The 140491-nt window shown below is 41.8% G+C and overlaps 4 protein-coding genes, 1 long non-coding RNA gene and 10 other non-coding genes across 19 annotated transcripts in view; 1 reads left to right on the plus strand and 14 right to left on the minus strand.

Moving 5' to 3' along the window:
• Positions 1-19553: 19553 nt before the first annotated feature.
• On the minus strand, positions 19554-30583 carry LOC110510228. 2 transcript variants are annotated; one of them, XM_021591616.2, is made up of 4 exons: positions 30408-30583; positions 27580-27674; positions 27302-27406; positions 19554-24512 (listed from the first exon to the last, which is right to left on the minus strand). In XM_021591616.2, exons 3-4 carry the CDS (start codon positions 27393-27395, stop codon positions 20737-20739), a joined length of 3870 nt encoding a protein of 1289 aa, XP_021447291.2. In that variant the 5' UTR covers positions 27396-27406; positions 27580-27674; positions 30408-30583; the 3' UTR covers positions 19554-20736. The 2 variants fall into 2 exon arrangements, 1 of the variants encoding a protein (XP_021447291.2); XR_002471541.2 differs by lacking the exons at positions 19554-24512; positions 27302-27406; positions 27580-27674 and adding an exon at positions 28350-29472 and having other exon boundaries at positions 30408-30562.
• Positions 30584-54233: 23650 nt separating this feature from the next.
• Positions 54234-84608, minus strand: LOC110510227 (CMP-N-acetylneuraminate-beta-galactosamide-alpha-2,3-sialyltransferase 1). 3 transcript variants are annotated; one of them, XM_036967329.1, is made up of 7 exons: positions 84399-84608; positions 82046-82383; positions 77156-77349; positions 76097-76279; positions 75942-75987; positions 70048-70167; positions 54234-54572 (listed from the first exon to the last, which is right to left on the minus strand). In XM_036967329.1, the coding sequence occupies exons 2-7, from the start codon at positions 82334-82336 to the stop codon at positions 54372-54374; spliced, it is 1035 nt and encodes a 344-aa protein (XP_036823224.1). In that variant the 5' UTR covers positions 82337-82383; positions 84399-84608; the 3' UTR covers positions 54234-54371. The 3 variants fall into 3 exon arrangements, with proteins under 3 accessions (XP_036823224.1, XP_036823225.1, XP_021447290.1); XM_021591615.2 differs by lacking the exon at positions 54234-54572 and adding an exon at positions 68537-69554 and having other exon boundaries at positions 84399-84604; XM_036967330.1 differs by lacking the exon at positions 70048-70167 and having other exon boundaries at positions 84399-84600.
• A 16473-nt stretch (positions 84609-101081) lies between these two features.
• On the minus strand, positions 101082-105825 carry LOC110510226. 2 transcript variants are annotated; one of them, XR_005040355.1, is made up of 12 exons: positions 105560-105825; positions 105207-105270; positions 104869-104913; positions 104602-104665; positions 104320-104361; positions 103944-104008; positions 103606-103652; positions 103322-103371; positions 103059-103109; positions 102801-102828; positions 102549-102604; positions 101082-102336 (listed from the first exon to the last, which is right to left on the minus strand). It is a non-coding gene; the product is annotated as an uncharacterized LOC110510226 (long non-coding RNA). The 2 variants fall into 2 exon arrangements; XR_002471540.2 differs by having other exon boundaries at positions 104602-104652; positions 105560-105823.
• On the minus strand, positions 102408-102481 carry LOC118945701. Its single transcript, XR_005040816.1, has one exon. It is a non-coding gene; the product is annotated as a small nucleolar RNA SNORD65 (small nucleolar RNA).
• LOC118945702 lies at positions 102676-102750 on the minus strand. Its single transcript, XR_005040817.1, has one exon. It is a non-coding gene; the product is annotated as a small nucleolar RNA SNORD65 (small nucleolar RNA).
• LOC118945707 lies at positions 102938-103012 on the minus strand. The gene has a single exon (XR_005040822.1). It is a non-coding gene; the product is annotated as a small nucleolar RNA SNORD65 (small nucleolar RNA).
• On the minus strand, positions 103190-103264 carry LOC118945704. The gene has a single exon (XR_005040819.1). It is a non-coding gene; the product is annotated as a small nucleolar RNA SNORD65 (small nucleolar RNA).
• LOC118945705 lies at positions 103476-103550 on the minus strand. Its single transcript, XR_005040820.1, has one exon. It is a non-coding gene; the product is annotated as a small nucleolar RNA SNORD65 (small nucleolar RNA).
• Positions 103735-103802, minus strand: LOC118945693. Its single transcript, XR_005040808.1, has one exon. It is a non-coding gene; the product is annotated as a small nucleolar RNA SNORD49 (small nucleolar RNA).
• On the minus strand, positions 104113-104202 carry LOC118945692. The gene has a single exon (XR_005040807.1). It is a non-coding gene; the product is annotated as a small nucleolar RNA SNORD49 (small nucleolar RNA).
• LOC118945703 lies at positions 104463-104537 on the minus strand. The gene has a single exon (XR_005040818.1). It is a non-coding gene; the product is annotated as a small nucleolar RNA SNORD65 (small nucleolar RNA).
• On the minus strand, positions 104733-104807 carry LOC118945706. Its single transcript, XR_005040821.1, has one exon. It is a non-coding gene; the product is annotated as a small nucleolar RNA SNORD65 (small nucleolar RNA).
• Positions 105409-105475, minus strand: LOC118945690. Its single transcript, XR_005040805.1, has one exon. It is a non-coding gene; the product is annotated as a small nucleolar RNA SNORD49 (small nucleolar RNA).
• Positions 105826-105929: 104 nt separating the features above from the next.
• Positions 105930-113034, plus strand: rab34b (RAB34, member RAS oncogene family b). The gene is made up of 11 exons (XM_036967331.1): positions 105930-106596; positions 107248-107532; positions 108452-108543; positions 108630-108695; positions 111434-111535; positions 111663-111727; positions 111841-111892; positions 112072-112153; positions 112266-112356; positions 112558-112665; positions 112758-113034. Exons 2-11 carry the CDS (start codon positions 107485-107487, stop codon positions 112817-112819), a joined length of 768 nt encoding a protein of 255 aa, XP_036823226.1. The 5' UTR covers positions 105930-106596; positions 107248-107484; the 3' UTR covers positions 112820-113034.
• Positions 113035-124118: 11084 nt separating this feature from the next.
• supt6h (SPT6 homolog, histone chaperone and transcription elongation factor) overlaps positions 124119-140491 on the minus strand; it is a 39346-nt gene continuing 22973 nt past the window's right edge. The window contains exons 25-38 of the mRNA XM_036968144.1: positions 139825-140032; positions 139239-139386; positions 138593-138735; positions 137942-138082; positions 137531-137726; positions 135180-135325; positions 134610-134702; positions 134371-134484; positions 133600-133724; positions 130827-130939; positions 126163-126240; positions 125833-126020; positions 124881-125110; positions 124119-124588 (exon numbers count right to left, since the gene is read on the minus strand). Of these exons, the coding sequence (XP_036824039.1) occupies positions 124399-124588; positions 124881-125110; positions 125833-126020; positions 126163-126240; positions 130827-130939; positions 133600-133724; positions 134371-134484; positions 134610-134702; positions 135180-135325; positions 137531-137726; positions 137942-138082; positions 138593-138735; positions 139239-139386; positions 139825-140032 (2113 nt within the window). The 3' untranslated portion in view covers positions 124119-124398. The remainder of the gene's footprint in view (positions 124589-124880; positions 125111-125832; positions 126021-126162; positions 126241-130826; positions 130940-133599; positions 133725-134370; positions 134485-134609; positions 134703-135179; positions 135326-137530; positions 137727-137941; positions 138083-138592; positions 138736-139238; positions 139387-139824; positions 140033-140491) is intronic.

Here is a 140491-nt window from a genome sequence, read left to right on the forward strand (position 1 = left end):
GTATATCTCGCTGGTCTGTCATAATATAATAGAGACAGTAGATCTAGCTGGTCTGTCATAATATAATAGAGAAAGCGGATCTAGCTGGTCTATCAAAATATAATAGAGACAGTATATCTAGCTGTTCTGTCATAATATAATAGAGACAGTACATCTAGCTGGTCTGTCATAATTTAACAGAGGCAGTAGATCCAGCTGGTCTGTCATTATATAATAGAGACAGTAGATCTAGCTGTTCTGTCATAATATAATAGAGACAGTATATCTAGCTGGTCTGTCATAGTATAATAGAGACAGTAGATCTAGCTGGTCTGTCATAATTGAACAGAGGCAGTAGATCTAGCTGGTCTGTCATAGTATAACAGAGACCTAGAGACAGTAGCTCTAGCTGTTCTGTCATAATACAATAGAGACAGTAGATCTAGCTGGTCTGTCATAATATAATAGAGAAAGTATATCTAGCTGGTCTGTCATTGTATAATATAGACAGTAGATCTAGCTGGTCTGTCATAACATAATACATACAGCAGATCTAGCTGGTCTGTCATAATATAATAGAGACAGTAGATCTAGCTGGTATGTCAAAATATAATAGAGACCTAGAGACAGTAGATCTAGCTGTTCTGTCATAATATAATAGAGACAGGACATCTAGCTGGTTTGTCATAATTTAACAGAGGCAGTAGATCTAGCTGGTCTGTCATAATATAATAGAGACAGTAGATCTAGCTGATCTGTCATAATAAAATAAAGACAGCAGATATAGCTGGTCTGTCATAATATAATAGAGGCAGTATATCTAGTTGGGCTGTCATAATTTAATAGAGACAACAGATCTAGCTGGTCTGTCATAATATAATAGAGACAGTAGATCTAGCTGTTCTGTCATAATATAATAGAGACAGTATATCTAGCTGGTCTGTCATATTATAATAGAGACAGTAGATCTAGCTGGTCTGTCATAATATAATAGAGACAGCAAATCTAGCTGGTCTGTCATATTGTAATTGAGACAGTAGATCTAGCTGGTCTGTCATAATATAATAGAGACGGTAGATCTAGCTGGTCTGTCATAATATAATAGAGACCTAGAGACAGTAGATCTAGCTGTTCTGTCATAATACAATAGAGACAGTAGATCTAGCTGGTCTGTCATAATATAATAAACACAGTATATCTAGCTGGTCTGTCTTAATATAAAAGAGACAGTATATCTCGCTGGTCTGTCATAATATAATAGAGACAGCAGATCTATCTGGTCTGTCATAATATAATAGAGACAGTAGATCTAGCTGGTCTGTCATAATATAATAGAGACAGTATATCTCGCTGGTCTGTCATAATATAATAGAGACAGTAGATCTAGCTTGTCTGTCATAATTGAACAGAGGCAGTAGATCTAGCTGGTCTGTCATAATATAATAGAGACAGCAGATATAGCTGGTCTCTCATAATAAAATAAAGACAGCAGATATAGCTGGTCTGTCATAATATAATAGAGGCAGTATATCTAGTTGGTCTGTCATAATTTAATAGAGACAGCAGATCTAGCTGGTCTGTCATAATATAATAGAGACAGTAGATCTAGCTGTTCGGTCATAATATAATAGAGACAGTATATCTAGCTGGTCTGTCATAGTATAATAGAGACAGTAGATCTAGCTGGTCTGTCATAATTGAACAGAGGCAGTAGATCTAGCTGGTCTGTCATAATATAATAGAGACAGCAGATCTAGTTGGTCTGTCATAATTTAATAGAGACAGCGGATCTAGCTGGTCTGTCAAAGTATAATAGAGACAGTATATCTAGCTGTTCTGTCATAATATAATAGAGACAGGACATCTAGCTGGTCTGTCATAATTTAACAGAGGCAGTAGATCCAGCTGGTCTGTCATTATATAATAGAGACTGTAGATCTAGCTGTTCTGTCATCATAAAATAAAGACAGCAGATATAGCTGGTCTGTCATAATATAATAGAGGCAGTATATCTAGTTGGTCTGTCATAATTTAATAGAGACAGCAGATCTAGCTGGTCTGTCATAGTATAATAGAGACAGTAGATCTAGCTGTTCGGTCATAATATAATAGAGACAGTATATCTAGCTGGTCTGTCATAGTATAATAGAGACAGTAGATCTAGCTGGTCTGTCATAATTGAACAGAGGCAGTAGATCTAGCTGGTCTGTCATAGTATAACAGAGACCTAGAGACAGTAGATCTAGCTGTTCTGTCATAATACAATAGAGACAGTAGATCTAGCTGGTCTGTCATAATATAATAGAGAAAGTATATCTAGCTGGTCTGTCATTGTATAATATAGACAGTAGATCTAGCTGGTCTGTCATAATATAATACATACAGCAGATCTAGCTGGTCTGTCATAATATAATAGAGACAGTAGATCTAGCTGGTATGTCAAAATATAATAGAGACAGTAGATCTAGCTGTTCTGTCATAATATAATAGAGACAGGACATCTAGCTGGTTTGTCATAATTTAACAGAGGCAGTAGATCTAGCTGGTCTGTCATAATATAATAGAGACAGTAGATCTAGCTGGTCTGTCATAATAAAATAAAGACAGCAGATATAGCTGGTCTGTCATAATATAATAGAGGCAGTATATCTAGTTGGTCTGTCATAATTTAATAGAGACAGCAGATCTAGCTGGTCTGTCATATTATAATAGAGACAGTAGATCTAGCTGTTCTGTCATAATATAATAGAGACAGTATATCTAGCTGGTCTGTCATATTATAGTAGAGACAGTAGATCTAGCTGGTCTGTCATAATATAATAGAGACAGCAAATCTAGCTGGTCTGTCATATTGTAATAGAGACAGTAGATCTAGCTGGTCTGTCATAATATAATAGAGACGGTAGATCTAGCTGGTCTGTCATAATATAATAGAGACCTAGAGACAGTAGATCTAGCTGTTCTGTCATAATACAATAGAGACAGTAGATCTAGCTGGTCTGTCATAATATAATAAAAACAGTATATCTAGCTGGTCTGTCTTAATATAATAGAGACAGTATATCTCGCTGGTCTGTCATAATATAATAGAGACAGCAAATCTATCTGGTCTGTCATAATATAATAGAGACAGTAGATCTAGCTGGTCTGTCATAATATAATAGAGACAGTATATCTCGCTGGTCTGTCATAATATAATAGAGACAGTAGATCTAGCTGGTCTGTCATAATTGAACAGAGGCAGGAGATCTAGCTGGTCTGTCATAATATAATAGAGACAGCAGATATAGCTGGTCTGTCATAATATAATACAGACAGTATATCTCGCTGGTCTGTCATAATATAATAGAGACAGTAGATCTAGCTGGTCTGTCATAATATAATAGAGACAGCGGATCTAGCTGGTCTATCAAAATATAATAGAGACAGTATATCTAGCTGTTCTGTCATAATATAATAGAGACAGTACATCTAGCTGGTCTGTCATAATTTAACAGAGGCAGTAGATCCAGCTGGTCTGTCATTATATAATAGAGACAGTAGATCTAGCTGTTCTGTCATAATATAATAGAGACAGTATATCTAGCTGGTCTGTCATAGTATAATAGAGACAGTAGATCTAGCTGGTCTGTCATAATTGAACAGAGGCAGTAGATCTAGCTGGTCTGTCATAGTATAACAGAGACCTAGAGACAGTAGATCTAGCTGTTCTGTCATAATACAATAGAGACAGTAGATCTAGCTGGTCTGTCATAATATAATAGAGAAAGTATATCTAGCTGGTCTGTCATTGTATAATATAGACAGTAGATCTAGCTGGTCTGTCATAATATAATACATACAGCAGATCTAGCTGGTCTGTCATAATATAATAGAGACAGTAGATCTAGCTGGTATGTCAAAATATAATAGAGACAGTAGATCTAGCTGTTCTGTCATAATATAATAGAGACAGGACATCTAGCTGGTTTGTCATAATTTAACAGAGGCAGTAGATCTAGCTGGTCTGTCATTATATAATAGAGACTGTAGATCTAGCTGGTCTGTCATAATAAAATAAAGACAGCAGATATAGCTGGTCTGTCATAATATAATAGAGGCAGTATATCTAGTTGGTCTGTCATAATTTAATAGAGACAGTATATCTCGCTGGTCTGTCATAATATAATAGAGACAGCAGATCTATCTGGTCTGTCATAATATAATAGAGACAGTAGATCTAGCTGGTCTGTCATAATATAATAGAGACAGTATATCTCGCTGGTCTGTCATAATATAATAGAGACAGTATATCTCGCTGGTCTGTCATAATTGAACAGAGGCAGGAGATCTAGCTGGTCTGTCATAATATAATAGAGACAGCAGATATAGCTGGTCTGTCATAATATAATACAGACAGTATATCTCGCTGGTCTGTCATAATATAATAGAGACAGTAGATCTAGCTGGTCTGTCATAATATAATAGAGACAGCGGATCTAGCTGGTCTATCAAAATATAATAGAGACAGTAGATCTAGCTGTTCTGTCATAATATAATAGAGACAGGACATCTAGCTGGTTTGTCATAATTTAACAGAGGCAGTAGATCTAGCTGGTCTGTCATAATATAATAGAGACAGTAGATCTAGCTGGTCTGTCATAATAAAATAAAGACAGCAGATATAGCTGGTCTGTCATAATATAATAGAGGCAGTATATCTAGTTGGTCTGTCATAATTTAATAGAGACAGTATATCTCGCTGGTCTGTCATAATATAATAGAGACAGTAGATCTAGCTGGTCTGTCATAATTGAACAGAGGCAGGAGATCTAGCTGGTCTGTCATAATATAATAGAGACAGCAGATATAGCTGGTCTGTCATAATATAATACAGACAGTATATCTCGCTGGTCTGTCATAATATAATAGAGACAGTAGATCTAGCTGGTCTGTCATAATATAATAGAGACAGCGGATCTAGCTGGTCTATCAAAATATAATAGAGACAGTATATCTAGCTGTTCTGTCATAATATAATAGAGACAGTACATCTAGCTGGTCTGTCATAATTTAACAGAGGCAGTAGATCCAGCTGGTCTGTCATTATATAATAGAGACAGTAGATCTAGCTGTTCTGTCATAATATAATAGAGACAGTATATCTAGCTGGTCTGTCATAGTATAATAGAGACAGTAGATCTAGCTGGTCTGTCATAATTGAACAGAGGCAGTAGATCTAGCTGGTCTGTCATAGTATAACAGAGACCTAGATACAGTAGATCTAGCTGTTCTGTCATAATACAATAGAGACAGTAGATCTAGCTGGTCTGTCATAATATAATAGAGAAAGTATATCTAGCTGGTCTGTCATTGTATAATATAGACAGTAGATCTAGCTGGTCTGTCATAATATAATACATACAGCAGATCTAGCTGGTCTGTCATAATATAATAGAGACAGTAGATCTAGCTGGTATGTCAAAATATAATAGAGACAGTAGATCTAGCTGTTCTGTCATAATATAATAGAGACAGGACATCTAGCTGGTTTGTCATAATTTAACAGAGGCAGTAGATCTAGCTGGTCTGTCATAATATAATAGAGACAGTAGATCTAGCTGGTCTGTCATAATAAAATAAAGACAGCAGATATAGCTGGTCTGTCATAATATAATAGAGGCAGTATATCTAGTTGGTCTGTCATAATTTAATAGAGACAGCAGATCTAGCTGGTCTGTCATATTATAATAGAGACAGTAGATCTAGCTGTTCTGTCATAATATAATAGAGACAGTATATCTAGCTGGTCTGTCATATTATAATAGAGACAGTAGATCTAGCTGGTCTGTCATAATATAATAGAGACAGCAAATCTAGCTGGTCTGTCATATTGTATATTGTAATAGAGACAGTAAATCTAGCTGGTCTTTCGTCGTATAATTGAGAGAGTAGATCTAACTAGTCTGCCATAGAGAATGGCACCAGATGTACAATTCAAGGCTATCACTTCAGACAACAATGCTTCCTTTACACCTGTTTCTAATTTCTTATTTTATTGTAAAACACATCTCACATCCCCATATGTTGTCTTCTTGCAAATCATATTACACCTTCCATCTGTTTCAGAATGCTTGATACAGTAGGTCTAAAATAGTTTATTGCTCTAACACTCTTACTGTGTTCCAAATGGTACCCTATTCCCTATATGATGCTAAACGTTTAACCAGGGCCCTATAATGCACTATATAGAGAATAGTCTGACATTTGGGATGTGGACTCTATATATGCCCTTATTACAGAGTAACTGCTCATTTATTTACAGTGTAAGTATTGTCATCATTATTTATTATTAAGCTGGACTTAAATGAAAAGTGAACCTGATGACCCCATTTTCTATTTGTTTTCATTCCCAGATAGCCAACAGCACGCTCCAACACTCAGACACCATTTATATAGCAGTATGTGTGTTAAGGGAGTCTGCCAGAGCAGAAGCAGAATGGTTGACCGCTCGTTATCTAGTTACTTTGTAACTGCAATTACAATAACTAACCCTAACAATAACTAACCCTAACAATAACCAACCCTAACAATAACCAACCCTAACAATAACCAACCCTAACAATAACCAACCCTAACAATAACTAACCCTAACAATAACTAACCCTAACAATAACCAACCCTAACAATAACCAACCCTAACAATAACCAACCCTAACAATAACCAACCCTAACAATAACTAACCCTAACAATAACCAACCCTAACAATAACCAACCCTAACAATAACCAACCCTAACAATAACCAACCCTAACAATAACCAACCCTAACAACAACTAACCCTAAAAATAACCAACCCTAACAATAACCAACCCTAAGTACATTTTAAGTCAATTTAAAACCAGATACTTTTATACTTTTGCTCAATTATTATTTTAATGTGGGACTTCACTTTTCTATATTCTATTAAGGTATCTTTACTTTTACTCAAGTATGACATTGTGTACTTTTTCCACCTCTACAGTTATTTTGCATTCAGAAAGTCTTTGTAGCTAGTTCCGACATTGCAGTAATAACCAATGAGTAGTCTAACCTAACAATTCCAAAACTACTACCTTATACACACAAGTGTAAAGGGAAAAATAATATGTACATAAAGATATATGAATGAGTGATGGTACAGAACGGCATAGGCAAGATGCAGTAGATGATACAGAGTACAGTATATACATATGAGATGCGTAATGTAGGGGGATAGGGGGGTGCTCCCTCTGCTGGCACCTCTGAGAATATGACTGTGATAATTGATAAGATTGCTGATCTTAGTAAAAAAGCTCTCTCAAAATCTGAAAAATCTTTCTTTGACAAAATTGGTGACTGATTTAATGTTAAATTTGGAAATGTAATGGGGAAAGTTATGTTGACTTTGTTTTCATTTCATACTCCTGTACTTGTGGGATGTTTGGTGATTTGGCTACTGTTTGTATTTGTAAGAAAATGACTGAAACTGCTCTTGAACATGCTGGAGTGATGGTGATGGTGGAAGCTGATACAAATCATGCTGAAGGTGAGACTGGTGCATTTTTGATTTCTCTTAATCCCATTGTCTATCCAACTCGTGAGGTTCTTCCCAGGTCTCAGGAGGGATGGGAATATAGACAGACTCACCCCACCCCACCAGCATTCCAGGTACCTCAGGAGTTGTTTCTCTCTTTCCAGATCTGTTTGATTGCAGAGGACAATATTATGATTGAAACTGTGAGACTAAGTAGTCTCAAGGGGGGAATGAAGGGATTAGGATCCCAAAAACTCTCCCCATTATTGATTAAGGGGACTTTAAGATGCATATGTTTTGCTGCAGGCCTTATAATAGATATTGTTGCTATGTGTCTGAAAACTCTGCCACTATATGTTGCACAAGTATTCTATATTAATCTTTGTGGCTGTTGCGAGAGTGTGCTTGCAGGCTAGGTCTGAGTCACACCGAAACTAGATAAAGAGAAGTAAAAACTGTCTGGTTTTGACATTTTGATCTTGTGTGACAGTGGATTATGGCAATAAATTCAGAGAAGCTACTGTAATAGGTTACCTTATAAGGTAACCTCAGCATACTGCTGTATACATTGTCGTGACGTTGTATTAGTTAATGTGACGACTGTTGTTCATCGAATGATTAAAGATTCTAATTGCGCGATTAACTGAATCAAGCAATTCTTAACCTGGGGCACCATGGGAAAACAGGTTTTTATTTAGCTTCTTTTTCCCAGATTAACTCAAAGAATATCAGAATATCGATTTTACAACAGCCACTAATTAACCAGTTGCCTCTACCAATCTCGTTCTGAACGTCATATAGCCCGTGAATCTGTACGGGTCTCACAGATGAGTTCGTACCACACCAATCTTAGTTAAAAACCTCTTAAGGTTAGGCAGAATACTGCCCCCTTTGCAGGAATTGCGTGCCCATAGTAAACTGAAAAAAAATCTGTCCAAAATTGCTAATATATGCATATAATAATTATCATTGGATAGAAAACACTCTAAAGCTTCTAAAACCGTTGGAATTATGTCTGTAAGTATAGCAGAACTCACAGGGCAGGCATTCTTCCAAACTAGTTTTGTGATCATGAAAGTTGGGGCAACTTTGACGTGATCGTCCCCACCCTTCCCAACCAGCAATGGATCTGGGGACACTTTCTATGTCTTCCAGTAGATGTCCTCATTCAGTAGAGCGTTTAATCGTTCAAATCCCGCAAGTTTTGGCCCTATGGGAGTGAATTGAGTGAGTGCCGCGAGAAAATACCTGTGCGTTAGGGCGCGAATTGGTCCCATCCATTCCTTTGTTCCAGCACTCCGGAGGAGAACTAACAATGACCGGTTTAATTGAAAATTGTTTTGTACGTTTAGAACATCCTAAAGCTTGATTCTGCACTTAGTTTGACCTGTTTAGTCGACATATTATATGTAATTTTGAAGTTTTGATGCGCAACTTTTCCGGACCAGAGGACATTTTGGGTGCATTTCAGCTCATATTGTTAGCAGATGCTAATACAAAGACACAAGACTTGAAACCAAACAATGTTTTGGGTAAGGATGAACCCTTCCAGTACATTCTGAACGAAGACCATCAAAGGTAAGGGAATATTTATGCTGAAATTGTGTGTTTCTGTTGACTCCAACATAGCGGAGAAATATTGCTTATATCTGAGCGCCGTCTCAGAATATTGAATAGTGAGCGATTTCTGTAACGTTAAAAAGAAATGTAACAAAGCGATTGCATTAAGAAGCAGTGTATCTTTCTAACTATATGTAGAACATGTATATTTAGTCAAAGTTTATGATGTCTATTTACGTTATCTTGCGGCGCTACCTATATTTTCTGCGGACATTTTTCAGTATTTTCTGAACATGAATTCAATGTAAATGGACATTTATGGATATAAATGGCATATTATTGAAAAAAAAAATGTGCTGTGTAACATGTCCTATTACTGTCATCTGATGAAGATTTTCAAAAGGTTAGTGAATGATTTATTTTTTACTCCTGCTTTTATAATTTTATATTTTCTGGGACAAAATGGCTGCCTCTTGTCTTCGTTTCGGTGGTGGTCTAATATAAATATGTGGTGTGTTTTCGCCGTAAAACATTTAAAAAATCTGACATGCTGGGTAGATGAACAAGGTGTTTATCTTTCATTTGAGGTATTGGACTTGTTAATGTGTGGAGGTTAAATATTTCTAAGAATATTTTTGCGTTCCATGCGCCACGTTCCAGCTGAACGTGGGAGGGGTCGTTCCCAAAAGGGAACCCTAACCCGTCATCAGTTAAATATGTATTTACTAAAAAGCTAAAAATGATGATAAAAGATACATATAGACAAAACACATTATAGGCTATTGATTAGAACTTAGTATAACGGGCCAACACACTATGGCGCGTGTTACCCAAAATGGGGTTTTCAAAGAGAGAGAGAAAAAAGAAAGTACACAAGAGAAACATACATTTGGGTGAATTTGTCAGCTATGCTTATTCTAACGCTAGCTTTGCCCCAAACTGCCGCTCTTATGGGTCAGAATATAATGATGTAATTACGTGGGGATGATCTCCGAGGATTCTCTGCGTGGACCAGCTGCTCAATGACTCACTACTTCCGGCGCACCTCACTTATGTCAGTGTCCTTTTGGCTTAGGAGTCTGTTCCCTCACCCTTTGCTCTGGAAGGGGTCTTCTGAGGACAGACAGCTCTGTAAATCAGAGCTCACAGCATAGGAAAGAAACCCTTTAGATACCACAATTCGATGGGAGATGGAGGCTAGGTGGTTTGACTTGAATTCACCCGCTTAGACACAGCTACTCATCCGTAGCTTGGGTAGAAAAGGATTTCTTTGTCTTCAAACTTGCGTTGCGTTCTGGGTTCGTTGACTTTGTAGACCTTGCTGCAGCTTGGGTCAGGTAGTCCTGCTGTAAATTCTATACTCACAGGTTTTATACCCTTGGGTCAGAAGTGGGCGTAACCGCCTTTAGGGTAATTCTCTGGGCGTACCAAGTTAATGCGGCAAGGTCTAGATTTTATTCAAATCCAATTTTAGACAACTAACTTAACATTTCATCTTCCCCAACACATTCTCTTTGATTTGGATATTTTCCATACAACGTACAATGTATAAACATCAAACATCTACTAGGAAAACTCTTCACGTTACAATGTTTTTGTAATAATGTAATCTATTAACCTCTAATAACAAAACAAAAATGACATACATTTTCATATTCCATCTATCGCCATGACCACCATTGTGGCTGACGGAAACCATTGTTCCAAAGTCCCTTTATTTCATGTTTAATGTTCTGAGGCTGGTTCTCCATAGTAACAGGACAACGGAATTTGTCTGTGGCGTGACAAATTTGTCTGTGGCCGTGGGCGTGAGGGGTCATAAAAACCCCACGTCTTCAGACCCCTAGATCTCTCCTCCTCTGTTGGGGTTGAGAGATAATCTATAGGGTTGTGGTCTCCTGTAACCTGACCTGGTCAGGATAGTCATGACAACATACATTAAAACCTCTTGGGGCTAGGGGGCACAATTTTCATTTTTGGAAAAAATAACGTTCCCAAAGTAAACGGGCTGTTTCTCAGGACCAGATGCTAGAATATGCATATAATTGACAGTTTAGGATAGAAAACACTCTAAAGTTTCCAAAACTGTAAAAATATTGTCTGTGAGTATAACAGAACTGATATTGCAGGCGAAAGCTTAAGAAAAATCCAATCAGGAAGTGACTCATGTTTTGAAACCGTTGTGTTCCTATGCACACCTATTGGCCACTGAAAGGGATATCAACCAGATTCCTTTTTCTACGTATTCCCCAAGGTGTCTACAGCATTTTGATTATCGAATAGATATTTGAAAAACACCTTGAGGATTGATTATAAAAAACGTTTGCCATGTTTCTGTCGATATTATGGATCTAATTTGGATTTTTTTCTGCGTTGTCGTGACCGCAATTTCCGGTGGATTTCTCAACATAACGTGACCAACAAACAGAGGTATTTTCGCTATAAAAATAATCTTTATGGAACAAAATGAGCATTTGCTGTCTAACTGAGAGTCTCCTGAGTGAAAACATCCGAAGCTCATCAAAGGTAAACGATTAATTTGATTGCTTTTCTGATGTTCGTGACCAAGCTTCCTGCTGCTAGCTGGACATAATGCTATGCTAGGCTATCGATAAACTTACACAAATGCTTGTCTTGCTTTGGCTGTAAAGTATAATTTCAAAATCTGAGATGACAGGGTAATTAACAAAAGGCTAAGCTGTGTTTCACTATATTTCACTTGTGATTTCATGAAAATGAATATTTTCTAGTAAGATTTTTTTGACCTTTGCGTTATGCTAATTAGTGTAGTTGATGACAATTCTCCCGGATCCGGGATGGGTAATTCCAAGAGATAGGTGATCATAGGGAGTGATCACATGTTTAAAATCAGCTGCACCCTTAGGTGGTGTGCAGAACTTACTCTGAAACACACAAGCTGTGTTTCCATTGTCAACTTCTGTCTGCATTTGCATTAATGAGGTTCAATAGATTTACTGAAAGAAGATATTGTCCTACTGCTGATTTCACCAATAAGCCAATTATTGACAAGGAACAAGGAACCTACCCCGACAGTCCCATAGGGAAGCAGACAAATGGCCAGTGTCGGCCGGGTTAGGGGAGGGTTTGGCCAGGTTAGGCCGTCATTGTAAATAAGAATTTGTTCTTAACTGACTTGCCTAGTTAAATGAAGGTTAAATAAATAAATTGTGCTCTCCAGTAGCGGTGCGTGAGTAAAATCACTAAGGAAGCCAAGCCAGGAAAAAAAAGCCATATTACAACCTATGTGTTGTGATTATTGCGTTGTTTGATCTATAACTTGTTAGTTCATATGCCTTGACACCGTGATATATAGGTCTAAGGCCGAGACAATATTAAGGAAGACACAGTGGCAGAATAAATTCAACCACATCTTTGTTTTATCACAAAAACATAGAGCAACATCTGTCCGGGTAAGTCCACAAAACGTTTTGCATGTAACAAACATTTAATTATATGTCCTACAGCAAGGTCAAGCAAGTTCATTTTTCCGACACTTTCGACTACTAAACAACTATTGATTTAGAACCACAGAGAGTCACCGCAAGTCACAAAGAAAACAGGAGCTGACTCCACTATCCCAGCACCATTTTAACTTCAAAAGTTCAACATCATCAAATCACCTATGCTTAGACTAATACAGTAACAACTAAAAGATACCAAAATATATTTAGTCCAATCATCGTAAAGTAAATATGATGTAGCTGTCCATGGTAGCAAGTAGAAAAAAAATGTGTTGACTCATAGACTAGATGTAACAGTAAATGTAAATCCAACTTAAATTAATATGATTATATTACATTTGGTATGGTTACATAAGACAGATGGTTACTTAATAAGGCAAAAAAATCTAAAGTAGGGTGGGTGGTAGGGGTGGATGGGTGAGTGTATACAAATCTAAAGTAGGGTGGGTGGTAGGGGTGGATGGTTAGGGGAGGGTTTGGCCAGGTTAGGCCGTCATTGTAAATAAGAATTTGTTCTTAACTGACTTGCCTAGTTAAATGAAGGTTAAATAAATAAATTGTGCTCTCCAGTAGCGGTGCGTGAGTAAAATCACTAAGGAAGCCAAGCCAGGAAAAAAAAGCCATATTACAACCTATGTGTTGTGATTATTGCGTTGTTTGATCTATAACTTGTTAGTTCATATGCCTTGACACCGTGATATATAGGTCTAAGGCCGAGACAATATTAAGGAAGACACAGTGGCAGAATAAATTCAACCACATCTTTGTTTTATCACAAAAACATAGAGCAACATCTGTCCGGGTAAGTCCACAAAACGTTTTGCATGTAACAAACATTTAATTATATGTCCTACAGCAAGGTCAAGCAAGTTCATTTTTCCGACACTTTCGACTACTAAACAACTATTGATTTAGAACCACAGAGAGTCACCGCAAGTCACAAAGAAAACAGGAGCTGACTCCACTATCCCAGCACCATTTTAACTTCAAAAGTTCAACATCATCAAATCACCTATGCTTAGACTAATACAGTAACAACTAAAAGATACCAAAATATATTTAGTCCAATCATCGTAAAGTAAATATGATGTAGCTGTCCATGGTAGCAAGTAGAAAAAAAATGTGTTGACTCATAGACTAGATGTAACAGTAAATGTAAATCCAACTTAAATTAATATGATTATATTACATTTGGTATGGTTACATAAGACAGATGGTTACTTAATAAGGCAAAAAAATCTAAAGTAGGGTGGGTGGTAGGGGTGGATGGGTGAGTGTATAAAAATCTAAAGTAGGGTGGGTGGTAGGGGTGGATGGGTGAGTGTATAATGTGAACGTCTAGCAACCCAAAGGTTACAAGTTTGAATCTCATCACGGACAAATTTAGCTGATTATCAACATTTCAACTACTTACTACGTTTTAGATACTTTGCAACTACTTAACATGTTAAATAATCCTTCCCCTAACACTAACCTTTACCCTTTTGGCTAAATGAAAAATAGGGGTAGGGTTGTAGAGAATCGTAGGACCATGAATATAATAAGAAACCTTAGGAGCAGGCTTAAGGCCGGTAGCAACCACTACAGAATGTCTGGTCAGAACAAGAATAAGGTGGATGACCAGGTTAAGGGGAGTTTATTGGAAGAATATGTCCACATTCACACACACATCACACACACAGCAGAGTTTGTTGATGATCTCAGCACGGCAGATGACTGAGGTTCGGCCGCAGGCCTCAACAACGCACTCAGGACTAGAGACCACAGGTGTGCAGCAGCAGCTCTCGATGAAGCATTCTGGACTTCAGATGGCGAGACCGCCCCATTGGCAGCAGGAGAGGCCCCAGGGACAGGAGTTGGGGTCGGCTGGATCTCCACAGCAGCAACGGGTGGAAATCTCAGGAAAATAGATGACTGGACCACCACGTTAGCAAAAGGAGAGGGCTCTGGGACCGGAGGTGAGATCAGCTGGATCCCCACAGCAGCAACAGGCAAATATCTCAGGAAAGGAGACAGCTGCACATCTGAAAGAGAGGTAGAAAAAGACCCAAAGGTGGGAGAGAGCTGGACCCTGGGTCCATGAAAAACTGACTGATAGTTCGGAGGGGCTAGCAAGTACCCCAGGGCTGAGACCAGCTGGTTCCACCAGGAAAGCAATGACAGTGCCTGGACAGCAGACACAGACCGAGCCACTACAGCAGAGACTGGAGGGAGCTCCCAGGGAGGAGCAGGGAGAGGTCTTTAGACAGCAGCAGGCTGGATGTCAAAGGTAGGACTAATCAGATCCCACCAGACAGGGACCCGGAGAGGTCTGAGTGGCAGGGCTGGACTTGGTGCCTTCAGCAGCTACAGACAGGGTTCCCACATTATGGACCAACTGACATTCAGAGGTGTCAGCTGGAGTAGGAGTAGGCTTCTCCCTCAGGGTGGTATCTTCTCTGTCCCTGGAGAAGGCTGTAGGTCTTCCTGCTCGAAAACAGGGGTCGGCAGAACTTCTATCACTGGACACGGCGATGGCACAATAGTGGGAACCAGTTGAGACTCTGCGACAGGAGCTGGCTGAAGCACAGCTGTTGGTGTGGCGAGCTGAAGCTCCATGGCTGGGGTCGGCTGGAGCAAAGTGGTAGGGTGCTCTGCCAGGGTGAACTCTGGTAGCTCCTCTGGCCGTGGAGAAAGCTGTAGCACTGCTGGGAGAGACTACACAGCAGGGGTCAGATCCAAGACCAGGGTCTGATGATGAAGCTGATGTGGAACATCACTGCGTCTCGGGCGTCTTCTGATGTCTTGCGTCAATGAGCTAGTCACACTGGTGTCGCAGAACCTCATTCTGGCGCTTATGGTGTAGTTTCTGTTGCATGAAAATCTCTCAGAGGATGTCATCAACTTCTTGGGCAGCTGGGCCCTGTTCTCCCCCTCTAAGACGTCTTTCGGTTGTAAGAGGAGAGCACTGTTTAAGGACTGGCTGACAACTGGCAGTGTCCATCAGGTAAGTACGGTGGTCGGGTGGACTGTGGGAACCTTCCATCTTCATGACTGCTTCAATGAGCTCATCTATCTCATCACACTGGCTTTGCAAATGCAGTGAGACCTCTCCGGTTGTCGCTGGTGGTCCATGCTCAGGTTGACGCTGATCCCAGTGATCTCTGGTCGAGGTTAGCCTGAGGTGGATTAGCAACCAATGAAAAGGCTGAGGCTCTGTCCTCTATTCTGCTGATCAACTTGGGTGGTGACTTGGGCCAATGATGAGTTGTTGAAGGGGATGACGGCCACATTTACTGCAGTATATACCCTCTCAAGTACTCAAGAAAACCCTCTTGCAGTAAGCAGTAGCGTAAAAAGAGGGGTTGGCGGGTGGAGGGACACAATGCAGATAGTCCGTTTAGCCAATGTGCGGGAGCACTGGTTGGTCGGGCCAATTGAGGTAGTATGTACATGAATGTATAGTTAAAGTGACTATGCATATAAGATAAACATAGAGTAGCAGCAGTGTAAAAGAGGGGTTGGGAGGAGGCACACAATGCAAATAGTCCGGGTAACCATCTGGTTACCTGTTCAGGAATCTTATGGCCTGAGGGTATAAACTGTTGAGAAGCCTTTTTGTCCTGGACTTGGCACTCCGGTACCGCTTGCCATGTGGTAGTAGAGAGAACAGTCTATGACTGGGGTGGCTGGGGTCTTTGACCATTTTTAGGGCCTTCCTCTGACACCGTCTGGTGTAGAGGTCCTGGATGGCAGACAGCTTTGCCCCAGTGATGTACTGGGCTGTACGTACTACCCTCTGAAGTGCCTTGCGGTCGGAGGCCGAGCAATTACCGTACAAGGCAGTGATGCAACCGGTCAGGATGCCCTCGATGTTGCAGCTGTAGAACCTTTTGAGGATCTCAGGATCCATACCAAATCTTTTTAGTTTCCTGAGGGGGAATCGGCTTTGTCGTTCCCTCTTCACGACTGTCTTGGTGTGTTTGGACCATTCTAGTTTGTTGTTGATGTGGACACCAAGGAACTTGAAGCTCTCAACCTGCTCCACTACAGCCCCGTCGATGAGAATGGGGACATGCTCGGCGCTCCTTTTCCTGTAGTCCACAATCATCTCCTTAGTCTTGGTTACGTTGAGGGATAGGTTGTTATTCTGGCACCACCCGGCCAGGTCTCTGACCTCCTCCCTATAGGCTGTCTCATCATTGATCACTTAATTGATCACTCGTCATGTCTCGTGATCAGGCCTACCACTGTTCTGTCGTCTGCAAACTTAATGATGGTGTTAGAGTCGTGTCTGGCCATGCAGTCGTGGGTGAACAGGGAGTACAGGACGGGACTGAGCACGCACCCCTGGTGAGCTCCAGTGTTGAGGATCAGCGTGGCAAATGTGTTGTTACCTACCCTCACCACCTGGGGGCGGCCCGTCAGGAAGTCCAGGATCCAGTTGCAGAGGGAGGTGTTTAGTCCCAGGTTCCTTAGCTTAGTGATGAGCTTTGAGGGTGCTATGATGTTGAACGCTGAGCTGTAGTCAATGAATAGCATTCTCACATAGGTGTTCCTTTTGTCCAGGTGGGAAAGGGCAGTGTGGAGTGCAAGAGATTGCATCATCTGTGGATCTGTTTGGGCGGTATGCAAATTGGAGTGGGTCTAGGGTTTCTGGGATAATGGGTTTGATGTGAGCCATTACCAGCCTTTCAAAGCACTTCAAAGCACTTCATGGCTACGGACGTGAGTGCTACGGGTCTGTAGTCATTTAGGCAGGTTGCCTTTGTATTCTTGGGCACAGGGACTATGGTGGTCTGCTTGAAGCATGTTGGTATTAAAGACTCAATCAGGGACATGTTGAAAATGTCAGTGAAGACACCTGCCAGTTGATCAGCACATGCCCGGAGCACACATCCTGGTAATCCATCTGGCCCCGCAGCCTTGTGTATGTTAACCTGTTTAAAGGTCTTACGTCGGCTACGGGCAGTATTTTGACATCCGGATGAAAAGCCCAAAGTAAACTGCAATTAATATTGCAAAGTATATCTGACTCTATTTAACATTATAGTAAAACGATGTGTAATCAAATATTATGTGTTTAGCTGACTAAGATCAAGAAAGGGTCATGAGAGGCGAATATCAAAGCAAGTGTTATTTAATAACTTTGTAAAATGAATGGGATTCGCAAATTAGGCATGAAGTTTAATATCAAAGCAATACTGACATGAAAAAAACATATTTTTAGGCATATATCCCAAGGTTAACTTGAAAGACAAAGCATGAGTCATACAGCTGCAAAGACATTTTGCACATGATCAAACAGGCTTTTATATGTCAAGATGAGATTAGTGTAACTTTTTCAGAACTGCTATCAGCTACCCAACACTGCCTAGATGTTGCTCTGTTGTCTTCGCAGTCGAACCGTCTGCTAGCAGTTCCTCTTTATCAGGTCACTTCTCCATGATGTTTATCAGTGACCTTGTGTTCACTTCACTCAACAGACCTGGGTCATCTACTGTATTCCCCTTTCCTCTCACAGTAACTTTCACTCACATCTAGTTCCTCTTTACCCTTCCTTGACCCGTAGCATATAAACTACCGGTCAATAGTTTTAGAGCACCTACTCATTCAAGTGTTTTTCTTTATTTTTAGTATTTTCTACATTGTAGAAAAATTGTGAAGACATGAAAACTATGAAATAACACATGGAATCAGGTAGTAACCAAAAAAGTGTTAAACAAATCAAAATATATTTGATATTCTTCTAATAGCCACCCTTTGCCTTGATGACAGCTTTGCACACTCTTGGCATTCTCTCTACCAGCTTCACCTGGAATGTTCTTCCAACAGTCTTAAAGAAGTTTCCACATATGCTGAGCACTTGTTGGCTGCTATTCCTTCACTCTGCAGTCCGACTCATACCAAACCATCTCAATTTGATTGAGATCAGGGGATTGTGAGGCCAGGTCATCTGCTGCCGCACTCCATCACTTTCCATCTTGGTAAAATAGCCCTTACACAGCCTGGAGGTGTGTTGGGTCATTGTCCTGTTGAAAAACATATGATAGTCCCGTTAAGCGCAAACCAGATGTGATGGCATATCGAAGCAGAATGCTGTGGTAGCTATGCTGGTTAAGTGTGCATTGAATACTAAATAAATCACTGACAGTGTCACCAGCAAAGCACCCCCACACCATTACACCTCCTCCTCCATGCTTTACGGTGGGACATACACATGCAGAGATCATCCGTTCACCCATGCCGCATCTCACAAAGACACGGCAGTTGGAACCAAAAATATCAAATTTGGACTCCAGACCAAAGGACAAATTTCCACTAGTCTAATGTCCATTGCTTGTTTTCTTGGCCCAAGCAAGTCTCTTCTTCTTATTGGTGTCGTTTAGTAGTGGTTTCTTGGCAGCATTTTGACCATGAAGGCCTGATCACACAGTCTCCTCTGAACAGTTGATGTTGAGATGTGTCTGTTGCTTGAACTCTGTGAAGGCTGGTAACTCTAATGAATCTCTTCTCTGCAGCAGAGGTAACTCTGAGTCTTCCATTCCTGTGGTGGTCCTCATGAGAACCAGTTTTATCATAACGCTTGATGCTTTTTGCGACTGCACTTGAAAAAGGTCTTGACATTTTCTGGATAGACTGACCATCATGTCTTAAAGTAATGATGGACTGTTGTTTCTCTTCGCTTATTTGAGCTGTTCCTGCCATAGATTGGCACTGGTATTTTTCCAAATAGGTCTATCGTCTGTATAGCACCCCTACCTTGTCACAACACAACTGATTGGCTCAAACGCATTAGGAAAGAAAGACAGAAAATTTCACAAACTAACTTTTAAGAAGGCACATCTGCCAATTGAAATGCAAGCTGTTTATCAAAAGAGAATTCCAAAAGTGTGCAAAGCTGTGATCAAGGCAAGGGGTGGCTATTTGAAGAATATAAAATATAAAATGTTTTGATTTGTTTAACACATTTTTGGTTACTACATGATTCCATATGTGTTATTTCATAGTTATATCTTCACTATTATACTACAATGTAGAAAATAGTAAAAATTAGTAGGTGTTCTTAAACTTTTGACCGGTAGTGTATATTCCTTCTACCTGTAAAGTGATCAATCATTTCTAGTACGGTGACATAAATACGTACATTTCAAGCTAGAATCCAACATAATTGCTTTATTTTATGCAATTAATGAGGACGTTGCATGCCCAAAAACAACACTGACATGCTGAGAATAATGAGAATGAATAGTCTCATGAATTTCATACCTTAAATGTCAAGAATGGTGCCACTTACACAGACCAGTGTTTCTCAACCTCTGGTCCTTAAACCTGTGCTGGTCCCTGGGATGTTGCTGGCTGGTCCTTGAGCTATTTAACTGACTCCAATTTAGTCAGTTCTACAGTGCTAGCTTTAATGTAGGCTGTCCCCCAAGGAGGAAAAACTAAAGCTTGCCGATCCTTGACACAAAGTGACAATAGTTTGCCGGTCCCTGGAATAAAGCTAAGAAACAGTGCCCTAGACACACACCTCTGTAATTCCCCCCTACCAAACATGCTATTTCCAATGTCATAACTAACATATTACTTGCAATTTGGCACAGTAGAAAATGAATAGTGAAGTTCTTGCATTACAAAGGACTTTTGTTAAAATAAAAAAGGATAAACAATCAACATGAAAGTAGGCAAAAGCTATACATTTTTTGATAGATAGATACTTTATTACATCTCGAGGGGAAAATAGGTCTCTATATTTATATGAATCAATGTCTGCTTTATTTCTACATTCATTTCTCTTATGATAATCATTAACAATCAGTAGCAAGTTCAGCTGCTTCATTTAGATGAACTAATGTAGAACATGTGATAGACTAGCTGTCCAGGGGGTGTGTTTGTACATCAAGCTGCCTCGCTACAGAAACAGGAGGCAGGCTCCTGTTCTGTGGGCCGTTCTGGCTCGCACAAGTTTACTCACTTAATGTTGAAAATGTGGCAACTGAGAGTTTACGTGATGCTCGTTTTAATACAAAGCATTGCAATCAACCCCAGTAAGCTGACAATTGACTGGGTCTAGAGATATATCTGATTTAATACCACAAATTTAACTGCATTATGATGCATTCACTTTATTAGCGCAAGCCACCGAGTGTGCCACTTGGTCGGAAGCAGGGTGAGATCATGGACTTTGACATTGAGTTAGGCCTACTTCTTCCCTGGCCAATCGCTGACTACTTTCTGCATTTGGTTGAGTCTTTTTGTGATCTTCTGCAGTCTGTCTTGTTTCTCCTTAACCTTGCGTCGCTCATCGGGTAGTAGTTCCTCTCCTCTTGCAATCTTCTCTAGAAGCTCAGACTCATATTTCATTTTCTTCAACCCTACGATGCGATCTTCGAAGCCTGGCTTGCGTTGGTCCTCTTCGGTGCGAATGAGTATCTCGATGTACTCCACAGTGGAGAGAGAGCTTGGCTTCAGTGCAATCTCATTCAGCCTCTTAAGACAATTGGAGGACAGCTTGATCAAGTATTTCAGCTTGTCCTCGATTACAATGTACTCATCTTCAATCTTCTCCAGCATCTGCTTGTTGTTCATAAACTTGCCCTGTGCCTTCATGAAGTTGTCCTTCAACTCTTTAATGGTCTTTTTCTCTGTCTTAGTTTCATATGTCCATAAGGCTTTTTCCTTGTCGTGGTTAAGGTAAGAGCAGTTTCCTGGACACATGACACAGTTACCATAACCATCCATCACGGCACATTTTTTGGTGTCATCCTCATTAGGCAGAAAGCAGCTGGTGTGGCATGTGAACTTGCAAACAATGCAGTTTGTAGCAAAACAACTTAATTTGGTCCTCTTCGCAACTAGAACCTCTACCTCTGTCTCAAAGTCTTGGTTCTGTTTCATGTTCTCGTCCTCGTTCTGCAGGCACTGTTCAAACGTTTTGATCTCATTCAGCTTTGACAAACCTGCTGTGATCTGAGGGGTCAATCGTGTCATGGCCTTCTCCAAACGCTCACGTTCTTCCAACACTTTCTTTGTCATTGTTAGATCTTTGCTCTCATTGCTTTCCAAGGCTTTGAAGAAAGCTTTCATCTGCTTAAAAGTTGACCTCCAGACAATCTTCTCTAGTCCTTCCTCATTATCATCCCCTGAACCATCTCCTTCAGAGCTTATGTCTTCTTCTATTTTCTGAGAGAGCAGAACTGAATTGTTGAATTTGAAATGGGTTGGGAGTCCCTTATTATTTTTTTTACAGGGAAGGTCCGCAGCTTGGATGGCCTCCAGCACAGGTATGTCCTTCCCATCAGCAAACGTCACAAGCATCAGGATGTTATCAGCAATGTCCTTTCCAAAAATTGACAGGATGGAGTCAAATATGTATTTCTGATTGGCACTGAGACGAGCAAGGGATGCCTGCACTACAAAGCAGACTGCATCAATGTGATCAATCCCTAAAGGATTACACAAGAATTCCTTAACTTGCTGTGTGATTAGTTTATCATGTGCCATTCCTCTAGTGTCTCCGAACCCTGGTGTGTCAATAATGGTCAGAGAATACGGAATCTGAAAGCCTGGCTGGTTGTAGAGCTCGTATGAAGTTACGATTGAAGTCTGGCTCTCAGCCTGTGACCTGTTGGTCACCTCATGGATGAGCTTAAAGCGGTAGTGATCTTCCCACTTCACCCCGAGAATGTAGTTGATCATGACATTGACCAGAGTGGTTTTTCCTGCACCCGTGGACCCCAGAAGCAGGATTACCTTGTTATTCCCTTTCTCAACTTTCCCTCCAAATGTGTACTGTTCAAAACGTTCCATTACATCCAACTTCTGTTCCAGATTCAGCCTATAGATTGATGGGTTGCCTTTCTTAACCTTCTCTGATTTCTTCAGAAATTCCTCACTTCTTGCTCCTGTTGATTGGCTCCTCTTCGGTTGGGCGTCAGAAGCCCTGATGGTAGTCAGCACTGCCTCAGGACTGGGTAGACTCTTCCCTGCTTCGCCACAGTTAGCAGAGACTCTGACACTGTATGCAGTTTCAGGCTTTAGACCTTCTAGTGTGCACTCTCTGGTGGTGGTTTTGATGGTGTGCCACATCTTATTGTCAACAGACTTCGCACACTCTCTGTAGTCAGTCTCATAGCCTATGACTTCAACATCGTCTCCCACCATGGTAGGAATGTCCCAGTTCACTCTGATACTTTCATATTCCAGGTTTTTCTCTGTGGGTGGTCCAGGGGGGCTACATGGGCGGGTCCTGGAGTATTCTGTCCAGTCACTGGAGAGGCTCACACCAGGTCTACACACTGCCCTGCAGCTGAAGCGATAGTCTTTATAGGGGTTCAAACGTCTGATGGTGACCTGGTTAGTGGTCGCATCAGCTTTGATCTCTGTCCACTCAGATTCAGCCTGCACAGCCTGGTACAAAACCTGGTACGACTCCACAGACTTGACGCCAAGGTGGGGAGGGTTGATTTGCACGTGGACACAGTCATGCTCCAGACTCTTGATGGTGGGGACACCTGGTTTTGATGGCAGTTCAAACTGGGGACTCAACAGTGTCCCTCTCTCATAGACATGGATGGAGGATGCAGTGATGCATTTGCTTGGAATCGATGCAATGCAGAATGCAATATTTTCTCTGTCTTTGTTTGACTCTTTGAAGTCTAGGAACAGTTGTATGATTTGCCTGGTTAGGGTGGTTACCTCCCCCGAGCGAAACCACTTTTCTGCTGCTGATTTCCCAACTGCGTTGGTGTCGTATGGTATCACTGAAGAATCACTCTTTGATTCTTCCAGCAAGTAGTTCTCCAAGTCTACCAAATACTCATCTTTGTCCTTCAAAGAGGAGAATGCAAAGCACACTACATGATCTTTAGCTTGATCAAGCACTATTCCATCCAATTCACTACTTGAGTACACAACTTGTACCTCTTTCATTATGTCAAGGTAAGAGCTGACAACATTCATCTCTCTCTCTCTGTCATCCAGGTACGTGATCATAAGGTCATTCTGGAATGGAGAGCGTTCCTTACTGTTGAGCATTTTTATCAGCTCTTCCTCTTCCATTCCTCCTCCTCTTATGTTGGGAAGAACCTTGCAAAGACCTTTCTGGAAAACCAGCTTGTACTCTGAGCACAAGTCCCTGAACTTGCTGAGCTTGGCTTTGATTTCAGAGAACTTGATAGCCATGCCTTCCATCATCAAGTCCCGGAATAGTACATCAGTGTTGTCCAGCCCGTCTAAGAGTCGCTGTGCGCGACACACCAGGCTAACACTGATCTGCCTGACTAGCTGGGCCGCTGCAGAGTCCAGGTTCTTGAGAGGATAGAGCCAGACAGTCATGGGCACAGCATGTTCTCCTTTTTCCCCTAACAGACGTGGCAGGCCGGCATACAGCCTGGTGGCATCTTCAAATGTGACAGGGTTGTTTTCTAGTGCAAAATCACCATGGAAAGTGCAGCTGAATGTATTGGCCTGTTGCTTCTCTTCCTCGCTCATCTTCAGTGATGCCTGCCCTTCTATTGTTATGAGGGGAATCTTCTTTATTGTGGCCTGCAGGTTTCCTTGAATATCCTGGTGGTTTTCTCCTGAGGAAACCTCACGGTCAAAAACAAAGAAGGCTTGTGCACCGTAGAGAATGGCAGTCACCACATGTGTGGCAGAACCCTCTCGGAAGACATTACAGTGTTTCACATTTCCTGCCCCCAGGTGGTCCATGGTCAGCTGCTCGAAATGAGTGGTGGTACGGTACTGCAGAGAAACCCTAGACTGATGCTTTGAGGTCTTTTTATCATGTAGGAATTCCGCAGAACCCTTCACACTGACTAAGCCACCAAGGAAACTGGCCTCCAGAGATGCAGACACATTCAAAGCTTCTGACTTGGCTTCACTTGAGTCAGAAGCAATGATTTTGAAATCAGTGTTAGGTTGTGGAGAGACATTTATGTCTTTCTGTAGCATTTCAGAATCCCAGAGTGTGATACCTGCAGTTTAAAAAGAGAGAATGACAAATAAAATAAAATAAAATTTAAATAACGATCTCCAACGTGTACAGTCGTGGCAAAAAGTTTTGAGAATGACACAAATATTAATTTTCACAAAGTCTGCTACCTCAGTTTGTACGATGGCAATTTGCATATACTCCAGAATGTTATGAAGAGTGATCAGACAAATTGCACTTAATTGAAAAGTCCCTCTTTGCCACGCAAATGAACTGAATCCCAAAAAACATTTCCACTGCATTTCAGCCCTGCCACAAAAGGACCAGATGACATCATGTCAGTGATTATCTCGTTAACACAGGTGTGAGTGTTGACGAGCACAAGGCTGGAGATCACTCTGTCATGCTGATTGAGTTTGAATAACAGACTGGAAGCTTCAAAAGGAGGGTGGTGCTTGGAATCATTGTTCTTCTCTGTCAATCATGGTTAACTGCAAGGAAACATGTGCCGTCATCATTGCTTTGCACAAAAAGGGCTTCACAGGCAAGGATATTGCTGCCAGTAAGATTGCACCTAAATCAACCATTTATCAGATCATCAAGAACTTCAAGGAGATCTGTACCATTGTTGTGAAGAAGGCTTCATGGCGCCCAAGAAAGTCCAGCAAGCGCCAGGACCGTCACATAAAGTTCATTCAGCTGCGGTTCGGGGCACCACCATTCCAGAGCTTGCTCAGAAGTGGCAGCAGGCAGGTGTGAGTGCATCTGCACACACAGTGAGGTGAAGACTTTAGGAGGATGGCCTGGTGTCAAGAAGGGCAGCAAAAAAGCCACTTCTCTCCAGGAAAAACATCAGGGACAGACTGATATTCTGCAAAAGCTACAGGGATTGGACTGCTGAGGACTGGGGTAAAGTCATTTTCTCTGATGAATCCCCTTTCCGATGGTTTGGGGCATCCGGAAAAAAGCTTGTCCGGAGAAGTCAAGGTGAGCGATACCATCAGTCTTGTGTCATGCCAACAGTAAAGCATCCTGAGACCATTCATGTGGGGGGGTTGCTTCTCAGCCAAGGGAGTGGGCTCACTCACAATTTTGCCTAAGAACACAGCCATGAATATAGAATGGTCCCAACACATCCTCCGAGAGCAACTTCTCCCAACCATCCAGGAACAGTTTGGTGACGAACAATTGCTTTTCCAGCATGATGGAGCACCTTGCCATAAGGCAAAAGTGATAACTAAGTGGCTCGGGGAAAAACATCAAAATATCAATATTTTGGGTCCATGTCCAGGAAACTACCCAGACCTTAATCCCATTGAGAACTTGTGGTCAATCCTCAAGAGGCGGGTGGACAAACAAAAACCCACAAATTCTGCCAAACTCCACGCATTGATTATGCAAGAATGGGCTGCCATCAGTCAGGATGTGGCCCAGAAGTTAATTGACAGCATGCCAGGGCGGATTGCAGAGGTCTTGAAAACTAAGGGTCAACACTGCAAATATTGACTCTTTGCATCAACTTCATGTAATTGTCAATAAAAGCCTTTGACACTTATGAAATGCTTGTAATTATACTTCAGTATTCCATAGTAACATCTGACAAAAAATATCTAAAGACACTGAAGCAGCAGACTTTGTGAAAATTCATATTTGTGTCATTCTCAAAACTTTTGGCCAGGACTGGTACATGCAGAATTGTTTATACATGTAAACATGGTTTCGTTCAAAGAATGAATTGAAGATCAATTTTACTCATCAAAGTAATTATTCTAGGTGACATGACAACAGTTGTTAGAAAAGCTACACCTATCTTTGCCATTAATCACTTCTGTAACAGCATGACTATATATATGACTACTTCAAAATGTTGCGGGTCCTCTAGCTTTTCTAACTCTGATGACCATAGAGATGTAGAAGACAGCTCGTCTTTACAATGGATGCTTTTGTGACAGCATCTGTAGTGCCATTAAGGGCTATCCATTTGAAAGTAGTCAATTTTTTTCTTCTTATACTTTCATAAGTGTATTGGCAGTTTGTAAAAAAAAACTGAAGTGCTACAGTTTGTATAGTCTGAACAGGTATAAAGCCAAGGTTGGTGATTTACAGCCACCTGCAGTTATGGAATGTTTGTCAGAAGAATAATTCATTGGCTGACCCCTCCTGCTGACCTGAATGGAATTCTGTTATCCTTCCTTAAAGGAGCTAAATATAAAAATGTTGAAATGTGATTTAAGAAAATGTCCATAAAATGTCTGCATTAATAATAAAAGAAAATTATAGTGTTTCACAAACAAAAATCACAAACAAATTGTTTAGGCCCACATATCAGCATAATTTAGAGGTGTGGTCATCTCCTCACAAGCACAACCAACAACGGAAAACTGGGGCAAGCATGTGGAAATCGCTCTGCCTTTACCTGGTTGCTAAAATTCTACATTTCAGTTTGTGACAAAACAAGCCATCTTTAGTGTAGAAAATCATTGTACCATCTAAATCGCTGTGAAATATGTTCTAAATAAGGATATATTGTTTTTTCAGCTGTTTAAAGCTGGTGTACAAAACCGGAAGTAAATGCAAAACTTAAGGAAGTGGCGGGGGACGGAAGGGCGAGAGGTGTTTGAATTCAGGCTGTGTTGTTGCAATTCACTTAGTTTCCACAAGGGGGCTTTGTTTTACTTGTAGCTTCTGTAACCCATGCAAGTCACACCAACTTGACTACTTCAAAATGGTGAAAACCCTCAATGACGCTGCCCATGTTAGATCAGGCTTTGGGACAAGTCTATCCAACTCTATTGTGGAAACAATGACAATGAATGTAATAGTTTTCTGTACCTGGAATGAGGACATCCCTGCGACAGTCATACAGCATCCCCAGCTGGAATGGTCGGCCCAGAGCGGCTGTCTCAATGGTCTCAGAGTCAGACATGACTCCGTGTTCTGAAAACACATCAGAGAAGGGGTTTATGCACGGATATATATACTTCAGAACTATTGTATAGTAGAAACATTAAGATGAATGCAGGGCTTTACATCTAGGAGAGTCAAACTTTAGGTTGAAATAGCAAAGGTACAAAAGACAGACATAAGAGGACGTCATCTGAATCACTCACATTTCTGCCTCCCCCTCAGTCTTGTATTGTTCTCCTGGGATGGGAGGCGAGCCCAGAGCCTTGATGCTCAGCGTTCGATAATGCAAGCTGCGCCTCTGTAATGGGGAAACATCAGAAAAAAATAAGATAATGTAGTATAAATGCTGTTCTTCAGTCATAAACATTATCCCAAGTGAGCATGAGCTCTGTGGTCTCAGAGTCCACAGTGGCATGGGAACCTTGTGTTAAGTTCATTTCAAGAACTGCACACTGTTTTTCTGCTGGTGTAATTATAATTGTGTAAGGGAGGAGTGACTGATAGTCATATATGGAAACAGAATCTTTGGAACGGCCATCAGACCTACATTATCTTTATAAGGCCCCATAAAGTAAATCAAATCAAATCAAATGTATTCATATAGCCCCTCGTACATCAGCTGATATCTCAAAATGCTGTACAGAAACCCAGCCTAAAACCCCAAACAGCAAGCAATGCAGGTGTAGAAGCACGGTGGCTAGGAAAAACTCCCTAGAAAGGCCAAAACCTAGGAAGAAACCTAGAGAGGAACCAGGCTATGTGGGGTGGCCAGCACACCTGAATAATTGATTTAATCATAATCTATACTTTAGCCAAAGCCAGAGGGGGAAAAAACATGTTTTAAAGGTATCAACATAAACATTTAAAAAGTACATGTAAAATTATTTGCACTTTAATTAGATCAATAATGTAAATAAAAAATCTTTACACAAAAAAATAAACAAAAAAATCGAGATAATAACAGATGCAGAAATATGAATGATAGTTTATTCAGTTGTAGCAAAAATATATGACGGTGTGTGATGAGACCAGGTTCCTCTTATTGGGCAATACAGTTTGAACCAACAAAAAAAAAACAAAGTCAATCAAATGTGATTGGTAAGATTGGTCGTAACATTTTTTTTCACAAAGTTTGCCTTAAATTGTATCTGTAAAAAAGTATGTCTCCATTTAATTCCCACAGGATGTGGGCAAAAGATCTAGACTGTATTAGATGACTTGAAGCTACATCTGACTACATTTACACATTTGCTTGGATAATCACAGGACTTACTGCTACCGCCAGACAAGAGAAGAACATTACAAGGTAAGGCCTCATAAACTTGCTTTTATTGCTCAAAATATCCAATCATTTGAGTTAATAGTCTCTTTTGTTTGCCACATATGCATTTTGTCCTGCTTTCTTTGGGATTCAATAGATTTCCTCTCCTCTTGCGTTGGTCCTGATTCAGTTGTTCTTCCATCTACTTTCTCCATCTGGACTCATTCGAATTCGTCCTGAATGAGATTTCTTTCTGACTCTGATTTGTTCTCGTATAATTGTTCTATCGCAATTTAATTATACTCTGTTCAGCCATTTAATTATTCTCTGTTAAAGGAGCTTTTCCTTTAAAAGATGTTAGAATATAGAAAGACTGCTCCTTATAGTTACAGTAATTTAACGTGACTTTTAGCTGCTGCCGTGTTCAGAATAATGTTTTCATCAATTAACAATATTCTCTAGTAGTCTACTCATCAATCTAGTTTCTACGGTTTAATCATCTACTTTTCCCTCCGTTTTATCTCTTTATTTTGATGCTGTCAGTTCTTTATGTATCCTGATCCTTTCATCTTCCTCTTGCTTTCTTTGGGATTGAAGTTGTATTTTTCTCTGCCTCTCCAACCCCTCTCGTTGTTCTTTTTCCATCCGTTGTTCTGTTTCCATTCGCGCTTTCTCCCCCTTGAGCCGGAGGCATTCCTGCTCAAATCTTCTCTTTTCTGCTTCTGCCAGGTCTGCCCGTTGTCGGGATTCATGGTCCACTTCAACTGTATGGCTGCCACCCATTTTCTCAGTCTTTTCTTGCAGGTTTTGTAGGTTAGACTTAACTGCACTGATTCTTTGAGATGACATGTCAAAGCAAACAAAAACAGACAAGGAATGTTTTACTTAAAAATGAGAGCATCTGACACTCTATTCAATACTTTTCTGAGCATCAATTGCCTTCATTTTCAATTTCTCATATTTAGATTTTTAATTACATTAGTGTTGTGGATATGTGCACGCATAGACATGATCTTCAGTCAGGAAGTAAGACCAAATTGATAACACTGCTACTTTTCAACTTTGTGATATTCTGATAAATTCTGTCACTTGTAATTATAAATATCAGGAGGAAGTGGACTAAACAGGGAACAATTAGGTTTACTCATCGAAGTTATGAAAAGTAAGAGCCCCGAACTATGAATAGAAATCTCAGTTACCTAGAATTTACTTCAAACACTAACTGTCAATGTTTTCAGAATGTCCCATATTGTTTTTAAGACCTATTCTGAAATTGTCTGACATTGCAAATTCCTCATCAGTCCGGGTAGGTTTTTACTTTAAAAAAGACATGGGTGAAATAAAATGTAAATTTAATCCAAACCAATATAGTACAATATATTTTAAAACAGTTTGTGTATCCAAAAAATGTCATCGAAAAGTTTGCTTGTTAAATGATCGTTTCTCTAGACCAGTAAAATCACGGTCTCTTAATTTGAGCCAGTTTGCTACAGCAGGAAAGCACTCCTGTAGCAACAGGACATGTAAAATAATATGTGGATATATTTGTAGGGGTTGATACATTTTGTTGGAAGTTAAAAACTGTAGAAGCATGTTCAAAACTCAAATACATTACAAGTTTCCTAAATTCTCAACAACAAAAGAGTGATCAAATTCAGATTCTACATCTGAACCTTAAGAAAATGAAGGTTGTAGATGGATGTCAATCAGACGAAATGTAACAAAGTTCAAACTTAAATATACATATTAAAGAGTAAGTATAAAACATACGTCAAGGTCTTCAGATGAAAAGATGCGTCTGTGCCAAAGAGGTTTGTTGATGGATGTAGCCTGGGGCTTGACATCCCATTTTATAGCGCTCCAACAATGGTTCCCTACCCATTACTTTGTGACTGTCAGCTGTTTTGAATTTTTTTGTGGTCTTCTTGTAAATCACATGACACCTTCCTTCTGCTTCGGAGTGAAATAAAATAAAATAGTTTATTGCTCAAACACTTTCTGTGTGAGAGAGAGAGGTGCAGAGAGAGAGAGAGAGATGCAAAGAGAAAGAGAGACTTTTGTATATTATCTTCCTCACTTGCTTTGGCAATGTTAAAAGTTGACCTCCAGACAATCTTCTCTAGTCCTTCCTCATTATCATCCTCTGAACCATCTCCTTCAGAGCTTATGTCTTCTTCTACTTTCTGAGAGAGCAGACCTGAATTGTTGAATTTGAGTTGGGTTGGGAGTCCCTTATTGTTTTTTTTTACAGGGAAGGTCTGCAGCTTGGATGGCCTCCAGCACAGGTATGACCTTCTGTCAAGAGAATTTTCAATCCCAATGATAATAACTAACAATTTTTAAAGCTTTGACTAATTCCCGAGGTTTGTAAGACCCTGGGTTTAAAAATAATTAGGCACTCAGCTTATGCAAAAGGTTAGTACAGTTTATTAAGAGAACGTTCTGAAGTCCATAATACAGACATCCATTTTATAGCTCACTCCCTACTTACGCACATACCTCCACACAAACAGTAGATATCCTACGCACATACATACACATGAACAGTAGGTAAGTTGTATCCACTGTTTATCACTACCAAGCCGACAGTTCCATTCCGTCGAGATTGGAGGAACCTTGAAAGGACTCCCTGTCCTTTCGTAAGTTTCTCAGAGTTCTAGTCAGGTCAGGTCATACAGTTGAATTGTTCTCGGAATTTTCTTAGACACACAGACACACACACATTTCTCTCCCTCACATGTCTCTCTCTACTGAACCTTTTTGGACTTACGTTTAGTACTTTAATTATTCATTATACATGCTACGTAAAATAATAATCACTAATAGTTATGTTTCAGGGTGGAATTCTTTAATCATTACCTTTAAGCATATAAATTTCCTTATCAATCCACCCTCATGACTAAATAATAACACACTGATACATCAATCGCCATATGGAATCATAAATGTTATACACAAGTAAACAAAACCAATACATGTATTTACATCAGATACTCATCCATGACTGTTCTAGGCCTATATCCAAGTATAACTCTTCTTTTTAGGATTTTCATTATAAACTTCATTAAAGGAAGAGTCTGTCTAAACATTGAAGATAGTCTCATCCAACATTGGCTCCTCGTAGTTAAAAGAAACGGAGGTATCTTCTGTGCCTGGGGGCCTGTATTCATCATCCAACTGGTCGGAGCTCGATCTCTCTAGAGTTCTGGTGATTAAATCTCTCACACACGGGACCAAACAGCATCCACACAACACCAACACACTCATACAGCTGAAAGCAGCTCATAACATGGCAATTATAACATTTATTCATTTTCCAAACATACTATCGAATCACCCAGTCAGTGAGGTATCCACCCCAGAGTTCTCCGCTAACTCGTTAGCCAATGTGGTTAACCAGCCAGGGCCTTAGTCACTGATCCATCTCGAGCTTTGTTATTAAAAAATAAACGTACAGCAATGAACCCCAATCATTCTACATACCCCTCCCTTTTCTGCCAATAACATATCGAGAGTCAGTCTATTTGACCAGGTCATGAGGGAGGTGGCGGATAATTGGTCAGAGAACCGCTTTAATGCATCCCCGGTTTCAGTCATGAATCTCTATTGATTATAATAGATGTAATTAACCCAATCCACATTCTTTTTTATTGTCAACCACCAAAAGAACATAGTGGTAAAACCTTCACCTATTTGATTCATAGCTTTGTATTCATCTGGACCTTCCCCGGGGATGCCAATAGCATCCATCTGGACAAAGCTACTCCCATCCTGGTCAAAACTCCTTCTGTGCCTACTTTAGTCTCCTTTAACTGGCTTCTGATGACTAACTCGAACTGGTTGGACAAATAACCCCGGGGCGCAAGTAGCTAACCACCCTTTTGATAGTGTCTATAGAAAGCGTCCTTTGCTGGCACGAGCCCACCCTACATCAGTTATAGGTGCTGTGAGGTTAAGAATTTTCTCCTGTATTTCCAAACCTAAGTCAGTCACATTAACTATCAGACGTACATCCATTAAAATATCCTAACTTCCTGGTTCCATTCTTGTGTCTATAACACTGGTACTCATCAGGAGTTATAGTGAACCGAAGTGGGTTGGCCGAGTACTTCAATCTGGCCAAACCAATCCCTGTAAAGTTATTTGCTTTCATAGGGAATTGTTTTATGTTTACCTTAAATCCTACATCTTGACCTTCTTTGCCTCCTATTGTGTAAGTCGCCCATCCTTGATGGTCAGTGTAGTGTATAGTTTATCCCTTTTACTTCTTATCAATGACAACGGCGTCATATAATTAGTACCGGAAGGTGGTGGATCTGGATGTATCAGAAAGGTTACCAAGACTATGAAGCAGGTCAGAGCACCCACAGTGATGAACGGTCAGGATAGGGAATCTTCATTAAGGAGGTAACCCCCGGACCCTGTTGGTACTCGGTTCTTCTCCTAACTCTGTGTGTGATCAGCAGTGCTTATATGTGTACATACCTCAGCAGTCCAATCCCTGTACCCTTTGCAGAATATCAGTCTGTCCCTAATGTTTTTCCTGGAGAGAAGTGGCTTCTTTTCTGCCCTTCTTGACACCAGGCCATCCTCCTAAAGTCTTCACCTCACTGTGCATGCTGATGCACTCACAACTGCCTGCTGCCATTCCTGAGCAAGCTCTGTACTGGTGGTGCCCCGATCCACAGCTTGGTGATCCGATAAATGGTTGATTTAGGTGCAATCTTACTGGCAGCAATATCCTTGCCTGTGAAGCCCTTTTTGTGCAAAGCAATGATGACGGCACGTGTTTCCTTGCAGTTAACCGTGATTGACAGAGAAGAACAATGATTCCAAGCACCACCCTCCTTTTGAAGCTTCCAGTCTGTTATTCAAACTCAATCAGCATGACAGAGTGATCTCCAGCCTTGTCCTCATCAACACTCACACCTGTGTTAACGAGAGAATCACTGACTTGATGTCAGCTGGTCCTTTTGTGGAAGGGCTGAAATGCAGTGGAAATGTTTTTTGGGATTCAGTTAATTTGCATGGCAAAGAGGGACTTTGCAATTAATTGCAATTCATCTTCATAACATTCTGGAGTATATGCAAATTGCCATCATACAGGCAGCAGACTTTGTGAAAATTAATATTTGTGTAATTCTCAAAACCTTTGGCCACGACTGTATGTGTGTGTGTGTATGTGTGCATTTCAGGAAATGGAATCTTGGATTCCACAAGCAGCTGATTGGTTGGCCCCATCGCTGATTGGAGCTCTGACCCCTCCCTCTCGTCAGGGGAAACAGCTGGCTCTTCAATTACCAACTCCTTCTCCAGCCTCAGAAAAGCCAGTGTTCTTTTGTCATAAAGAGAGTGTATTTTTATATCCTGTGTTGATTGTTGTGGAAGTCAGTAAAAGTTTTGTAGATATTATTTTGTAGTCGCTCCTTCCGAGCTATGTGTATGCCAATAGGACTTAGTGTTTTTGGTTAATTGAAATTGTTCAGGAAAATGATTCTGTTTAATTTCTTCCCAGGGGGGAGGGGAATGCACCTTGGGAGTGTTTAGGCAAGATTCCTGCGGGCATACATAACCCACAGTATTGAATATGTCTTTGCACACTAGGTAAGACCTAGGTGGAGCACCCCCTGTATGTTGGTTAGTGTGCCAGGTGGTGCTAAAAATTAGGGAAGTAGTGGGAAGGCAGATAAGGTAGGAGAGGGGAGTCATTAACTTTGACTTTATTTGCTTTGGTTCCTTCCAGCCCCTTTACCCCACCTTGCCGTGTGTAGGAATAATACATTCTCTGTAAACGGTCATTTTCTCTGCCTCTGTCGTCCTTCCCCCGCACCTACGATCACCTACCTTTTTTACTCCACTTGGAGTTGCGTTGTAGCAGGGTGTTGCGTTCCCTCCATGAGGTGTACGTAACAGTTATGTATGTATGTATGTATGTATGCTTTACTGTATGATGGTTTTACCACATTTCGAGGAGGTTACTAGGCTAAAAGTCATTACTTAGTCCAAAGAGGCGTTTATAATGTATGTGTGTGCTATGGTCAGTGGACTGGAGGAAGGGGTACTAGGTGAAGTCATGTGTGTGCTATGGTCAGTGGACTGGAGGAAGGGGTACTAGGTGAAGTCATGTGTGTGCTATGGTCAGTGGACTGGAGGAAGGGGTACTAGGTGAAGTCATGTGTGTGCTATGGTCAGTGGACTGGAGGAAGGGGTACTAGGTGAAGTCATGTGTGTACTATGGTCAGTGGACTAGAGGAAGGGGTACTAGGTGAAGTCATGTGTGTGCTGTGGACTGGAGGAAGGGGTACTAGGTGAAGTCATGTGTGTGCTATGGTCAGTGGACTAGAGGAAGGGGTACTAGGTGAAGTAATGTGTGTGCTATGGTCAGTGGACTGGAGGAAGGGGTACTAGGTGAAGTCATGTGTGTGCTATGGTCAGTGGACAGGAGGAAGGGGTACTAGGTGAAGTCATGTGTGTACTATGGTCAGTGGACTAGAGGAAGGGGTACTAGGTGAAGTCATGTGTGTGCTGTGGACTGGAGGAAGGGGTACTAGGTGAAGTCATGTGTGTGCTATGGTCAGTGGACTAGAGGAAGGGGTACTAGGTGAAGTAATGTGTGTGCTATGGTCAGTGGACTGGAGGAAGGGGTACTAGGTGAAGTCATGTGTGTGCTATGGTCAGTGGACAGGAGGAAGGGGTACTAGGTGAAGTAATGTGTGTGCTATGGTCAGTGGACTGGAGGAAGGGGTACTAGGTTAAAAGTCATTGCTTAATCCCAAGAGGCCATTAGATATGTGCTTGGGAGCCTTAGACCAACTCTATGGGTCCCATTGTTCGGATGTACCGATCCTGTGCTGGTGTTGTTACACTGGGTCTACCACCCGAGGACGATCAGCCGTCCATCCTGTCTCCCTGTAGCGCTGTCTTAGGCGTCTCACGGTATGGACATTGCAATTTCTTGCTCTGGCCACACCTGCAGTCCTCATGCCTCCTTGCAGCATGCCTAAGGCACATTCACGCAGATGAGCAGGGACCCTGGGCATCTTTCTTTTTGTGTTTTTCAGAGTCAGTAGAAAGGCCTCTTTAGTGTCCTAAGTTTTCATAGCTGTGACCTTAATTGCCTCTTGTCTGTAAAGCTGTTTTAAAATTTTATTTCCCCTTTATTTATTAACCAGGTAGGCAGGTTGAGAACAACTTCTCATTTGCAACTGCGACCTGGCCAAGATAAAGCAAAGCAGTGTGACACAGACAACAACACAAAGTTACACATGGACTAAACAATAAACAAGCCAATAATACAAACAAGTCAATGAAACAGTAGAGAATTAGAAAGTCTATATACAGTGTGTGCAAAAAGCATGAGGAGGTAGGCAATAAATAGGCCATAGGAGCGAATAATTACAATTTAGAAGATTAACACTGGAGTGATAAATGAGCAGATGATGATGAGCAGATGATGATGCGCAAGTAGAGATACTGGTGTGCAAAAAATAGAAGAGTAAATAAAATAAGAACAGTTTAGGGATGAGGTAGGTAGATTAGGAGGGCTATTTACAGATGGACTATGTACAGCTGCAGCTGCTCAGATAGTTTATGTTTAACGTTGGTGAGGGAAATAAGTCTCCAGCTTCAGCGATTTTTGCAATTCGTTCCAGTCAGAGAACTGGAAGGAAAGGCGGCTAAATGAAGTGTTGGCGTTGGGGATGATCAGTGAGATATACTTTCGCAAGGCACTGTATTCGGCCCCCTTGAACTTTGCGACCTTTTGCCACATTTCAGGCTTCAAACATAAAGATATAAAACTGTATTTTTTTGTGAAGAATCAACAACAAGTGGGACACAATCATGAAGTGGAACGACATTTATTGGATATTTCAAACTTTTTTAACAAATCAAAAACTGAAAAATTGGGCGTGCAAAATTATTCAGCCCCTTTACTTTCAGTGCAGAAAACTCTCTCCAGAAGTTCAGTGAGGATCTCTGAATGATCCAATGTTGACCTAAATGACTAATGATGATAAATACAATCCACCTGTGTGTAATCAAGTCTCCGTATAAATGCACCTGCACTGTGATAGTCTCAGAGGTCCGTTAAAAGCGCAGAGAGCATCATGAAGAACAAGGAACACACCAGGCAGGTCCGAGATACTGTTGTGAAGAAGTTTAAAGCCGGATTTGGATACAAAAAGATTTCCCAAGCTTTAAACATCCCAAGGAGCACTGTGCAAGCGATAATATTGAAATGGAAGGAGTATCAGACCACTGCAAATCTACCAAGACCTGGCCGTCCCTCTAAACTTTCAGCTCATACAAGGAGAAGACTGATCAGAGATGCAGCCAAGAGGCCCATGATCACTCTGGATGAACTGCAGAGATCTACAGCTGAGGTGGGAGACTCTGTCCATAGGACAACAATCAGTTGTATATTGCACAAATCTGGCCTTTATGGAAGAGTGGCAAGAAGAATGCCATTTCTTAAAGATATCCATAAAAAGTGTCGTTTAAAGTTTGCCACAAGCCACATGGGAGACACACCAAACATGTGGAAGAAGGTGCTCTGGTCAGATGAAACCAAAATTGAACTTTTTGGCAACAATGCAAAACGTTATGTTTGGCGTAAAAGCAACACAGCTCATCACCCTGAACACACCATGCCCACTGTCAAACATGGTGGTGGCAGCATCATGGTTTGGGCCTGCTTTTCTTCAGCAGGGACAGGGAAGATGGTTAAAATTGATGGGAAGATGGATGGAGCCAAATACAGGACCATTCTGGAAGAAAACCTGATGGAGTCTGCAAAAGACCTGAGACTGGGACGGAGATTTGTCTTCCAACAAGACAATGATCCAAAACATAAAGCAAAATCTACAATGGAATGGTTCAAAAATAAACATATCCAGGTGTTAGAATGGCCAAGTCAAAGTCCAGACCTGAATCCAATCGAGAATCTGTGGAAAGAACTGAAATCTGCTGTTCACAAATGCTCTCCATCCAACCTCACTGAGCTCGAGCTGTTTTGCAAGGAGGAATGGGAAAAAATGTCAGTCTCTCGATGTGCAAAACTGATAGAGACATACCCCAAGCGACTTACAGCTGTAATCGCAGCAAAAGGTGGCGCTACAAAGTATTAACTTAAGGGGGCTGAATAATTTTGCACGCCCAATTTTTCAGTTTTTGATTTGTTAAAAAAGTTTGAAATATCCAATAAATGTCGTTCCATTTCATGATTGTGTCCCACTTGTTGTTGATTCTTCACAAAAAAATACAGTTTTATATCTTTATGTTTGAAGCCTGAAATGTGGCAAAAGGTCGCAAAGTTCAAGGGGGCCGAATACTTTCGCAAGGCACTGTACATGTATGTTCCTATTTGGAATTTTGCTTGATATTTTGAGTAAACTCAGTTATGTTACTCAATACCTGTGTCCTGCGCCTGACTCCGCTATAACTCTGCACCCAATCGCTGACAGGGTTGATACATTTTTTATTAGGGCAAATCAAGACTGAAATTTCTAAGTGGAAATGAAAACCTGCAGAAGCCTGTTCAAAACTCAAATACTTTGCACGTCTCCTAAATTCTCAGCAACAAAAGAGTGATCAAATTAAGATCCTACATCTGAACCTTAAGCTTGTAGATGGATGTCAATCGGACAGAAATCACAAAATGTAATCAAAATACATATTAAAGAGTACGTATTAAACATATGTCAAGGTCTTCAGATTAAAAAGATGTGTCTGTGCCAAAGAGGTTGGTTGATTGATGTAGCCCGGTGCTTGATGTTCCATTTTATAGCCCTCAAACAATTGTTTCCCCCATATCTAACATCTGCAGTTTTTAATTTCTTATTTTTTTGGAAAACACATCCCCATATGTGGTCTTCTTGTAAATCACATGACACCTTTCTTCTGTTTCAGAATGCTTGATACAGTAGATATAAAATAGTTTATTGCTCTAACATTCTCTGTGTGTTCCAAATGGCACCATATTCCCTATTCTGATGCTAAAAGTTTGACCAGGGCCCTATAATGCACTATATAGGGAATAGTGTGACATTTGGGATGAACCTCTATGTATGCTCAGTGTAGTTCGAAATACACCCTTCTGAGCAGCAAATACCATACAGAGTTGCACCATGGGCATTTTAACCAAACATATATTTTTTTGCAGGTGTTTTGTTTTCCCACATTTATTGATTAATTTCCTTCTCATCATGAAAATATATCAGATACCTTCCTCATAACACCAACAAAAAAAAAGACAACGTTTTTCTCCAATCTGGCAACCCTCATAGAATCCGACATAGCCTTGAATAAAATGCAGTGGACTAAACAATAAATTGTATAATGCACATGAAAAAGTGGAGCCTTGTATGAAATACATTATGATGAAAATGGCGCAATGTAGGCTCCACAAAATATATAATGCATTACGAAGAAAACTGTGTACTGTTGCCTCCACAATAAGGGGCCTTTCTGACTTCAAGTGCATCAGTATCCCAAAATATGAATCGAAATCAAGCATAGAAAACATTATTGGCATTAACTGTAAAAAACGTAAGGCTACTATTATATTGTCATTATTTCAGTGACAACAATATTGGCTTAGCACGTTTGTTTTTTGATACAAATTAATTGTGGACACACAAAAAGCAGTGCAGAATCCCATTGCCCATCATGCATTGCTCCAATAACTTTCAGAAGAATGTTCCCGAAGTTAACCAAATCTAATGCAATACTTTTTGAAGTTTATTGCAGGAGTTGATTATGAGACTGTGTTGCAAACTTTTTTTAAAGTCTTCTTTTTTTTGTAAAACACATCCCCATACGGGGTCTTCTTGTAAATCACATGACACCTATTGCTCAATAGTGTATTGCTCAAGCACTCCTGTGCATTCCAAATGGCACCCTATTCCCTATATGATGCTAAAAGTTTAACCAGGGCCCTATAATGCACTATATAGGGAATAGTGTGACATTCAGGACGTAAACGCAATTTATGCCCTTATGACAGTGTAACTGCTCATTTCTTTACAGTGTAAGTATTGTCATCATTATTCATTATTAAGCTGGATTTAAACTCTACTTAGGGTTGGTTATTGTTAGGGGTAGTTATTGTTAGGGTTGGTTATTGTTAGGGTTGGTTATTGTTAGGGTTGGTTATTGTTAGGGTTGGTTATTGTTAGGGTTGGTTATTGTTAGGGTTGGTTATTGTTAGGGTTGGTTATTGTTAGGGTTAGTTATTGTTAGGGTTAGTTATTGTTAGGGTTGGTTATTGTTAGGGTTGGTTATTGTTAGGGTTGGTTATTGTTAGGGTTGGTTATTCTTAGAGTTGGTTATTGTTAGGGTTGGTTATTGTTAGGGTTAGTTATTGTTAGGGTTGGTTATTGTTAGGGTTGGTTATTGTTAGGGTTAGTTATTGTTAGGGTTAGTTATTGTTAGGGTTGGTTATTGTTAGGGTTGGTTATTGTTAGGGTTGGTTATTGTTAGGGTTGGTTATTGTTAGGGTTAGTTATTGTTAGGGTTAGAGTTACTGCTCTAAGTACATTGTAGCTAATTGTAACAATGAGTCATTACAATACTTCTTACACAGTAATTACAGTTACAAAATAACCAGAGAACGAGCGATGGGCCAGTTATCGAAAGATTGCTGGGTCGAATCTCTGAGCCGACCAGTGGTGTAAAGTACCTAAGTAAAAATACTTTTAAGTACTACTTAAGTCGTTTTTGGTGGTATCTGTACAGTACTTTACAATTTATATTTTTTACAACTTTTACTTTTACTTCACTACATTCCTAAAGAAAATAATATACTTTTTACGCCATACATTTTCCCTGACACCAAAAAGAACTTACATTTTGAAGGTTTAGCAGGATGGAAAATGGTCCAATTCACACACTTATCAACAGAACCTCACTGGTAATCCCTACTGCCTCTGATCTGGCAGACTCACTAAACAAAAATTCTTCATCTGTAAATGATTTCTGACTGTTGGAGTTTACCCCTGGCTATCTGTAAATTATGTCTGACTGTTGGAGTGTACCCCTGGCTATCTGTAAATTATGTCTGACTGTTGGAGTGTACCCCTGGCTATCTGTAAATTATGTCTGACTGTTGGAGTTTACCCCTGACTATCTGTAAATTATGTCTGACTGTTGGAGTGTACCCCTGGCTATCTGTAAATTATGTCTGACTGTTGGAGTGTGCCCCTGGCTATCTGTAAATGATGTCTGACTGTTGGAGTGTACCCCTGGCTATCTGTAAATGATGTCTGACTGTTGGAGTGTACCCCTGGCTATCTGTAAATGATGTCTGACTGTTGGAGTGTACCCCTGGCTATCTGTAAATTATGTCTGACTGTTGGAGTGTACCCCTGGCTATCTGTAAATGATGTCTGACTGTTGGAGTGTACCCCTGGCTATCTGTAAATGATGTCTGACTGTTGGAGTGTACCCCTGGCTATCTGTAAATGATGTCTGACTGTTGGAGTGTACCCCTGGCTATCTGTAAATGATGTCTGACTGTTGGAGTGTACCCCTGGCTATCTGTAAATTATGTCTGACTGTTGGAGTGTGCCCCTGGCTATCTGTAAATTATGTCTGACTGTTGGAGTGTACCCCTGGCTATCTGTAAATTATGTCTGACTGTTGGAGTGTACCCCTGGCTATCTGTAAATTAAAACAAGAAAATGATTCAGTCTGGTTTGCTTAATATAAGGAATTTTAAATGATTCATACTTTTACTTTTACCTTAAGTACATTTTAGCAATTACATTTACTTTTGACACTTAAGAATATTTAAAACCAAATACTTTTTACTCAAGTAGTATTTTACTGGGTGACTTTCACTTTTACTTTAGTAATATTCTATTAAGGTATCTTTACTTTTACTCAAGTATGATGATTGGGTACTTTTTCCACCACTGGAGCCGACTAGGTGAAAAATCTGTTTATGTGCCCTTGAGCAAGGAACTTAACCCTAATTGCTCCTGTTTGTTGCTCTGGATAAGAGCATCGGCTAAATGGCTAAAATGTAAATGTAAGGCTACGATGGCGCCAGTACAATGAGTGGAGCTTACTCAGGTTTTCAAAAACTCATATCAGATCGAGAGCCCGATGGTTCTTAGGTAGTTCTTTATGAGTTATTGCCATAGCAACATCAGGGAAACAGAAGGGAGTGGTGCTTCAAATACAGTAGTTCTGCAACATCTTTAATTGAGCCTCTAATTCACCTTAATTGCTGGCCTTAACACGTTACGGAAAGATGAACTGTATAGGAAACTGTTGTGACAAGTTGTCTGGATACTAGACAGCAAATAAATTGGCTGATGAAAACAGAATATAATCTTTAGCGGACAACAGTTTTTGAGGGCTTCAACAAAAATTGGTTTGCACTTTCGTTCCTAGGCTGCTGGTGAACCAGCATTGGAGTTGTGTGGTTGCAATATCAACAGTCTCTATCAACAGTCTCTGACGTATAATGCCAGTCTCAGGAATGACTGTCTGTGTTGGCAATATTCAGTATAGAAAGTCAGGCATGCAACCTTTACCAACAGGCCATTGTGAAAACATGTGCACACAAAAAAAGACTTCAGGAGACCAGGGGTGTAGAAAAGGACTTCAGGAGACCAGGGGTGTAAAAAAATAATTTTAGAAGACCAGGGGTGTAGAAAAGGACTTCAGGAGACCAGGGGTGTAAAAAAATAATTTTAGAAGACCAGGGGTGTAGAAAAGGACTTCAGGAGACCAGGGGTGTAAAAAAATAATTTTAGAAGACCAGGGGTGTAGAAAAGGACTTCAGGAGACCAGGGGTGTAAAAAATAATTTTAGAAGACCAGGGGTGTAGAAAAGGACTTCAGGAGACCAGGGGTGTAAAAAATAATTTTAGAAGACCAGGGGTGTAAAAAAGGAATCCAGGAGACCAGGGGTGTAAAAAATAATTTTAGAAGACCAGGGTTGTAAAAAAGGAATCCTGGAGACCAGGGGTGTTAAAAAGGCCTTCAGGAGACCAGGGGTGTAAAACAGGCCATCAGGAGACCAGGGGTGTAAAAAAGGCCTTCGGGAGACCAGGGGTGTAGAAAAAGGAGACCAGGGGTGTAGAAAATGCCATGCCTGTGCACTTGACTTTCCCCACAGTCCCATTAGGGGGATTTCTCCCCTTCTCAACTGTCTGTCACCGCCTCTTGGTTTACACCAATCAGCGTCCTCAAATGCACTTGTGGTGGTGACCAAGATGTAATAAAACGCTGGACTGAGAAGCATTCATACTGTTCTTGCTGGACAGCCTGTAGTGAGTCAGAACCAATTATATCAGCATGAATTAAGTACTAGCGGGTGAGGGCATTCACAACCGACCACTGAGACAGCTCCAGCTAGCTGTTTATTTATGGTACTTCATTTCGCCAGATTTAGCGACTAACAGTTCTGACCTGGCTACAGTGAAGATGTTCCAGTAGCCAAAAGAGGAATTGTTTCTGCGCCCCAGGAGGCAGACGAGTTATCCTGCAATCCTAAGCCACATGGAGCTGCTGTCACCACCCACAACAGACACACAAATCCATCGCTTCCCAGAGGAAGATGAGCTGTGAGGCTTGACATACCTCTCTCATCCTACAGTTGACCAGCCCAGCTCCAGGCCTCCTCAGTGTTCAGGGAGTGACCACACCCTCACAGTTGGGAGCTGCTGAGGGAATGCGAGTACCTGCGTCATGAGCAGCACCGGTACCGTCACTACTCTCCTGACCACCACCGCTCTAGGCCTCCCCAGCTAGATCCATCGTTACCGTTAAGGGAGCCCCGCTACAGCCGGCCCCGTCTACTCCCCTGAGAGACACTACTCCGGGCCGTCACACCACGAGATGTCCCGAGGTGGCCCAGCTATTTCACAGATTTGCATCGCTCCAGGCCCCCCTGGCTGGCCCAGCTGCTCCCTCAACCAACTTCCTGCTAGGTCCCCCTGACCCAAGCCACCAGAGCACCTGGTCCGCTTCTGTTCTCCAGAGCGGCCCAGCTCCCCATCATGACAAGACAACTTCAGAGGGCACAGTCCACGACACCAGGATCTGCACCTCGCCTCAGCCAGCTCCTCGACTGGCCACAGTTAAGGAGACTCGCACTCCAGTCATGGTTCCACAGTCAGCCACTGTCATGGGGCCCGTTCTGGCTGTAGTTGTGGAGTCATCCTCTCCTCCCAGTGGGGACCTCCTGCTGGTTGAGGCAGATGCTTGGGTGCCTGAGGTTTGACTGTCTGCTGCCCTGGAATATTTAGCCACAAAGATTCCACCTGCTCTCCCTCAGGAGCCCCTCCCTGCTCTGGGCCCAGAGTCCAAGCCCACAGTGGATTTTATTACCTGCTCCTAGGTTGGAGCCACAGCCTGCAGCTACTGCAGATGGCAAGTGCAGCTATGAACCTGGGGCCTCTCTTGCCCAACCTGCCAACACCATGATAGTTCCAGCCCGAGGGTCCTGCTACCTCCAGACCTCGCCTCAGGGGACCTGCCAGACATCACCCCGGATGACCCATCTCTCATGTCCTGCTGACTAGGATTAGAGTGCCCCTCCTCCCCGGTAGGGTCAGAATCAGAGTTCCCTGCCCCCACAGTAGGGGTAGGGTAAGAGTCAGAGTTTACTTCCTCCACAGTGGGGTCAGAGTTCCCTTCCCTCCTGGTGGGGTTAGTGTTGCCCTTCTTCCTGGTAGAGTCAGGCTTAAAGTTCCCTGTCTCTCTCATAGGATTTAAGTTTCCTGCCTCTCAAGTAAGTCTAAAGTTCCCTACCTTCCTGGAAGGTCCAGTCTATCCTGCCCCCTTGGTAGACTCTCAGTTTCTGTCTGTAACCCGGCCTTCAGTCTCTGGCCGTAGTTTCAGGTTCACACTGTTCTGCGTTAGGTTCCCGGACTCATGCCATAGTGCTAGGTCCCCAGTCATACGCTGTTTTAGGTCCACAGTTCCCTGCACTAGTACCCCCTAAATGTGCTGCTCTGCCAGGCCCTAGGTATCCTACCCAGCTAGGCCCCACATTAGATTCATCATCAGGTCCGCAGTTTCTGGCCCAGCTAGGCCCCACATTCGCTTCATCATCAGATCCGCAGTTTCCTGGCCAGCTAGGAACCACATTTGCTTCACCTGCCCTGCTTGCAGCCCTCTGCCTTATTTGGTGGTTAGTTTCCTAGCCCGCCAGGTTTAGAGCCCCTGCCCCGCTAAGCCACACGTTATCTGTGCTGGGCTCTCAGCCCTCGTCTGCATTCAGTCCTCAGTCTCCAGCTGCACTAGGTCTGCTGTCTCCAACAATAGTCAGCTCTCAGTCCCTAGTTCAGGTGGGTCATCAGGCTCCTGCCCCGCTAGGCTCAAAGTTACCAGTTTCTCCAGTAGTCCCAGAGCTTGACTGCTCTCCTAGCCCTCAGTCATTGCCCCTGTTCATCTTTCCCACTATCCTGACTAGTCTCCCAGTCCCTTGCACAGAGCGGGGTTCATTGCACAGGGCGGAGTTCAGACCAAGGGCATCCAGCTTAATGATGAGCTTGGAGGGTACTATGGGGTTGAATGCTGAGCTATAGTCAATGAACAACATTCTTACATTCTTGCATCGTCTGGTGACCTATTGGGGCGGTAAGCAAATTGAAGTGGGTCTCTAGGGTAACAGGTAAGGTGGAGGGGATATGATCCTTGACTAGTTTCTCAAAGCACTTCATGATGACAGAAGTGCTGTCATTTAGTTCAGTTACCTTTGCATTCTTGGGTACAGGAACAATGGTGGCCATCTTGAAGCATGTGGGGACAGAAGACTTGGATAGGGAGAGATATGCTGCAGAAATGTTTTGGTACCCTTCCCCAGATCTGTCCTTTGACACAATCCGGTCTCTGAGCTCTATGGACAATTCCTTCAACCTCATGAATTGTTTTTTGCTGTCAACTGTGAGACCTTATATAGACACGTGTGTACCTTTCCAAATCATGTCCAATCAATGGAATTCACCACAGGTGGACTCCAATTAAGCTAGAGGAACATCTCAAGAATGATCAATGGAAACAGAATGCACCTGAGCTCAATTTCGAGTCTCATAGCAAAGGGTCTGGATACTTACCTAAATAACGTATTTCTGTTTTTAATTTTATACATTTGCAAATATTTCTAAAAACCTTTTTTTCCCTTTTTCATTATGTTGTATTGTTTGTAGATTGCTGAGTATTTTTACTTATTTAATACAGTTTAGAATAAGGCTGTAATGTACCAAAATGTGGAAAAGGTCAAGGGTTCTGAATACTTTCCGAAGGAGCTGTATTTACAATACACTGCATAATGAAACAATCCCTAGTAAGCTAGTGGTTTGAGGGTGGACTGACAGTATTATTTGGCATCAATAGACTGGTTTTACACGCAACAACTTGTATTACAAGCTGGGAGAACGAAGACGGCTCATATCATGCAGATACAAGAGAAATCTGCAATGTTTGAATTTCCAACTTCAATTAGTGAACAAGTAATTATCCCAGGGGTCCAGAGAAAATACGTTATGTCAGTGATTGATTGACGTTACAGATAATTGTATGTGTGGTGTACAGAGATGGGGTAATCGTTCAAAAATCATGTTGTTGAACACAGAATGAGTCCTTAGTATGTGATTGGTCAAGCACACTGTCCACTTTATTTGGTGTTGACCTGGCCGCAGAGTTTCATATCTCTCACTCACAACACACAAACCACTCGCTGGCTGATTCTTGTTAGCCCAAATGTACCTCACATGTGAGACCCATTTTAGCATATCTGTGTGTGTCTGCACAAAATGGGCTAGTTCTTCTTTCACTCTGACTGTCTCATTTATCATGGCCTGAGAAGGCTCTTCACACCAGATTCCCCCCTAATACTCCAAACACCCTTTGATGTTCCCATTGCCTGATGAATAGGTTAATTAAATAGTTTTACATAAAATATTTTGCATTATTTTTTCTCTCCAATTACATCACACAAACAGTAACATTAGATCAAAGAGAAGGTAGCCTCTGCCTGGTGCCAGTTCATTTAGGTGTTAAAGAAGCACCAAAAAGCAGCCATTTTAAGAAAAAGAAATAGCAAAATATGCACAGATAACAGATTCTGAAAACCTGAAAGAGTAAATAACCTTTTAAGTTTTGCAACAAATGCAGCCGATTTGCCTATAGTGCACAACTTCTGACCAGAGCCCTATGGGTTAGTGCACTAAAGTAGTCCACTAAACAGGGCATAGGGTGACATTTAGGATGCAGGCCATATGTACCTCACATGTGAGACCACATTTTAACATATTTCTGTGTGTCTGCAAAAAATGGTCTGGTTTTTCTTTCAATCAATCTCTTGTTTATCACATGGCAGCAGACAGCCCTTCACACCAGTGAGTCCCACCTGACACTGAACACTCCAACACCATTAGGTGTTCTCATTGCCTGATGAATTGGTTTGTAAAATACACTATATACTGTTTACAAAAGGTATGTGGACACCCCTTTAAATTAGTGGATTTGGCTATTTCAGCCACACCCGTTTTCTGACAGGTGTATAAAATCGAGCACACCGACATGCGATCTCCATAGACAAACATTGGCAGTAGAATGGCCTTTCTGAAGATCTCAGTGACTTTCAACGTGGCACTGTCATAAGATGCCACCTTTCCAACAAGTCAGTTCGTCAAATATCTGCCCTGCTAGAGCTTCCCCGGTCAAATGTAAGTGGAAACGTCTAGGAGAAACAATGGCTCAGTCGCAAAGTGGTAGGCCACACAAGCTTACAGAACGGGACCGCTGAAGCGTGAAAAAAAATGTCTGTCCTCAGTTACAACACTCGGTACCGAGTTCCAAACTGCCTCTGGAGGCGGCAACAGAACAAGAACTGTTCGTTGGCAGCTTCATGAAATGGATTTCCGTGGCTGAACAACACACAAGCCTAAGATCACCATGCGCAATTCCAAACATCAGCTGGAGTGGTGTAAAGCTCACCGCCATTGGACTCTGGAGCAGTGGGAATGCATTCTCTGGAGTAATGAATCACGCTTCACCATCTGGGATTCCGACGGACAAATCTGGGATTGATGGCTGCCATGAGAACGCTACCTTCCTGAATGCATAGTGCCAACTGTAAAGTTTGGTGGAGTAATGTTCTGGAGCTGTGGTTCATGGTTCGGGCTAGGCCCCTTAGTTCCAGCGAAGGGAAATCTTAACGGTGCAGCAAACAATGACATTCTAGACAATTCTGTGCTTCCAACTTTGTGGCAACAGTTTAGGTAAGGCCCTTTCCTGTTTCAGCATGACATTGCAACCCGTGCACAAAGCGAGGTCCATACAGAAATGGTTTGTCGAGATCGGTGTGGAAGAACTTGACTGGCCTGCACAGAGCCCTGACCTCAACTCCATCGAACACCTTTGGGATGAACTGGAACCTGTTCTGATTTGTATTATCTCTATCTCTTTTGTAAGTTTGCCTCCGTCTTGGAGGGGTAAGCAGCTCTTTGTGTAGATGCAGTATATAAAAAAACTGTGTGATTGTAAAATCTTTGAGACCCTCTCCGGTATGTCCTGAGAGTTCCTGCCCAGTATGTCCTGAGAGTTCCTGTCCGGTATGTCTTGAGAGTTCCTCTCTGGTATGTCGTGAGAGTTCCTCTCCGGTATGTCGTGAGAGTTCCTCTCCGGTATGTCCTGAGAGTTCCTCTCCGGTATGTCCTGAGAGTTCCTCTCCGGTATGTCCTGAGAGTTCCTCTCTGGTATGTCCTGAGAGTTCCTGTCCGGTATGTCCTGAGAGTTCCTGTCCGGTATGTCCTAAGAGTTCCTCTCCGGTATGTCCTGAGAGTTCCTCTCCGGTATGTCCTGAGAGTTCCTCTCCGGTATGTCCTGAGAGTTGCTCTCCGGTATATACAGAGAATTCCTTTCTGGTACAGTTGAAGTCGAAAGTTTACATACACTTAGGTTGGAGTCATTGAACTTGTTTTTCAACCACACATTTCTTGTTAACAAACTATAGTTTTGGCAAGTCGATTAGGACATCTACTTTGTGCATGACACAAGTAATTTTTCCAACAATTGTTTACAGACAGATTATTTCACTGTATCGCAATTCCAGTGGTTCAGAAGTTTTCATACACTAAGTTGACTGTGCCTTTAAACAGCTTGGAAAATTCCAGAAAATTATGTCATGACTTTAGAAGCTTCTGATAGGCTAATTGACATAATTTGAGGCAATTGGAGGTGTACCTGTGTATGTATTTCAAGGCCTACCTTCAAACTCAGTTCCTCTTTGCTTGACATCATGGGAAAATCAAAAGAAATCAGCCAAACTTCTACAGATGCACAATCGAGAGCATCCTGGCGGGCTGTATCACCGCCTGGTATGGCAACTGCACCGCCCTCAACCGTAAGGCTCTCCAGAGGGTAGTGAGGTCTGCACAACGCATCACCGGGGGCAAACTACCTGCCCTCCAGGACACCTACACCACCCGATGTCACAGGAAGGCCATAAAGATCATCAAGGACATCAACCACCCGAGCCACTGCCTGTTCACCCCGCTATCATCCAGAAGGCGAGGTCAGTACAGGTGCATCAAAGCTGGGACCGAGAGACTGAAAAACAGCTTCTATCTCAAGGCCATCAGACTGTTAAACAGCCACCACTAACACTGAGTGGCTGCTGCCAACACACTGACACTGACTCAACTCCAGCCACTTTAATAATGGGAATTGATGGGAAATGATGTAAATATATCACTAGCCACTTTAAACAATGCTACCTTATATAAATGTTACTTACCCTACATTATTCATCTCATATGCATACGTATATACTGTACTCTATATCATCGACGGTATCCTTATGTAATACATGTATCACTAGCCACTTTATACTATACTATGCCACTTTGTTTACATACTCATCTCATTTGTACATACTGTACTCGATACCATCTACTGTATCTTGCCTATGCTGCTCTGTACCATCACTCATTCATATATCCTTATGTACATATTCTTTATCCCCTTACACTGTGTACAAGACAGTAGTTTTGGAATTGTTAGTTAGATTACTTGTTATTACTGCATTGTCGGAACTAGAAGCACAAGCATTTCGCTACACTCGCATTAACATCTGCTAACCATGTGTATGTGACAAATAAAATTTGATTTGATTTGATTTGGAAAAAAACTGTAGACCTCCACAAGTCTGTTTCATCCTTGGGAGCAATTTCCAATCGCCTCAAGGTACCACCTTCATCTGTACAAACAATTGCATGGTTGCAGGTAAAATTGCAGGTAAAAATACACCTCATGGAACCATGAGGTCTGTGAAGAAACACACAAAGATACAGACACATGGGCTGCCAGACTTATTTGCCATACCTTTCGCCTCATCCCTCTCAACCCTACAATTTTTGAGATTGAGATTTAACAGTTTTTAGTCATTTTCTTAATGGGTTTGTGCTTATTAGTAACTGGAATAAGCAATTTCATAAATGTGTCAAGTGCAGCGTCTGGTTGGTCCTCATTACACACCACAGACCAGCAGATATTATTTACATCATCAACATATGAATCACTACAAAACTTATTGTATGACCTCTTATACGCTATATTAGGCCCAGCCTTTGGAACTGTGGTTTTCCTAGATATGGCTATTATATTGTGATCACTACATCCTATGGATTTGGATACTGATTTAAAGAAAAATTGTGCAGCATTAGTAAAGATGTAATTTTTACTTAGTTTAGTTTAGTGGGTTAGTGACCACTGTTCTAGTGGGTTAGTGACCACTGTTATAGTGGGTTAGTTTAGTGGGTTAGTGACCACTGTTATAGTGGGTTAGTTTAGTGGGTTGGTGACCACTGTTATAGTGGGTTAGTGACCACTGTTATAGTGGGTTAGTTTAGTGGGTTAGTGACCACTGTTATAGTGGGTTAGTTTAGTGGGTTAGTGACCACTGTTCGAGTGGGTTAGTTTAGTGGGTTAGTGACCACTGTTATAGTGGGTTAGTTTAGTGGGTTAGTGACTACTGTTATAGTGGGTTAGTTTAGTGGGTTAGTGACCACTGTTCTAGTGGGTTAGTTTAGGGGGTTAGTAACCACTGTTCTAGTGGGTTAGTTTAGTGGGTTAGTGACCACTGTTCTAGTGGGTTTGTTTAGTGGGTTAGTGACCACTGTTCTAGTGGGTTAGTTTAGTGGGTTAGTGACCACTGTTATATTGGGTTAGTTTAGTGGGTTAGTGACCACTGTTATATTGGGTTAGTTTAGTGGGTTAGTGACCACTGTTATAGTGGGTTAGTGACCACTGTTATATTGGGTTAGTTTAGTATGTTAGTGACCACTGTTATATTGGGTTAGTTTAGTGGGTTAGTGACCACTGTTCTAGTGGGTTAGTTTAGGGGGTTAGTAACCACTGTTTTAGTGGGTTAGTTTAGTGGGTTAGTGACCACTGTTCTAGTGGGTTCGTTTAGTGGGTTAGTGACCACTGTTCTAGTGGGTTAGTTTAGTGGGTTAGTGACCACTGTTATAGTGGGTTAGTTTAGTGGGTTAGTGACCACTGTTCTAGTGAGTTAGTTTAGTGGGTTAGTGACCACTGTTATAGTGGGTTAGTTTAGTGGGTTAGTGACCACTGTTATAGTGGGTTAGTTTAGTGGGTTAGTGACCACTGTTATAGTGGGTTAGTTTAGTGGGTTAGTGACCACTGATATATTGGGTTAGTTTAGTGGGTTAGTGACCACTGTTACAGTGGGGCAAAAAAGTATTTAGTCAGCCACCAATTGTGCAAGTTCTCCCACTTAAAAAGATGAGAGAGTCCTGTAATTTTCATCATAGGTACACTTCAACTATGACAGACAAAATGAGGGGAAAAAAATCCAGAAAATCACATAGGATTTTTTATGTATTTATTTGCACATTATGGTGGAAGTTGAAAAAAGCACAAAACAGCAACGGAGATCCTTACATAGCTCTCCTTGAGTACAGAAACACACCCCTGGTTGAAGTAGGTCTCATCTGCACAACTACTAATGGGAAGAAGGCTGAAGACAAAGATTCCGACATTAAAGAGATTGTTAAAGCCAGGACTTTATCAGCATGTCAGGAGCCGTCTCACAAGCAGACAACAGAGAGACTCTATCAGCATGTCAGGAGCCGTCTCACATGCAGACAACAGAGAGACTCTATCAGCATTTCAGGAGCTGTCTCACAAGCAGACAACAGAGAGACTATATCAGCATTTCAGGAGCTGTCTCACAAGCAGACAACAGAGAGACTCTATCAGCATTTCAGGAGCCGTCTCACAAGCAGACAACAGAGACAAAAACACTACTGTGACCAAGGCACACCTAAACTTTCTGTCATGAAGGAAGGAGAACGAGTCAGGATCAGACAAGACAACAAATGGCAACCAGCAATTGTACTTGGAAAACATGACCAGCCAAGGTTATACATAGTACAAACACCAAACAAGAGAGAATCTACAGAAGGAACCAGAGACACATGAAACAACACACCCAGAGAGACACTCAGAAACCATAATGGACCTTATCCTGTGGAAAGAGAACCTGAAACAAGTGTCAGCCTGGAAGAAAACTACTCACCTGTGTGTTCTCCAGCACCAACAACACCAAAACAAACAGAGGAAAGCAACAATGTTAAACACTGACACAACAGTGAAATCAACTCATTATGGAAGACTTATCAGAATGCCAAAACGTTACCAGTACTGAAAAGACTGACAATTGTGATGTCCATGTTATGTTATATATTGCTTAACAATTGCATATTGTGATGTGAAACACTGAGTTGAAAGAGCATACAAAAATAAATGTTCAAAAAGTCTAATGAAAGGGAGATGTCATGTCTGTTCATGTACAGTATTTACCTTGAGTGCCTGAGGCTGGCGCTGTTACTAACTACTACATGTGGTCATCTGTACTTGCACTTGACCCGTGACCTCTGATAAACTTGGTTCTTCTACCCGCATCCCTATCTCAGTGTGCTAGTATATTACACTAGCCAAACCCAGCTTAGTTAAGCGCTAGCTAGCTCTAGGCTAGTTGGTTTCAGTCAATGTTAGCTTACATGTTAGTGGTTAATAATGTAATAGTTGTAGTTGTTTCTCATAGGCCTCCTGTCATTTATAGCTTTTTCAAAATTGACACTAATAGTACAGTGAGTTGTAAATAATGTGATTGTGTATGTAATGGTGTATGGTGACTCCAGGTTTGGATGAATGGACCTACCAGACCCTCAAGACAAATCCCATGGCGGGTACCAGGAATGGTGGGAGGACAACCCGAAGGTCTTTCTCTTTGCACATAACAGCAGCGTCCAGGCTTCCAGAGTACTCACCCTATTGCCTGCTGTATGCACGGGAGCCGCAGCTGTTTACTGAGTTAAACAATGCAATTGTATATACAATAGTATTAAACATATGAGATTGACTTAGTGTTGTTTGTGTATTGCTATTCTTGTATTTGTATAAAACTTCCACCACATCAGGTGGCGTTTCAGGCCAAATGACTTGGCCTGGAAGAAGGACGAAAGTAAGGTGAGACCTGGGAATCGTCGCTGCTTTTTTACTTCTAGCTGGGGTCACCGTCTATTAAGGTGAACAGAATATATACTGGTTTCAACAAGGTACCCAAAAGTAGTTTGAAGTAATGTTTTCATTTTATTAGCTGAATAAAAAACAGGAGCTGGTGCACACCAGAAAAATGATTTTGTGTGGAGGTGCTGACTAACGGTGAATAAACTATAAAAATAGAATGGCACACTCCATATGTAAACTCCCAGTAATTTATTGGGTAAATCACCAATGTTTCAGCATCACTGTGCCTTCTTCAGGGTAATGTCATGAATACTTGAACCAGGTTATGTAGACAAACAGTGCAATTAGTGCAACCAATGACAATAGTGATGGGTGTGTCATAATGATTAAGTTAATTAGGATGAATTAGTGAAACTGTTAAAAAAAAACAATAGTCATGGCATATTAAATATATTAGGCTATTATCATATGTAAACATAATTAAATATTGTACATAATATTAGCATCAACATACATTATTGTTTAATTAAATTTCACATATTTTCTTGTTTCCTATTTCATTTATATTTGTTACATGTAATCTTTTGGTTCAACCTTAATGCATAATAAGCATCATCAACAGAGGGAACATATTAGGTGTACGAATTCCTAGCTGAATTCCTAGCTGCAGAGTAGTAATTAATATCGAAAACTTGTTCTTATACTGTCGGTAAGAGTTTAACCACGTGGTATGGTTAAAAGATTCAGCAATGGTCAACAACCTTTGTCTCTTCCTAATGGAGATTAACATGGTCTGGTGATAATTTCTCAAAGTTGGGTTTTATTCGGAATGGCTGAAAAGGGCTGTCCCAGGACGCCTGACCCAAACTGGGCTCAGGGGCGGTCCTCTGATTTAGTTAACTCCAATCCCTTTTTTGAGTTTTCCTTCATTAAACAGTACAAAATCATATTACACAATTTTACAAACAGTATCATACATTCATCTTATACAACAATTAGATGTAAACCTCATATCTGAGGCTATTATATAAACAGCGTTATGGTAATGTGGCCACACCGTCTCCCATGAGCTTCCCCAAGTTGTGACAAACGGACCAGTTCGTAGCCGGATTCTTCACCGATCTTTTATACTTTCTCCGGAACATGAAATTTGTTCGTACCTCAAGTTCTGTGAGGTGGAAGAAATTCCTTTGTGCTCCATGAAAATTTCCTCTGCCTCTTATACTATGTGGCCATGTCTTCTCAGGAATTTACGACGTCTCTCTGACCACAGCAGCCTAGTTGAAGGAGGAACGGGGGAGGCAGGGAAAGGGGGATGGGGCTTGCTATACCCAAAGAGTCCAACGTCATGACACCTCCCTTGGTAGTAGTAGGATCTCAATGTTTCCTCCTCTCCTTGGTAGAGCAACATGCTCAATGCCTATGTATTTGAGGGAAGAGATTGGACAACAAAGTGAGCTGCTTACACCTGATTGAGCTGCGGTGTTCAGCTATGCAGTGTTTTAATTGTACTTTTGTTTGTCCTACATAGACTTTTCCACATGAACAGGTGATGAGAGAGATTACTCCCTTGGTCTTGCATGAGATAATACCCCTGGGATGTTTTTATAGTGCTATTGCACTGTGCGCATGAGCTCATTTGTAGTTCCCATTTGGAATGGGTGTCAAGAGTGTCTGAGTGGGCTCAGGGAACATGTCAGATCTCACCAAGCTTTCTCCAATATTGCAACCACAAAACTTGTTTAAAACTTCTTAGGGCTGCAATCCCGTTAACGGGATCGATATGACAACAGCCAGTGAAAGTGCAGGGCGCCAAATTCAAATCAACAGAAATCTCATAATTAAAATTCCTCAAATATACATGTATCTTATCCTGTTTTAAAGGTAATCGTGTTGTTAATCCCACCACAGTGTCCGATTTCAAATAGGCTTTACAGCGAAAGCACCACAACGATTATGTTATGTCACCACCAACTCACAGAAAAATTCTGCCATTTTTCCAGCCAAAGAGAGGAGTCACAAAAAGCACAAATAGAGATTAAATGAATCACTAACCTTTGATGATCTTAATCAGATGACACTCATAGTACATCATGTTACACAATACATGTATGTTTTGTTTGATAAAGTTCATATTTATATAAAAAAATCTCAGTATACAAATTCACTAGTTCCAAAAACATCTGGTGATATTGCAGAGAGCCACATCATTTTACAGAAATACTCATTATAAATGTCGATGAAAATACAATTGTTAGACATGGAAATATAAATATACCTCTCCTTAATGCAACAGGGTGTGTCAGATTTTTAAAAAAACTTTACGGAAAAAGCAAACCATGCAATAATCTGAGACGACGCTAAGAAAATAAATAAAATTATCCGCCATGTTGGAGTCAACAGAAATCAGAAATCACATTATAAATATTCCCTTACCTTTGACAATCTTCATCAGAATGCACTGGCAGGAATCCTAGTTCCACAATAAATGCTTGATTTGTTCGATAATGTCCATTATTTATGTCCAAGTAGCTACTTTTGTTAGCGCGTTTAGTACACAAATCCAAACGCAGGTCCATCCGAACGTCGGACGAAAACTTCAAAAAGTTATATTACAGGTCGAAGAAACTTGTCAAACTAAGTATAGAATCAATCTTTTGTCACACCCTGACCATAGTTTACTTTGTATATTTCTATGTTTTGGTTGGTCAGGGTGTGATCTGAGTGGGCATTCTATGTTACATGTCTAGTTTGTCCAGTTCTATGTTCGCCTGATATGGTTCTCAATCAGAGGCAGGTGTTCGTCATTGTCTCTGATTGGGAACCATATTTAGGTAGCCTGGGTTTCACTGTGTGTTTGTGGGTGATTGTTCCTGTCTATGTGTTTTCACCAGATAGGGCTGTTTAGGTTTTCGTTACGTTCATCACGTTCTTTATTTTGTAGTGTTTGTATTGATTCGTGTTTTACGTTTGTTCATTAAAACATGGATCGCAATCTACACGCTGCATTTTGGTCCGACTCTCCTTCTCATACAGAAAACCGTTACATCTTTAGGATGTTGTTATCATAAATCTTCAATATAGTTCCAACCGGAGAATTCCTATGTCTGTAGAGAAGACATGGAACGCAGGTCGCTATCATGTGAAATGCCCGTGACCAGAACCTGGCTCTCTGCCAGACCACTGACTCAAAGAGCTCCCATCCAGCTCCACAACACAGTAGAAGCCTCATTCAAGTTTCTAAAGACGGTTGACATCTAGTGGAAGCCAACTTTATCCATATCCCACTGTGTATTCAGTAGGGGCTGGGTTGAAAATCGACCAACCTCAGATTTCCCACTTCCTGTTTGGATTTCTTCTCAGGTTTTTGCCTGCCATATGAGTTCTGTTATACTCACAGACATCATTCAAACAGTTTTAGAAACTTCAGAGTGTTTGCTATCCAATACTAATAATAATATGCATATATTAGCGACTGGTACTGAGGAGCAGGCCGTTTACTCTGGGCACCTCTGGGCACCTTTCATCCAAGCTCCTCAATACTGCCCCTGCAGCCATAAGAAGTTTTAAACATCGCCATATTCACAGAAATCAGCTTTGTTTGCATAGCGATGTTGAAAAGAACCTAATTTAGGCAGTAATGATCTCCAAAATTAGAATCATAAGGCCATCACACCATTGATATAGCAACGGACGCTAATAGTTTATTGAATCCCATTGAGATGTGGCAGGGGACACTTTTTGGCTGGGGGACATTGTTTGGTAATGCTAAATGCTAAATAATGTCCCCCAGCCAAAAAGTGTCACCCCCCTGCGCCACAATGGAATTTGATTAGTTCTAGCTTCCGTTGCTAGAGCTGTTGCTAGAACTTGCAAAATTCTGACCGGGTTACGTAATGAACCAAAGCGTCCATTGATATGCTGGTTGCTTTGCTCTATATCGACCCATATCGATTGTATCTTTTTGGTCTTTTGCCGTAGGCATAGCCTGCCACTAATATTCTAAATTGCGGAGCATTTAATAAAACAACCACTTTTTCCTGTGAGCAAGACCTTCAATAAGCTGGTAGACTATGCAGAAATAATTGTGGAGTTAATCATTGTTATAGCCCAGATTGCCTAGATATACTTTACTGTTGTTTTTTCTAAGGCCAAGCAAACAAGGGGTAGCATATGCTTTTTTGCCCATCTATATAACAAGGGTTAGGCCTATATCCTCACATACCCCTTCAATTCAAGCCCTGCTTTTAACCATAAGACATCTCCGCAGAAATGTATAGCCTAAGGATTACATGGTGTTAGTGATTGTGTCTGTTAAACCGGTAAACATGTGGTACACTGGGAACTTTGAGAAAAACATTTGGTCAAATCATTACATCAGTGATTTTCAGGTCAGAGAAAGATGCCCAAATTTCTGCATTGGAATTCTGAGTTGGATGACCTTTTTTCAGAGTTCCCAGTTGTCTTGAACGCACTGAGCTAGGAGTTGTTTTGAATGCGGCACTGGAGACCTGAATAGGGCTTCTTCCAACAAAGCAGCCCTTGTGTCCATATTGATTTCAGAAATAGGCATATCTACACAGTAATGGTGGCTGGCTGCAAATCAATCTAATAATTTTTGTATTGAGGTGATATGCCTATTTTAGCTAAATCGACAAATTAAATTGATTAGATTACTCTGGCAATTATTTTTATTTTTTTACAAAACCATGTTCATGTAGATGTTTGTAAGGCGTTCATGGTGAGATCTTTAATAATAAACTAAATGGACCCTTAAACTAACACATACGTCTTGCTGTGTACACAACAGCAGTTTGACACTTTAGAAAAAAACTTGTCTCGATTTGACAGTCCATGTTAATTCATGCCAGTATTTTATGGCGCTAGGAAGATGTTAGGTGACTCTGTAAGAGGTATCAGTAGCTTCATGAGGCTTAATTCTGGCATGAATCACCCCCCATAGGTCTGAGAAGAACAAGATTGGCAGGGCAATTCAAGAATAGCCAATATGCATTAACATGGACTTGCTACTGTTATTTTTCACTGTTTTTTTACTGTTGCTTTTAGTTCTTTACTTATCTATTGTTCACCTATTTTTTACTTAAAATTGCACTGTTGGTTAAGGGCTTGTAAGTAACCATTTCACTGTAAGGTGTTGTATTCGGCGCACATGATAAATACGCTTTGATTTGCATTGATAATATAATATATTGGGCCTATAGCCACTGCACAAACCTCATTGTTATATAACTGTTTTCAATTGGTTAATGTTGCATAGGATTAAGATTTTTAAAGTCATTTTTCAAAATCTGAGCGGTAGATCTCTGATTTCATTTTGACTCAGAAAAGGTTGGTGACCTGCTCTACAACATCTGTAGAGTATGACCTTTCCACACACAGGAAGTGGCGCAGGTCCTAATCCAGGCGCTTTGCCATCTCCCGTCTAGACTACTGCAATTCTCTGATGGCTAGGCTACCCGCTTGTGCCATCAAACCTCTGCAACTTATCCAGAATGCCAAAGCCCGCCTGGTGTTCAAACTATCTGCAGTGCCTTCAGAAAGTATTCATACCCCTTGACTTATTCCACATTTAGTTGTGTTACAGCCTGAATTCAAAATGGATTAAATAGATTTATTTTCTCGCTGATCTACACACAATACCCCATAGGTTGGTAAAAGGGGAAAGGTTGACTGTAATTGTTAGGTTGGTAAAAGGGGAAAGGTTGACTCTAACTGTTAGGTTGGTAAAAGGGGAAAGGTTGACTGTAATTGTTAGGTTGGTAATGGGGGAAAGGTTGACTGCAATTGTTAGGTTGGTAAAAGGGGAAAGGTTGACTGTAATTGTTAAGTTGGTAATAGGGGAACGGTTGACTGTAATTGTTAGGTTGGTAATGGGGGAAAGGTTGACTGTAATTGTTAGGTTGGTAAAAGGGGAAAGGTTGACTGTAATTGTTAGGTTGGTAATGGGGGAAAGGTTGACTGTATTTGTTAGGTTGGTAATGGGGGAAAGGTTGACTGTATTTGTTAGGTTGGTAATGGGGGAAAGGTTGACTGTAATTGTTAGGTTGACTGTCATTGTTAGGTTGGTAATAGGGGAAAGGTTGACTGTAATTGTTAGGTTGGTAATAGGGGAAAGGTTGACTGTAATTGTTAGGTTGGTCATAGGGGAAAGGTTGACTGTAATTGTTAGGTTGGTCATAGGGGAAAGGTTGACTGTAATTGTTAGGTTGGTAATAGGGGAAAGGTTGACTGTAATTGTTAGGTTGGTAATAGGGGAAAGGTTGACTGTAATTGTTAGGTTGGTTATAGTGGAAAGGTTGACTGTATTTGTTAGGTTGGTTGGTTGAGAGACATAGTTGGATAAAGAGAGATGATAAGTGGTGTGAAAAGTATTCTGAGAAATGTTCAGTGGTCCCCTTACCGATCATATTATAATGATACGGTTAAATGACTGTCTAAAGGGTCTGGGACCTAGAGTGTCAGACAAAGATTGGCACATTTTCTATGGTTTTAAAACAGATCCCAATAAAAAATAGAATCCTTAAGTCAGAGCCTTCATCAAGAATTAAAGGAATACCACCCCAGTAATACATTTTGAAGTAAAACCAATAGGACCGATGAATGTTGAACATGGTTTTCTGTATTCACCCTCTCAACCATTTAACTTGCTAGGTTGAGACTTGTACACTAAACTTAAGGCTACAATGTATTGTAGTTCTGATGGAGTTTTTCTTGATTTCTCCAACAATGAAGTTCTAAATCAATTCGTGAGTAGTAGGCAAAATTGAACCACTCCCCGAGATGGAGTAGAAACTGTCTCTGTCTCTCAGGCTATTCTGTCTCAGGTGCCAGACTCATATGGACAGAGCACTTTAATGACAGCAGGCTGATAGACAGTGCTAGCCAAGATATCATAAATGTTGATCCTAGAAAGAAACTGTCTTGTCTCTAGAGCTACAGTAACTTAAAAGGGAAGTTCCCTCCAAAGTGTATCTCTCCCCTTCTGAATTGGCCAATGTATTTTATAATTTCGGCACATTACATGTAATTCTCAAAATAGACATTTAATGAGTGTGAAGCAGAAAGTATACATCCAATGGAAATTGGTCATATATATTTAGAGTAACATCATTAGGGTAGACTAAAATGCAAACAATAAGGTGAAAGTAAAAGTGGACAATGACATCCCGGTGAACTGTCACGAGTCCGACCGAGGGTGGCTCCCCTTCCTGGTCGGGTGGCGCTCGGCGGTCGTCGTCGCCGGCCTATTAGCTGCCACTGATTGTCTTTCCTCCCCCTCCTTGTATGTTTATTGTTAGCACCTGTTAGTGAGTCATTAGTTGGGCTTTATTAGACAGCCTGTTTCTTTGTGCGGGATTAATCATTGTGACCTTCGTGTATGTAGTAGAGGAACGTGTTTGTTCCTGGTCGTGTATTTTCTGCTGTACTGTTTTCGTTTGGGGCATTTGATTTTGAGCACCCAGTGTTGCGTGAGTGCATGAAAAGAGCACAGTATTGCACTCTCTGTTTCCTGCGTCTGACTCCACACCCACGACACCCGGAGCGTTACATGAACAGACGTTATCATGTTTGTTTTGTTTGTTTTTAAACCTTACAATAGTGGTAAAAGCAGAACATTGTTTAAGTGATACGTGTGCATTAGCTGTAGTGGTTAAGAGGGGTTTCTTATTGGGAAGAAAGTAAAGGGTTGAAGGAAAAAGATATGGAGACTAGTGAAAGTAACAAAGACAGTGATAACAAAAGTAAAATGGGAAGATTCATGGTACTCATGTTCTGTCAGTTGATGTCAAATTGAATAAGTGTTGACAGTATGTGAATGGTAATATGTTATTAGTGGCTTTCAGATAGAAGTCTAATAATGCAATATCCAAGTAATTTGAAGAAACTAAGGTTTCAATACAATGTCACGTGACGAACAGAGGGATTGAGCCATGGGACTGATTAGAGGCTGCCATCTGGTGTTTAGGTTAAAGATAAGCTTCCTGTGGACCCATAGATAAGAGTGTACTGAACTCTGAACTCACTGAACTCTGGCTGTAAGGGACGCAGTGGGAAACTTTGGAACAGAGGTCTGAATAATTGAATAAGATACATTTTTGACTATTTCCAATTATTATTTTTCAATTCGATAGTGTGAATAACACCAGTGATTTTAAGTATGAAGGTAACGTCATCTAAACCAATAATTTGTTTCCATTACGTGGAACACTGTCTACTATTGAAGTAGATCCCAAAAAACAATTTTTATTACCAGGGCTATGAAAAAAAAGAAAGCTCTGATAAGCCAGCGCCAACTGTTTGAAGGTGCTAGAGGATTTGTTCAACAACAACTTTCCTATTTTGACTAGTTCATGTCCCAGGGACAGAAAGTACAGAACACAAGCCATGCGTAAATGCAACAGGTCTAGATGATAAGACTACAAGAAAGGGGCTTTGGGATTGTTTACTTTAAAAGGTGCCTATTTTGCTTAAAGGGACCCAGTATCACCTGATGTGTCTCCAGTATGATTATATACACATGGTTTTATCAAGGCTTCCTGCCCAAAATGCAGTAAGCTTGTTTCAATAGGGGAGGGTGGTACATGTAGGCATAGTAATACTGAATGTTGCATTTTTAGGACTGATTCAGATTTAGCATAGTGAAAACTATGTACATGTTTATTTTCTCTTCCAGGACTGATGGAATGTCCACTACCAACATTTCTGACGAGTTTAACACTACAATTCTGTAGCTCTCCCTTTGAATAGCTTCCTGAGGCAGGTGCCTTGGGAGAGCAGTTAGTAAGACTCTGCAGTACTATAAAATATAAAGGTACCCGGATCCGGCTGTTAAGGGAGCATCCAAATGATGTAAGGCCTGGCCATTTGTTGTTTTTGTTCTATGTTTTACCACACAGACACCTGCATACACACACACCCCACCCATCAATACTTATGAATATTTGTTAGTGGTGTTAATATCATGCCTGATTTATTGTGTGGGGTATTGCTATTTGGGTTTAGTAGGTTCTTCATGGTTAGAAAGGATGCACTTTAAAGGGCACAAACATTTAATTTCCTGAAGTGTCTATTGTCTGAATTTTGGTTGACACTTGTAAGTTCTCCGGTAGAGAAATATACTGAAAAACCCTATGTAAACCTGGTATATAGAATTGTTGGACATGTTTTACAAGGGGCATGAGTCTGAAGTACAGGGAAAGAGAAGGGGAAGAACAGACTCACTTAATTACACCATGCCCCTTTCTAAACTCATTAAAACTCTCTGATCCTGGCCACCGCCCTGTGTTTTATCATCTGCTATCTAAGCACACCTTATCAGGAGACAAGATAACTGCAGAAAATGTACACGTGGCCCTTCTCTAAACCTGAAAAGTTGCACTTTGGCAGAGCCTAAATTAATTCAGGTTCAGGAGTAAATGGATAAGAACGCAGCCAGTCCACAGCACTGACTGAGTCATAAGCAGCAACAGGTTATGTATGTTAAGTATTTGTAGATTTATTTTCAGTTAAGTATGTTATGTTGTATTATTAACTGACCACATACAGTGGGGAGAACAAGTATTTGACACATTGCCGATTTTGCAGGTTTTCCGACTTACAAAGCATGTAGAGGTCTGTAATTTGTATCATAGGTACACTTCAACTGTGAGAGACGGAATCTAAAACAAAAATCCAGAAAATCACATTGTATGATTTTTAAGTAATTAATTAGCATTTTATTGCATGACATAGTATTTGATCACCTACCAACCAGTAAGAATTCCGGCTCTCACAGACCTGTTAGTTTTTCTTTAAGGATCCCTCCTGTTCTCCACTCATTACCTGTATTAAATGCACCTGTTTGAACTCGTTACCTGTATAAACGACACCTGTCCACACACTCAATCAAACAGACTTCAACCTCTCCACAATGGCCAAGACCAGAGAGCTGTGTAAGGACATCAGGGCTAAATTGTAGACCTGCACAAGGCTGGGATGGGATACAGGACAATAGGCAAGCAACTTGTTGAGAAGGCAACAACTTTTATTAGAAAATTATTAGAAAATGGAAGAAGTTCAAGATGATGGTCAATCACATTCGGTCTGGGGCTCCATGCAAGATCTCACCTCATGGGGCATCAATGATCATGAGGAAGGTGAGGGATCAGCCCAGAACTACACGGCAGGACCTGGTCAATGACCTGAAGAGAACTGGGACCACAGTCTCAAAGAAAACCATTAGTAACACACTACGCCGTCATGCATTAAAATCCTGCAGCGCACGCAAGGTCCCCCTGCTCAAGCCAGAGCATGTCCAGGCCCGTCTGAAGTTTGCCAATGACCATCTGGATGATCCAGAGGAGGAATGGGAGAAGGTCATGTGGTCTGATGAGACAAAAATAGAGCTTTTTGGTCTAAACTCCACTCACCGTTGTTGGAGGAAGAAGAAGGATGAGTACAACCCCGAGTACAACCCCAAGAACACCATCCCAACCGTGAAGCATGGAGGTGGAAACATCATTCTTTGGGGATGCTTTTCTGCAAAGGGAACAGGACGACTGCACTGTATTGAGGGAAGGATGGGTGGGGCCATGTATCGCGAGATCTTGGCCAACAACCTCCTTCCCTCAGTAAGGGCATTGAAGATGGGTCGTGGCTGGGTCTTCCAGCATGACAACAACCCGAAACACACAGCCAGGGCAACTAAGGAGTGGCTCCGTAAGAAGCATCTCAAGGTCCTGGAGTGGCCTAGCCAGTCTCCAGACCTGAACCCAGTAGAAAATCTTTGGAGGGAGGTGAAAGTCCGTATTGCCCAGCGACAGCCCCGAAACCTGAAGGATCTGGAGAAGGTCTGTATGGAGGAGTGGGCCAAAATCCCTGCTGCAGTGTGTGCAAACCTGGTCAAGAACTACAGGAAACGTATGATCTCTGTAATTGCAAACAAAGGTTTCTGTACCAAATATTAAGTTCTGCTTTTCTGATGTATCAAATACTTATGTAATGGAATTAAATGCTAATTAATTACTTAAAAATCATACAATGTGATTTTCTGGATTTTTGTTTTAGATTCTGTCTCTCACAGTTGAAGTGTACCTATGATATAAAATTACAGACCTCTACATGCTTTGTAAGTAGGAAAACCTGCAAAATCGGCAGTGTATCAAATACTTGTTCTCCCCACTGTATATACTTCCACCCTCAGTGACTGTAGAGTTTACTTCTCCTATTCTCACCCATGGCCATGACCCAAAAGACAGAAATGAGGAGGCCCCATCTCTGCGCTGAAAAAAAGCTATTGATTGCATTATACTTTGGTAAAGTAAACCTTGCTGTCTCCCTGTATTGCCTCCAACAATTCCTCCAGGGATTTGACAGGACTGTAGAACTGCGTAGTGAGATTTTATCTGTGTATATTATATATACCTCACATGCTACCCATAATGCAATTAATATGTTAACTAAGTATATTACAAAGTATATCTGACTCTATTTAACATTATAGTAAAACGATCTGCAATCAAATATTATGTGTTTAGCTGACTAAGGTCAAGAAAGGGTCATGAGAAGCTAATTTCAAAGCAAGTGTTATTTAATAACTTTGTAAAATGAATGGATTCCCATACAAGGTATAAAGCTTAAGTTACAAGGCAATACTGACATTAATACATATTTGAGGGGATAGATCTCAAGGTTAACTTACAAGACAAACCTTGAGCAAAGAGATACTAGGTCAGATGCCTAGGAAATAAGAAAATGTCATACAGGTTAAGAGAGAGAAAAACAGACCTTCATTCCATCTATAACATCTGAAGGTGTAACATTTTCAAACCAAAACCAACCACCATTGACCAATCAAACAATACTAAGTTTACAGTAACCTGATCACCCAGGCCCCATCGACACAGGGTGTCACAGCATCTAACGGCTTGTCTGGGGGATGAAACCAATGTAAATAGACAATAAAACCCCTTTGCATCGAGTAATTTAGGAGAGAGCGTTCATGCTGTACAGATACAAGTTACCACAGAGATCATATATCCATATCGATCGACAAACATTTCAGCAAAAAGCCCAAAGATAAAGCCTTCTTTGCATTTCTATAGTTTTATTGGGGGGTTCTCTAAAGCCTGGTTCAGATACAACAGCCGAGACGATACGGTTTTATGTTTTTGAACAAAGTATGCCTGATCTGAACGGTCTGGAGTTTCCAAGATTCAGTATGTCACATCTTAGCCAAATGCTTGCGATGAGATGGGTCCGTTTATTCAATCAGAGAACTGTGCGCTGATGTTCTGTCTTAAGCCAAGCCGCTAGCTAGCTAGCTAGCCAAACAGATACATAGCTAGCCATTTTTGTTGCATTTAGTTATCCTAGCTTGCTGATATTTATCTGACAAGTCACATGGTGTGCCCTGTTTTGGTGCATGTATTTTATGACACTTGCTTGCTAAACTTTGTTTCAAAGTTTCCTTCACTTAACTGTATGCCCTGTCTTTAGTCAGCTGTTCTACAACACTGTTGAGGAAAACTTATTTGAGGAATCAGGCCGAACTCATTTATAAGAAATAATACGTTTATTGAGCAATTGCAAGGAAGATCACTCTCTCAGGATGAACCCGGAGAGTAACTTTCAGGACATACCATAAAGGAACACTCAGGACATACCGTAAAGGAACTCTCAGGACATACCGTAAAGGAACTCTCAGGACATACCGTAAAGGAACTCTCAGGACATACCGTAAAGGAACTCTCAGGATATACCATAAAGGAACTCTCAGGACATACCGTAAAGGAACTCTCAGGACATACCGTAAAGGAACTCTCAGGACATACCGTAAAGGAACTTTCAGAACATGCCGTAAAGGAACTCTCAGGACATGCCATAAAGGAACTCTCAGGACATACCGTAAAGGAACTCTCAGGACATACCGTAAAGGAACTCTCAGGACATACCGTAAAGGAACTCTCAGGACATACCAGAAAGGAACTCTCAGGACATACCAGAAAGGAACTCTCGGGACATACCGGACAGGAACTCTCAGGACATACCGGAAAGGAACTCTCAGGACATACCGGAAAGGAACTCTCAGGACATACCATAAAGGAAAACTCAAGACATACCAGAAAGGAACTCTCAGGACATACCGTAAAGGAACTCTCAGGACATACCATAAAGGAACTCTCAGGACATACCGGACAGGAACTCTCAGGACATACCGGAAAGGAACTCTCAGGACATACCGGAAAGGAACACTCAGGACATACCAGAAAGGAACTCTCAGGACATACCGGAAAGGAACTCTCAGGACATACCGGAAAGGAACTCTCGGGACATACCGGAAAGGAACTCTCGGGACATACCAGAAAGGAACTCTCAGGACATACCGGAAAGGAACTCTCAGGACATACCGGAAAGGAATTCTCATGATATTGTGGTGGTTCATTTCTTTACTATCAAATGAGGAGAGACAAACTTATCACACAAGTCAGAGTTATACTTACACTAAATATTTATTCACGTAATAATAAGGGAGCAGGTCAATACAACGCACACATATAAAGTGAATTGATTTAGTGCGCTATGATAACGATGGCTGGTTGACGATTCACCCTCAGATGATTCGTTGAGAGCCCAGAGACAAAAGTACAAAGGTATTTTATAGCCAAAATACACCCCTTTCAACCTACCCAACAAACAACAGATGTATAGAATGGGTCACAAGGTTAAGATTTGTATGAAAGATACTTATTATTCACAGCAGACAGTATCTGCTGTAAAAAACGTTATCTTTGTGTAGAGACCAGGGTCTGGCCCTGGGGTAATTTCTCCCTGGTACCATATAGAACAGAAACATTAACTCATGCTCTGGAATGAGGTCTCTTCAGGTTTTATCACCCAAAAGACATTGTAAATCTCCTGTCAATGTTATCTCCCAGAGGCAAATTTTCAGTAGAACACACACAGATGAGAGTTCTAACAACCCCTTATTCTGTTGCATAAAACAACTATTTGATGCAATAAAACTATTATAACATAATCTTGGAAAGGAACACTCAGGACATACCAGAAAGGAATTCTCAGGATATACGAGAAAGGAATTCTCAGGATATACCAGAAAGGAATTCTCAGGATATACTAGAAAGGAATTCTCAGGATATACCAGAAAGGAATTCTCAGGATATACTAGAAAGGAATTCTCAGGACATACCGGAAAGGAACTCTCAGGACATACCGGAGAGGGTCTCAAAGATTTTACAATCACACAGTATTTATATACTTAATCTACACAAAGAGCTGCTTACTCCTCCAAGGGGGAGGCAACCTTACAAAAGAGATGAGGGATAATTGTCTCCATTTCCTTAGAAAAATAATACAAATGAGAACAGGTTCTAACCAATTCTCACAGACTATACAGTGCATTCTGAAAGTATTCAAACCTCATTTCTTGCCTAATCAATCTACACTCAACACCCCATAATGACAAAGTGAAAACAGGTTTTTAGACATTTTGGCAAATTGAAAACAGAACTACCTTATTTACATAAGTGTTCCGACCGTTTGCTATGAGACTTGAAATTGAGCTCTGGTGCATTTCCATTGATCATCCTTGAGATGTTTCTACAACTTGATTGGAGTCCACCTGTGGTAAATTCAATTGGTTGGACATGATTTGGAAAGGCACAAACCTGTCTATATAAGGTCCCACACTTGACAGTGCATGTCAAAGCAAAAAAGGAATTGTCCGTAGAGCTCCGAGACAGATTTGGGGAAGGGTACAAAACATGTCTGCATCATTGAAGGTCCCCAAGAACACAGTGGCCTCCATCATTCTTAAATGGAAGAATATTGGAACCACAAAGCCTCTACCTAGAGCTGGCCGCCCGGCCAAACCGAGAAATCGGGGGAGATTGGCCTTGGTCAGGGAGGTGACCAAGAACCCGATGGTCACTCTGAGTTCCTCTGTGGATATGGGAGAACCTTCTAGAAGGACAACCATCTCTGCAGCACTCCACCAATCAGGCCTTTATGGTAGAGAGGCCAGATGGAAGCCACTCCTCAGTAAAAGGCACAAGACAGCCCACTTGGAGTTTGCCAAAAGGCACCTAAAAGACTCTCAGACCATGAGAAACAAGATTCTCTGGTCTGATGAGACCAAGATTGAACTCTTGAGAGAGCTTGAGAGGATATGCAGAGAAGACTGGGATAAATTCCCCAAATACAGGTGTGCCAAGCTTTAGAGTCATACCCAAGAAGACGCAAAGCTGTAATCACCGTCAAAGGTGCTTCAACAAAGTACTGAGTAAAGGGTCTGAATACTTCTGTACATGTGCTATTTCAGTTTTTAAATTTCTAAAAACCTGTTTTTGCTTTGTCATTATGGGGTATTGTGTGTAGATTGGTGAGGGGGAAAAACTATTGAATCCATTTTAGAATAAGACTGTAACGTAACAAAATGTGGAAAAAGTCAAGGGGTCTGAATCATTTCTGAATACACCGTATGTCTAAAATAGAGGAGACATGGGATCTTTAAAGCCTAACCAGAGGGAACTATGTTTCCACACGGCTAGGCTTTAGTGCCCGAAAGATAATGAGCAATTAATAAATCACTCTTCTGTGTGGTACGTAAAGAGGTTACTGGACAGGTGTGGAAAATGACCAGTGACTAGTAGTATTCAACTCAAGCATTTACATAGCATTAGTCTGTAACAAAACAATTTTGTACCCACAACACAAAATTCTACAACTGGCTAGTTTCGTCTCTTCTCGTCTTTCCTTATGTTGGCTGTTGTTTCTGAACCCGGGCTTAAAAGAGCTGTATAGTATGATTGGTGGAAGATATTTCAAATCTGATTCCAGATTTGAATAGCAGAGAAGTAGCCTAAGTTTTTATCTTACTTGTTGGTAAAGCTCTCAACTTAGCTGATTTGTGTTACATTATTGTGATTAGAATGTTAGAAGTCATGGGAGTTTTTAACAATGGTAGCTTTGGAAATTTGAAAAGTAGATTTGTTTTTAAAAGTAGATTCATTTTTTTAGAAGGTCAAAAAGTTTAAAAAGTATAAATGTTATCAAAAGCATGTTTATCAAGACCAAACTTTTTTTAAAGTTTGAATGGTGTTTCTAAGATGTAATGTAGTCCTCGACAGACTAAACAGTCAGAAATAAATTGTTCAATATAAAAAAAAATGGGACTATTGAAGCAAATCCCGTTAATGATCTGGATTAATGATTATCACCATCCCTTATATATCTCAAGTTTATGTATTTCCGAGAGCTTTCTTGTGACATTGTACTCATAGTCTCCAGGGTGTGGTCCAGTCTTGAGCTTTTTATTGGTTAGTGTTTCCCAGTAGTGGTGCCAGTTCCCATTTCTGTCTTTCCCAAATCCATACACATTCACCTGCATTTGGAATGAAGTGTTTAGAGAATTTGTTTAATAACAGTGTTTACTGAAGTTTTATGTATGGCAATGTGATATATTGTCTATGCAGCCTATGGGCCTACATGATTTGGGTGTTAGTGCTATACTATATGCATTGCGTGGTGTAGCATACAGTCTATCTTGTAGTGACCTGAGAAAGTACCATTCCTAGCAGAGCATGTTTTGGTATTGCTAAACACTGCACAATTTAAACACTTTGCTCTCCAAATACTCTTTCCCTGACACTCGTGTAAATATTGTACTGTAAATTATTGAGTGTCTTCTTGTATTTATACTTATGAAAATGTTTATTCTGTTCCATTGAGCTTAATTTTTACTTATTTCTTATTGTTGTTGCATTATAGAGAGGGAACCTGCTAGTACGCATTTCATTGGACTGTGTACACCATGTGTATCCTGCGCATATGACACCACTTGAACTTGATGTGTGTTGATATGAATAACGTCTTACCTCGTCACAAATGTGTAGGGCTAATATCAAAGCCATGAATCCGGTGGAGGGGTACTTGCCGTAATAGTCAAGCCAGACTTCATGAACATATTTCATGAACACAGGATTCAGAACCAACACCTGCATGGAATATATTATACATAAACAGCATGATTTAATTAGAAAATGCAATGCAAATAGTATGGGTAGCCATTTGACTAGATGTTCAGGAGTCTTATGTCTTGGGGGATAGAAGCTGTTAAGAAGCGTCTTGGACCTAGACTAGGCACTTCGGTACCGCTTGCCGTGTGGTAGCAGAGAGAATAGTCTATGACTGGGGTGGCTGGAGTCTTTGACCATTTTTAAGGCCTTCCTCTGACACCGCCTGGTATAGAGATCCTGGATGGCAGGAAGCTTGGCCCCAGTGATGTACTGGGCCAATCGCACTACCCTCTGTAGTGCCTTGTGGTCGGAGGCCGAGCAGTTGCCATACCATACTCTCGATGGTGCAGGTGTAGAACCTTTTGAGGATCTGAGGACCCATGCCAAATCTGTTCAGTCTCCTGGGGGGGAATAGGTTTTGTTTTCGTGTCCACTTCACGACTGTCGTTGTGTGCTTGGACCATGTTAGTTTGTTGGTGATGTGGACAACAAGGAACTTGAAGATCTCAAGCTGCTCCACTGCAGCCACGTCGATGAGAATGGGGGCGTGCTCGGTCCTCTTTTTCCTGTAGTCCACAATCATCTCCTTTGTCTTGATAACGTTGAGAGAGAGGATGTTGTCCTGGCACCACATGGTCAAGTCTCTGACCTCCTCCCTATAAGCTGTCTCGTTGTTGTCGGTGATCAGGCCTACCACTGTTGTGTCATTGGCAAATTTAATGATGGTGTTGGAGTCGTGCCTGGCCATGCAGTCATGAGTGAACAGAGAGTACAGGAGGGGATGAGCACGCACCCCTGAGGGGCACCTGTGTTGAGGATCAGCGTGGCGGAAGTGTTGTTACCTACCCTTACCACCTGGGGGCGCACCGTCAGGAAGACCAGGATCCAGTTGCAGAGGGAGGTGTTTAGTTCCAGGATCCTTAGCTTATTGATGCGCTTTGAGAGCACTATTGTGTTGAACGCTGAGCTGGAGTAAATTAATAGCATTCTCACATAGGTGTTCCATTTGTCCAGGTGGGAAAGGGTAGTGGGGAGTGCAATAGAGAATGCATCATCTGTGGATCTGTTTGGGCGGTATGCAAATTGGAGTGGGTCTTGGGTTTCTGGGATGATGGTGTTGATGAGAGCCATGACCAGCCTTTCAAAGCACTTCATGGCTACAGACTTGAGTGCTACGGGTTGATAGTCATTTAGGCAGATTACCTTAGTGTTCTTGGGCACAGGCACTATGGTGGTCTGCTCAAAACATGTTGATATGACAGACTCAGACAGGGAGAGGTTGAAAATGTTAGTGAAGACACTTGCTAGTTGGTCAGCGCATGCCCGCAGTACAAGTCCTGGTAATCCGTCTGGCCCTGCCGCCTTGTGAATGTTGACCTGTCTAAAGGTCTTACTCACATCAGCAGCGGAGAGCATGATCACACTGTCTTCCGGAACAGCTGGTGCTCTCATGCATGTTTCAGTGTTATTTGCCTCGAAGCGAGCATAGAAGTAGTTTAGCTCATCCGGTAGGCTCTTATCACTGGGCAGCTCTTGGCTGTGCTTCCCTTTGTATTCTGTAATGGTTTGCAAGCCCTGCCACATCCAACGAATGTCAGAGCCGGTGTAGTACAATTCAATCTTAGTCCTGTATTGATGCTTTGCCTGTTTGATGATTCATCGGAGGGCATAGCGGGATTTCTAATAAGCTTCCGGGTTAGAGTCCCACTCCTTGAAAGCGGCAGCTCTAGCCTTTAGCTCAGTGCGGATGCTGCCTGTAATCCATGGCTTCTGGTTGGGGTATGTACGTATGGCCAATGTGGGGACAACGTCATCTATGCACTTATTAATGAAGCCAATGACTGATGTGGTGTACTCCTCAATGCCATTGGAGGAATCCTGGAACATATTCCATTCTGTGCTAGCAAAACAGTCCTGTAGCTTAGCATCTGCTTCATCTGACCACTTTTTTATTGGTATAGTCACTGGTGCTTCCTGCTTTAAATTTTGCTTGTAGTCAGGAATGAGGAGGATGGAATTATGGTCAGATTTGTCAAATGGAGGGTGAGGGATGCATCTCTGTGTGTGGAGTATATGTTGTCCAGAGGTATTTTCCCACTGAATGCACATTTAACATGCTGATAGAAATTTGGTAAAACTGATTTAAGTTTCCCTGCATTAAAATCCCTGGCTACTCGGAGCACCAAAGTTTTCTTGTTTGATTATGGTGGAATACAGCTCATTCAATGCTATCTTAGTGTCAGCCTCTGACTGTGATGTTATGTAAACAGCTACAAAGAATATAGATGAAAACTCATGCTGTAGGTAGTGTGGCCTGCAGCTTATCATGAGAAACTCTACCTCAGGCGAAAAAAAACCTTGCAGACTTCCTTAGATGTCGTGCACCGGCTGTTGTTTCCAAAAATACATAGACCGCCGCCCCTTGTCTTACCAGATGCCCCTGTTCTATCCTGCCGGTACATCGCAACAGGAAATGTGAATTATCATTTGGATAATAATTGATTGACTTTTTTGGAGGGGTTGATACGTTTCACATGTTTTTTAGCCTCTAATACAGTGGTTCACAATGTTTTTATAGTCCCGTACCCCTTCAAACACTCAACCTCCAGCTCCACCCCCTCTAGCACCAGGGTCAGTGCACTCTCAAATTTTGTTTTTGCCATCATTGTAAGCCTGCCACACACACACTATACGACACATTTATTAAACATAAGAATGAGTGTGAGTTTTTGTCACAACGTGGGAAGTGACAAAGAGCTCTTATAGGACCAGGGCACAAATAATAATAGAGTAATAATCAATCATTTAGCTTTTTATTTAACCACCTTACATATAACATTTGTTCATTGGAAATTGTGAATAACTCACCACAGGTTAATGAGAAGGGTGTGTTTGAAAGGATGCATATTACTCTGCAATGCTGGGTCGTATTGGAGAGAGTCTCCGTCTTAAATACATTTCCATACACCGAGAATCCACTCTCACATAGGCACGTGGTTGCAAAGGGCAACAGTGTCTTAACAGCGCAATTTGCCAAGGCAGGAGCCTCATCGAAATCTGGCAATGGCTTCTGATTAAATTCAATTTTCACAGAACCGCTTGATGCAATTTCGATGAGGTTCTCTTCTTCAGATATCGGGAGGTGGACTGGAGGCAGGGCATGAAAGGGATAACTCAGGTGCTTCGCTATATCATGTTTGACATTGTCCGTCAACGTGAGTTCATTTGCACACAAAAAAATCATACAATGATGGAAAGACCTGTGTGTTTTCCTTGTTAATGCAGACAGAGAAGAGCTCCAACTTCTAAATCATAGCCTCAAATTTGTCCCACACATTGAATATAGTTGCGGAAAGTCTGTGTAATCCTAGATTCAGATCATTCAGGCGAGAAAATACATCACCCAGATAGACCAGTTGAGTGAGAAACTTGTCATCATGCAAGCGGTCAGACAAGTGAAAATGATGGTCAGTAAGAAAACTTTAAGCTCGTCTCTCAATTTAAAAACAACGTGTCAATACTTTGCCCCTTGATAACCTGTGCACTTCTGTATGTTGCAAAAGCGTTACATGGTCGCTGACCATATCATCGCATAGTGCAGAAAATACACGATTTCAGGGGCCTTGTTTTAACAAAGTTTTCACTGTAGTGTCCAAAACGTCTTTCAAGCTGTCAGGCATTCCTTTGGCAGCAAGAGCCTCTCAGTGGATGCTGCAGTGTACCCAGGTGGCGTGGGGAGCAACTGCTTGCACGCGTGTTACCACTCCACTATGTCTCCCTGTCATAGGTTTTGCGCCATCAGTACAGGTACCAACATGAGCAGCAGCTATGTTTGGCTAAATACGGACCGTTAGCGGAATTCCCACGAGAGAGTAACGGTTAATGTGATTGGATGTTAGTTATTTGACTAGGCTACCTGTTTTTGACATTGTGTTGTTATTTCGCTGAACACTAGATGGTTTAATTTTATTTTTGGCAGTGAAACGAGGCTACACAGGCGGGGAAAAAACTCACCCAAATGTATAAATGGACTATTTGAAAATGTGAATCACATTTCTATTTGTGTATACCGCGACGGCATTATGCGTACCCCTACAGGAGGCCTTTTGTCTCTTGCTAGGCCGTCATTGTAAATAATTATTTGTTTTTAATTGACTTGCCTGATTAAATAAAGGTAAAATCAAAATAAATCAAATAAAAGATAAATTAAATCAAATGAAGATCCTACATCGGTACTGATGGGCCTCTTCTCCTATAGCATTTTCCTAAAACGAACATGGCTCAAAGGTCCCCCCCCCCCCCCCAAAACAAACGGAGTGTCAATGACATCATCCTAGGTGCTTGAATTGTGTTGAGTTTGTACAATAAAACTGGACTACGTTCAAAAATCCTCATTCCGTTTTAGTAATGGGCATACCACCAACACCATAGAACCCCAAAGTGGAGGTGCCATAATACCCATAAAACCTAGTGGTCAAGCAAGGAAATGGTTCCTTAAAATAAGGGCTGTGTTTCGTGTAGGTTTACCCTGGCGTGACGTTTTGAAAACCATGTAAATCTCTCTCAGACAAGGTGACTTTTATCAATATATTCGGCTCTATTTACTCTCAGATTCAAAAATTCTAATTAGCATCAAATTAGACATCATGCAAGACTACACATTCCTGCAAGCTCCTGCACATGGAGTAAAGTGAGTAAAATTAGTTTGGAAAATCTGAAACTATGCATCTTAAAAATAGTTTTAAGATGTCCGTACTGAATAGGCCCCGAGCGCTGGCATGAAAAGCAAACCACCCTAGACATAAAACCCTTAGGCATCGCCCCAATAGGGTTAACCCACTTGGTGGGAATTATAGCATGGATCATATAGTATTGCTACACTGCCCCCTCCGAACAGGAAGGAATGTCCATGTGCTTCGATGACTCAGCCACCATATTCAGACCATGTGTTCCCAATGGCCTCACCATTCCCCTTCTAACACCAATGTAGCAAACAGTGAGGCAGGGAAGCAAACCCAGGTTGCTTCCATGAAAGGCAAACATTGCGCCAATGACCCACTTGGTGGGAATTGTAAAATGGCCAATTAGGCGAGGATCGCTACAATATGGTCACTGTGATAGAACATTTATTTTCATTGGTGATTATCTAGCCTGATTATCAGACATCACCATGTAGACTGGATCGTAAGAGACAATATTCTCCTGGTAAAGCAAATACACTTTTTAATTGAACTATTATATTAAAGAGATTGAACAGGATCTTAAGTACTTACAAATTGGTAACATATTGTACATATTGTAAAAAAAAAAAATGAACATACAGTGTATCATAGGAAGTTGTGTACAATTTTCAGGGAGCTGTTTTGCCTCGTTCAGCACTACATTCAAAACTACTGGCTGAAATTATACAAAACCTTTATAACGCATATTTAATCTCAGTATTCACAATAATAGTAGTATTGTGTGCATGTAAACATACTCTGAACAATTCCACGTTGACACTCTTTGACTGCATTGTGTGTGCAAAACACGGATGATAAACACAAGTGGAATTTTACGAGACTTCGCAAATGTGTTATCGAGCATCTGACCAAATTACGCATGATTTTAGGGTCAACCGAGATTAGCCCATACCTGACTAACAAACATCCTCAATTACCTACTATCCAACATATAAACATATCATGCATTTATCATTGACTGTAGATGTATTAGAACCATAATACATGATCGTGATCAACAATGAGACTCACCAAATCTTTGTTGGCCTTTATCTTCGGTCTAAGACGTAAATATGAGCTGTTGAATAAAATAAGACCTACATTTTATCCAGAGTTTCAATGTAATCTTTGAAAAATGCATGGTGTAACAGATTGATGGACTAATCAAAAGGAGAACGGTTACTCACAAGGTGATGTGAGACCCAGTGGTAATGGCACCGGGCAGCCACTGAAGGTCCAGAGTCTTGAAAGGGAAAAACAAGAGACTAGTGGTGTTGTCCAGATCTATGGCACTCTCTGGGTATATGATGTGATGTGTGGTGCGGCTGCCAACATCCCGCTCATAGCCAGAGGTACGAGCCTTGTTCATTCTGGATAACACAGTAAATAACCGGGATCCATATCATGATTGCCATATTCCAAAACACTTTAATTCAAAACACATAGTCATTTATTTAAAAAAAAATGAAAACACCAAACCAAACCAAAACAGGCATACATAGAGGACAGTAAATCATTAAGTTGGATGAAGGCACAACTTTGCCATACTGTCTTCTGTGACACCATGGGTAAGGCCATTGAGGGCTATATATATATGTTCAAATAGTTTATTTCTTCTTATTGTACTTGGTAAACAAACTGAAAGGGTGCATATAATACCACCAGGAGGTCTAAACAGGTATAAAGCCAACGTTAGTGATTAGCTGCCACATGCAGCTATGCCACATTTTTGCTACTTTCTCCCTGGAGTGTGCACTCGTTCACTACTTCCCACAAATCTAAAAGCACTGAACAACCATGTGCAAGTGAACAAGTGCACACTTTGAGGTAGGAGGGATAAATGGGACATAGCCCTTAATTCCTTGGAATTCTTTGATCCTTCCTTAACCTATAGGAAGTCCCGCCCAGTTGACTCCTTCAAAATGGTGAAAGTCCTCAATTGCACTGCTCATGCTAAAACAGGCTGTGTTGCACTGCCCATGCAAAAACAGGCTGTGTTGCACTGCCCATGCTAAAACAGGCTGTGTTGCACTGCCCATGCTAAAACAGGCTGTGTTGCACTGCCCATGCTAAAAACAGGCTGTGTTGCACTGCCCATGCTAAAACAGGCTGTGTTGCACTGCCCATGCTAAAACAGGCTGTGTTGCACTGCCCATGCTAAAACAGGGTGTGTTGCACTGCCCATGCTGAAACAGGCTTTGTGGCAAGTGTGCCCTCGATCAACCACACCCTCTCAGTTGTCTTACCTTATGATGACATCACTGGAGTCGATGAGGGCTCCGTAGTGGGAGCCCTTGAGGTTCCCAGAGTTCCCCACCACAGCACAGGTCCTACAACGCTCAGGGCCCGCGTCCATGTAAAGATCAGCATCAGGGATGACCTGGAACAACTTCTCCACCACCTCGCTAAAGTTGGCTATGTTACGGTCTTTCTGCAATTTCTGGTTATTTAATTGCACCAGACAATACATAAAACAACAATGAATACACAATAAATACACAACAATGGACAGGCTGACACTAAAAGCATCCTAATGCAAATGACACACTATAACATCTGAGGAAACCCACACACTAAAGGTAAGACTCCAGAGTGCTCCAGTGCTCTTTACACTGAGGTTATTGATGACTACTATAGCAAACCGTTAATCAGTTGTCAGTGACCATGCTTATATTGCAGCCTAAACATCAAATAAAAGAGTTCATTCTGAATAAAACTCCCTCGTATTCAAAAATGTAACTACAGTAAACTATTGGAGATTCTTAAAGGGATAGTGTGAGATTTTGGCAAACCTCCCCAGAGTCAGATGAACAAGTCGTTTTATGTCTCTGTGTGCAATTTGATGGAAGTTTATGGTTGTTTCTCGATTGCCAGAGGTGGGACCAAGTCAATATTATTCAAGTCACGAGTAAGTCTCAAGTGACAAGGTCCAAATCTCAAGTTGAGTCCCTTGTAGAACGGGTCGAGTCATGTCCAAGACGTGCATTCTAAGGACGAAGTCGAGTCAAAGGTCTCAAGTCAAGTAGAAAAAATCTACAGAGGCAATGACTCGTTCAACTACAAATCTTTGTCTATTTATTGAGGCTAACAGACAGGCCTTTTCATTATTTTGTCTACAACACATTTTGATTATGTAATAATTCATTTTAACAACCAATTCCAAACACAAGTTTCATAAGTAAAGGATACATTTCAACCCATTTTGCATACCAAATGACCAGTAGAGCCTATGCTAGTCATTGTTGCTTAATGCCCCATTGCTAATAAACGGTTCATATCCTCGATCACCAAAATGTTTTGGAACTGCATTTTTATTGATGTCAATCCTCTCTCCATACGATTTGACATTTGCGCTGCACCCGATCTTATAGCTGAACATCAAATCTGAAATCTGTTCGGTGACCCAGTGGTTTTCAAACGATTTGACCCGCAATCCTTAAAATATGTGTGACCCCCGCGCATGCACACGTGCACACTCGCTACGCAAATATAGCCTCCCACTGGGCACAAACATAAATTCAACGTCTATTCCACATTGGTTCAACAACGTTGATTCAACCAGTGTCATTGCAGTCATAAATGGTGATGCAAATGCAAGATACGTAAATAAATGCAATTTACACCTGCATTTTGAACTGAATGTAATTTATGTGAACAGTCAATATCAACTTGAGATATCATGTCACATTGAGCCCTGGGAGCAGTTGTTTTGGAGGATTTACTGAGTTGCTCAAGGGCAGAACAGCTGAGTTTTCTACTTTTCCGGCTCGGCGATTCAGTTACTGTCTTAATGCTCAATGTGTTAAAATTATTTGATAAAATATTGCATTTGGCCTTTACTATAGAAGCACATTGAATAACGCATTCATTAATGGCAAAAGATAAAGTCAAAAAATAAAATGTTGAAGTGTCTGTCCTATATCTAGCAGATATAAGAAAGCTCAGGAAATGTTTTCGTTTTTTTGGACACATATTTAACCCCTTATTTTTGTTGGTACATCACTACCTTCATACTAAGATGTCTAAGGTGGAGCCGGAGAAGAAGGCTGACGTTTTACGTGTCCCTAACCGATTGTGTTTTTGTTCGTTTATTTGCCTTGTTTGTAACTTATTTTTTAAACTTATTTTGTACATAATGTTGCTGCTACCGTCTCTTATGACCGAAAATATATTTTGGACCTCAGAACTGCGATTACTCACCACAAACTGGCAGAATCCTTTTTTCCTTTAACGAGTCCGACAAGCCCGACGTAAATGACTGCTTTCCCGGGAACAGGCCCAGATCCCCATCATTTGTGTGAAGAGAAGGCAGAGAAAAAGGGTCCGGAGGGCTGCCACCTGAGAATTCGTAGGCAATCGAATAAACCCCCACTGCCTTCCATTCTGCTAGCAAAAGTGCAATCTTTGGAAAATAAAATCGATGACCTACACTGACGATTAAACTACCAACGGGACATTCAAAACTAATATCTGCTTCACTGAGTCGTGGCAGAACGACAACACTATCAACATACAGCTGCCTGGTTATAGAAGAGTGGCGTCTGGTAAGACAAAGGGCGGCGGACTATGTATTTTTGTAAATAACAGCTGGTGCACAATATCTAAGGAAGTCTCAAGATTTTGCTCGCCTGAGGTAGAGTATTTCATGATAAGCTGTAGACCACACTATCTACGTAGAGAGTTTTCATCTGTATTTTTCATAGCTGTCTACATACCACCACAGACTGAAGCTGGCACTAAGACCACACTGTATTCCGCCATAAGCAAACAGGAAAACGCTAACCCAGAGGCGGCACTCCTAGGGGCAAGGGACTTTCATGCAGGGAAAATTTAATTTGTCTAACCAAATATTTATCAGCATGTAAATTGTGCAATCAGAGGGATAACTACTCTGGACACCTTTACTCCACACACAGAGACGCATACAAAACTCTCCCTCGCCCTCCATTTGGCAAATCTGACTATAATTCTATCCTCCTGATTCCTGCTTACAAGCAAAAATTAAAGCAGGAAGCAACAGTGACTCAATCAATAAAAAAGTGGTCAGATGAAGCAGATGCTATGCTACAGGACTGTTACGCTAGCACAGACTGGAATATGTTCCGGGATTCCTCCAATGGCATTGGTACACCACATCAGTCACTGGCTTCATCAATAAGTGCATCGATGACGTCGTCCCCACATTGACCGTATGTACATACCCCGACCAGAAACCATGGATTACAGGCAACATCCGCACTGAGTTAAAGGCTAGAGCTGCCACTTTCAAGGAGTGGGACTCAAACACGGAAGCTTATAAGAAATCTCGCTATGCCCTCCAACGAACCATCAAACTGGCAAAGCGTCAATCCTGGACTAAGATCAAATCATACTACACCGGCTCTGACACTCGTCAGATGTGGCAAGGCTTGCAAACCATTACAGACTACAATGGGAAGCACAGTTGAGAGCTGCCCAGTGACACGAGCCTACCAGATGAGCTAAACTACTCACTGGGGCCAAGCTTCTACCCCCAAGCCCTAAGGCTCATGAACGTCTAATCAAATGGCTACCCAGACTATTTGCATTGCCCCCCCCACTCTTTTACACCTCTGCTACTTTCTGTTGTTATCATCTACATTGTATGCATTGTCACTTTAAGAGTCTGGTGTCACTGAGAACTGTCCTTGTTTTTGAAAGAAAAGCACATTTGTTGTCCATTAAAATAACATCAAATTGATCAGAAATACAGTGTAGACATTGTTAATGTTGTAAACTATTTAAAAAGCCTTACAACCTCTCATTCATTCAGTTTCACACTCGGGCGGCAGGTAGCCTAGTGGTTAAAGCACTGTGCCAGTAACTGAGAGAGTTGCTAGATCAAATCCCCAAGCTGACAAGGTAAAAGTCTGTTGTTCTGCCCCTGAACAAGGCAGTTAACCCACTGTTCCTGGGCTGTAATTGTAAATAAGAATTTGTTCTTGACTGACTTGCCTAGTTAAATAAAACACTTGCAACACCCCCCAAAATCTTCTCACTGTTCTAGCTAACCCAACCTGTGTTGCTTGAGGGCTTTTTTTACAAGTTTGATACTATTTCTGGCTGCATGGAAAATAATCCACAGAGAATCTGTGCCACAAAATGAGTGATAAAATGTTCCAAAACATGGCCAGATCATTTCAAGTCATCAGTCTCTAGTCAAAATCGAGTCCCATGTCTTGAGGCTCCAAGTCGAGTCTCAAGTCAAAATCGAGTCCCGTGTCTTGAGGCTCCAAGTCGAGTCTCAAGTCAAAATCGAGTCCCGTGTCTTGAGGCTCCAAGTCGAATCTCAAGTCAAAATCGAGTCCCGTGTCTTGAGGCTCCAAGTCGAGTCTCAAGTTTTTAAAATTTTATATCAAGTCTAGTCTCAAGTCATCAAATTTGTGACTAGAGTCAGACTTGAGTCGAAGTCATATGACTTGAGTTCACACCTCTGGCGATTGATAAGTTTACTGGATCAGCTAGCATTAGTGCAATCAGCTAGTTGACCCTGTAGACTTTTGTCAGTGCGCTAAAGCTAGCTGACTTTAGTAAATTTTAAAAAGGTCTTGATTGTTAAAATGTCACACTATTCCATTAACTTTAGAAAACAATAAACAGGTTTTGATATTTCAATGTGTAGTGACACTGAGTGTTTGGGACTCTCCTTGACCAATGGAAACATTAATAGGCTAATCTACATAGGAAGATACTGTTTCTGTGACAGTCGATCAGTTGTTCTTTACAGATAATAATCCCTTACTGTTATAAAGTTTAGAATAATCAATGCAAAGGTCATATCAATGAGATGGCGGGTAGTGTTTTATTTTTCTAATTTGTTTTATTTTATTTTAATGGTTTATTTAATTAGCATTCTATCTATTTTTTCTTGGTAGGTGTGGGCTTGATTATACCGTGTATAATGTATGAGTAAATATGTGAATATGTGTTGGGTAGGTGTGGAAATATACCGTGTATAATGTATGAGTAAATATGTGAATATGTGTTGGGTAGGTGTGGAAATATACCGTGTATAATGTATGAGTAAATATGTGAATGTGTTGGGTGTGACAGCAGGCATCACTTTTATTGCTTTAAGATAAGATGTAATAAACTGTTGATAAAAATGTTTTTATTACCTGCCACCACATTCTTGTATCGTTGGAGAGTGTCTTGTACTTTCTGGTCAGAAAGGGTTGAAAAGATGTGTTGAAGCGCTTCTGAAACCAGAGGTCATCGTCTGGCTGTGTCATACATTTGAGACAGGCGCAATATTTTGGAGAGAGGATCCTGTCCAGAGGCCGAAGGGCATTTTTAACAAAGTCCACAAGCGAATTGGAGGACAGCTGTCCGGTATAAAACACAACGATAGTAGTGATGCAGAGTAGAACGATGACACGACGGACTTTTCTAATCCTGAAGAGAATCATTTTGCCGATAGCAGGGAACCTGTTGGGTGTCACAGAATCCTCACCACCTGTAAAGAGATCAATAATAAACGGACAATTACATTTTATATAGAATAGATGTAACCTATAAGTCTTAATCAAAAAGCTGAAGGATGAAAGGCAAATGAACAAATTGACATATGTAAATAAGGTATTTCTGTTTTTTATTTGTAATAGATTTGCAAACATTTCTAAAAACCTGTTTTAGCTTTGTCATTATGGGGCATTGTGTGTAGATTGATGGGGGGGGGGGGGGGGGGGGGGGACTATTTGATCAATTTTAGAAGAAGGCTGTAATGTAACAAAATGTGGAAAAAGTCAAGGGGTGTGAATACTTTCCGAAGGCACTGTATACGGAAAGGGGGATACCTAGTCAGTTGCACAACTGAACGCATTCAACTGAAATGTGTCTTCCGCATTTAACCAACCCCTCTGAATCAACATTCAAGTTATGCCTATAGAATAGAAAGCAATGTGTTGTTTTTATTGTGCTTACTGAATTAAGTTAAAAGTGAGCTACCCACTCTCAGACCAGCCTTACTTATTGAACCTTCCTTATAAACGACATTAGCGTTCCAAAGATTAACTATAAAAAGTGAGAAATAAGTTTTACAAAACTGCTGAAGGAAGTCCCATTAACTGGGAAAGTAAGTTTCCTAAAGATGCGTGTGGTTACTAGCTTGTCTTAAAGTTTTTAAGGTTGTAAAATAAGAAGCAGTGAACAGTAAAGTGGTAATGTTCGGTATGTCAGAGACATGCAAATTGCCAACGGACTTGAATGCAGGTGTTAGGCGGGTAGCCAGTAAATAAGCCCTTTTAAGTGATTGTTTGACAATCAGATTAAAACATCACGACTGGTTGTGTTCATGCCACAATAAAAGGAGGCAGCCGCATAGAGCTAAACTCACAAAGACACAGCTCCAACAACACATAATATCACATTATTCTGCCTAAAAACAACGATAACTTCTCTCACCCAGTGGCATGAGTGCTGTTTAGGTGAGAGCTGATGTCGCCCCATGAAAACCAAGGCCCACTTTGCCAAAGGCAGGGGCGCAAAATATGTAGCTTGTCCATGCCTCTCCAGGGTGCTGTTGGAAAGACGCAGCGCTAAGGCGATCCACTAACGCTCCATCAAATTCATTTAACATAAATGATATAGCCTAACGTAGAAAGAGTAGTAGCCTTTGTGTTTTTTCTGTTAGCCCATAGACTGGAGACGTATATATTAAATGTTATGAGACAGACACATTTTAATTCATTAACTTAATAATGAGGAGAGAGAGAGAGAGAGTGCAGGAGAAAGTTAACTAAAAAGGCAAGCGGACAGACATCCGTTTTGAAACGGCTGCAGCACAATCCAACAGAGGTGGACAGCAGATGCTGCTGAAATTAATTCATTTCAACAATTGTCTTCATTTTAATTCGATTTAACTAACATCAAGAGGGCTTTTTTGAAGCCTATTTCTTCCTATAAAAAATAAATAAAAGGTAGGTCAACTTGTTTGACAAACGCAATTATGCTATCCATAGATTTTTGACGGTATAGCCAAATACTCCAATACTGTCACCATGCACCATTCGGTTAAAAACAGGGCTCAGATTGAGTGGGGTTATGCCATACCCTTTGTTAAAGAAAATGGCAAAAACTATACCTATTGTTAACTTTATATTTTGAAATAAATAAATAAAACATATCCAGATAATATAACGCATTCTATAACAATACTAAATGCGTGATGCTTTTTGCTAGGAACAACCTTTAAAATGCCCACAAAAGACGTGACTCTGATGCATATGGAGATATATTGATTCCTGCATATCATGGATGAAGCTTGAGCTGGAATGTGAAGCTAACTAAAGCTAGCCAATTCAATAAAAACCTGAGAACTCTTAACTAGATTCTTACCCCTCGGGGTTAACAATAACATTTATTGAAGTTTGAAAAGACAACACACCATTACAGATGTCAGCAAGAAAAACATTTAAGTTAACAAAACACAGAACATACACGAGTAGTTATTTTAACTATATACACACTTACCTGCAGACAATGTAGATGTTGCACATCTCTAACCCTGCCTAGTCTGGCACGTTGTAAATGTGGTCAGAAGGACAGCAACAGTTACCGCTGGCAGAGCGAAAGTTCATTCAAGTTCAGGAGTAAATGGATGAGAAATGTGACAGCAGCCACCTATCTCCCGTGCACTTCCCTGAATGAGTCATAAGCAGCAACAAGTTGTGTATATTAAGTATTATTGGGTATTAAGTTAAGTGTATTTTAAGTTAAGTATGTTATGTTATGTACTATTAACTGACCAAATGTACACTGAGTATACCAAACACAACCTCAATTCGTTGGGGCATGAACTCTACAAGTTGTTGTAAGCGTTTCACAGGGATGCTGGTCCCTGTTGATTCCAATGTATCCCACAGTTGTGTCAAGTTGGCTGGATGTCCTTTGGGTGTTAGACCATTCTTGAGACACACATGAAACTGTTGAGCGTGGAAAACCCCAGCAGCGTTGCAGTTCTTTACACATTCAAACCGGTGCGCCTCGCACCTACTACCATACCCCCGGTGCCCATTCAATTGTCTAAAAGCTTAAAAATCTGTCTGTAACCTCCCTTTTCATCTACACTGACTGAAGTGGATTTAAAAAGTGACATCAATAAGGGGTCATAGTTTTCACCAGGATTCACCTGGTCAGTCTATGTTATGGAAAGTGCAGGTGTTCTTAATGTTTAGTACACTCAGGGACTCTATAGTTTACTTCTCATATTCTCACCCATAGCCATGACCCAAAATACAGAAATGAGGAGGCGCTGATAGAATGCAATTTATTTCGTTATACTTTGGAATAGTAAACCTTGCTGTCTCCCTGTATTCCCTCCAGGGATTAAACCAGGCAGAATTGACAAGGCTAAGCAGGAATACTGATGATATTTGGAGGCTCCTCGGAGGACTCTGTAGGGTGGCACCATGGTGTAGCCGGAGGACGGCTAGTTTCTTTCCTCTTCTGGGTACATTGACTTCAATACAAAACCTAGGAGGTTTGTGGTTCTCACCCCCTTCTATAGACTTACACAGTAATAATTAATTGTTAACTTCTGGAGGACGTCCTCCAACCTATCTGAGCTCTTAGAACATGAACTGACATGTTTCCCAGCCAATCAAAGGATCAGAGAATGAATCTACTGCTGAAAGCACAAGCCACAGCTAGCTAGCACTGCAGTGCATAACATGTGGTGTGTAGTTTACTCAGAGAAAGAGAAAGACAATAGTTGAACAGTTTTGAACAAATTAATTTCTTTAAAAATGAAGGAGAATCGAGAGGAGAGAAAGCTACAGTTGAAGTCGGAAGTTTACAAACACTTAGGTTGGAGTCATAAAAACTTGTTTTTCAACCACTCCACAAATTTCTTGTTAACAAACTATAGTTTTGGCAAGTCGGTTAGGACATCTAGTTTGTGCATGACACAAGTCATTTTTCCAAGAATTGTTTACGACAGATTATTTCACTTAATTCACTGTATCACAATTCCAGTGGGTCAGAAGTTCATTAACAAACACTAAGTTGACTGTGCCTTTAAACAGCTTGGAAAATTCCAAAAATTATGTCATGACTTTAGAAGCTTCTGATAGGCTAATTGACATCATTTGAGTCAATTGGAGATTTATCTATGGATGTATTTCAAGGCCTACCTTCAAACTCAGTTTCTCTTTGCTTGACATCATGGGAAAATCAAAAGAAATCAGCCAAGACCTCAGAAAAAGTGTAAGTGTAAAAAGTGTAGACCTCCACAAGTCTGGTTCATCCTTGGTTCATCCTTGGAGCAAATTCCAAATGGCTCAAGGTACCACATTCATCTGTACAAACAATAGTACGCAAGTATAAACATCATGGGACCACGCAGCCATCATACGGCTCAGGAAGGAGACACATTCTGTACTCCTAGAGATGAACGTACTTTGGTGCAAAAAGTACTAATCAATCCCAGAACAACAGCAAAGGACCTTGTGAAGATGCTGGAGGAAACAGGTACAAAAGTAAATATCCACAGTAAAACAAGTCCTATATCAACATAACCTGAAAGGCCGCTCAGCAAGGAAGATGCCACTGCTCCAAAACCCCCATAAAAAAGTCAGACTATGGTTTGCAACTGCACATGGGAACAAAGATCGTACTTTTTGGAGAAATGTCCTCTGGTCTGATGAAACAAAAATAGAATTGTTTGTCCATAATGACCATCGTTATGTTTGGAGGAAAAAGGGGGAGGCTTGCAAGCCGAAGAACACCATTCCAACCATGAAGCACGGGGGTGGCAGCATCATGTTGTGGGGGTGCTTTGCTGCAGGAGGAAATGGTGCAATTCACAAAATAGATAGCATCATGAGGCAGGAACATTATATGGATATATTGAAGCAACATCTCAAGACATCAGTCAGGAAGTTAAAGCTTGGTCGCAAATGGGTCTTCCAAATGGACAATGACCCCAAGCATACTTCCAAAGTTGTGGCAAAATGGCTTAAGGACAACAAAGTCAAGGTATTGGAGTGGCCATCACAAAGCCCTGACTTCAATCCTATAGAAAATTTGTGGGCAGAACGGAAAAATTGTGTGCGAGCAAGGAGGCCTGCAAACCTGACTCAGTTACACCAGCTCTGTCAGGAGGAATGGGCCAAAATTCACCCAACTTATTGTGGGAAGGCTACCCAAAACATTTTTATCCAAGTTAAACAATTTAAAGGCAATGCTGCAAAATACGAATTGAGTGTATGTAATCTTCTGACACACTGGGAATGTGATGAAAGTAATAAAAGCTTAAATAAATAATTATTTATACTCTTATTCTGACAATTCACATTATTAAAATAAAGTGGTGATCCTAACTGACCTAAAAGGGGGAATTGTTACTAGGATTAAATGTCAGGAATTGTGAAAAAAAATGTATTTGGCTAAGGTGTATGTAAACCTCCGACTTCAACTGTAGCTCTGTTTCCTATTTATTTTTCACTTTCAATTAAATAGCGAATGCAGTTAGCTAGGTTAGACTAGTCAAACACCCGGCTCAAACAGAGAGGGATGCTATGTTAGCTAGCTGGCTATGGCTATCCAACACTGGAACTCTTCCAAGTCAAGGTAAGCTTGTTTTTTTTTATTAACTGCTTGTTGGCTGTACACTACTGCATTATTGTAGCAGGTTTATTTTTTAGTATTTTTTTTACCTTTATTTAAACAGGGTGTCACATTGAGATTAAAAATCCATTTTACAAGAGAGCCCTGTACACATTACAATAAAAATTGAATTTTAAAACAACATATACAATCTTCCCAGCTCTGCAGATTCTGCTGTGAGGAGGCAGAGTCATTAGATCATTTATTTTGGTATTGTCCACATGTAGCTCGTTTTTGGTCACAGGTCCAGGAAAGGCTGAGGAATTACAACATTTGCCTAGAACTAACGCTGCATATAGCAATACTGGGGGATTTGAAAAACCATAGTCAATCATTCAATAATATAATTATTTTAGCAAAATAAAATATTTTTAATTTACAATCTGTAGAAGCTATGAGAATAGAAAGGTTCAGTACTTTTGTGAAGCATCACAGCACAGTTGAAAAATATATGGCAAATAGAAATACAAAATGGATGATGTTGAGAGATAGATGGGAGGGGTTGAAGGGAGCTGAAGGGTGGGACTAATAACAAGATAACCAATGTAAAACATACGGGGTCTGTAAAATGTATATAGGTTCAGAACTTTTGTGAAATAGCACAGTTACAAATAGAAATCAAACTGGATGGACATCAGAAATAGAGGAAGGACTAAAAACAAACAAAATATAACTATTGTAAAATAGATTGTGTCTGTAAAATGTGTATAAGATATATATACTGAAGGTAGAAGCCTAAGTGTTTATTAGTTTACTCCAATTGGGGGAAGGGTGGTAGGGTTTGCGAGGAATAATAAAGGTATATATTTTTTAAAGTATGTCTATATAGGTATGTGTACGTGTATATGTGTATGCGTATGCATGCGTGTATGTATATGGATATATATATATATATTTACCAAAAAAATATGGGGGATTGGAAATGATGCAGACAATTACATTGATGGAAGCAACATTCTTTCCGCAATATTAAGCTGATCCTCCAAATTAAAAAAAAAAATAAGAACAACATACACGTGTATAAAACAATATAATTCAGCACAATAAAAAATGAACATTTACTAAAAGCAACACATTCAACTACATAGAGGTCGTCATTCAATAATGTAAACTGCCTGTGTGGCACCAGCACATCTAATTGCAGTGAACTCTGTAGATAGTTTCTTTTTAAATAAAATTCAATATGCTGTAATAGAAATAAGGCATTGATGATTTTTTTAAAATGTACTCCCTTATATTAAACATCACTGACTGCCACTGTTACATGCTAGATACAGGCAAGAGTGTACAAGGCAGTTTGATTGTATCTGTCACCTTGATTACTCAAAATGTTTCTCTTGACATATGCACCCAAATTGTAAACTTTCATTCATAGGCTAGGTTGTAGCAACCTCATAATGTGTACAGGGAAAATTTGAGTATCATGTAGTAGCCTAAACCTATCGCTGTTACATTGAGCTTGAGGAATGGAATATGAATGACAGTCATCCAATATGCTGTAATAGAAATAAGGCCATGCTCACACAAAAAAAAGAAAACGTCCCCCCTCCTCTTAAATGTCACCGACTGCCACTGATTTACACTAGGATATTTATTTAGCTGCCACCAGTACATAGAAATTGTAATCATAAAACCAAGTTTATTTTTATGGTTTATATTATACAGTATTGCAAAATGTAATAAAGTTTAATTGATGTAATAAAGTTTAATATATAAGCAGACCTTATTAGGAGACAAGGTATTATAAACGTGTGTGTGTGTGTGTGTGTGTGCGCGCAGCCTATTATCTTAAACTTCGGAATATGCACTAAAACATACACCACAAGGAGGCTCCTCTAGCTTTTTGGGGTGTTTTTAAACCACTTACAGTATCTACAGTATCTACCATGCTGATTAACACACCAGGCATCTAAAAGAGGACATAAAGGCAGACTACACAGTTCTTTATGGCCTACAGAATACTGTATATCACCGTTTTTATTGGATTTGATCCTATAGTTTATCATTCAAACCATTCTATCGTTTTGAAATAAATAATTCCTTGTCTATTTTTTTTAATTGAATTTTAAAGAATCAATTGCAGTTAAGGCAGAATTATAAAATCAGCAAAAAAAAAGAAAACGTGGATCAACGAGAAACACACTGCGAACAGGACCAAGAATCACAACGACGGGCAGTGCAGGCACAGTTTTATTTATATTTATTTAACCAGGCAAGTCAGTTAAGAACAAATTCTTATTTTACAATGGCAGCCTACCCCGGCCAAACCTTCCCATAACCCGGACCCATACAACGCCCGGACAACGCTGGGCCAATTGTGCAAGAGTTAGCAAGCCAAAGAATGCAGGCTGAATATCGTTTTTGGATACTGGGTTGATCATTGCACTCCAAAACACCTTGGTAATCTGCCCAGCTCTATGATGTCTTGCACATGTTCAAGGTCCCAAGTAGCAAAGCAATTCCACAGCATTAACAAAGCTCCCCTGTGTTTGATTGTAGGGAAGGTGGTTTTTTTCTTTGAAGTTGCTCTCCTTTGAAGGTTGTGGGTTATCCAGCAGGACAATGAATGGTCCAGCAGGACAATGAATGGTCCAGCAGGACAATGAATGGTCCAGCAGGACAATGAATGGTCCAGCAGGACAATGAATGGTCCAGCAGGACAATGAATGGTCCAGCAGGACAATAAATGGTCCAGCAGGACAATGACTTATAGCACACATCCAAAAGCACCCAGGAATGGTTCAAGAAGAAATACTGGACTGTTCAAATCACATTTTATTGGTCACATATGGAAGTATTCACACCCCTTGACTTTTTGCACGTTATGTTGCAGCCTGAATTTATAATGTATTGAATTGAGATTTTGTGTCAGTGGCAAACACACAATACCCTATAATGTCAAACCCAGCAGTGTTGCAGTTCTGACACAAACCGGTGCGCCTAATGTTTTGTCCACAGTGTATATGTATATAATGGTGTGTGTATAGACAGTGTGGACAGTATATGAATAGGAAATGTGTGTACAGCCGTAGTTATATAGGATGAGCCTTGACTAGAATACAGTATATACATATGAAGTGTGTAGTGACCAGCAGTCTCTAAGGTGCAAGGTAGAGTAGCGGGTGGTAGCCAGCTTGTAACAGCGATTAAGTTCAGGGCAGGGTACTGGGCGGAGACCTTGTAGTGGTGACTATTTAACAGTCTGTTGGCCTGGAGATAGAAGCTGTTTTTCAGTCTCGGCCCCAGCTTTGATGCCCCTACTGTCTCCGACTTCTAGATAATAGCGGGGTGAACAGGCCATGGTTCGTGTGGCTGAGGTCCTTGATGATCTTCTTGGCCTTCCTGTGACACCAGGTGCTATAGATATTCTGGAGGGCAGGAAGTGTGCTCCCGGTGATGCGCTGGGCTGAGCTCTCAGGAGAGCCCTGAGGGTGGTACGGCAATTGCAGACGGTACAATGGCCGTATCAGGCAGTGATACAGCCCGACAGGATACTTTTAACGGTGCATCTGTAGAAGTTAATGAGGGTCTTAGGGGCAAAGCCGATTTTTCTCACCATCCTGAGGTTGAAGACGGCTGTTGCCAGCTAACTATTCATATTTAAATGATTATACAAATATCTTGCAACCAATATAATGTTATATATATATGGGGGATATAACCATCCCAGCTCTGCAGATTTTGCTGCGGAGAACCAGAATCATTAGATAATTTGTTTTGGTACAGTCCATATAGGGTATAGCTTATTTTTGGTCGCAGGTTCAGGAATTGCTGAAGAATTGCAACATTTACCTGAAGTTAACTCTGCAAATAGCACTGCTGGTTGATTTGAAAAGTCATAGTCAATCAATCGCTAATATGATAATACTTTTAGCAAAACAATTGATCTTGAGAATAGAAAGGTTCACACAGTTGAAAAATATATATGGCAAATAGAAATCAAAACTGGATGATGTTAAGAGATAGATGGGAGGGGTTGAGTGAAGCTGAACGGTATGACTAAAAAGAACATGATAACTAATATAAAATATACTCTGTAAAATGTATATAGGTTCAGAACCTTTGTGAAACAGCACAGTTAAAAATAGATGGCAAAAATACAAATATTGGCACTCTTGCACTTTTTTCAAATCACTCACAATTTTCCCTAAAAATAAGATGAAATTCACCAAATTCTTTATTTCACTGTTAATATTACAGAACCTTTGTTTTTGATTCAGAATTTAATATATCAATTTAAATCAGAAAATCAACAGAAGTGACTAAATTATTGACAACCCAGACATAATAATTGGTAGCACAACCAAATTAACTGCAATCAAGTGCATCCTATATTCATCGATGAGCTTCCTGTACCTCTGAACTGGCAGTTTGGCCCACTCCTCATGTGCAAACTGCTCCAGTTTTCCCAGATTTTAAGGGTGCCTTCTCCCAACTGCTGTTTTCAGATCTCTCCACAAGTTTTCAACGGGATTTAGATCTGGACTCAATGCTGGCCACTTCAGAACAGTCCAGCGTTTTGTCTTGAACCATTCCTTGGGTACTTTTTGAAGTGTATTTGGGGTCATTGTCCTGCTGGAAGACCCATGACCTTCAATGGAGACCCAGCTTTCTGACACTGGGTCCGACATTACGCTCAAACATGCCCTGGTATTCTCCTGATTTCATGACGCCATGCACACGTTCAAGTCACCCAGTGCCAGAGGCAGGAAAGCAACTCCAAAACATCGCTGAACCTCCTCCATGTTTGACTGTAGGGAAGATGTTCTTTTCTTTGAAGGCTTCATTTTGTTTTCTGTATACACAGGTCTCCGCTAAACATAGAATTACATGTTCAATCAATTGACTTCTACTTTGCTACTTGTAGGCTACTGTCTGTAATTTGTATTTATATTTGTATTTATACTGTGCAATAATTGCATTGTGTACACACATCCAGATACTCAGCTCTTTCATGTGCTTACTTTTTTAGGGACAGGAGAGATTCTCTGAACATGTATTTGTATGACTGTGGACACTCAGGTTGAGGTTATGAGGACAGTAGCCTGTTACTCCCAGTCTTAAATCATAGGTCCAAGACAGGGTTGGATTCATTTTCACACAGGAAGGGATGAAGTGGGCAGATAAGAGACACACCTGATTACCATGTGTAGATAAAACCAATGTCAATCAGATAGTGATCGGATCACCCACATCAACCACATGTTAATGCAAGGTGTAACCACAGTTAAAGACAAGCCAAATGGCTCGATCCCAGATAAGGATATTGACATTGCTGATTACAACATCTTCAGGTGTGACAGCCATATGAGGAGGAGGGAGAGGGGATGAGCTGAAAAAAATGCTTAACAGCACGGAACGCTCTCCATTCCAGAATGACCTTATGATCACATACCTAGATGACAGAGAGAGAGAGATGAATATTGTCAGCTCTTACCTTGACATAATGAAAGAGTTTCAAGTTGTGTCATATAAGAGTGACTTTGATAAAAGAGTGCTTGATCAATCTAATGACTATGTAGTGTGTTTGGCATTGTCATCTTTGAAGGAGGAATAGAGGCAGCTGGGAGACTTGGAGAACTACTTGAATCAAAGAGTGCTGGTTCTCAATTACAACCCCCAAATCTGGTGCAGAAATGTGGTTTCACTCCGGTAAGGTAACCACCCTAACCAGACAAACCATATGTCTGTTCCTGGACATCAACGAATCATACAAAGTCTTGCATTCTGCATTGCATCAATTCCAGACAAACTCATCACTGCGTCCTCCATCCATGTCTATGAGAGAGGGACACTGTTAGGTCCCAAGTTTGAACTGCCATCAAAGCCAGGTGTCCCCACCATCAAGAGCATGACTGTGTCCACGTGCAAATATACCCTCCCAACCTTGGGGTCAAGTCTGTGGAGTCGTACCAGGTTTTGTACCAGGCTGTGCAGGCTGAATCTGAGTGGACAGAGATAAAAGCTGATACTACCACTAACCATCAGACGTTTGAACCCCTATAAAGACTATCACTTCAGCTGTAGGGCGGTGTGTAGACCTGGTGTGAGCCTCTCCAGTGACTGGACAGAATACTCCAGGACCCGGCCATGTAGCCACAGAGACATTAATAGAATCTGAAAGTATCAGAGTGAACTGGGACATTCCTACCATAGTGGGAGATAATGTTGAGGTCATAGGCTATGAGGTTGACAACAGAGAGTGTACAAAGGCTGTTGACAATAAGATGTGGCACACCATCAAAACCACCACCAGAGAGTGCACACTGGAAGGTCTAAAGCCTGAAACTGCATACAGTGTCAGAGTCTCTGCTAACTGTGGTGAGGTAGTGAAGTTTGCTCAGTCCTGAGACTGAATTGAACACTGTCAGGATGTCTGACTCACCGAAAGTAAAACGTTTGACCAACGCAAAAAGTGATACATTCCTGGACCAATCAGAGATGTCGCAGAAAGGCAACCTCTCAATCCATAAGCACTGAGGAAGATAAATGTGTTGATAAGAGTTTTTGCCAGGAAACATTGTGGAAGCAGGTGGAGAAGGTAAATAACAAGGTAATCCTGCTTTTGGGGTCCACAGGTGAAGAAAAACCACTCTGGTAAATGTCATGATCAACTACATTCTCGGGGTGAAGTGGGAAGATCCCTACCCCTTTAAGCTCATCCATGAGGTGACCAACAGGTCACAGGCTGAGAGCCAGACTTCAATTGTAACATCATACGAGCTCTACAACCAGCCAGGCTTTCAGATTTCATATTCGCTGACCATTATTGACACAACAGGGTTTGGAGACACCAGAGGGGTGGTGGAGAAAGTACTCAATTGTCATACTTGAGTAAAAGTCAAAAGTCAAAGTAAATGCTATACATCAAATTCCTTATATTAAGCAAACCAGACTGCACGATTATTATTATTATTACATTTTTTTATGGACAGCTAGGAGCACACTCCAACACTCAGACATAATTTACAAACACAGTATTTGTGTTAGGTGAGTCTGCCAGATCAGAGGCAGTAGGAATGACAACACATTATTATTGATAAGTGCGTGAATTGGAGCATAATTCCGCCCTGCCTGAGCATTCAAAATGTAACGAGTACTTTTTAGTGTCAGGGAAAATGTATGGGTGTAAAAAAGTACATATTTTCTTTAGGATTGTAGTGAAATAAAAGTAAAAGTTGTCAAAAATATAAATAATAAAGTGAAGTACAGATACCCCACAAAACTACTTAAGTAGTAGTAGTATTTTTACTTAAAGGACAACTTCACCCAAAAACTATCTTTTTGTATTTGTTTCAATAGTCCATTATTGACATAGTCCCAAAATGTTTTGCTTGTCAGCAATCAAGTTTTCAAGATATGTAACTTTCAAAATACATAAATCATCCCCGTATGATGCATTTTGCGTCATTTGATGCTGCCTTTAGCTCTCATTCTTGAAAAGGTTGGAGACCCCTGCTTTGACCCGAATACAATGCTTTCAGTTTTAGATGTGTTCAAGACCAGTTTATTGTTAATTACCCATTCTGACACTGACTGTAACTTCTTGCTAAGAGTCTCAGTGAGCTCACTGGCTGTAGGTGCTGATGTGTAGAGTGTGCAATCATCAGCACACTCTATAGTATAGTATTTTTTTTCTTCTATATAGTAATTTTTGCTTATTGTAAGACAAATTGCAAATCATTTGTAAAAATAGAGAAGAGTAACACCCAAGGCAACTGCCCTGAGGGATACCACAATGTACATATATGATGTTAGAGAAGCTTCCATTGAACAATACTCTCTGAGTTCTACTGGATAAGTAACTCTCCAATCATGTGATGTCAGGTGATGTAAAGCCATAACAAGTGAGTTTTTTTCAATAACAAATTATGATCAATAATGTCAAAGGCTGCACTGAAATCTAACAATACAGCTCCAACTATCATCTTGTTATTAATTTATTTTAGCCAATCATCAGTCCGTGCATCAGTCAATGCAGTACAAGTTGAGCACCCTTCCCTATATGCATGCTGAGAGTGAATAATTAACTTGTTCTTTAAAAAATATAATTGTATTTGTTCAAAGACAATTCTCTCCATCAGTTTACTAAGAACAGGCAGAAAAATAATTGGGCAGCTGTTAGAGCCAGCAAAGGGTGCTTTACTATTTTTGGGTGGTGGAATTATTTTAGCTTTCTTCCACGCCTGCGGACATACGCTCCTTTAGGTTTTGGTTAAAGACATGGCAAATAGGGGTGGCAATACAGTCTGATACCATTCTCATAGTTTCCCATCTAGGTTGTCTATACCTGGTTGCTTACAGTGCATTTGGAAAGTATATAGACCTATTAGATTTTTTTCCAGATTTTGTTACGTTACAGCCTTATTCCATCTATACACAATACCCCATAATGACACAGCAAAAACAGGTTTTTAGTTTTAGGGGGCATTGTGTGTAGATTGATGAGGGGGAAAAAACGATTTAATCTATTTTAGAATAAGGCTGTAACGTAACAAAATGTGGAAAAAGTCAAGGGGTCTGAATACTTTACAAATGCACTGTATCATTATTGATGGATAACGACCATTTTTCCACACCAACTTGTCCAAATTCAAAACGGCAATCCTTCTCTTTCATTATTAGATATTTAAATCACATCAAATTGTATTTGTCACATGCGCCAAAAACAAAATGCTTACTTTCAAGCCCCATCAATGCAGTTCAAGAAATAGAGTTAAGAAAATATTTACTAAACTAAAGTGAGAAAAAAAAAGAAAAGAAAGAAAATTGCATAACAATAACGAGGCTATATGCGGGGGTATCGGTACCGAGTCAATGTGCAGGTACAGGTTAGTCGAGGTCATTGTAAAGTGACTATGCATAGATAGTAAACAGCAAGTAGCAGCAGTGTTAAAATAAAGGGGTCAATGTAAACAGTCCGGGTGGCCATTTGATTAATTGTTCAGCAGTCTTATGGCTTGGGATTAGAAGCTGTTGAGGAGTTTTTTGGTTCTAGACTTGGCGCTTCGGTACCGCTTGCCATGCGGTAGCAGAGAGAACAGTCTATGACTTGGGTGACTGGAGTCTATGACAATTTTTGGGGCCTTCCTCTGACACATTTGTTTTGTTAAGTTTAGTCACATTTCTCAATTATTTGACCCTGCTGGTCATCTATGAACATTTGAACATCTTGGCCATGTTCTGTTATAATCTCCACCCGGCACAGCCAGAAGAGGACTGGCCACCCCTCATAGCCTGGTTCCTCTCTAGGTTTCTTCCAAAGGTTCTGGCCTTTCTAGGGAGTTTTTCCTAGCCACCGTGCTTCTACACCTGCATTGCTTGCTGTTTTAGGCTGGGTTTCTGTACAGCACCTTGGGATATCAGCTGATGTAAGAAGGGCTTTATAATTACATTCAATTTGATTTTGATTTGAATTGACAATATATCAACCAATCACCTGAGCAGGCTGACATGTTTGCCACCGTTTTTGCATCTGTCACGTCCGCTCCCCCTCTCCGGTCTACTAACCACCGGTCCTGGCAACCCATCCTTATGCACACCTGGCAACCTTTATTATGCACAATTGCGCCTCATTAGGCACACCTGGACTTCATCACCTCCCTGATTTACTTCCCCTTTATCTAGCACTCTGTTGTTATCACCCACCAGGCTATATTGTTTATGTTTCCATGTTTAGAAGATTTTCTTGTTTTGCATCGTTCTTTGTCCTTAAAACTCACTAATTGCACTTGCTTCCTGACTCACTGCGTCTACGTTACAGCATCCTTTCTTTGAAACATATGTTTCAATCAATGTTATCACGGTTAGTTTCTTAATTAACAGGTGCATGTTTGTCAACAATTGGCAATAATAATAATATTACAAATAATCAAAGTGGTGCATCTGGATTCTCCTCCTTATACACATCTTATATCTTTAACAAAATAGTCCTGAGAAAACATTTTGTATGATTTCTTATAAATAACTTTAGGCTCTGCCGGTACTTTGGCTTTCCTTGTTATGGTCACAATGTTATGGTAAATGTTTTAACCCCTAAACTGACATTCAGTACTACTGAATCAAACATTGTGTAACGTGTCTATTCTTTATATTCAAAGATGACTTATTACTGACTAACATGATTTAAAACATTTTGTATTGACATAAACCTCTGACAAAATGTGCATATAGAATTAATACTATTGATTTCAATGAATGTAAGGAATGTTCTTAAATACATTGTTGAAAATGGGTTTATTGATTGCCAATTTAACATTCGTTCTTATGCATGTATTACTTACACTGTCAATGTCCAAGTAAATGTTTTAGTATTTTAAAAAAGGCCACCGATCACATAATTCATATCTTAGGGGAAGAACGGTGTGTTAAAAGGTTTTCACCTATTTCAATTTAAAATCTGTTTTAGAAAAAGAAGTTGGATTGATAATCATGTAATGTTGTCTGATACCTAGAATGGATCAAAAGGGCCTTTATTTATTGGTTTACATACACAAAGCATCAAGACATGACGGAGACAATAGTTTGAATGTGCCGTCTGACTTGTGCAACCATAAATTGAATTGTCTCGACTTTCAGTCAACTGAGCCGAACTGAAGGTGATGAACTTCAGTCGAGACAAGCCACTCACTTCCTGGAATATAGCGCCCTCTATGCTTCACCCAGGGGAATGCTACACAATAAGGGTAGGTCCCATGGTTGGGTGATTTGAGATCTGGGTCCTTTTGTATGAAGCATCTCAGTTGGAGTGATGATCTAGGATCTCAGTTGAATTTCTGATTATAAACAAGATTACAATGGACAGAGGCGCCTGAGTCAAAAAATAGTGAAACAATAAAAAATATATAATTTTCTAATCAATCACATTTTATTTGTCACATGAGCCGAATACAACAGAAATACAACCTTACTTACAAGCCCTTAACAAGCCCTTAACCAACAATGCAGTTAAGAAAATACCTGAAAAAGTAAGAGATAAAAATAACAAATAATTAAAGAGCAGCAGTAAAATAACAACGGGGCTACCGGTACAGAATCAATATGTGGTGGCACCGGTGTACTTTTTAGATTCTCAATAAGTTCACGTCACCAAATAATTGATTAAAGCACACTGTTTTGTAATGAAGGTCTACAGTACCCTCAACAGCACTCTCTGGGGTAGCACCATGTGCACTGAAGTCAACAAGGGAAGGGAAAGGTGAGAAGAGGAGAGCGCGTAGATACGAGAAGGAATTATACAATGCGCAAATACTCAAATTTCTCTGGACCTGTGCACCTACGTTGTAAACTTTAACTCATAGGTTGTAGTAACCTTGTGATGAGTATAGGAACAATTGTAGTAGTAGCCTAACTTATCGATGTTACATTGAGCTGGGTGAATGGAATATGAATGACAGTCATCCAATATGCTGTAGTAGAAATAAGGCCATGCTCATAAAAACAAAATAGTCCATCTTAAACGACACCGACTGCCACCAGTACAGTAGCTCACAGACCACCTATGAGTAGCTCACCAAACAATTCTGAAAGTACTTGCAATTCTCACAAGTATCAGACAAAGCCAGCTCCCACCTAGCAGCTATCTAATCAATGAAAAAATGACATTATCCCACCCCTGGTTTGCCACTATAGGCTTAGAAAGCCAAACCTAACACAATGAATGCCAAGTAATTTCGAGCAATATTGCCTGTGTCTGTTGGTGTGGTGCTAGTCTTTGTCCATCACTCCATGTGTAGCCAGTTTATGTGATAACCGTCTTGTGGGTTTAAATACATCCTTTCCCAAAACCTTGTCAAGTAAAATGTTAACTGCAAAGTTGTCTTACCAGATGCATGCCCCTTTAAAAAATGTAGCTATTGTATATAATGAGTAAGTATATCATCTGGATCTATTATTTGTTATTTGCAAACTTTGCCAGGAAATGAGCAACAGCAGTACAGAACCATCACTAGACCTGCACATTAGATGGCAAATTCCTCACCTACCAAATCATTCGCAAGGAGATTCCTGAAAAAATATTATTTGAAGATGAAAGGACTAGATGTGCAACCAAAGGACTAGATGTGCAACCAAAGGACTAGATGTGCAATCAAAGGATTAGATGTGTAATCAAAGGACTAGATGTGCAAAGGGGAATTACAGTGAAACCTAAATGTGTTCGTTTTCTTCCAGGCCTAAAAAAAAAAAGGTATTCCGGTGTGATTTAAGCATTGACATGGACTCAAAACATCAAATGTCGTTGTTTCTCTATGAACAATTGTAATGTTTACAGTCCATTTCAGATGGATTTATTTACGAATTGCATTCAAATAGTGTAACTTCATGATCAACCACGATACAAATATTGGGTGTATCACAAAGCATGACCACCAAGCTGCCCAGTAAAACCTTTAAAATTACCATGATTATTCTAGTTCATAAAGCTACACTTTAAAATGTGTTGGGCGTGTATAGTCACCATACCATGCCGGAAAGGAAAGAAGTAATTGCTCACCTGATATTGTTCCGAATTTAAAACTGGCCAATGGGGAGAACTGCTGGATGCAAAAGATAATGCGAACCGTTTCTACGACTTTAATTACAAACAAATGTGCACAGGGAGACCAAAACGACACTGCTGCAAGGATCGTAATAATCTTCTCCATCCAGAGGTAAAGCTGGCATATATATACACTATTCCTCGTTTCACCCTTCCGTGCCTAGCTCCCTTGGGTTTTTATAGACTATACCTACAAATCATCCAAGCGCACAGAACGTGTGATTAGATACCATAAACCCATAATAGTCTTTCCCGACAGTCAGTGACCCTGAAGACACAATACATTAACGATGTATTAAACAGATCATGTATCATACTTCTAATCATCGTCATTGGAAACATATCTCAGCAGTATTTCGGCTACAAATTTCTTCTCAAACATCCTAATCTCACACGATAACGGCAACACTGTCCTTGGCAGTCCTTGTTTCTTCAGCAGTCTGACATCAATATTGAGTCTAACATTAGAATTAACTCAATTTAGCAGACACTGGCAGAACATATATTTAACAAAAGGGATATATAGTGTCTATGGAAAGTATTCAGGCCCCTTGACTTTTTCCAAGTTTTGTTACGTTACAGCCTTACTCAAAAAAATGATTAAATATATTTTTTCCCTCAGCAATCTACACACATTACCCCATAAATGATAACGTGAACCCCGTTTAGAACTCCGAGACAAGATTGTGTTGAGGCACAGATCTGGGGATGGGTACCAAAATAATTCTGCAGCATTGAAGGTCACGAAGAACACAAGTTTGGAACCACCAAGACTCTTCCTAGAGCTGGCCACCAGGCCAAACTGAGCAATCGGGTGAGAAGGGCCTTGGTCAGGAAGGTGACCAAGAACCCGATTGACCTGGACAGGCTTACTCGCTGCCAAATGTGCTTCTACAAAGTCTTAACCTGGGGTGTAAGTGCTTATGTAAATCATATTTCTGTATTTAAATGTACAACAGTCTAAAACATGTTTTCACTTTGTGTGCACAATACCCTGTAATGACAGTGAAAACATTTTATACATTTATTGAAAATGAAATGTGAGCCATTTAATCCATTTTGACATCAGGCTATAACAACCAAATGTTGAATGCCAATGTGTTTGACTACATCCTGAAGGCACTGTACATGTGAAGTGCGTCTATAAATATTGTTTCTACATATAACCCACTTCCTAGGCAGTCATTGAAAATAAGAATTTGTTCTTAACTGACTTGCCTAAAGGTTTTTTTTTATTTTTTTTAAAGCTGCCTATTTGCGTCGATCCCATAACGCCACTTCTCTGCCCCGTTTATTTATGCAGTCACCTCACCCCTACACATTACCTGCTTGCTGGTTAAGGTATGTAAGCATTATGTAATATCACTAAGCATTTGACAAAATAAAATGTGATTCAAGTCCCTTGTGGGCAGGCCTCTGGTCCCCCAAGATTCCGTCTCAATTGATGTTGACTCGACCTCATTCCTTGCACCTCCCAAGTGCTGCAGCTGGCCTGACAGAAATATTAACTTTACATGCTAACTTTCCAGGGGCCAAATCCTCAGCCACCACTTCATTGACCAACAGACAAATTAGTTAGACGAGTAAGTATATTTCAAGCTCGTAGCCAACAGGCTTAACGAGAACGCAGATCCAGTCTGTTCTATCACATTCAATCAAAATTTGCTTCTGAAATCCAAGTGGTTCACTCCTGCAGCAGCAACTGTGTTAGGACACCTGTACCTTTGTATTGAATAGGTTTGAGTCAACATCCAAAGCTAAATGAAATATCCTTAAAGGGATATTTAACAGCTGTTTTAACCCATCCACCAACAGGTGGCCTTAGCCTCCATGTCTGTTTGAACTTGACTGAGGGACCTTACTTACAGAAAAGTGAGGTAGTCATGCAAAAACATTAAAAGCTATTATGGCACAAACTCATGCAACATCTGAATTACTAGGCAAATGTATTACTCCTGAACTTACAGGCTTCCACAACGAAAGGGTTCATACATAAAGCTAACATTAAAAACTTTAATTATTCAGCATATACAGTTATACTTTTTTACATCTTAAAATAGGTGAAGTGTCACATTTACACATTTTATAAATATCCCACTCAAAGTGAGGGCCCATAAACACCACTTCTAAGTTCAGAACTAAATATCACCACTGAACAAAACTCAAGACGATAGGAAAGGCACTTCAAAATTGTGATCGGGTGACTGTGCACCTGAAGGGTAGGTTGGGGCTGAAAATCAGCAAGGGGCATCAGATGAGGAACACCTGAAACAAAACGACTGCCATTAGCTGAATAAATGGGAAGTAAAAAAAAAATGGTGAAGCGTGTACTAATGTCTCAGAAAACCGAATGTCACCACTATACAATCTGCCGGTAATTCCAGCTGTTTCAGTTTAGTATTCATCATAGCATAAATAAGCAATTATTCCTTCCAGCTGACCACAAGGCAGCTTGTTGCCAGGGTGAAAAGCCTTACCCCAGTCAACATATCCAGTTCTGAGACTGCAGGGATATTATGCAAAGGCAGCCTACCTGAAAAGTAAAAAAGCTTGAATGAAAATGTAAAATTTTATATAAGCAAATGACAACTCATAGCCAGTCCTGTTCAGAAAACCGAATATCACCACTGTACAATCTGACGGTAATTCCAGCTATTTTCAGTTTAGGATTCATCACAACCAGACAGACAAGTGACAGGTGGGGTGTAGCCCGAGGGTGTTCTGCCTACCTTTCACAGCGTTGGTTCAGTTCCACACCTGCTCAAAACAATCACAAGAGCCAAAATTTGAAAATGAATAAAAAGGCCTAATCAGTCCACTAGAAAGAACAAAACTACAGTAGGAATGTAAAGTCACTGCCTGTCCTGTTCAGAAAACCGAATATCACCACTGTACAATCTGACGGCAATTCCAGCAATTTTCAGTTTAGGATTCATCACAACCAGACAGCTACTCCAAGAATGGGCCAGGTGAGGTGTGTCATGTACCTTTAAAGATGATGTCTCCACTCCAGCCACATCCTTGTGTCAGTTCCACACCTGTTCAAAACCACTATTAGAATAGGCACACAATCAACTGGAGTTCATAACATTAGAAATTGAGAGTCACCGTCTGTCCTGTTCAGAAAACCGAATATCACCACTGTACAATCTGACGGTAATTCCAGCTATTTTCAGTTTGGGATTCATCACAACAAGATTAGACAGCTACCCAGAGAATGGGACAGTTGAGGTGTGGGTTTTAGTCTGACCTTGGCAGATGAAGTCTCCATGCCATCAACTCATTGGGGCAGCTTCACACCTGTTAAATGGCAATAGGGGTTATGAAATTGAGTAAAAGCAACTACTCATTAGCAGTTCTTAGAGAGAAACGCAACTAGAGAATCGAAAATCACGGCCTGTCCAGTTCAGAAAACCGAATATCACCACTGTAAAATCTGACGGTAATTCCAGCTATTTTCAGTTTAGGATTCATCACAACCAGACAGTTAGCTAGAGTGAAAGTCTGAGGCTGGAGTGGGTGTGGTAGTTTTACCTTTTGAGGTGATGTCTCCACCATTAAGTACTTTGGGGTGGAGTCTCCTGTTGAAAAAACAATCATAGGGGTTATTAGAATCTATAAGCAGTAACCACCACTGTGCATGATAATCTAAACAGCTTTGTTACTCAGTAGTTGAATAAACTCATCAGTTGTCGCATCAAACTCTTCCTATTCAAGCTTTCATCACTGACAGAGCTGTGGCTATGGTGCCTCTGATCGAAGATTCGAACAGAGAACAAGATACAAAGTCTTTTTAAATTAAACTCATACTCAATTTGCCATGGAATACATTACTAGGCAGGCCTAACTTTTTTTTAAAAAGTCACATTTACCTGCCGTGTGTATGGCTTCATGTGTATGGTTCAGCCACAGGCCACGAGGGAGTAGTCTCCCAAATCTAGAACAAAACATACAATATCAGCAAAGTATTGACAGGACCAGCATTTCAACAGTGTTAGCTAACTTAGAGGGCAATGCATCTATCAGGCGGCTTTCATTGTGGATCAGATGACTAGCTAGCAAGCTAACCGTTTAGGAATCTTCGTCAGTTTCGCATCGGACGGCACTTCCTATATTGGTATCGTCACATCCACAAACTGTCCAATTAAGCCACGGCAGCATGGTCTAAGTTTCTAAATATTACCTACAGCTATTGTCTGCTTAGTATTCATCACAACCAGCCCGACGGGGTGTGTTAATGTAATGTACCTTTTCAGATGCCTCCACACCATCCACAGCTCTGTTGCACACCTATTTAAACCCACCATAAGTAGAAAGAATAGGAACACAATCAACCACAGTTCATAAGGAATTGGAAATTGAGTATGAAAATTAATTTTACTGCCTGTCCTGTTCAGAAAACCGAATATCACCACTGTACAATCTGACGGTAATTCCAGCTATTTTCAGTTTAGGATTCATCACAACCAGGCAGCTACTCCAAGAATGGGACAGGTGAGGTATAGACTAGGGGGTGGGGGGGTCATGTACCTTTAAAGATGATGTCTCCACTCCAGCCACATCATTGATTCAGTTCCACACCTGTTCAAAACCACTATTAGAATAGGCACACAATCAACTGGAGTTCATAACAGTGGAAATTGAGAGTCACTGTCTGTCCAGTTCAGAAAACCGAATATCACCACTGTACAATCTGACGGTAATTCCAGCAATTTTCAGTTTAGGATTCATCACAACCAGACAGTTGCTTATAGTCAGTGTCTCAAACGATGGAGTGGGTGGGTGTGGCAGTCTTACCTTTCGAGGTTAAGTCTCCTTGCAATCAAGTCACCCGGGCAGCGCCTGTTTAAAAACAAATCCTAGGGGTTACAATAATTTATAAAAGCAATAACCTAAACTTTATTCAGGAGACAACCTCGCTGCTCTCAAGTACCCGAAATAATGAAATATCTTTTCAGCAAACTCCTATTCAAGCTTTCGTCACTGAAAGCACTGTGGCCATAGACAGTGACTATTCAATTATTTGATCAGACTAGATACCAGTTGACATAAAAACAAATCTTAAGTGTGCCATGGAATAGCCAACCAGACATGAGTCAGGCCTAGCTAGCGGGGAAGATCCCAGTTGAATTTACCTGCCATGTGCGCAGTCATTGGCGAGTACGGCCTCAGTTCAGTCCATAGGCCAGATACAGACAGCTAGAACAAAATGTAAAATGTATTAATGCATTTGGACTAGCATTTTAAATAGTGTTCGCAAAATGAGGGCACTGCATCTGCTGTGGTGGTAACTGGTTGGTTTTCCGTGATCGTGGATCAGATGGCTAGCTAGCAAGCTAACAGTTTAGGAATCTTCGTCAGTTTCGCATCGGACGGCACTTCCTATATCGGTATCATCACATCCATAAACTAGCAAAATAAACCACTTGTTAACTCGAATGCATTATCAGCAAGCTAACTAGTTAACATCTTCGCCTTGCAGACTTACCACGGCATGGTTTTAAAACGTTGAGTTGCCCACGTGCATGGTTCTGCAAGTCCCCATGCTCCAAAGTAGCTACTGTTAACTACTTAACTAATAACCAGGGCAAGACTTAAGGTACATCACTATACCAATAAGTAGATACTAAAGAAGCATTTCTAACATATCATCTTCCATAATGCAGAGGACGTTCTGCTTCAGCAAATCATCCACAGGACTCAACGGAGTGAAGAACGCGCGAGAGAGAGAGAATAAACGTTGCCAGTCAGGTATTTATAGTGCACCAGTGACGTACACCACAAATGCAGTCGGCTGTAGTTTACGTAAGGCACAACGCTGGTAGGACGTCATCCAATGTGTGTGTTCCCTTCCCAACCAATCACTGCACACTTTACCAAAAGTCATGTCAAGCGTGAGAATAATGAATATAAACATTTTATTCAAACTACTCTAGAGTGAAGCAGAGATAAGCATGGGTTAAACCTTCATCATATCAGCTGTCCCAAATAGTATGTAAATGTATTTTACTTGTATGTGGGTAAAATGAAAGCATCAATCATACAAATAAAAATAATTTAATGGAAATATTGTACTTTTATTTGTCGTTGATATAGGCTATTAAGGGGATTTGACTCCTGTATATGAAGTTCAAAATGTTCATACTTAAAATGTTTCACACAAGGCTAGCGCGCACTTCAGGACAGCTCACCCGCGCCTAGCTCTGGTCCAGGGCGTAGTACGTGTTTCTTAATCATGTAAGAACGGGCACTACGCCCTGGACTAGAGCTAACCCACTCATTGGGAGCCTACTGGAGAGGGTTAAACTAAAACGGAGGTCTATAATTTGAGTCATCTGTTTCCACTGCTGAGTTCGCAGCTCTGGTCTGCTGCTCACTAGCCGTCTTCGGGTGGATGTAGGCAGCCCTAGGAGACTTTCTATTAGCGAAAAATACGTAATATGAGTTTAGTAGAATATATAGTGTTCTACCGCAACCTATTGACGAATTTGAGTTTACTTTTCGCACTTTCAGTGCACGTGCAAGGTAAAGTATTATTCTTTATAATTACATGATTTTCTATCATGCCAATGAAGCCTTGATGTAGCGATAGTCCATCTTCATGACAACACTATAATTTGAGTTTAGTTTATTTTCACCAATTCTACATGTTGCTTTATTTTGTAGCTGTGCTACAGATAGTCAGTAATCATGATATAGGAGATTATGATACCATGTTTTACGGCATAAACCCTCCTTTTCATCGCTCCTTCATGATCTTAGATGTGTAAACTTTATAAGGTAATGTGTAAAAGCCTAGAATGGCGACATGTTCAGTCCTTTGATCTGGCTGCAAGTGACATAAAGTCATGGAGACAAATACTGCCATGTAAGAGTCTCTACTTCCTTCCCCATTGCAGGGCTTGTATTTGGTTGCTATAGTTGCCAGGTGAATGGACAAGGCTGAGTTGCCACAGTGACACTGTATACTTTTCCACCCGATAAAGCAAACCAGAGGGCCGATATGCACCATGTAGGCAGTTTGTGAGTTTACTTTGATGTGCAGACAGCTGCCAGTGGTCTTTTGCATTGCGGTGTCACCTAGGAGATTCAGGGGACACTTTTTCTGTTGGTGTCAGACTATAGATTAGGCTACACATCAGGTTACATAATGTTCAGTTATTCCTTCTCTTTCAGCTGTTTGACGTTTAAGCCTTTCCATGGAGAAGCCCCTATTCACTCTACTCTACATCTGTATGTGAGAGAGAGAGAGAGAGAGAGAGATAGTGTTTCTGTGTATTTGTCCTGTCTGAGTGTGATTGTCTGCCTATGATTGTTGGAGCGTGTGCGACTGGGTCTCTTGTGTGTGTGATTGTTTGATTGTGTGTGTGTCTATGTATATCTCTACCACCCAGTAACTTCCACTTGAAGAACATGTTGCCACCTGTGAGGAGAGACCGCATCATCGCTCAGCTTCCAGAGGTGACACACACCTTTTTTCGATTTTGGACGATTTTTTCTTGTGGGGATGGTCGGGTGCCTCAACACGATTACAAATAATTTGTAGACTGCAAATTGTCCGCAAGAAGCCCAAACAGATATAATATTTGACTAAAACATAATTTCAAAACTTGCATCTGTGTATGATCACATGTCTATTATGCATGGGAATACTTGGGAACAGATTTCACCAATTAAAATCAATTGGAGCTGATTTCCTGGTGTTTGTAATTTTTTTTTATGTCTAACGATAATAAAAAATAAAATAATATTATTATAATTATTTTTGGATCAGAAAACATGGGGGAACAAATAAAACCACCAGGCTGCCAGTTGGAGTCTTTTGTGTCACACCTCAGATTCTAATCTAATAATGTGTCTCTGTAACACAGTGACCAACCCTTTCACAATTCTGGAACCCTGTAATGAAGCAGATGATTAGACAGTGCTGACGGGTCATTTACTGTTTATTAGTCTGTTTCACACACTTAATGTTCTTAGTTTCGTTCAGGACCCGGTCACTGGCTCGTGCTAATGTGCCTAGAATTGAAGAGATTCCGTACCATGGCCCCACAAGGCAGTTGTCCTTCTAGCCTCTGATTTATGTGGGATGCAAAGCTGATATACTTTCTTGCTTTGAGTTGACACCTTGTTGACACCTTGTTTAAACCTCTCTCTCTCTCTCTCTCTCTCTCTCTCTCTCTCTCTCTCTCTCTCTCTCTCTCTCTCTCTCTCTCTCTCTCTCTCTCTCTCTCTCTCTCTCTCTCTCTCTCTCTCTCTCTCTCTCTCTCTCACCTCTGTCTCTCTCTGTCTTTTTCTCTCTCTTTCTCTCACCTCTCTGTCTCTCTCACCTCTCTGTCTCTCTCTCTCTCCCCCTCTCTCCCTCTCTCTCTCTCTGTAGTGTTTTACCCCAGCTGCAGCGCTACACACTAAAGATGTCTTCCACGCACAGGTCAAGGCTGCCTGTCAGGGGCAAAAGACGGGCGCAGTGGGGTGAGATGAACACACACACACACACACACATATATATTTGTATATTATCTGTGTTTGACTGGACTGTTCTCTTTATGTGTCTGTAGCTTTAACATCGCCAAGGTGATTGTGGTAGGGGATGTGGCAGTTGGGAAGACATGTCTAATCAGCAGGTAAGGAAACACTACAGTCTATGGCTGCATATGAAATGGCACTCTACTCCATATTTAGTTCACTACTGTTGAGAGAGTCCTATGGGCCGTTTGGGAAACAGTCTATTACAGATCTTATCCCCCGGGGGGCATGCTGATCTCCCTCAGGATGTGTACTTGCCAATTAAAAATACTACTGACCATTTCACTTCCTATTAGTCAGTTGTTGCCATGACACCCAGGTGAATCCACACACAGCAGAGCACCTGCCTCTTCAGAAATCAGCAAAACTGTTACCCCTGCTCTCCCCAGCTTGGCATAATAGAGACTGTTTGTTGACTAATTTGATTGACTTGTGGGTTTGATTATTGGCATATTGAAGTAAGTTAGTTCAGTGATTAAATCTCCCGAAAAGCTGCTATTTATAGTCATAGCTTTGGGTACATGAAGAAGTATGCTGTATGCTAAACTCTTAATGTAGTAATGTTTCCTCTCTATTCTGTTACTGTCCTGTTACTCTTCTGTTACTGTCCTGTTACTCTTTTGTTACTGTCCTGTTACTGTCATGTTACTCTTCTGTTACTGTCCTGTTACTATTCTGTTACTGTCCTGTTACTCTTTTGTTACTGTCCTGTTACTCTTCGGTTACTGTCCTGTTACTCTTCTGTTTCTGTCCTGTTACTCTTCTGTTACTGTCCTGTTACTGTCCTGTTACTCTTCTGTTACTCTTCTGTTACTCTTCTGTTCCTGTCCTGTTACTCTTCTGTTACTCTTCTGTTACTGTCCTATTACTCTTCTGTTACTGTCCTGTTACTCTTCTGTTACTGTCCTGTTACTGTCATGTTACTCTTCTGTTACTGTCCTGTTACTATTCTGTTACTGTCCTGTTACTCTTTTGTTACTGTCCTGTTACTCTTCGGTTACTGTCCTGTTACTCTTCTGTTTCTGTCCTGTTACTCTTCTGTTACTCTTCTGTTACTGTCCTGTTACTGTCCTGTTACTCTTCTGTTACTCTTCTGTTACTCTTCTGTTCCTGTCCTGTTACTCTTCTGTTACTCTTCTGTTACTGTCCTATTACTCTTCTGTTACTGTCCTGTTACTCTTCTGTTACTGTCCTGTTACTCTTCTGTTACTGTCCTGTTACTCTTCTGTTTCTGCCCTGTTACTCTTCTGTTACTGTCCTGTTACTCTTCTGTTACTCTTCTGTTTCTGTCCTGTTACTCTTCTGTTTCTGTCCTGTTACTCTTCTGTTACTGTCCTGTTTCTGTCCTGTTACTCTTCTGTTACTCTTCTGTTTCTCTTCTGTTACTGTCCTGTTATTGTCCTGTTACTCTTCTGTTACTGTCATAGTTCTGTTACTGTCCTGTTACTGTCCTGTTACCACTTTGTTAAGGTCCTGTTACTGTCATAGTTCTGTTACTGCCCTGTTACCTTCCTGTTACTGTCATGCTACTGTCATAGTTCTATTACTCTTCTGTTACTGTCCTATTACTCTTCTGTTACTGTCCTGTTACTCTTCTGTTACTGTCCTATTACTCTTCTGTTACTGTCCTGTTACTCTTCTGTTACTGTCCTGTTACTCTTCTGTTACTGTCCTGTTACTCTTCTGTTACTCTTCTGTTACTGTCCTGTTACTCTTCTGTTACTGTCCTGTTACTCTTCTGTTACTGTCCTGTTACTCTTCTGTTTCTGCCCTGTTACTCTTCTGTTACTGTCCTGTTACTCTTCTGTTACTCTTCTGTTTCTGTCCTGTTACTCTTCTGTTTCTGTCCTGTTACTCTTCTGTTACTGTCCTGTTTCTGTCCTGTTACTCTTCTGTTACTCTTCTGTTTCTCTTCTGTTACTGTCCTGTTATTGTCCTGTTACTCTTCTGTTACTGTCATAGTTCTGTTACTGTCCTGTTACTGTCCTGTTACCACTTTGTTAAGGTCCTGTTACTGTCATAGTTCTGTTACTGCCCTGTTACCTTCCTGTTACTGTCATGCTACTGTCATAGTTCTATTACTCTTCTGTTACTGTCCTATTACTCTTCTGTTACTGTCCTGTTACTCTTCTGTTACTGTCCTATTACTCTTCTGTTACTGTCCTGTTACTCTTCTGTTACTGTCCTGTTACTCTTCTGTTACTGTCCTGTTACTCTTCTGTTACTCTTCTGTTACTGTCCTGTTACTCTTCTGTTACTGTCCTGTTACTCTTCTGTTACTGTCCTGTTACTCTTCTGTTTCTGCCCTGTTACTCTTCTGTTACTGTCCTGTTACCCTTCTGTTTCTGTCCTGTTACTCTTCTGTTTCTGTCCTGTTACTCTTCTGTTACTGTCCTGTTTCTGTCCTGTTACTCTTCTGTTACTCTTCTGTTACTCTTCTGTTTCTCTTCTGTTACTGTCCTGTTATTGTCCTGTTACTCTTCTGTTACTGTCATAGTTCTGTTACTGTCCTGTTACTGTCCTGTTACCACTTTGTTAAGGTCCTGTTACTGTCATAGTTCTGTTACTACCCGGTTACCTTCCTGTTACTGTCATGCTACTGTCATAGTTCTGTTACTGTCCTGTTACCTCCCTGTTACTGTCCTGTTACCGTTGTGTTACTGTCCTGTTACTGTTATGTTTCTGTTTTGTTGGTGTCATGTTACTGTCCTGTTACCGTCCTGATACTGTCTATATATTACTCAGGTGCTGTGAGGACAGACGTTAGTCACCCAAGTGTAATAACGACATTGATTATGTAATGTCCCCCCCCCCCCCCCTCTCTGTCTCTCCACAGGTTCTGTAAGGACTCGTTCGATAAGAACTATAAGGCCACCATCGGAGTGGATTTTGAGATGGAGCGGTTTGAGGTGTTGGGGGTGCCCTTCAGTTTACAGCTGTGAGTACTACACACACACACACACACACACACACACACATTATCCTCACCCTTTCCTCATCAATTGTTATCTGTTGCCTCTCTCTCTCTCTCCCTTTCTCTCTCTCTCTGTCTCTCCCTCTCTCAGATGGGACACAGCGGGTCAGGAGAGGTTCAAGTGCATCGCCTCCACATATTACAGAGGAGCACAAGGTATGAAATCAAACACAGACGCATGTTAAAGGAAGCCCTTAATAGATGTATTGTGGTGATGCCTGCAGCCTGTCTCTTCTCTAATGTGTGTTGTTCTCCTGGTTTCTCTCAAGCCATCATAGTGGTATTTGACCTGAGCTGTGTGACCTCTCTGGACAACGCCAGGTAAGAGATGCCAACATATTACATATTGATCACATCTGCAGCATCCAGACAGAATGTATTTTCATCATAGTATCTCGGCTATCAGACAATTTCCCATCCCATTCTATCAGTCAATTTCTATGAAAGTCTACTTTATTGCATGTGATATACATATTATGTGTGTCTGAACGCGCGTTCAGGCAGTGGCTGGAAGATGCTATGAAGGAGAACGATCCCTCCAGTGTTCTGCTGTTCCTGGTTGGAACCAAGAAGGACCTCAGTGTGAGTCTGATGGAGAAGATCCAGCCTGACTAAAGACAGTACAAATGATCTGTCATTGATTGATTTAAAGATGAAGTATTTCAAACTGTGTATCTCTCGCTCTCTCTCTCAGTCTCCTGATCAGTTGGCCTACATGGAGCTGGAGGCCATTAGACTGTCAGAGGAGATCAGAGCAGAGTACTGGACTGTGTCTGCTAAGTCAGGTAGTGCTGGGAATACACACACAAACACACACCCAACACATAACATCCTCTGGTTTACTCCCTCATGTGTCCCCCATCATATCCCATTCTATCTCTGTGTGTGTTTTGCTTTCTTCCTCCCCTCAAACACTTTCTTCCCCTCCTCGCTCTCTCTTTCTCTCTCTCCGCCCTCCCTCCATCCTCCCCTCCTCTCTCTCTCAGGGGAGAGTATCAGGGAGTTTTTCTTCCGGGTAGCGTCTCTAACCTTTGAGGCCAACGTGCTGGCAGAGCTCGAGAAGAGTGGGTCCAGACGTGTTGGTGACATTATCAGTAAGTGTATTTTATTACATGTAGGAGACAGTGGCAACGGCTTTCTACTTGCTCTCCTTTATTCTCACATTATAGCAACATGTTTCCCGCAGGAATCACCGAGAGCACAGAAGAAGAGTACAAACCAACCAAGAGAAAAGCAACCTGCTGCTGATGGGGAAGGATACACAACACTACGCAGGACAACACTACGCAGGACAACACTACGCAGGACAACACTACGCAGGACAACACTACGCAGGACAACACTACGCAGGACAACACTACGCAGGACAACACTACGCAGGACAACACTACGCAGGACAACACTACGCAGGACAACACTACGCAGGACAACACTACGCAGGACAACACTACGCAGGACAACACTACGCAGGACAACACTACGCAGGACAACACTACGCAGGACAACACTACACAGGACAACACTACACAGGACAACACTACGCAGGACAACACTACGCAGGACAACACTACACAGGACAACACTACACAGGACAACACTACGCAGGACAACACTACGCAGGACAACACTACGCAGGACAACACTACGCAGGACAACACTACGCAGGACAACACTACACAGGACAACACTACGCAGGACAACACTACACAGGACAACACTACACAGGACAACACTACGCAGGACAACACAACGCAGGACAACACTACGCAGGACAACACTACGCAGGACAACACTACGCAGGACAACACTACACAGGACAACACTACACAGGACAACACTACACAGGACAACACTACGCAGGACAACACTACAAAGGACAACACTACGCAGGACAACACTACGCAGGACAACACTACGCAGGACAACACTACACAGGACAACACTACGCAGGACAACACTACGCAGGACAACACTACACAGGACAACACTACGCAGGACAACACTACACAGGACAACACTACGCAGGACAACACTACGCAGGACAACACTACACAGGACAACACTACGCAGGACAACACTACGCAGGACAACACTACGCAGGACAACACTACGCAGGACAACACTACACAGGACAACACTACACAGGACAACACTACGCAGGACAACACTACGCAGGACAACACTACGCAGGACAACACTACACAGGACAACACTACAAAGGACAACACTACACAGGACAACACTACACAGGACAACACTACGCAGGACAACACTACACAGGACAACACTACACAGGACAACACTACACAGGACAACACTACACAGGACAACACTACACAACACTACACAGGACAACACTACGCAGGACAACACTACGCAGGACAACACTACACAGGACAACACTACACAGGACAACACTACACAGGACAACACTACAAAGGACAACACTACGCAGGACAACACTACGCAGGACAACACTACGCAGGACAACACTACGCAGGACAACACTACGCAGGACAACACTACGCAGGACAACACTACGCAGGACAACACTACGCAGGACAACACTACACAGGACAACACTACACAGGACAACACTACGCAGGACAACACTACGCAGGACAAAACTACACAGGACAACACTACACAGGACAACACTACGCAGGACAACACTACGCAGGACAACACTACGCAGGACAACACTACGCAGGACAACACTACGCAGGACAACACTACACAGGACAACACTACACAGGACAACACTACGCAGGACAACACTACGCAGGACAACACTACGCAGGACAACACTACACAGGACAACACTACACAGGACAACACTACACAGGACAATACAAGACAACACTACACAGGACAATACAAGACAACACTACACAGGACAATACAAGACAACACAACACAGGACAATACAAGACAACACTACACACAACACAACACAGGACAACACAGCACAGGACAACACTACACAGGACAACACTACACAGGACAACACTACACAGGACAACACTACACAGGACAACACTACGCAGGACAACACTACACAGGACAACACTACACAACACTACACAGGACAACACTACACACTGAGGATGACCACATGGGAAGATGAGAATAATACTGCTACACTCAATTCCCACAAAACAACTCTGAATACTGAAGTATGGGAGACTTGAATGCCAGAACACAATCACGCATCTGTGTGTTTGTACGATGTGAAAGTGTTGTCTCAGTGAGGACGATTCCAATTCCATGGACTGTCAGCTGAACGAGAGAAGTAACAGCAACAGCAATTGCAGTTATCCCCATCAATCCATGGATAACAGATTGCGTTCGTAGTCTTTTTTTTACATGGTCATAAAGAGAAATAGGCAACACTTGCATGGTCTTTAAAGCAGCTTAAGAGAAATAGGCGAAACACGTGGACTAAAATAAACCTCTATAATCACAAAACCAGAGTTTGGAGTCTAATGCTGCTCCTTTACGTGAAACCCTCTCCATAAACAACTGGAGATAGTGTAGGTCCCATAGCTTTGAGTTTTCCCTGACCATGTAACCAGACCAGGAAAAACTCTTATCTATCCCCTTCACCAGAGCCCTATGCTGTGTAGTGTAGTATGGTACAATACATGTAGCTCTGGTCTAATGTAAAGTAACTCTGGTCTAAAGTAATGTAGCTCTGGTCTAATGTAAAGTAGCTCTGGTCTAAAGTAATGTAGCTCTGGTCTAATGTAAAGTAGCTCTGGTCTAAAGTAATGTAGCTCTGGCCTAATGTAATGTAACTCTGGTCTAATGTAATGCTCAACACTCAGAGTTAGCTTGGTTCTCGTTTGAGATTTGTCCAGACAGATTCCTGCATTCTAGGTGAAGACGTCAGCAGCAACAGGCATGCAGACCGTGCGTTGGCTGGTTTATTTTCCTCCTTCGTCCCCTCCTGTCATGTGTCTGGTCTGCTAATGGGATGAGTACGCTGCCTCCCATGACCACCCAACATCCCAACCACACCACATCCACAATATAGACTCTCAGGGCTCCTAAAATTCAGCGATTGTTTAATCACGAGAAAAGATGGAGAGAGAGTGAGAGCGATAGAGAGGGAGAGAGAATGAGAGATAGGGAGAGTGAGAGATAGAGAGAGAATAACATTTAATTTCCATCTGATGATCTGGGACAAATTGAATTAAGACTGTTGTGAAGAGGGCAGAAGCAGGCCAGACATTTAGGTCTACTGCTTTACCATGTCCTGAACTGTTATGCCTCACTACTGATGATTTTATTACATTTGATGTGATTTGTGATATTTTATGTCCTATAAAATCAATATAGATGACTATCCTTCACTGTTAAAGATTGATTTCATTCTTCAGAAGAGTAATGGGAAGTTTATTACTATGGCCTACACAAAGAAGCAAATGCCTGTATGTGTGTGTGTTCAATAACACTGAACCAGTGGAGGCTGGTGGGAGGAGCTATTTGTATTTATTATGGATCCCCAGTAGTTCCTGCCAAAGCAGCAGCTACTCTTCCTGGGGTCCAGCAAAATTAAGGCAGTTTATACCATTAAAAAAACATTACAATACATTCACAGATTCAGACTCCACCACTACCACATATCTACTGTTGAAGTCAGAAGTTTACATACACTTAGGTTTGAATCATTAAAACTTGATTTTCAACCACTCCACAAATTTCTTGTTAACAAACTAGTTGTGGCAAGTCGGTTAGGACATCTACTTTGTGCATGAAACAAGTCATTTTGTCAACAATTTTTACAGGCAGATTATTTCACCTATAATTAATTCACTGTATCACAATTCCAGTAGGTCAGAAGTTTACATACACTAAGTTGACTGTGCCTTTAAACAGCTTGGAAAATTCCAGAAAATGATGTCATAGCTTTAGAAGCTTCTGATAGGCTAATTGACATCATTTGAGTCAATTGGAGGTGTACCTGTGGATGTACTTCAAGGCCTACCTTCAAACTCAGTGCCTCTTTAATTGACATCATGGGAAAATCAAAAGAAATCAGCCAAGACCTCAAATTTTTTTTAGACCTCCACAAGTCTGGTTCATCCTTGGGAGCAATTTCCAAACACCTGAAGGTACCATGTTCATCTGTACAAACAATAGTACACAAGTATAAACACCATGGGACAACGCAGCTGTCATACCGCTCAGGAAGGAGACACGTTCTGTTTACTAGAGATGAACATACTTTGGTGCGAAAAGTGCAAATCAATCCCAGAACAACAGCAAAGGACCTTGTGAAGATGCTGGAGGAAACAGGTACAAAAGTATCTATATCCACAGTAAAACGAGTCCTATATCGACATGACCTGAAAGGCCGCTCAGCAAGGAAGAAGCCACTGCTCCAAAACCGCCATAAAATAGCCAGACTTCGGTTTGCAACTGCACATGGGGACAAAGATTATACTTTTTTTGAGAAATGTCCTCTGGTCTGATGAAACATAAATAGAACTATTTGGCCATAATGACCATCATTATGTTTGGGTGAAAAAGGGGGAGGATTGCAAGCCGAAGAACACCATCCCAACCGTGAAGCACACCATCCCAACCATGAAGCATGGGGGTGGCAGCATCATGTTGTGGGGGTGCTTTGCTGCAGGAGGAACTGGTGCAATTCACATCATCATGAGGCAGGACAATTATGTGGATACTGTATATTGAAGCAACATCTCAAGACATCAGTCAGGAAGTTACAACTTGGTCGCAAATGGGTCTTCCAAATGGACAATGACCCCGAGCATACTTCCAAAGTTGGAAAAATGGCTTAAAATGGCTTAAGGACAACAAAGTCAAGGTATTAGAGTGGCCATCACAAAGCCCTGACATCAATCCTATAGAACATTTGTGGGCAGAACTGAAAAGCGTGTGCAAGCAAGGTGGCATATAAACTGACTGTTACATCAGCTCTGTCAGGAGGAATGGGCCAAAGTTCACCCAACTTATTGTGGGAAGCTTGTGGAAGGCTACCTGAAACATTTTACCCAAGTTAAACAATTTAAAGGCAATGCTACCAAATACAAATTGAGTGCATGTAAACTTCTGACCCACTGGGAATGTGATGAAAGAAATAAAAGCATAAATATATAATTCTCTCTCTACATTCTTAAAATAAAGTGGTTTTCCTAACTGACCTAAAACAGGGAATTTTTACTAGGATTAAATGTCAGGAATTGTGAAAAAATGACTTTAAATGTATTTGACTAAGGTCTATGTAAACTTCCGACTTCAACTGTACATTACTAAATCCATGTGTATGTATAGTGCGTATGTTATCGTATGTGTGTGTATGCATGTGTCTGTGCCTATGTTTGTGTTGCTTCACAGTACCCGTTGTTTCATAGTGTTTTTTGAATCTAAATTGTACTGCTTGCGTCAGTTATTTGATGTGGAATAGAGTTCCATGTAGTCATGGCTCTATGTAGTACTGTGGAATAGAGTTCCATGTAGTCATGGCTCTATGTAGTATTGTGGAATAGAGTTCCATGTAGTCATGGCTATGTAGTACTGTGGAATAGAGTTCCATGTAGTCATGGCTCTATGTAGTACTGTGGAATAGAGTTCCATGTAGTCATGGCTCTATGTAGTACTGTGAAATAGAGTTCCATGTAGTCATGGCTATGTAGTACTGTGGAATAGAGTTCCATGTAGTCATGGCTCTATGTAGTATTGTGGAATAGAGTTCCATGTAGTCATGGCTCTATGTAGTACTGTGGAATAGAGTTCCATGTAGTCATGGCTATGTAGTACTGTGGAATAGAGTTCCATGTAGTCATGGCTCTATGTAGTACTGTGGAATAGAGTTCCATGTAGTCATGGCTCTATGTAGTACTGTGGAATAGAGTTCCATGTAGTCATGGCTCTATGTAGTACTGTGGAATAGAGTTCCATGTAGTCATGGCTTTATGTAGTACTGTGGAATAGAGTTCCATGTAGTCATGGCTCTATGTAGTACTGTGGAATAGAGTTCCATGTAGTCATGGCTCTATGTAGTATATATATACATATATATATATAGATATATATACAGTGCCTTGCGAAAGTATTCGGCCCCCTTGAACTTTGCGACCTTTTGCCACATTTCAGGCTTCAAACATAAAGATATAAAACTGTATTTTTTTGTGAAGAATCAACAACAAGTGGGACACAATCATGAAGTGGAACGACATTTATTGGATATTTCAAACTTTTTTAACAAATCAAAAACTGAAAAATTGGGCGTGCAAAATTATTCAGTCCCCTTAAGTTACTACTTCGTAGCGCCACCTTTTGCTGCGATTACAGCTGTAAGTCGCTTGGGGTATGTCTCTATCAGTTTTGCACATCGAGAGACTGAATTGTTTTCCCATTCCTCCTTGCAAAACAGCTCGAGCTCAGTGAGGTTGGATGGAGAGCATTTGTGAACAGCAGTTTTCAGTTCTTTCCACAGATTCTCGATTGGATTCAGGTCTGGACTTTGACTTGGCCATTCTAACACCTGGATATGTTTATTTTTGAACCATTCCATTGTAGATTTTGCTTTATGTTTTGGATCATTGTCTTGTTGGAAGACAAATCTCCGTCCCAGTCTCAGGTCTTTTGCAGACTCCATCAGGTTTTCTTCCAGAATGGTCCTGTATTTGGCTCCATCCATCTTCCCATCAATTTTAACCATCTTCCCTGTCCCTGCTGAAGAAAAGCAGGCCCAAACCATGATGCTGCCACCACCATGTTTGACAGTGGGGATGGTGTGTTCAGCTGTGTTGCTTTTACGCCAAACATAACGTTTTGCATTGTTGCCAAAAAGTTCAATTTTGGTTTCATCTGACCAGAGCACCTTCTTCCACATGTTTGGTGTGTCTCCCAGGTGGCTTGTGGCAAACTTTAAACAACACTTTTTATGGATATCTTTAAGAAATGGCTTTCTTCTTGCCACTCTTCCATAAAGGCCAGATTTGTGCACTATACGACTGATTGTTGTCCTATGGATAGAGTCTCCCACCTCAGCTGTAGATCTCTGCAGTTCATCCAGAGTGATCATGGGCCTCTTGGCTGCATCTCTGATCAGTCTTCTCCTTGTATGAGCTGAAAGTTTAGATGGACGGCCAGGTCTTGGTAGATTTGCAGTGGTCTGATACTCCTTCCATTTCAATATTATCGCTTGCACCGTGCTCCTTGGGATGTTTAAAGCTTGGGAAATCTTTTTGTATCCAAATCCGGCTTTAAACTTCTTCACAACAGTATCTCGGACCTGCCTGGTGTGTTCCTTGTTCTTCATGATGCTCTCTGCGCTTTTAACGGACCTCCTGAGACTATCACAGTGCAGGTGCATTTATACAGAGACTTGATTACACACAGGTGGATTGTATTTATCCTCATTAGTCATTTAGGTCAACATTGGATCATTCAGAGATCCTCACTGAACTTCTGGAGAGAGTTTGCTGCACTGAAAGTAAAGGGGCTGAATAATTTTGCACGCCCAATTTTTAAGTTTTTGATTTGTTAAAAAAGTTTGAAATATCCAATAAATGTCGTTCCACTTCATGATCGTGTCCCACTTGTTGTTGATTCTTCACAAAAAAATACAGTTTTATATCTTTATGTTTGAAGCCAGAAATGTGGCAAAAGGTCGCAAACTTCAAGGGGGCCGAATACTTTCGCAAGGCACTGTACATATATAGATATATATAGATAGGAGGATGGGCTCTTTGTATGGAATAAATGGAACAGAGTCACACAGACTTCAATAACACAATGTGGGGACTGGGGCGTAAATAACAGAAACACTTTTATTAAAGGGATCACCGGTAGAAAAGGGTATCAGCAGTGTAATTACAGAGGCTAAACCTCTCCCTATCCCTTCATCTATACCCAAGTCATCTTCTCCCACTGCCAACTACCACAGGCTTACTGAAGGTACAACATCTAATATTGCCAATAGAAAATACAAACCCACAAGTCAACCAATTAGTTTCCAAGCCCTAAATAAAACCTACACTCCCTGAACTAAACCATCGTTTACCAGGCAGGTTGATTCAGGTTGATTCATCCTTATTTGCAATAATCAGCCTGAGCATTTTTAAATGAGACAATACATTGAACATGGTTTTTAGCCCAGGAGTAACCCTAGAACCCTTAGGAACACTCAAGAACATAAAAGACCACAACTGTATATCAGCAACCCATTTGACTGTATACCGATAGAGCAAATAGTCACAATTGCAAAAACACATTTCCCAGAATACAACACTGTGATGTGTTTGAGTGACACTAGGCAGTGTCACTTACAGATAGATTTTATGCTGTGTAAAAAAAAAATTTAAAACCTGGGGAACTCGGAAATCTCCGACTTCCGACTTCAGTGCCTCTGACATCAGTGCGTTTAAGACAACTGGAAATCCTGAAGAAGAAAAAAACGAGCTCCATCTGGGAAAAATCGCTTTGAAAAGATCATTTAACTGAGAATTCCAAGTCAGAAACTCCGGCAATCTTTCTAGAGCTCAGACTTTCCGACCTGAAGATCACAGACGTCATAATTTGACCTCGCTTTTTTTGTTGTCTTGGAAGCACTAATACACATGGTCTTTCACCACTGATATTAATCCTTATTATGATAATGATCTGTGGATCAGACAAAAGGTCTAATGTGTTCACATAACTGACATTTTAGTCAGTAGCCTCCTCCCCTTCCCTTAGGACCTAGTACTAGCCCGTTAAGAGTTCACAGATCTGCACAGGTCTGGATAGATGAACGCAATACGGCAAATTAGAGCTCCACATCTCATCTTGAGGGGCTAGGTGGAACCATCTCCATAGTGATCACAGATATCCACTCTTTGGACATCTGTGGACTTTAAGGGGGCAGGAGTTAGGAATAGAGGGACACATTTAAAACAGACCAGATGTAAATGTCAGAATACCCAACCAAGAGTGACGTAAATGCACGCATGATGATTGAAAGTCAAGGACAAAAGGATTTAAAGAAATGCTAAGTTCACAGACACAACCGTTAAAATATCTAGTTACACGTAAGTAAATTCACAACAAATCTTCCTATGCTTCAAACTACCAGCGGATGCTTTACACCACCAAAAATAACTTCACATTGGAAAAAAGTTGTCACAGCAAAGCAGAGCTCAAGGCTAAAACCTAGTTCCTCCCTAACATACGGCCATCTCTTACAATCTAGTTCAGTTCACTTGGGACGTCGTCATGGTATCAGTTGAGAAGGTTACCGGTAGTACTAAATCTTTTATTCCGTGGTTAGAACACAGAAACAAAGTCTAGCAGCTCACTCTCTGGTCTTCCAAAGAGATACATGACAGTAGAGTAGACCCTGTTATATCCACATACCCCGTCCGTCTGTCTGTCTAAAACCTAAAGTTAATCTCTGTTTGTACACTGACGGCAACACTAATAAACCAGTAGGTTTTTGACATAAGACAATATTAAATCTCACCAGTCTGTGTTGTTGGGGTTTCAATCATTCCCATCATCACATAGGTATCATTCACACATATTAAGATGGAGTTTAAGGTGAGCGCTCTTCATATTCAATAGCAAACATTTCTCTCAATACCAGAGACTCATAAGCATGTGTGTGTACTGTCAGAGGTGTGTGTGTACACACTACTGGTCAAAAGTTTTAGAATGCCTACACATTCAAAGGGTTTTTCTTAATTTTGTATTATTTTCTACATTGTAGAACAGTGAAAAAAATCAGAACTATGAAATAACACATGGAATCATGTAAAAAGTATTAAACAAATGAAAATATGTTATATTTGAGATTCTTCAAATATCAAGGCAAAGGTTGGCTAACAGCTTCAAACTATTGGCATTCTCTCAACCAGCTTCACCTGGAATGCTTTTCCAACAGTCTTGTAGGAGTTCCCACATGTGCTGAGCATTTGATGGCTGATTTACGTTCACTCCAGACCAAAGGACACATTTCCAATGATATAAATGTCCTTTGCTCATGTTTCTTGGCCCAAGCAAGTCTCTTCTTCTTATTGGTGTCCTTTAGTAGTGGTTTCTTGGCAGCAATTTTACCATAAATGCCTGATTCACAGTCTCCTCCGAACAGTTGATTTTGAGATGTATGTTACCTGAACTCTATGAAGCATTTATTTGGGCTGCAATCTGAGGTGCAGTTAACTCAAATGAACTTATCCTCTGCAGCAGAGGTAACTCTGGGTCTTCCTTTCCTGTGGTGGTCCTCATGAGATCCCGTTGCATCATAGCGCTTGATGGACTGTCGTTTCTCTTTGCTTATTTGAGCTGTTCTTGCCATAATATGGACTTGGTCTTTTACCAAATAGGGCTATCTTCTGTATACCCCCCTACCTTGTCAGAACACAACTGATTGGCTCAAACATATTAAGAAGGAAATAAATTCCACAAATGAACTTTTAACAAGGCACACCTGTTAATTAAAATGTATTTCAGGTGACTACCTCATGAAGCTGGTTGAGACAATGCCAAGCATGTGCAAAGCTGCCATTAAGGCAAAGGGTGGCTATTTGAAGAATCTCAAAATATATTTTGATTTGTTTTAACTCTTTTTTGGTTACTACATGATTCCATATGTGTTACTTCATAGTTGAGGTCTTCACAATTATTCTACAATATAGAAAATAGTACAAAATAAAGAAAAACCCTTGAATGAGTAGGTGTTCTAAAACTTTAGACCGGTAGTGTAGGTTTGACAGACCATGTGAGGAGTGCAGGGTTTAGGGTTCATACTGAAAACAGTGTCTTTATTCATTTTGATGCATCAATACAAAAACGCAGACAAGCTTCCTGATTGGCTCGGAAAAACGCTCGTTAGGCTGCCTCTCGACACAACCCGCCAATCACCAGGAGGGTAAGGGGCGGGTCTATGCAGCCAAAGGGACATTACATTACCAGCCTACCACGGCATGAGACAACCCGCGAACCAATCAGATGCTTTCGGCAGCATCTCCTAATCTTTTTATAGATTTTTTAAAAAATCAAACAGGAAAAAGAAAATATAGCATACCCCATGTTATTAAAGAAAAGGACAACGGTTGTCATGACAACCAAACAATCATTTCTCCGTTAGGTCCATGTCCTATTACATCTATGTCAGCGGTTTGTTTCAAGTGTTTGGTGGTCTGTATCGACATTTCTGCCTACCTGACATACAGAGTTAATATCCTTACTAAATAAAATACTGGACTATGTGGCCGGCAAAAATACAGTGAGGAAAGAGAGAGGGATAGACGGAAGGAGGGAAGATGTGCCGGGAGAGAAACATGGCTAGATACACAGTAGCTAGAAACAGAATCCAATGGGACACAAGAAGAGGGGGAGCAGGGTTAGTTTAGTAGGCTGGGAGGAGAGGGAGAAGAGGGGAGCAGGGTTAGTTTAGTAGGCTGGGAGGAGAGGGAGAAGAGGGGGAGCAGGGTTAGTTTAGTAGGCTGGGAGGAGAGGGAGAAGAGGGGAGCAGGGTTAGTTTAGTAGGCTGGGAGGAGAGGGAGAAGAGGGGGAGCAGGGTTAGTTTAGTAGGCTGGGAGGAGAGGGAGAAGAGGGGGAGCAGGGTTAGTTTAGTAGGCTGGGAGGAGAGGGAGAAGAGGGGAGCAGGGTTAGTTTAGTAGGCTGGGAGGAGAGGGAGAAGAGGGGAGCAGGGATAGTTTAGTAGGCTGGGAGGAGAGGGCGATCTGAATGGTATGTGACTGGTCTGAGGGGGCATGCAGGTAGGCGGATGGATGGAAGGATGAGTTGATGAGAGTAAGGGGGGGTATATTTGGGGAGGAGGGGGGTATAGTCGCCCCCCCCGGCCTCTCCTATCGGTCCATCTCGTCCAGAAGGGGCGTGGCGTCTCCAGCGATTGACATAGGCGTGCTCTGGATCATGGGGCTGGGGGAAGGTCGCGGGGTCATCCTGGGGGTCTTCTGCTTCTTCCTCTCCGCCTCCTTCTCCTGGAGCCACTGCTCCGCTACCTTGCCCCAGTCCACCGCCGTGCTGCCGCTCGACCTGCAGGGGGAGATCGTAGGGGCGGGGGGTTACGTACAGGCCAGTTAGGATGTTGCAGTCAAAAACCACCTCTGAAAGTCTGCAATCAAGTATTTAATCTCATTCACTATAAACATTTAGAACACAACTTCTTCATTCCAGATCGACCCGTTGCCCAGGATACATAGGCAAGAATTATTCTCACATTCTAAATACTCCTAACTACTTAAAAAAAACATTTTCAATCAACTGACTCATTACACACATTCAACTGAAACACACAATCTGTCTGTCTCTCTCCGTCTCAACTTACTTAGGCTGCTGCTGCGGAGTGCGTCCTCTGGAGGAGGACGAGGGAGTGTTGGACGAGGGTCCCTGGTGGCTGCTGTGGCCCTGGTTGCTCTGTGTGTGTCCATGGGAGTGGGAGGACTGGGGGGTGGAGGGGTACTGCGGGGTACCCATGGTCTGCTGGCTGGGGGTGGTGTATGAGTAGCTGGGGGTCATCATGGGTGTCGCCATCGGCTGTTGGGGCGTCGCAAACACCTGGAGAGAGAGAGAGAGGGGGAAGGAGGGAGGGAAGGGGAAGGAAGAAGAGTGAGAGAGACAGAGGGAGAGAGACAGAGGGAGAGAGACAGAGAGGGAGAGAGAGAGAGAGGACGGACGGAGGGAGAGAGAGGGACGGAGGGGGACGGAGAGAGAGAGGGACACGGAGAGAGAGAGAGACACGGAGAGAGAGAGAGAGAGGGACACGTAGAGAGAGGGACACGGAGAGAGAGAGAGAGAGACACGGAGCGAGAGACAGAGAGAGAGAGAGAGAGAGACACGGAGCGAGAGACAGAGAGAGAGAGAGAGAGAGACAGAGAGAGACAGAGACAGAGACAGACAGAGAGACAGAGAGAGAGAGAGAGAGAGACACAGAGACAGAGAGACACAGAGACAGAGACAGAGAGACAGACAGAGACACAGAGACACAGAGACACATAGAGACAGAGAGAGAGAGGGAAGGAGGGAGAGAAGTGGTTAAAACGAAGCACTATTTACACATTGCGGCCAACAGCAGCAGAGAAAGAACATTCTACACCTCATTATTCACTTCACATCTCTCCAGTGTGACAAAGACCAACGATGGATCTTTCTGCCACAACAAGCTTCCTCAGGATCACCTAGGTGGTTGCTACACACTGGCAGTGGATGAGGTTACCTTCATCTGACCCCAATACAAAACCATTGGACCATCGGTAAAGCAATGCTAAAAATCCACTCACGTGATAGGCTGAGGAGCTGCCTCCCCCACCCCCACTGCTGCCCCCGGTGTAACCGTATTGGCTGGAGTTCCACTGGGCAGGCGTAGTGTTAGCGTTCTGGCCCTGCCCCTGCCCCGTCACCGCGGCGATGGCACTGAACATCTGAGAGGTCATGTTGCGTGGGAGAGCGCTGACCGCTCGCGTCAGGTCTGAAAGAGACGGAGAGAGAGAAGAAAGGTTTAACCCTAAAGTAGCATCAGACATCCAGTGGATATTTGACTGGATAAAATGCATATCAACTTTAGGATTGATACATTTTGATGGGGATGAGTGTGTGTGAGAGAGACTGACCTGCGATGTTGATGTTAGCTGGTGTAGCGTTGACAGAGGCAGGTGTCCGTGTTCGACTGCTACTGCTGGGGGTGATGCCTGAGGGAGACAAGGAAACAGACATTGTAACCACAGGATAGGACAGTTGTCACCAACCGGTCGATCTTCAAGGCATTCCTAGTCGATCACCAAACATTTCTGTAGAAAATCCAACATTAAAGGCTGTGATAAAGGCTTGCTCTCCTTTTAAATTCATGTAGCGCTGTTGGGGAGAGGTGCACTTGATTTGAGAAGCCCTGCGCACCGGGTAAGCAAAGTTCCCATTTTGAACCATTTCAGTTGTCTGAAAAGTTAAACTGGGAGATCTGTGGATAAATCGAGTGCGCCTACTTGGGTGGCCAATCTGATATATCAAATCACAGTGCCTAAGGAGCTTCCACGACCCCAGGCCATAGCAAAGTTTGATACCAGCCCAACTTAGATGTAATAACTTGTAAAACCATGACCACAGAGAGACTGTCAAAGAAAACAGCAAAGAGCTGCTCTTTTTAGGAGCGAGTTCACGTTTAAGTTTTTAATCAACACTATTACAAAACATAAAACAGCTTCTCAGTACTTCCACTGCTGCAGTGAATGAGTAGCCAAGTGTATCGATGGCCCGGCGCTTTTAAGATTATTAGAAGCTCGTCATGGATATTTTAATACCGAGGAGTATTTCACTTTCTCTGGTCATTGGAACATGAATTTGTGCCTGACTAATGCAGATGCGGTGCGATTCGAGCCTCAACCACCAGGTGAACTGTGTTCCCCTTTCTGGTCAAGTCTAATCAGAGGAAAGGAAGGAGAGAGCAGAGACCGTGAGAGGCAGACCCTCTGCTGCTCTCTCCCTCTCTCCCTCCGCGGAGACTAATGCTGTGTTCCCCTTTCTGGTCAAGTCTAATCAGAGGAAAGGAAGGAGAGAGCAGGGACCGTGAGAGGCAGACCCTCTGCTGCTCTCTCCCTCCCTCCCTCCGCGGAGACTAATGCTGTGTTCCCCTTTCTGGTCAAGTCTAATCAGAGGAAAGGAAGGACTGAGCAGGGACCGTGAGAGGCAGACCCTCTGCTGCTCTCTCCCTCCCTCCCTCCGCAGAGACTAATGCTGTGTTCCCCTTTCTGGTCAAGTCTAATCAGAGGAAAGGAAGGAGAGAGCAGAGACCGTGAGAGGCAGACCCTCTGCTGCTCTCTCCCTCCCTCCCTCCGCAGAGACTAATGTTGTGTTCCCCTTTCTGGTCAAGTCTAATCAGAGGAAAGGAAGGAGAGAGCAGGGACCGTGAGAGGCAGACCCACTGCTGCTCTCTCCCTCCCTCCCTCCGCGGAGACTAATGCTGTGTTCCCCTTTCTGGTCAAGTCTAATCAGAGGAAAGGAAGGAGAGAGCAGGGACCGTGAGAGGCAGACCCTCTGCTGCTCTCTCCCTCCCTCCCTCCGCAGAGACTAATGCTGTGTTCCCCTTTCTGGTCAAGTCTAATCAGAGGAAAGGAAGGAGAGAGCAGGGACCGTGAGAGGCAGACCCTCTGCTGCTCTCTCCCTCCCTCCCTCCGCAGAGACTAATGCTGTGTTCCCCTTTCTGGTCAAGTCTAATCAGAGGAAAGGAAGGAGAGAGCAGGGACCGTGAGAGGCAGACCCTCTGCTGCTCCCTCCCTCCCTCTCTCCGCGGAGACTAATGCTGTGTTCCCCTTTCAGTCTAATCAGAGGAAAGGAAGGAGAGAGCAGGGACCGTGAGAGGCAGACCCTCTGCTGCTCTCTCCCTCCCTCCCTCCGCAGAGACTAATGCTGTGTTCCCCTTTCTGGTCAAGTCTAATCAGAGGAAAGGAAGGAGAGAACAGGGACCGTGAGAGGCAGACCCTCTGCTGCTCTCTCCCTCCCTCCCTCCGCAGAGACTAATGCTGTGTTCCCCTTTCTGGTCAAGTCTAATCAGAGGAAAGGAAGGAGAGAGCAGAGACCGTGAGAGGCAGACCCTCTGCTGCTCTCTCCCTCCCTCCCTCCGCGGAGACTAATGCTGTGTTCCCCTTTCTGGTCAAGTCTAATCAGAGGAAAGGAAGGAGAGAACAGGGACAGTGAGAGGCAGACCCTCTGCTGCTCTCTCCCTCCGCAGAGACTAATGCTGTGTTCCCCTTTCTGGTCAAGTCTAATCAGAGGAAAGGAAGGAGAGAGCAGAGACCGTGAGAGGCAGACCCTCTGCTGCTCTCTCCCTCCCTCCCTCCGCGGAGACTAATGCTGTGTTCCCCTTTCTGGTCAAGTCTAATCAGAGGAAAGGAAGGAGACAGACCCTCTGCTGCTCTCTCCCTCCCTCCCTCCGCAGAGACTAATGCTGTGTTCCCCTTTCTGGTCAAGTCTAATCAGAGGAAAGGAAGGAGAGAGCAGAGACCGTGAGAGGCAGACCCTCTGCTGCTCTCTCCCTCCCTCCCTCCGCGGAGACTAATGCTGTGTTCCCCTTTCTGGTCAAGTCTAATCAGAGGAAAGGAAGGAGACAGACCCTCTGCTGCTCTCTCCCTCCCTCCCTCCGCAGAGACTAATGCTGTGTTCCCCTTTCTGGTCAAGTCTAATCAGAGGAAAGGAAGGAGAGAACAGGGACCGTGAGAGGCAGACCCTCTGCTGCTCTCTCCCTCCCTCCCTCCGCAGAGACTAATGCTGTGTTCCCCTTTCTGGTCAAGTCTAATCAGAAGAAAGGAAGGAGAGAGCAGGGACCGTGAGAGGCAGACCCTCTGCTGCTCTCTCCCTCCCTCCGCGGAGACTAATGCTGTGTTCCCCTTTCTGGTCAAGTCTAATCAGAAGAAAGGAAGGAGAGAGCAGGGACCGTGAGAGGCAGACCCTCTGCTGCTCTCTCCCTCTCTCCGCGGAGACTAATGCTGTGTTCCCCTTTCAGTCTAATCAGAGGAAAGGAAGGAGAGAGCAGGGACCGTGAGAGGCAGACCCTTTGCTGCTCTCTCCCTCCCTCCCTCCCTCCGCGGAGACTAATGCTGTGTTCCCCTTTCTGGTCAAGTCTAATCAGAGGAAAGGAAGGAGAGAACAGGGACAGTGAGAGGCAGACCCTCTGCTGCTCTCTCCCTCCCTCCCTCCGCAGAGACTAATGCTGTGTTCCCCTTTCTGGTCAAGTCTAATCAGAGGAAAGGAAGGAGAGAACAGGGACCGTGAGAGGCAGACCCTCTGCTGCTCTCTCCCTCCCTCCGCGGAGACTAATGCTGTGTTCCCCTTTCTGGTCAAGTCTAATCAGAAGAAAGGAAGGAGAGAGCAGGGACCGTGAGAGGCAGACCCTTTGCTGCTCTCTCCCTCCCTCCCTCCCTCCGCGGAGACTAATGCTGTGTTCCCCTTTCTGGTCAAGTCTAATCAGAGGAAAGGAAGGAGAGAGCAGGGACCGTGAGAGGCAGACCCACTGCTGCTCTCTCCCTCCCTCCCTCCGTGGAGACTAATGCTGTGTTCAAAACAACTGGGAACGTAGAAATATCAGACTTCTGAGCATTCCAAGACAAATGGGAACTCTTGGGGGGGGACAGCCATCCAACTTTCTGGAGCTCTCAACCTGAAGATCACTGATGTCATGATTTTGTTTTCCGAGTTCTCAGTTGTCTTGAAAGCACCACGACCATCAGATACAGGTACCATCAGATACAGGTACCATCAGATACAGGTACCATCAGATACAGGTACCATCAGATACAGGTACCATCAGATACAGGTACCATCAGATACAGGCACCATCAGATACAGGCACCATCAGATACAGGCACCATCAGATACAGGCACCATCAGATACAGGTACCATCAGATACAGGTACCATCAGATACAGGTACCATCAGATACGGGCACCATCAGATACAGGCACCATCAGATACAGGCACCATCAGATACAGGCACCATCAGATACAGGTACCATCAGATACAGGTACCATCAGATACAGGTACCATTAGATACAGGTACCATCAGATACAGGTACCATCAGATACAGGTACCATCAGATACAGGCACCATCAGATACAGGTACCATCAGATACAGGTACCATCAGATACAGGTACCATCAGATACAGGTACCATCAGATACAGGTACCATCAGATACAGGTACCATCAGATACAGGCACCATCAGATACAGGTACCATCAGATACAGGTACCATCAGATACAGGTACCATCAGATACAGGTACCATCAGATACAGGTACCATCAGATACAGGTACCATCAGATACAGGTACCATCAGATACAGGTACCATCAGATACAGGCACCATCAGATACAGGTACCATCAGATACAGGTACCATCAGATACAGGTACCATCAGATACAGTAAAAAAAATAAAAATAATATTTACAAGGTCCGCAGTGCCTCAAATGCTGCACCAACTGATCTATTTTGTTATCAAAGCTCGACTTTTGATATATAGTATGGTCTGAGAAGACCCATATTGTCAGGCCAGGCATATAGCCAACGAACTACGCTTATCACTCAAACATAATTCCTACAAAACTGTCACATGTTTTAAGTTATTATATGAGCGGTCGATCTCGGCTTGCTTTTTGACTGCAAAAGTGATGTTGACTCAGAAAGGGTTGATGACCACGATCTAATCAACATAGCACAACTATAGCAGTGGCACACAGGTCTAGAGAGATTTGACAGGTGTTCTAGCCAATGGGCAGGCAGTATGTACCTGGTACCGGTTCCTGGAAGTGGTCTTTGAACCAGCGGAACAGTCCGTTAACGGTGGGGAACATCTGGGAGCGGTACCGGAAGCCGTCAGGAGAGATGGTCACATACTCAACACTGCAGACACAGAGGACATCTTCAAAACCAAACCATAACTCTACTACTCTGAGCTCTGTCATAATCACACACTCTAATTCCATCAGGAGAGATGGTCACATACTCAACATCTTCAAAACCAAACCATAACTCTACTACTCTGAGCTCTGTCATAATCACACTCTAATTCCACTGTCAACACAATAATGCTGAACAATCCTTCTAGGATTTGTATAGATGTTATTGTTACTCATTGTGTATTTATTCATTGGTGTTATTATTTGTCTATTTTGCTCTGAATTGTTGGGAAAGGCACTGTTAGTCTACACCTGTTGTTTACAAAGCATGTGACAAATAACATTTATTTTGATTTAAGGCTGTGAGGAGAGACCCTAGTATTTCTATGGGAGAGATGAGGTCAGGGACACAATAGAAATAGAATGAACGGAACCTCCAACCCTGGCAATTTGACTGGTAAACTCATGGGTACACTCGCAATTGGCTGCATGGTATTGTGACGAAACAATTTCCATGGTAATGTAGAATATTCATTAAAATTATGTTAACTGATGTGGCTCATGCAATGGAATATATTTTTTGTAAATCAAAGCAGATTGATGGGTACATGTCCTGCTTTTACTTCCTGCTTTGCTCCTATGGGTACACTCAAAATGGCTGCCAGTCCACCCATTATGGCATCATTTACTTGAATGGAGACACCCCTTCTATTCATTCTATTTCTATGGTCGTCAACCACCCATCCAAGGTTAGGGGTTAGTTTGCTTTAGTCATGGTAACTCACCATGGTTAGGGGTTAGTTTGCTGTAGTCATGGTAACTCACCATGGCTAGGGGTTAGTTTGCTGTAGTCATGGTAACTCACCATGGTTAGTTTGCTGTAGTCATGGAAACTCACCGTGGTTAGTGTGCTGTAGTCATGGTAACTCACCGTGGTTAGGGGTTAGTTAGCTGTAGTCATGGTAACTCACCAAGATTAGGGGTTAGTTAGCTGTAGTCATGGTAACTCACCAAGGTTAGGGGTTAGTTTGCTGTAGTCATGGTAACTCACCGTGGTTAGTTTGCTGTAGTCATGGTAACTCACCGTGGTTAGTGTGCTGTAGTCATGGTAACTCACCGTGGTTAGTGTGCTGTAGTCATGGTAACTCACCGTGGTTAGTGTGCTGTAGTCATGGTAACTCACCGTGGTTAGGGGTTAGTTAGCTGTAGTCATGGTAACTCACCAAGGTTAGGGGTTAGTTTGCTGTAGTCATGGTAACTCACCGTGGTTAGTTTGCTGTAGTCATGGTAACTCACCGTGGTTAGTGTGCTGTAGTCATGGTAACTCACCGTGGTTAGTGTGCTGTAGTCATGGTAACTCACCGTGGTTAGTGTGCTGTAGTCATGGTAACTCACCGTGGTTAGGGGTTAGTGTGCTGTAGTCATGGTAACTCACCGTGGTTAGGGGTTCGTTTGTTTTAGTCATGGTAACTCACCATGGTTAGGGGTTAGTTTGCTGTAGTCATGGAAACTCACTGTGGTTAGTGTGCTGTAGTCATGGTAACTCACCGTGGTTAGGGGTTAGTGTGCTGTAGTCATGGTAACTCACCAAGATTAGGGGTTAGTTAGCTGTAGTCATGGTAACTCACCAAGGTTAGGGGTTAGTTTGCTGTAGTCATGGTAACTCACCGTGGTTAGTTTGCTGTAGTCATGGTAACTCACCGTGGTTAGTGTGCTGTAGTCATGGTAACTCACCGTGGTTAGTGTGCTGTAGTCATGGTAACTCACCGTGGTTAGGGGTTAGTTTGTTTTAGTCATGGTAACTCACCATGGTTAGGGGTTAGTTTGCTGTAGTCATGGTAACTCACCGTGGTTAGTGTGCTGTAGTCATGGTAACTCACCATGGTTAGGGGTTAGTGTGCTGTAGTCATGGTAACTCACCGTGGTTAGGGGTTAGTTTTCTTTAGTCATGGTAACTCACCATGGTTAGGGGTTAGTTTGCTGTAGTCATGGTAACTCACCATGGTTAGTTTGCTGTAGTCATGGTAACTCACCATGGTTAGTTTGCTGTAGTCATGGAAACTCAACGTGGTTAGTGTGTTGTAGTCATGGTAACTCACCGTGGTTAGTGTGCTGTAGTCATGGTAACTCACCGTGGTTAGGGGTTAGTTAGCTGTAGTCATGGTAACTCACCAAGATTAGGGGTTAGTTAGCTGTAGTCATGGTAACTCACCAAGGTTAGGGGTTAGTTAGCTGTAGTCATGGTAACTCACCATGGCTAGGGGTTAGTTTGCTGTAGTCATGGTAACTCACCATGGTTAGTTTGCTGTAGTCATGGTAACTCACCGTGGTTAGTGTGCTGTAGTCATGGTAACTCACCGTGGTTAGTGTGCTGTAGTCATGGTAACTCACCGTGGTTAGGGGTTAGTTTGCTGTAGTCATGGTAACTCACCGTGGTTAGGGGTTAGTTTGCTGTAGTCATGGTAACTCACCATGGTTAGGGGTTAGTTTGCTGTAGTCATGGTAACTCACCGTGGTTAGGGGTTAGTTTGCTGTAGTCATGGTAACTCACCGTGGTTAGTGTGCTGTAGTCATGGTAACTCACCGTGGTTAAGGGTTAGTGTGCTGTAGTCATGGTAACTCACCGTGGTTAGGGGTTAGTTAACTGTAGTCATGGTAACTCACCGTGGTTTGCCACGAGGCTGGTATCCCAGTATGAACTTCCCTGGCAGGTCTTTACAGGCTGAGACAAAGTAGGGTATGAACGTAGGCTTCTCCTTCTTAGACCTGATCAACAACTCCTCCATTTTCTACCAGACAGACAGGGACGGGGAGAGACGGGGTGATGAGGGATGAATAGAAAGGAGATATGTAGAAAATAATAGAGACAAACTATGTTCACTGGAGAGATCAAACATGTTTTCTAAACAGGAAGGAGGTTATTTTCTTTGTAAAAACAAATATTCTGTCAGAGACTAAGTTAATCAAAATAAACACTTTGGTAATAGTGTCACATTCTGTGGTTAAGACAACACCCCCCCGTACTTTCCTATCCCCTCCATTATTCTCCCCCCCGGTACTTTCCTATCCCCTCCATTATTCTCTCCCCCGATACTTTCCTATCCCCTCCATTATTCTCCCCCCCGTACTTTCCTATCCCCTCCATTATTCTCTCCCCCCATACTTTCCTATCCCCTCCATTATTCTCCCCCCCGGTACTTTCCTATCCCCTCCATTATTCTCCCCCCATACTTTCCTATCCCCTCCATTATTCTCCCCCCCGGTACTTTCCTATCCCCTCCATTATTCTCCCCCCATACTTTCCTATCCCCTCCATTATTCTCCCCCTGGTACTTTCCTATCCCCTCCATTATTCTCCCCCCCGTACTTTCCTGTCCTCTCCGTTATTCCCACATACCTTCCTCTCCCCTCCATTTTTCCCCCACCCCCCCGTACCTTCCTGTCCCCTCCGTTACAGTCCTGGAAGTACTTGTGTCCCAGCAGGTCACGAGCGAACGCTGCCATTGGCTGAATATAACGAGCTGTGATCTCATCAAGATCCTCAAACTCCTAGAGAGAGAAAGGGACGAGAGACGAGGGACAGAGAGAAAGACAGAGAGCGAGAGAGATTAGTTTGAGTTGTGGAACAGGCATGTGGACAACCCATCTCTCACACACACACACACGGTCCTCACCTCAGTGTTGATCCAGAGTGTGTGTCCCAGGCTGAAGGCGTTCTCCTTGCCCTCCTCTCTCACATCAACATGCTGGTAGATGCCGTCAGCTACCTACACATAACACATCTGATTAGCATCTAACGACAAATTCATCCACCTGTCAGTCAACACACCGCAACATTAACGGGTTCATTGAATGAGGGAATTATTTTATAAAGACGAACAGTATTTGGTTGTAATTGAAATGTTGCAGGTAGGCCAACCTCCCTCCAGGAGATTCCAGGAGAGCTACTGGGCATGCAGGCTTTTGGTGCAGCCCTGCTCGAACACACAACATTGTAAAGAAAATATGCTGTTCCAACAGGACCTTGATAAGCTGACTGGTGTTTGAGCAGGGTTAGATCAAAAGCCTGCACAGCCAGTAGCTCTCCAGATGGAGGGTTGACCTGTGTTTTATACAGTAGCCTATCAGGGCACTATTTTACTGCGGGGGGGGGGGGGGGGTTATGCACCCATCTACATCCCCTCCCCTCTCCAGACGTCCCCTCCACGTGACAACGTCTCGCTGACCTATCACCCCCTCCATACCTTCCAGGTGACAGTAAGGTGGTTCTCTCCCTTGCTGCTGGGCCTGATAACAACATCTCCCTGGTCCATGGACTCCATCATCTTCTCAGCCTGCTTGAAGTTGATGTTGTGGAAGGATGGGTGGGCAATCACACGTTTTATATAGGCTGGAGAGAGAAGAGAGGGGGCAAGAGGGTGAATGGAGGGAGAAGAGAGGGGGCAAGAGAGTGAATGGAGGGAGAAGAGAGGGGGCAAGAGGGTGAATGGAGGGAGAAGAGAGGGGGCAAGAGGGTGAATGGAGGGAGAAGAGAGGGGGCAAGAGGGTGAATGGAGAGAGGAAAAAGAGGGAGGATGGGAAAGAAAAGGGGAATAACTTTAAGAACATTGAAGTCTTGTTTTGTACACAAAGTTTAATATAAACATATTTCAGCCCCGACCCTGACCCAGTGTACTAACTGGTTCTCTGTATAATACTGTTTACTGGCTGTTTACTAACTGGTTCTCTGTATAATACTGTTTACTAACTGCTTCTCTGTATAATACTGTTTACTAACGGGTTCTCTGTATAATACTGTTTACTGGCTGTTTACTAACTGGTTCTCTGTATAATACTGTTTACTAACTGCTTCTCTGTATAATACTGTTTACTAACGGGTTCTCTGTATAATACTGTTTACTGGCTGTTTACTAACTGGTTCTCTGTATAATACTGTTTACTGGCTGTTTACTAACTGGTTCTCTGTATAATACTGTTTACTGGCTGTTTACTAACTGGTTCTCTGTATAATACTGTTTACAGGCTGTTTACTAACTGGTTCTCTGTATAATACTGTTTACAGGCTGTTTACTAACTGGTTCTCTATATAATACTGTTTACTAACTGGTTCTCTGTATAATACTGTTTACTGGCTGTTTACTAACTGGTTCTCTGTATAATACTGTTTACTGGCTGTTTACTAACTGGTTCTCTGTATAATACTGTTTACAGGCTGTTTACTAACTGGTTCTCTGTATAATACTGTTTACTGGCTGTTTACTAACTGGTTCTCTATATAATACTGTTTACTAACTGGTTCTCTGCATAATACTGTTTACTGGCTGTTTACTAACTGGTTCTCTGTATAATACTTTTTATTAACTGGTTCTCTGTATAATACTGTTTACTGGCTGTTTACTAACTGGTTCTCTGTATAATACTGTTTACTGGCTGTTTACTAACTGGTTCTCTGTATAATACTGTTTACTGGCTGTTTACTAACTGGTTCTCTGTATAATACTGTTTACTGGTACTGGTATAATTACTAACTGGTTAGGTTCTCTGTATAATACTGTTTACTGGCTGTTTACTAACTGGTTCTCTGTATAATACTGTTTACTGGCTGTTCACTAACTGGTTCTCTGTATAATACTGTTTACTGGCTGTTTACTAACTTGTTCTCTGTATAATACTGTTTACTGGCTGTTTACTAACTGGTTCTCTGCATAATACTGTTTACTAACTGGTTCTCTGTATAATACTGTTTACTAACTGGTTCTCTGTATAATACTGTTTACTAACTGGTTCTCTGTATAATACTGTTTACTGGCTGTTTACTAACTTGTTCTCTGTATAATACTGTTTACTGGCTGTTTACTAACTGGTTCTCTGTATAATACTGTTTACTGGCTGTTTACTAACTGGTTCTCTGTATAATACTGTTTACTGGCTGTTTACTAACTGGTTCTCTGTATAATACTGTTTACTGGCTGTTTACTAACTGGTTTTCTGTATAATACTGTTTACTGGCTGTTTACTAATTGGTTCTCTATATAATACTGTTTACTAACTGGTTCTCTGTATAATACTGTTTACTGGCTGTTTACTAACTGGTTCTCTGTATAATACTGTTTACTGGCTGTTTACTAACTGGTTTTCTGTATAATACTGTTTACTGGCTGTTTACTAACTGGTTCTCTGTATAATACTGTTTATTAACTGGTTTTCTGTATAATACTGTCTACTGGCTGTTTACTAACTGGTTCTCTGTATAATACTGTTTACTGGCTGTTTACTAACTGGTTCTCTGTATAATACTGTTTACAGGCTGTTTACTAACTGGTTTTCTGTATAATACTGTTTACTGGCTGTTTACTAACTGGTTCTCTATATAATACTGTTTACTAACTGGTTCTCTGTATAATACTGTTTACTGGCTGTTTACTAACTGGTTCTCTGTAGAATACTGTTTACTGGCTGTTTACTAACTGGTTTTCTGTATAATACTGTTTACTAACTGGTTCTCTGTATAATACTGTTTACTAACTGGTTTTCTGTATAATACTGTTTACTGGCTGTTTACTAACTGGTTCTCTATATAATACTGTTTACTAACTGGTTCTCTGCTGTTTCTTCTTGCGTTCCTCCTCTGTCTTGGTGTCCTCTGTCTCCGTGTCGAAGTCGTAGTAACTGTCTTTAGGGAGCTTCCACTCGTTGTTTTTATCCATCAGGTCAGACGTACGACATGTCAGGTCCACGTTGAACTTCTCAATGTCAATCTTCATGATGCGACAGTGTACCGTCATACCCACCTGGGAGAGGAGGAGTTAGGTGAACACTTGTACAGGTACTGAAACAGCTGAACCAACTTCAGTCACCAACAGATCGAGCCCTGAAGAGAGAGAGAGAGCTAGAAGATGGGGAATCAAAGCCTTGGTGGGTGTGCTCTAAAGGACCAGAATGGTATGTGTGTGTGTTGGTTTGTGTGACAGTGAGACAGTGTGTATGGCAGGTCTGTGTGTCTCACCTTCACCCTCTCCTCAGGGTGTTTGACCACCTTGTCACTGAGGAACTTGGTGGGGATGAAGCCCTGGACACCGTTGTCCATCCGAGCCCTCACACCTATAGCCTGGCCAGGACACGAACCACTGTCAAAATGGTTCCACACCTAGCAGAGAGAGAGAAAGGGGGGAAAGAGAGAGGGAGAGTGGAAGAGAGGAGGAGAGGAAGAGTGGAAGAGAGAGAGGAGAAGAAGAGAGAGGAGAGGAAGAGAGGAGGGAGAGGAAGAGAGGAGAGGAAGAGAGGAGGGGAGAGAAAGAGGAGAAGGGAGAGGAAGAGAGAGATGGGAGAGGAGAGGAAGAGAAAGATGGGAGAGGAGAGGAGAGGAAGAGAAAGATGGGAGAGGAAGAGAGGAAGAGAGAGGAGAGGAAGAGAAAGATGGGAGAGGAAGAGAAAGAGAGGAGCGGAAGAGAAAGATGGGAGAGGAAGACAGGAAGAGAGAGGAAGACAGGAAGAGAGAGAGGAGAGGAAGAGAGAGAGGAAGAGAAAGTTGGAGGAGAATGTAAAGGTAGGCAGAAAAAAAGAGCAAATAAATCATTTAGAAATAAATAATCCATCATGTGGAGATATTAGAACACATCAGAGAGACGTCAGAGTCCTGGGGAACATGACTTCTCACCTCGCTGAGTTCAGGGAAGTTGTCCTGTTGACAGAAGGGGCACTGCCACAGCCCTGTAGCGTCGTTCCTAATGGCCTGGTCATAACTCTCCCCCTGGGGGCGCCGGTGAGCTATACCGGTCACAACACTGGTGATCAGCTTACCTGGAGACAGAGACGGGGCAACTGTAGAATCTGACAGAATCTGAGAGTGTGTGAAGGCAGTGTGAGTGAATTAGGGTGGCTTTTATACCTACATAGAAGGTAGAGGTGTGTATACCTACATAGAAGGTAAAGGTGTGTATACCTACATAGAAGGTAAAGGTGTGTATACCTACATAGAAGGTAAAGGTGTGTATTCCTACATAGAAGGTAAAGGTGTGTATACCTACATAGAAGGTAAAGGTGTGTATACCTACATAGAAGGTAAAGGTGTGTATACCTACATAGAAGGTAAAGGTGTGTATACCTACATAGAAGGTAAAGGTTTGTATACCTACATAGAAGGTAAAGGTTTGTATACCTACATAGAAGGTAAAGGTGTGTATACCTACATAGAAGGTAAAGGTGTGTATACCTACATAGAAGGTAAAGGTGTGTGTGTGTATACCTATATAGAAGGTAAAGGTGGGTGTGTGTATACTGACAGAAGGTAAAGGTGTGTATACCTATATAGAAGGTCTCTGGTGTCTCCTTGGTAAGCAGGTTAAACACCTCCTCGGTGTTAGGAGCTCTGTAGGGAACTCTCAAGTCCTTATACCTGCAGCTCAACTCAGCACGGATATCATACAGGGTGATGCCCTTGTTACCATAACCCTACAACCACAGGAAAAACACAGGTTAGTGTGTAAAAATGATATGCCCTTGTTACCATAACCCTACAACCCTGTTCCTGGAGAGATATCCTCCTGTAGGTTTTAACTCCAACCCTGTTCCTATGACAGCTAGCTACAACACCTATGACAGCTACAACACCTATGACAGCTACAACACCTATGACAGCTATAACACCTATGACAGCTACAACACCTATGACAGCTAGCTATAACACCTATGACAGCTACAACACCTATGACAGCTAGCTATAACACCTATGACAGCTAGCTATAACACCTATGACACCTATGATAATTATAACACCTATGACACCTATGATAACTATAACACCTATGACACCTATGATAACTATAACACCTATGACAGCTATTACTATACAACGGTGTGCTACACACAACCCCTTGTCTCTTCCTGTACCTGTCTCTCCAGTTCCTCAGCAAAAGCATCCAGGTCCAGATCTTTGAGGCGCTCCGGGTTTTCCAGGATTTCCTCCAGCGCTCCGGCCGGGTTGGCGTCCTCCGCTGACTCGTCGTATTCCAGAGCGTCCACCGCCATCTTTCTGGCCCACTCATATGTCTCCGGGTGCACCCGGGACCCATCCAGAACCTCGATGTATGAGTCAGTACTGGAGAGAGAGAGAGAGAGAGAAATGAGGGGGGAGACAGAGGTGAGGGGGAGAGAGAGATGAGGGGGAGAGGAGAGAGAGAGGTGAGGGGGGAGAGGAGAGAGAGAGGTGAGGGGGGAGAGAGAGGTGAGGGGGGAGAGAGAGGTGAGGGGGGAGAGGGGAGAGAGAGGTGAGGGGGGAGAGAGAGGTGAGGGGGGAGAGAGAGGTGAGGGGGGAGAGAGAGGTGAGGGGGGAGAGGGGAGAGAGAGGTGAGGGGGGAGAGGGGAGAGAGAGGTGAGAGAGGGGAGAGAGAGAGGTGAGGGGGGAGAGGGGAGAGAGAGAGGTGAGGGGGGAGAGGGGAGAGAGAGAGGTGAGGGGGGAGAGGGGAGAGAGAGGTGAGGGGGGAGAGAGAGGTGAGGGGGGAGAGGGGAGAGAGAGGTGAGGGGGGAGAGGGGAGAGAGAGAGGTGAGGGGGGAGAGG

The sequence above is a fragment of the Oncorhynchus mykiss genome, chromosome Y (assembly GCF_013265735.2).
Source record: "Oncorhynchus mykiss isolate Arlee chromosome Y, USDA_OmykA_1.1, whole genome shotgun sequence".
In the NCBI taxonomy this organism is placed as follows: Eukaryota; Metazoa; Chordata; class Actinopteri; order Salmoniformes; family Salmonidae; genus Oncorhynchus; species Oncorhynchus mykiss.

Excerpts from the sequence above, each read along its gene's own strand:
- LOC110510227 (XM_036967329.1), bottom strand. The coding sequence starts at position 82,336 with ATGATTCTCTTCAGGATTAGAAAAGTCCGTCGTGTCATCGTTCTACTC. Across the intron at positions 77,350-82,045 it reads ATACAAGAATGTGGTGGCAG|AAATTGCAGAAAGACCGTAA; the intron begins GTAATAAAAACA and ends TTAAATAACCAG. Across the intron at positions 54,573-70,047 it reads CCCTACACATTTGTGACGAG|GCATTGAGCATGTTGCTCTA; the intron begins GTAAGACGTTAT and ends TCAAATACATAG.
- rab34b (XM_036967331.1), top strand. The coding sequence starts at position 107,485 with ATGTTGCCACCTGTGAGGAGAGACCGCATCATCGCTCAGCTTCCAGAG. Across the intron at positions 111,536-111,662 it reads GTGCCCTTCAGTTTACAGCT|ATGGGACACAGCGGGTCAGG; the intron begins GTGAGTACTACA and ends TCCCTCTCTCAG. Across the intron at positions 111,893-112,071 it reads ACCTCTCTGGACAACGCCAG|GCAGTGGCTGGAAGATGCTA; the intron begins GTAAGAGATGCC and ends ACGCGCGTTCAG.
- LOC110510228 (XM_021591616.2), bottom strand. The coding sequence starts at position 27,395 with ATGTCTGACTCTGAGACCATTGAGACAGCCGCTCTGGGCCGACCATTC. Across the intron at positions 24,513-27,301 it reads CAGGGATGTCCTCATTCCAG|GTATCACACTCTGGGATTCT; the intron begins GTACAGAAAACT and ends TTTAAACTGCAG.